Here is a 144,179-nt window from a genome sequence, read left to right on the forward strand (position 1 = left end):
TGTTCTCACCACTGAGTTCTCATCGCTCCGTACCACATGTCCGTACCACCGCAGCCTCGCTTCTTGCATCTTATCTGTGATTGGCGCGATTCCCATCCTCTTTCTAACGTCGGTGTTCATGACGTGGTCCCATCGTGTCAGGCCTAGGCACCATCGCAGCATCCGCATTTCCATCGTGTGAAGGGCTTGTTCGTGCTTTGGGACTGAAAACACCAAATTTCGAAAATTAAGAGGCACGACCCAATACTGTCCATATAGTGTAGTTAGCACTATATTTAATCACTATTATCTACTCCATTCACCACTGTCTTGCTTTTTTCTCATCTTCACTCCCAGTACTATGCCTCACTTTTTAAGTGGCTTTCCTTCTTGTAATTAGGTTTCCTTAAATCAGACGGGGCCCTCTTAGAGAGACTGGGTCTCTCCTACTGTCACTGCAAACTCTGCATATCACTACTGCTGTAGTTTAAAGTTTGTCAGCCTTTGGGAATCCAAAGATGTTCCCTGCCCTGCCTGCATCTCTGAAAATATCTATGCAGTTACCTCCTTTGTAAATAGAGGTAGGTTTGTGTTTCTTCATGAAGTACTTCTCCTGTTCTGGGTGATTTAGATACTTAGATACTTTCTATATGAGTCTATATCAAATATGCAAATGCTGCTTATTGCAGTTTGTTAGATTAATGTTGGCTTGTTTTCAGTTCAGTTTTATGTTAGGTTTCATTTACTTTCAATTGAGCTTTTTCTGTGTTTCTTGGTAAGCTATTGGGTCCAGATTTAAGAAGTTCATAACAGCTTACAACACTTGATTCACGATATACTTTACAATGGCTGTGCCTGTGTTTTGTAATTCCTGGGTGTGTACCGTGTGTTTGTACTTTAACTTGTTCTTTTTTTCTCTCATTTAAATAATTATATTCTTGTATGTGTATCTTTTTTTAGTTTATAAAGCAAGTGTGTGTGTGTGTCTTAACTGTATGACCACTCAGGAAGCACATTTTTTGTACATCTGTACAATTACAACTAAAAGGAATTCTGTTTCATTCTGATATCAATATATGGACCAAAGTCTCCTAAAACTTGACCAGTTGAGAAACTGAAACTAAAGAGCTGTTTCTGTAACTTTGTAAGTTCACGTCATTGTTTTTGGTCAGTTTTTATGTTTAGAAATTGAGCATTTCTTTGTTGTGTCTGTTTCTGTGTCATTTTCCTCCTATAGTGTCCTTTTTGACTTTGAGCCACTTTATGAGACAATCTTGAAAATCTGTAGGAACATCACAGCTTTCCCACAGCTGTGAGTGTCACAGCGTTTATGTCTTTTTGGAGTGTTTGCCACATAAAGCGGTCCATCTCCACTCCCTGGGCGATGCTGACCTGTGTATCATCAGTGTATCTGCTGCTGTAGCATCCGACAGTTGCCACATAATGGATAGCCGGGGCGGTAGAGTAAACAGTCCAGGGCGTGAGCTGTGTGCAGTGGAGGTCAGGCATGTTGATTTATTGCCTCTGTGATAAATCGCCTGCTCTTTCAGGGAGGAGGTCACCATCAGGATCTTCCTGAGTGAGGAGCATCTGTAGATTCAGCTGTGGCCTCCGTGACCTGCAGGCGGGGCTGCTGATGCAGCCTGGAGCCTCAGTGTCAATCCAAGTCTCCTCCTACTCCATGTCACTCATCTCCTCCTCCACGTCTTTCTTTTCTTCCCTTCTTTGCCTCGCATTTGCTTTCCTTTTGCCATCCATCTCATCTTTTTCATTCCTCTTGTCCCTCTTTTCTGCCTACACATTTTTGTCCTCTTCTGTTTATTTCTCATCCTCTTTCTGTCTCAAATATCACAAAAGTTTTCTTGTCGATCTCCTTCTTCTTCTCCTCTTACAGTTTATTCTTCCCCCCTGTGTCTTGTGGCTATTTGCCTCCTACTCTTTTCCCCCTTGTCATCTCTTGCCGCTTCTTCACCCATCTTCTTGTATCCTCTGTCAGCCGTCACAAGTGCTTCTCTCCTTCCTCCCCCACTTTCTCCGACTTAATCAGACGACACGAATTAATGTTCACGCAGATATCATTTAAGGGTCATACAAATGCCTATTTCAGGGGAGACTGAGGACACACAAGAAAGCGGCATATCTACCAAGCCCACCTCAAAATTAGCGGTGATTATCCCGTGTATTTTCAGTTCAGCAGGGTATTTATTAGACTAAAATGTTAATGAGTCCAGCTGCGGTTCATTTGCATTTGCATGCGGTGCCCCTGTTGTAAATAACACCTGATGCCGAGATATTTAGACACGTGTTGCACATGTCTGGAAAGAAACGGAGCACAAAGTAAAGTGTCTGCTCTTATATCATTAACCAGGCTTCAAGTATGGAGCTGCTGTGAGCTGTTAAAAGCCTAAAAATAAGAAGAAGCCAAAAGAAATGATCATGGTGTGGGAAAAATTATTGGCCTGCTTGTAGATGTGGTCTGACTATACACTATATAACCTTGCTTGTTTGAAAAAATACTAGTACGGCACACAAATGAAAACAGACTTTTTTCAACCCAAGGTAATTACAGTCATCTGAGTATGATCATTGAAAGTGACTGCTTCTATTCTTTCATTGTTCACTTGCTCATAGCCCTGAGTGTTATGAAAGGGAAGAAGTCCGTGACATGCATTAAACTTTCAGCAAACATACATATTTCATTTGAGGAGATTTATTTACCATTTTTTGCTTTAATCTCTGTTCTTTATCTACTTTTATCTAGGATGTTGCCATTTCTCTGTTTTCTGTGCATTGTTGTATGGTCTTTACCTCAAAGACCGTCAGTAATAGTAATAAATCACACAGCAATAGTACATTCATGTAGTTGTAAAAAAGCATGATAAAGTATTCAGTATTCAGAATACGTTACTCTCATTGAGTAAAGTATGTATTCTGTAATCTGCAGTGGAATACATTTTAAAAGTAACCTTCCCAACACTGCATACAAGTAAACCTGAACTGAATCACACGTTCGTGTAATGTAATGGTCCAGCATGTACAAAGAGCTCGTTTATTTTATATTTTCTGACTTATATGAGACCCAAACCAGGTAAAAAGGAAAACAAAAACACTTTGTAAACCTGATGCTCTGTTTGAACCCAGTCACCCAGCGACAAATTAAAACAACATTATCCGATCAGTGTTCCTCATCAGCATGGGGCAGGTGATCTCTGCGTGTCTGTCTCATTCTTCACTTCTCTCATTATCTCAAATTCCAGTAAACACACGTGGATGCAGTGATGGGAAGCATTCGCTTGGGAGATCTGTGTGTGCGATCGCAGTCTGGATTCGTACAGCATGTCTGACTGTGTTGGTATTTGCATGTGATGTTTTGATACAGAGATGGGCAGAAATCACCTTGTGTGTGTGTGTGTGTGTGTGTGTGTGTGTGTGTGTGTGTGTGTGTGTGTGTGTGTGTGTGTGTCACCAGACCCTGTCATTCGATTACAGGTCACACTAATCTAATCATCCAGCTGTGAGCTCAGTGAGCAACCATTTATGAAAGGGGCTGTAGTGCTGGTGAACACAGACCTCAGTCTGTCACCATGTTACCTTTTGCTCAATGACAAGCTGTGTCTGGGCTTACTCTGATAGCCCGCAGCTATTTCCCAGACTGATTGCTGTGGGAGTGAGCAGCCTTTGCTTCAATTTAGACATCGCACCAGCTCTAGTTAGACATGGAAGTGTAAACAAGAGGTCACATCTGGCCTCCCAAACGCATGCAGGTCTGTGTGAAACCTGGAAGATGTCCAGGTGTGATGGAGGACAGAGGGACCTCGGAGATAAATCTGTTATCAGTGTGACTTACAGGAATGGACAGGACAAGCAACTCAACTCTCCTCGCTGAAATCATATTGACAGGAAATATGGCTCCTTCAGATGAACTCTGAGACGTTTCGTCTGGTTTATCATTCTCATGCCCGCTTGTGAGGGTTGGCAGCTGATACAGATTTTCTCAGGCTCAATCAGCTGAGCGGCTTGAGGTAAAGGAGATCAATACTTTTCATTTTTTACCACAGAGGCAATATCGACCGTCTGGAGCAGCCTCTTCAGTGGGCACAGAGAGGCTTTCTGCACCACGATAAGAGGCGTATTATTTTAATCAGCCTCATCTCTCATCTGATCCCTCTTATCTGTCGCCCGTAAACAGGAAGATACAAAAAGCTTGACAGAATGATTTGGAGTCACATAGGTGTTTTTAAAAAACGGGTTGATTCATGTGTGAATCAGCGACTTCTAATTTTTTTACACCCTTTTTTTAAATTAAAGTCAGTGCTAATAGAATGACATGCTATCAGGTTGCGAAAACAGGCAGGCTCATAGATGCAACCACCACCATAATGTGCCATTGCTATTACATCCAAACCTAGAAGTAAGCACAGTCAACTCATACAGATAACTGGAGTTTTAGCACTCACCATTGGTAGCAAAAGTGTTACAATACTTTTAGTACAAAGTACATCAGAAATAATTTGTCACTGGAGAGAGGCAAAGAGAATTAATTAAGAGCAAGAACTACCATCAGACTGTTCTATTCAAAGGAAATGCAGAGTGTGATTAGCAATGAACAGATAAAGAAACTGGAACTAAGGCTCTGAAATACTTACTGTCTAATGGTTATAAAAGTGACAGGCCAGCCAACAGCTTTCAGCCAGTGGAAGCATCGTAGACCTGTGAACCACGGAGTACCCCGTCTGTTGCCCTGTGACTACTGGGATAGGTTCCAGACCTGCCCGAATGGGATAAATGCCAAATGGATGAATGGATCATACTTTATCAACATGCTGTAAATACATGGCTCACTGTTACATGTCACCTGTTACATTAGGCGGCCTTCATAGTCAGGGGTTAAAGTACCAGCGTCTGGTACCTTCAGTTAGTAAGCAATTAAATCTAATAGGTTTCATATTGATTTTGAATGAGTTATAGTGTTGCTTTCAGTGACGGCATGGAGATACTTGCTCAGTACCTAATCAATCCAACTTCCAATCTAACTTTATTTATATAGCAGTTCAAAAACAACAAAGTCGACCAGTGCTTTCCAATAATAAAACAGAGATAGCAGTTAAAAACCATACATTAAGCAGACAAAGAAATAAATATAAATAACAATAAAATGAATGCATAAATGAAAAAGAAGATAAAAATAAATCAGTATATATATTAAATATTAAAACAAGAGTAAAATAGACAATAAGATATACAATGAATAAAATTAACAAAATAAAAAGATTAAGAGAAAAACAGCTGACTAAAACTGGCTACAAGCTGACTCTGCCACAGCAAAATCTCCAGTGTTAAATTAACACTAGAGAGTGTCTATATGGGTCCACACCTCTGAGTGTTAAATACAACACTGTTGAGGGTTAAATTAACACTTTTGACAGTGTTATATGTTTAAAAGTAACTTAGTCAGTTTTGAAGATTAACAATGGCTAACACTGAGCAGTGCTGGTTTTCTAACACTGGAATATTTCTAACATTTTGAGTTATTTTCCAGTGTTAGAAAATCAGCACTCTATGCAGCCAGGAGGCAGCCTGGGATCGAACCACCGACCTTCTGATTAGTGGCTGACCTGCTCTGCCACCTGAGCTACAGCCACGCCCACAAAGTGAAAGTGATTTAAACATTTCAAGTGTTGGGGCCAGCCTAATATGGAGGGGCAGTTTATTCCATAATCAGAATTAAACGGACAGTCCCACCCTTAACAAGAAATCTTTTTGCTTTCATCCTTGCGATGTACTCATGGTGCAGATGTTAAGTTTTGATCACTGCTCTTTAACACTTAGCTCGAGCTACAGAAGATCAGTGAGCCTAAACAGAGTTTCTTTATAAATGGCAGTTAATTTTAAAGACAACTTTTCTAATGATAAAATAAATTTCAGGAAAAACACAAACTTTTCCTGCGCAGTTTCCACAAAATCTGTCTGCAAGCTACGTGTTGCTGTATTTCCACTGGAAGGGAAAAAATACATTAACGTGCAAAACTCAGAGACAGAGAAACATATAAGAAAAACAGGACAAGAGAAGGCGATGAGAAATTATTTGAAACGGTCTGACAGCAGAGTTTACTACAGGCAGGCATTGGAGTGGAGTGGACATCGAATGTGCCACCTCTGCTTGACAATAGATCACGCTTGAGTAACATGAAAAAGTGATCCTGCCTTAGACCCTGCTCATCACACAATACTTGAAGCCTTGGTGAAATTTAAATGGATAACATATATAAAATTATTATATATAAATTATTCACCTACAGTGAATGAAATGAAATCATCTCTAAACATGTTTTATTTCTTCTGTAAAGTTCAATATGGGAATCTGTGGATGTGACCATGTTTTGAACCAGCCTCAAGTGGCAGCTAGAGGAACTGCAGTATAGCATTTCTTTACTGGCTTATTGTTTAAGCCCCAAAGGTTGCAGCTTAAACAGTACACATCAACCTACTACTTCTCCTCTGGCTGCTGTGGACCCAAGACTTGTTACCTCTGCTGCTACAGATTTACTGTTTACAGCTTTATTGCTGTGGCAGCCACGACTCAGCAAGTCAAACCCATTGATCGCAGGTTTGGTGTTTTGATCCCCAGCACTTCCCTGAAGTGTCCTTGAGCAACACGCTTAATCCCTAACTTGTTTATAACAGTAAATCTAGGGCCTTACATGGATGCCTCAGCACTGGTTTATGAGCGGCAGAATGCAAAAGCACATTGTAAAATCCTTTGGATAATGGGTATTTAAGAGTGAAACTACGTGTTCTGCGTCTGCAAGAATCCATTCTGCTGACATGCTGTTTAGCATGACTCTGAAGCCCACCTAGATGCCGAGGTGGTGCTGACACAGTGCTTTGACCTGCCTGCGGATGGGGGCGAGCGAAAAATCGTTTCTATTTTGGGACAAGTGAAAAATGGTTTCCATCTTGAGATCACCATTATCATGAGCTGCAATAACAGATAGCTGTGTAAACACTCAGAGGAGCCAGGAGACAATGTAATGGTCATATTATCATAAGAAAACAATGACTATTTATATCCACATGCATGCACACTCTATGATGAAGCTATAATATTTCAGAGAAGAAGAATCATGTGATCCCGTACTATCATGCAGCCTTATGAAGAGGAGAACAGTTGGGTTCCATCACAGTTTTTCAGGAGGCAGAGAAACCAACAAACTGCTTATTGAAAATTTATTCATTGACCAAACTGGCATATGAAATGCAAACCATTTCCATAAAGTGGCAAAAAGAGGCAGATGCAATACAAAGATAATGGCTGCACTAGTAAAGTTGTTGTTTCAGTGCACTAATAGACTCTTGAGGATAAACTGTTGTTCAGAAGTCGTAGAAAGAAAATGACGTAATTATTCTGACAAATTAAATCATGTGAACCCCTGCTTTTGTCCTTAAGTTTTGATAGTCTCCATTAATGCAATTCGAAACGATTACTTGTCTCACTTTATTGGATTTCTTTGTAAAAGTTGCAGCAGATCCTCATATAAGTCCTTCCAAATGGTCCATGTGACTGCAGAGAAACAGGGTGTGTGAAAATCCCACTTTTACAATGGAGGCTATTAAGTTTAGTTGACTGTAACTGTTTTGTGGTGGTCAGGGAAAAGTCATTGTCATGGTAGATGGGATACATTGGGTTCTTTTCTCTTTAACCCAGCTCACTTCAGTCCATTATGTTTTGTTTCATCGTGACAAGGTTACAATAACCAGGCACCTCAGTGCCGCCAAATGCTGATTACCTTAAACTATCGCTGCCAGCTCCCATTCAGCCTCCCTATGAATCACTTCTGCTACATCCATTGTGTGACACAAACCAGAGATAGTGAGGAATTTACTCTCTCTGTGCACCTCTGCTGTCAGGAATGTCAAAGTTTCGTTCTTCTGGGGCTGGAAAATATATTTTCAGATCGAAACCATTTATTATTAGAAGACACTTGATTTTTTTGAGCCCAAGAGATGCTGAAATATTTCTTAATGATCATCCAGTTCAATAAGCTCACCAAGATTGTAGTCAAGGGACTCAACCTTCTTAAAGACATGTGACCCATGCTTCCACTTTAAGCAGTCCCACACAGATTTACCCAATAATCCTTGCTGACAATTTACCAGCGAGAGCTTTCAGGATGGTAAAGGAGATTAGCTAAACAAATACAGCACCTTTTGGAGGCTAAATCTTTCTTCAAGGAGACTGGTGAGGAAAAGGCCTCTGTGCAGGGTAATAAAGACAATGAATGGTGTGCGTGTGTGACGACAGGATGATCAGATAGCTACCGAGGACAGCCTGTGCCCTGGAAAATCACACATTTCATCTTTACAGCATTCAAGCGTCACTCACTGTTGAAGTGTCCTTGAGCAAAAGCTTTATGCGAAAATTGAAGAACAGAAAACTGAAAAACAGTGACTTGCTTTTACAAGCCTCTGATCCTCTGGTGTCTATGACCTTTTTGAGAGTAATAGGCTACAGGTAACAAGGTCTTTCTTTTGCTTTGTGTAAAAACAGGGAATTAAATAAAGGAGCCACAAGGTCTCCACCTGGAGATCAATAGGGTGCATTAAAGCACTGACGACTTGTGACTTTTGAGAGTGGTGGATAACTAATACAGTTTCATCATTTTTGCAATTTAATAAATGAGATTATAAGATGATCTGAATGTTATTATGGGTTTTCTCTTTTTTCCCCTCACTGCAACATGCAGTGACATGAAAACCTCAAGGATGGATATCACATCAATTGTACCTTGTTGGAAAAAATAGTATTCATAGAGCAGTCCTTCAAGTACAAATCTCCATAAAACAGAAATATATGTAAACGAAAACTCTGTCAGTCCCAATTCATGTTCAGCTAAGCCATTGTGGAAGTGTCAAAAATCTGCATTCTGCAGTGGCAAAAGCAAGTTCCTGCATAAACAACCCCTCTTCTCACTTAAGACTCAATTAATACATTCCTGTTCAATTTACACTTTATTAGAAACACTGGTTCAGCTGCTCACCAACACACCTAATCAGCCAGACTGCTTCAAGCTGATGAGCAATAGTATCCTAAATAACCACTCATTACAACCAAGGTATGACTTTGACCATAGCACGGTTGTTGGTACCAGAGATGCTACTCTACTGGGATTTTCCCCTCAAATATTTCTAGGCTTCACAGGGAATGGTCCAAAAAAGTAAATATCCATTGAGTTCTCTGGCAGAAAATCTCTTGATGCTGTGGAGTTTAGAGGAGAATGGCCAGACTGCTGTGAGCTGACAGGAATGCATCAGTAACCACTTGTTACAAACGAGGTATGCAGAAGAGCATCTCTGAATGCACAGTACATCAAGCCCTGAAACAAGCAGACTTGCAACAGCAGAAGACCATACCTGGGGTCACGCCTGTCTGCTAATATGAGAAAACTGTTATTTGTTTTCTTTAATTTGGCAAAAGTGACAAACAATCACACTATGCTCTCACTATCCTTCATGCAGTGTGAGAAACACAACCCAGTCCATATGTCCTTGGAGAGACTGTCTGAAAAATACAGGCTGTTATCCTTGTTTCCCTTACCTTACCTGATACGATGGCCACTCTTCACCTTCTAAGAAAGCATAAAAAATAGCTACAAACACAATTTGATTTTAACATGGTCAGACAGCAAACCTGAAGAATTTGTCCTGAGAGACTACACAACAGCTCTTATTCTAGCCTGAGAGTAATATGTAAAATTGTCACATTTTGAGAGGGGCTAAAATAAATCTGAAAGATATAAGCATGTTTTTGGCCCTCGGCTCTCACTGCTGCTAGTGAGAGCCAAGGGAAACAACACACACCTGTGCTTTCTTACCTGATATTGTTCGCTCCTCTTATCCTTATTTGTTTTCAGAATTACACTTACTTGTATCACATCTCTTTACGGTTGGTTGTTTTTTTTTTCTTAGGTTTTGAAAAGACAAGCGTTTCCTTTGAGAGTTTATCTATTTGCTTTGTGATTGCCTCCTTATATCTCCTCTCTGTCTCACTCAGATAAATGTGTTTCATTTTTGTTGTGGAAATTGTTATAAGAAGCTCTGCCATCAGCTGCCTCAATGGTCTACTTGGATTCTTTCTTCACAGGTGTACAGAGAGCCGAACTGTGTAATTTTGTCTAAACAGAACAATTTAGTGTATGAAATAGTTTGGGGTATAATTTTGACTTAATGTGGGGACCTCCTGATGATTACTAGTGTACCAGCAGTGCCAGTCTATAGTAGTAAAGGCAATTTTAGCTGCAGATGTAGTTCTTGGTGCAAAAATGTTTACCATCTGTTATCTGTAAGAATTCTCAAAAAGACGATAGTTTTGTTCATTAATTAATTAACTTATTGAGCCCACAATCCTTGAAGTTGGCCTTTCTAGTCAGTATATTTCAGATAAGGTGCAGCTCTTCCAGCCTTAAACCGGGTATCGCCCCTTTAGGGGACGCCCAAAAACAGAGCAGATCTACAAAATTGCAAATTTTACATAAGCTAGTCAAAACTGGCAGTTGGCATTGTACAGCTATGCTTCTTTAACTGTACTCCAACAGCTTGTGCCAAGCGGAGATTTATTTTAGTTTGTACCTGTGATCTGTGAAGCAAGGCACATATAAAAGAAGCATCCAATTAATGGTCCTCTCCTCCAGGCATTTGGAGGCAAATACTAATGCGAACTCCCATTAACTCCCAACATGAATGACACTCACCATTGCCCAATGAAATTTCTGTAACCGGGTACTAAATTGTGATTTATTTATTTTTATGAGGAAACTGCTCTGAGGCATTGTGGGAGATGGAGTTATTCAGTTAATGTAGTTTAACAACGACAAACAAGACGTGTCTCGTTTTCGTGTTCAAAATTCATGTAACTGTATTTCAAACGTGGAGCGTAATGTTGGTCTTCTGTTGCTGCCAGTTCAGTGAATTTTGGTGCTGTCGGGTTAATGGAGGTGCTTTGTGTTTACGTCATTTTGTCGATTTCTTTTATATGCCCTTTTATTTGCTTGCTGTTTTAGCTGTGTTTGTTTTGTGTGAGGCTTTAGCTTTCATAAGAGACCTGGTGTAGAGGTCCATGGAACTGGATGATGATCCATGATGGCTTCACTTCGATGGAGACACAAATTAATGACAAAGGCATCAAAATGTACAAAAGACGTATCACGCCACGCCTGCTTCATTAGCCCATATGTTCAATATGTTTTTAATCATATTCAACAAAAAAACCACAAAAATAATTATATTGTATTACACTACACTACCTTGTAGACTCGCTACATGATAGAAGTAGTTCCAAACATGCAGATATTTTGCAGCTCTCTCTCCTCAGAGTCCGACTGTGCTGCTCTGCTGGGCTGGCACAGATGCCTGTGATCCATCATTACCAGGCACAGCCAATGCGAAGTCACCTCATCCCCACACTATCTCTGCAGGCTGTCTGCTAATTAGGGGAAGCACAGAGTTGTGAAGTAGCTGCGGTGTAATAAAATAACATCTACAGTTCGAGTTATGCGCACGCTCCCAACGTGGAGCAGTGATATTTTAGCTCGCTGAGGGTATGTTTAAATATGCCGTTATATCAAGTTTTCCTCCAAAATTAGATAACTTCCACTGGAAGCAGCACAAAATTGAAATTAAATGGAAAAGTGTATTCCAGTAAATAGCTCGAGCTGGAAGTTAAGAGCTCAGTGACACATGCTTTTAAAAAGTCCATGCAGCATGAGTTAAAATGAGAAAAATCATGCTGATGAATGATTTATCATTGTGTATTTCTATTTTTTTCCCCGGGCTGTATTTATTACAGTTATGTGTCACCACTTGTCAGAAACCAATTTAATTGTTCACAGCAAACAAATGCCAGTAAATGTTGATGACTGCTTTCAGCTGATCTTTGAAGTGACATTGGGTGTATCGCCCACATAGCGGTGTAAAACCACATGTCCTACCAATTGCTGAAATGCTACCGGTGCTGCACCTGGCAGCTGCTTTCTGTTGGCTGTTTCACAGCTTCACGATGATTTGGTTGCTCGCAGGATGCCATGCACAGATTCTTGGTGCTGCGCCAAACTTTGAAAGCCAGAGATACACAAATGAGGAAGGGTAGGGCTGATGTGCCATATCTGGTGCTCCGTGGATTAAATTAAATCATGTTGCAATCCACATAAGGGTCTTTGTCAGGTCTAAATGTCGTAATCTAATAGAATCCTGGGAGGGAGATACAAGCTGTAAGTACTTGTTCTTTATTTAATGGTATTTAGCACTCAGGGGGTATATGGCTATGTTTCTTGTGAACCATCTCCACTAGTATGCTTTAAAAGAATGCAATGTGTTTGAGATGAGCTGGCTGTTTTTTAATGTAAATTTTCAGCATTTTTAGCTTCAGTATCAGCTAAAAATGCTGTATCAGCTGATACTGAGTCATATCATCCTCAGTATCAGCCTGTTCTCACTCCTGGTTGAGGGCTGTATTGCATAAAATATGGCCAGAAGTATGCAGACAAATGAGCATTACATCCTCCTATTTCCAATACTGCCATACTGTCTAAGTGTCAAGTGTCTTAAACTTACCTTAAACTTACCTGGATGTGCTTTGGCATTTGCGCTGATACACCTAAGTTAGTGAATAATGATGGGAGCCTTTCACTGTAATTCATGTAAAGCAGCTCTCGGTGTCATATTTAAAAACATGTTTACAATGAATCCTGTGGAGTGGCATATGTTAAAAGTGAAAGCAATACTGTTGCAGCAGATGGCTTCCGCTCCCAGAGCCTGGTTCTGCCGGAGGTTTCTTCCTGTTAAAAGGGAGTTTTTCCTTCCCACTGTTGCCAAGTGCTTGCTCAAAGGGGGTCAGATGATTGTTTTCTCTAGTCTACCTTACAATATAAACCACCTTGAGGTGACTGCTGTTGCGATTTGGCTCTATATAAATAACATTAAATTGCACTGAACTGAAAACACAAAGTGAAGCACACAAAATAATATGATCCACGGGTCTCTTTGCTGCCACATTTCTGACATATTGCTCTGCTGCATTTTAAAGTGCCAAATGTGAAATTAATCAGTCTTTAAAAGAAATGAACTGTTATCTCTCGCTGTTCACTGTTGCCATGGTTGGTGCATCACTCATGGAGACCAAAGGACAGTTTACATCTGGTGGCAGTGTTTTATGCGTTGACTTTATGCTGATCGCATAGGATAAAATACATAGAACAGGGCTCAGTTAGCCAAAATACCTGTCTACGTCTGTTCTCACGGGCACAAAAGACCATATAGTGTGAAAAAATAGATTGCACTTTCCATGACTGTTTCATGCTTTCTTGTGAGACTGAGCTAATTTACATCATAAAAGCAGCCTCACATTAAATGTATACAAAAGCATGTGGTCACGGTTTCATTTTATTTGGTGGTTGAGATTTTTTCAAGACATTAAACAGATGGTCAGGACTAATGTGTAAAACATTTTCTAGATATGCATTTAAATGAAATATGCACACACAAAAAAGGAAGAAAATAAAGACCAAAAAGCAAAAACTTAAAAATGAACCATGTATTATCAGTAGCCAGTTTTACGATAACACCCAAACAATTATCTGAAACACCATTACTGTCAAAACAGAAAATATATTGGCCGTACATTTGATATGTATTAAAAAGTCTTTGGGTTATTTTTAAATAAAAAATGTCCAGCTCCTAAAACAGGAAGGCTTGCTGACTTTCTTACTTGTCTTTTGCAATCAGAAGCTCATTATTGTTTTAAAGTATTAAAATAAGAGATCTCTATACAATGTGTTTAAAAACCAAATGATAAACTTTGAAGATAATCACTTTGATAAATCTGTGAACGATAATTAGCTGTAGCTCAGCTGTAAGTTTCCCCGTGGCTGGCCTGGTTATACTTGAACTATAACATAGCCCACATCAACGCTGCCACTCAGCAGCTGATTTTTTTACTATTAAGTGTTTTTTTGCTGAACTATTCTGGAACTCTCTCCTGCAATTATTTGATGTTTCCATTTAAAATTTTGAGGGGCGCTTTGTCAGCCTGACTGCAGCACAAACCATTTATTTCCAAAATCTGTATTAAAGGCCACCAGCTTTATTGAAAAATGTCTGTTTCATTTTCACACAGACCTTCCCAGAGGGGGATCAGATAGCTGTCGGAAGCAGAGCCAGACAATGTAGTCCCTCCTACCCCCCCACTCCCCTCTAGGACAATGACCCGCCACCGTATGTCCCTCCCACCCCCTCCTTTTTCATCCCGCAGACATATGAGCTCATGAGTTCCCTCGATCATTATCTTCAGATCAATTTTAGCGTGCATGAAGCAATTTTGTCTGATTCACCGCTCCCCAATGTCCTGTTCATGAGCAAGTGCCCACTTCAGCCACAGATACCTTGAACCAAAGTCTAATGAATTAAAGCTAACTGGACTAATTTTGAATCATTTTTCATTGGATGAACTGAAAGATGTAAGTGCACCGCGTATAATTAATCACATAAATTGCATAAATTAGCTCAGAGAGCTTTTTCTTATTTACATGTTCCACATATTTCATTGTACAAAATGTTTTGCTGTTTTTTTAAGAGGGGTCTTAGACCTGGCCACTTGGACAAAAAATACAGTCCAATGTATGTAAATATCTTTAGCTATTTTCCATTCTGTTATTATTCCTCTACCCAAATCTAATCCGGACTCCTGCAGCTTTAGAAATAAGCTAATTTCAGGCTGACAAAATTATGTTATGAGAATGGGAGTGACTGGATTGACTGAAAGGGCAATAAGGGACGATCAATGTGCAGATCCACGCTGGACTTTTAGCCCCACAGTATAGAATTCCCCGAGGCAGATTTATCTTCGATTTTCATGACATTTAGACACTCGTTGTAGTCTTTGGAACAGTAACCCACAGCTGCGACTCTTCCCAGTTCATCCAGTTCAGCCCTGCTTTCCCACACAGGAACTGAATGATCAGTGCCGTGCTGAGAATCTCTGAGGGCCGAGGGCCTCAGAAAAAAAAAAAGAAGGAGAAACTCTTCTCCTGTGAAAGGGTGAAGGACTTCTTTCAGTTATTTTATTTTGATTCGCTGGAAGGGTTCTTCATCAGACTAAAGCTCCCTGGTCTGAAACGTAAAGCCGACCCATAAGTACATTCTTTCTAGTGGTCAATAGGGTGTGACTGCTCCAGTTGTAAAAACTACAAGATCTGTGATCTCAGTAAACACTTGCCTGATGAGTTTACGACCTCAAACGCTAGTTTCAAGCCTATGAATTGAACATGATGTTCATTTTGTAAATTATGGTTCTCCTTAGCATCCAGAAAGATACCCTTAACAGAGTATGACTAAGACTGTACTGTATGATCATGTAGTTTCAGAGCCACCCTGCATTTCAGAGAGCTAAAATGATGGTGACAATAAAGACGCAGCTCAATTCTTCAAAAACCAGACTCTGCTAACCAGAGGGAGATGTCACGGATACCTTCTCTTCTATACAGTCTACGCCAGAAATGAAGCACTTCGGTCATTCTCGACTGAGTTTCAGAGCACTTTTGTTTATCACTGCTGTACTTTGTCCAATGACAAGGGTACTTGTGCAAAACAGCGAACTAGTCTTAAAGGCATTTTTGGCACACACAAATACTCCTTTGATGTGACATTAAGGCAACAATAGTGCCAGTTCATGAAGGCTATAAAGAAAGGGTGCTTTCATCACCTTCTGCCACTGGTATAAATGTACAAATCTGGTGAGAACCTCCCCCATCAGCATAGCAAGCATTCCAGTGTCAGCAGCCCTCAGTCTGAATGACTTTAAGCAAGGCGGGCTCCATGGGTCACAGGCATCACTTACCTACATGCAGGAAAACATCTCTGTGAAAACATGGATGGAGAGAAGTTTTTTTTTTCCTCCATAAAAACATGTGAGAGATGTATGTGTGTGCATATGTATATTTTTGTGAATTTGCACCCTCTGGCTTTTGTGCACAAGTGTGAGTTTGTGTGTTTGTGTTTGCAGAGGTCATGTATACAGAAGAGTTCAATCAGGTGCCACACACAGACCTACAAGTGCAGATTCAACGGGAATAACTCAGACCTCCCACGTCTTTCTGCGTCTGAGTCAACCTGTCATCATGCATCTTCCTCACACCCCACCACCCCCTCTCTCAACTCCTATTTCACCTTAATTTGTGTATTCTTCACCGCGGCCAAATCTTTTATTAGAGGCTATTCTTCTTCTAACCGTAACATCTAAAACCTACGTGGAGCAGTGTAGCGAGGCCAGCTGGTAAGGTTCAGGCAGGAGTTTTCGACAGAGCGATGAAGGAGAAGAGGCCGAGGAATAAACTAGTCCCTCAAGGGAGATATAAACATTTACCTTTCCATAAGGGGATGGCCGTAGCATTGCAAGCAGTTGGAAAAGAGCCACAGAGAAAGAAAAAAGGTGAAAGTAAAAGGAAGCAAGATAGATAGAAATGGAAGTGTGTGACTCATCAGTGGCCCTTAAAGCAGTTTATTCAAACAACAGCAGCTGACCTGGACACTTCTTTTCTAAAATCCTTTTAACAACAAGCAGAGCAGATCATGTAAATATGACTGTAACCACCATCAGGTATTAAACTGCAGTGACCAGAATGCATTCTGTGTTTAATGAGTAGTTTTAACATTTAACCCTGACTTACCCCCAAAAATCTAAGCAGTATGCTTTGCTGCGTCTGTTATTTTTTTATTGGGCTAACTTTTTTATTTATTTATTTATTTTTTTAAATCCACCTAACGTCACTTTGTATGGAGCAAAGAGCCACATAGTCTGCAGTCCCAACGAGCTGTTGGTAACACCACATTTAAATGTATTTATAGATCAATAATTAGTGGCTGATTTGCAGGCCAGGCTGTAATTATTTGGACTGTTACACTCGTCTTTGTTCTTTAAGCTCCGCACTTCAGCATTCAATTTGACATTTAAGAAATACACACTAATAAAGTCCTTAGTCTCATCTGCTTTCATGGGGATATTGCACATGGAGAGGGGAAAACAGCATACAGGCGCTGTCCCACGCCTACGTCCTCCCATAACAGCGCAAACACAAGGTTGTAACCAACTGAATGAATCTTTCCTCATTTTAGGTCGACAAAGGTTAATTCAAAACTTTTCTTTGACTTTCCAGATGCGCCACGTTGCACAATGTAGCCAACTTTATGTAAATGAGGAGCGTGCTATTCGACACCCCCCTCGCTCAAAATGCAACGCGACACCACAAGAATGCATTGCATGACTGCTCACACAGGCTGTGAATTCTAAGTGTGGAAATGATGGCCCCTGTGGACATGTACCTTCACAGGAAAGAGGTTGCATGCAGCTCAGTTATTGCAATAACTATATAAAAAAGGACAGTAAGTGGTGATGTCAGGCAATAAAAGGTGATGGATAACATTCATTAGATAAGAAAGAAATGCCAGTGAACAAACCTCAGAATGTGCCTCTATGGTCCTTGGAGAATGCTCTTGTAAGGAGCTAACATCAGAGACTAAGGCTTGCAGTATTTCTGTGTGGATAGATTTGGACTGCATGAAAAGAAATGTCCTCTGCATTTTTTAACCACAAAGTAAGCTCATACATTTGATTCATATTTTACTTGCAAAAACTGAAAATCTATGCAGAGGTGGGAAACCAGGCAAGGTTTGAAGTCTTTCATCATAACCATGTCTGCCTTTAGACCTGGTTGGATGAAACAAACGAGTCTAAAGCGGTTTGCTTTGAGTATTACTTGCATATATTTCCTCCCCAAGTGTTTCTTTTCCCACTCATATGGAAAACAATTTAATAAAACATTTAATCACTTTAACAAAAGTCTTAGAAAAGTTGATATGAACACAGATACTTTCATGTAATTTTGTTGTATGCGATTGGGATGCATCTGCTTTATGAATGGAGTCAAGCTCAGCTGCATATGTATTAGATCACTTGATCTCAGTGCCCTTTTATTTGGTTTTAGTTTTTCTTATAAGCTATTGTAGCCACTTCAGTTGACCATGCATCACTGATGACTTTGAATATTCATTTTCATCACTCTCTTTGGTACACACCGTAAAAACTATAAGAAAATAAAACAAAAACTTTACAGCACACTTCCCTCTGTCTTTTTCAAAATCTCTCATGTTTGCATGCGACAACAAAAAAATCCCAAATATGCTGAAAGGGGCCGGTGCCTCTATAATGCTTTTCTATTTCAACTGAGCAAGCGTTTTGTTTTTCAAAGCACTTTTTACAGACCTCATTCCCTACTAGCGCTTTTTTTCTATACTTAACCATCTTGTCTAGTATTTCCAAACACACTTGTACAGATGCATTTAGTCACTTAAGGTTCAGTAGCTTGAAGATACTTCAACATGCAGACTGGAGTGACCGGAGATCGATCCACTACTTTTCCATTTGGTAGACAACCTGCTCTACCTCTTAAAGCCGTCACTCAAAATAGGTGTTACTGTCCAAATAAAGGTATATAGGCAGCATCGCATGCAGTATAAACAAGTTAAGGAGACACAAATCCCTTTGGGGTTGTGTCAGGAAGGACATCTAGCATAAAAATCTGCCAAATAAGGAAGCAGCTGAAAGCAGCTTTTACACAGAATGTAAACAAATAAAGGCTGCACCTGTGCACCTGGACCACATGCAAATTAAGGTTGTTTTGGGACTGTATGTGTTTCCTCTGCATCTGTTCTAGCTCTCACCACAATGTCATGCTCTCGACTAAACTTCGGTCATATGACCAGTTACAATCTACATGAACCAAACGTTACATAAAGGCCACATTTTCCCTCTTCTTTTATACAGTTTTGATCATTTTTTAATAACTGAACTGTGTAAAATGTTTCTGGAACAGTTACGACTGCTTTTGCCTGCCTATAGGTATCTCACATCTGCAAGCCACTTTGCAACCCACCTCTACCCAACTCTTCTTCATGCTGTGTCTGACACATAGTATAAAAGACTGAAGTAGCTGTGAAGCTGTGATGTCACCAATTGGTTTATCTCTACTTCATCTGTTCTGAAGTAGAGATGAGCATTCAAGCCATCGCCCTCTGCAACTGGATATGATGAAAGAGAAGGTGAGCTGACTATGAGACCACAGTTTCAAAAGATCAAGGTTACAGCTGTGCTGTCCCCATAGACTCCTATAGAAAGGGAAGTATTTTTGCAACCTCAGGTATCGCCCTTAAATCCAGCTTTAAGGCACTTCTGCATTGGCTTCGGAAGCTACAGTATGCCCCTTTTTTATACCGTCTGTGGCCCTGTCCTGTGCTGAGGTGTCGCTGCTGCTCTCCTGGGTCACAGAATCGAATCAGGCTGCCAAATACAAAATTATAGGACAGAAGATAGGATTGAGCTTCTAAAGACTGTTGTTAATGTATAGCTTTTTCTTTTGTTTCATGTTTTTTCTCCACATCATATAAATATAAATTGGAAATATAAAATCAAGATTTCACTTAAGATCTTTTTTAGCCGTGCATACACAAAGCCCGAATTAATCAACAAAACATAAATGACTCAAGCTGTTACAGCAGATATTTAACTTTTAGTAATAAAAAGAAGCAATTTGTTCAGTTCTTTGCTTGCAAGATAGAAATATTGAAATGGATTTTTCTTTACAGAGCACAACGTGATTACAGTCTGTTTACCAGCTGCTAATGGAAGAGGACTGGGAGGCTGTAATGCCTGTGTCACTACATAAACACTCAGTGGCACTTTGATGGTGCTCCTTTATTGCAGATTGCATTCATAAACAACAGGGGGGAAAAAAAGCTGAACAATCTGCACCCTCGCTCTGCTTATGTGTGTGTGTGATTCAGAACTCCTGTGGAAAAACTGTGTGTGATATATACATCAAAATGAAATCTCATTCCTCTCTGTGTGTGACAGTCGAATCATAAGGCCATGAGAAACATTAGGATGCTGTGTGTTGTGCTGGCAGCCCCACTGACCCTAATTTATAATGACTCCATTGTCTTGGGGAACACAGACGTATATCAGGCATAAATGAAGTAGGACAGGCACTTTAGCTGGGGAGATGAGGTGATTATAGCTCATGGATTAGTCTGCCTGGGTGAGGTGGATCATCAGCCCCGGGGTGTGCGCACACACATACACACATGCATGCACATGCACAAAAGTAGAATACGCTCAAACACGCACACACACAAATCACTTGACCAGCCGGTTTGCGTATGCACACTGATGAGTTTGCAAGACGCACACATGCATGCACACTTGTGCACACACAATGACCTCACAAGAAAGCCAAACCAAACACAGCGTACGGTGGATTTACTGTAAACAAAGCCAACGGGAACATGAGCACAGCGTTGCCGAGTTCGGGTTCAGCTTGCTCCCCAGCCTTCTTAGGATGTGTGGTGCACAGCAGGCGTGTGTCACGGTCGTTTCACAAGATTTTTTTCCCATGACTTTATGTATTTGCATGTGGTTCTTTGCCAGTTACAGGAACAGAGAGCTGTTTCATAATGGCAGTACAAGTGTAGTCAGACTTAATTCAGTAATCCAGGAAGTTTTGTTTGATTGAGGTGGTTTAAAAAGTTTGACCTTAGATATAATTAAAGAATATTCCTTAGAAAAACAAGTCATGGTAAATGGCCTGTATTTGTATAGCGCTTTTCTAGTCCCTAAGGACGCCAAAGCACTTTCGCAACCAGTCATCCACCCACTTGTGATGATAAGCTACATTGTAGCCACAGCCACCCTGGGGCGCACTGACAGAGGCAAGGCTGCCGGACACTGACGCCACCGGGGCCTCTGATCACCACCAGTAGGCAACAGGTGAAGTGTCTTGCCCAAGGACACAACACTGGAATTACTCCTTGGAAAGCTCTTCTTTACTGCTGTGCTGTGAACATGAACCTTCTTTATACCAAAAACTTTGTGGTTGAAAATAAACCTGTTGCTGAAGTGCACTTCCTCCCATGTCCACTTGAGGCTCTCTTCAAAACTGAGTTAATTCCCACAGACTACCATGTGGGCAGCTGTGGCTACAACTGTAGCTTGCCTCCACCAGTGTGTGAATGTGTGTGTGAATGGGTGGATGACTGGGTGTGTAAAGCGCTATGGGGTCCCTAGGGGGGACAAGTAAAAAGCACTATACATATACAGGCCATTTACCATTTAAAATTACTTTACAGCAGAAATAAACATCATTACAGACTTTTACCCAAACAGTTTTGATCTTGGGTTGCTGCACACTACTTAATAGGCTAATTCAGGTCACTAGCTTGACACTTCCACTGGTATTTGAAGCCTTTTTAATTATTTATCTGACACACTGTTTATAAGGTTGGGGAAACCTGCAGTCAGCTGAGACTGAAGAAGTCACTTGGATGAGTGACGAAACGTTTCTCCCACAGAAAACGTTACGTTCAGATCAACAGAATCAACCTTTTGGGATTTACTTACCTGGATGATTGAGTACGCATCAAGACATATTTATCTGACAGATAATACAGGTTAGGATCATCCAAGAAGTTTGGATTCCATTGTTTTGGTGAGTGAAATTCAAGTTAGTTGTAGGTAATGCAGCCATATGGGTTCAACTTGCTTACCAACTTAGCTATAACTAGACCATATCTTAGAGCTCTGAAACACAAAAATGATAAACAGTCAACTGAAAAAGAGTTTTCACCGGACTCTCTGCAGTCCTGTGAAGAACTAAGTCCAGCCTTACCGCTTCCATAGGAATTAAGAAGGTAAATAGCAGCCAGGTTCTGATAATCAAATGAACCTGATTAAGTGATCATCCGGAACCTGACAAAACTTCTTTAAAAGCAGGAGTTTTGGGGTGTTGTGGGGATGTGGTAACACAATGCATATATGGTTTTTCCAAATTCACCCAGCAATGTTCAGAGAAACTTCAGAAAACCTAAGCGGTGTTTCTACAAGCTCTTGAGTCATGGGCTGTACTTACTTAGAGTCAAACTTTCTCTTTTACATGACTGTAGTAGCCCACAAAACAATAGAAGATCTAATGGTACTGACATCAATCTTTTCTATAGTCTGTGGTTTATACTTACTGTTTGTAAGAACATACTGTGGAGCACCCAGGTGTCAGGTTCAGTGCAGAGCAGCATTTTCTTTCATGCTGGAAGATACTGATGACAGGAGCTCTATAAGTGAAGATGTTCCCAAAGCTAGCGATGAGGATGAAATGGTTTATTTGCCATTTCTCAGAAAACTGATGAACGCCCACCTACCCAGCATCAAATGACAGAGACAGATACCAGCTAACATCTGAACATGCAACAGGCACTCTTGGAGAACACTGCACATAAAAGACTCAGTGGATAAAAACATATTGAAACCATCTTTCTCTGAGGCAGCTGTGTGAACCACTTAACCACTCAGCTGCGGAGTCCCACTCAGAAAAACATTTGATTTGATTTACTGTATAAGGCATTTGATGTGATAATTTGATGTGATATCTACCCTATGCCCTTTCACTTTCACATCATTTCAAGCTGCTCTCACCCCAAAGCTTGCCTCCTGGTAAAATAAGAAAAGAGTGGGGGTGGTGGGTATCTCATCATGTGGAGGGAAAAAAAGTATTTTCTTCTCATTCATTTAACTGTTGCTTTTATTGAAGCAATTTCACATTGTGCTCTGAGTAGTTTTTAAAAACTGAGCTAAACTTTGAAGGAGGCGAGATGGAGTTCAGCCGGCCTTTTTCAGCTGGAATAAATCAAGCTGTTAGTGAACAGAAGCCACAGTGTGAAGAGCGACTGTTTAGTGTCTTAGTGCAGTTTACAATCCTCTTGCTGAGCCCAGTGGCACTCAGACGAGCTTCCTCGGTGGTACTGTTGTTATAAGGAGGATTAGTTCAACCACCAGGCTGAGCTCTATCTGCGTCTGCCTCGGTGCCGCAAGAAAATCTCACCTGATGACATTTATGTAGCCTAAACACCCCGAAACACACAATTTACTTTAATTAGTTAATTTAATCTCGTCTCTCATGAGCACAGTGTTGCAATCTTCCTTAAAAAAAAAACTGACCCTCCGTGGATCCTCGTGATCTGTGGAGCTTTTCCTGTGACCACCACTACGTGGCGCACTGAGTCATAAACTCAAACCAGCACACATGGCAGGGTGCACATGCACAGCACTGGAAGCTATGAAACAAAGGTCTTATAATGCCTGTGTGTGGCCATGGAAAAAAAAGAAAGAGAATAAAAAATAAACCCGGTTTCCATTTGTTCAGACAATAAAATATTTGGCTATTTAGAGAAAATGGAAATGTTGTTTTTTCTCTCCAAGAAAACAAGAGAAAACTCTGCCAGCAGAGCGCTTGAGATCGTTTTACAGGTTTGAGAATGGCAGCTTCCCAAGTGAAAACAGTGCTTTCGGGGGAAAAAAACAGAAAATGAAATTAAAAAGCTTGTTTTCAGGCCACCAGAAGAGCTCTTTATTGACATAATTATGTCAGTAAATCCATTAAACGACTGTTTGAAACGCAATCTGCACGCTGGTGTCACATTTGAATAAAACTTTTCAAGTAGAAAATGAAACTTGGACACTAGGAGAATGGCTGCTTAGTGAAAATGAAGCTGAACCAGTGAAAGTGGCTGGTTGCGCAGCGATCTGAGGTCTGTCTGCGGGCCCGTGGGAAGCCCGCACACACCAGCCACCCTCCCTCAAACCCTCTCACCCCCTCGAGTAGGAGAAGATGTGTTGTTTTTGAAAGCGAAACGCACGTCGTTCAAAAATCCAAAGCCGATGGGAGAGCGCGCACCCGTGAAACTGTACACTGCAAGAAATATCTGCAACAACAAACACCGCTGCAGCGGCTCGGCTCCAAAACCCCACCGTGAAGAACTTGATTATGACCCCCACCTCCCCCGTGCACGACAAATAATATGGTGAATTTGTGAGGTTGGATCATTTTTTCATTCAAAAAAACGATCTCCTCGGGGGGAAATGGTTTATTTAAAAGTGGGAAAAAGCAAAAATAGCCGATGAATCCAGGTTTTATTTGACTTATTTTCCTGGGAAAAGAGAATCAAGAAGACTGAACAGTCCGAGCTCTAGCCTCTCAACTGTCAAGATTTTTTTCCAGTGTTCCCCGGCTGGCCCGGTAGAAGAGAGAGAGGGAGGGAGGGAGAGAGAGAGAGGGGGGGGGGGGGGGGGGGGGTAGAGGAGGAGAAGGGGGGGTTGGTCCGGGAGAGCTTGGCAGCGGGAGCCACACGGCGCTGCTTTTACTTGCTTCGCACCGCTTCTGGCGCGCTCTCGGTTACGTGGCAGAGCGGCTCGTCGGGGGACATTTAACCTGAAGACCGCGCGCGTTTACACGAGAGCTTTGTTATCTCGTGCTGTTGCTCTCGGTCGCTTGGATAGGAGAGATCGGACAGCTGCGGATTCAGCCGGAGCTCAAGCTGCTGCTTTGAGTGGTTGTCGCTGGATCCACGGGGAGCCAGAGGAGAGGTCCCGAGCTGGCGAGAGCGGCGACACTGGGACTGGGTGTCTGCGCTTTTTCTTTTTAAAACCTCTGCGCTACCAGGAACACTTTCCTGCTGCTTCTTTTATTCTAAAAGACACGCACACACACATATATATAATTCTTCTGTACTGCGTAGATTGCGCAGGGCTGCCTCCTGTTTTGAACTGTTTCACTGCGAGTTGGAGAAACTGTTCGCTGCGCGGTGCGGAGTTGAGCCGTGGATGAAACGGTGATTTTGTGGTGTCTCTTGATTTAAAGTAGATCCGATCGAGGAAATGATCTGACTGCTAAAACCCCAAGTTGCTGCTTTAAATGAAGAAGACGGCGTTTAAGCTCCAGATACAGAAGAATAGAGCTCCATCTTTAAGGAAATAAAAGTGGACTGTCATTCACACAGGCACAACCAGCACACATCAGAGCTTTTAAACCTGATTCAAGAAGGACTTTCGGCCAATTTTCAGTTCATCGGAGTTCCACAGCAATTATGCCGCAGGTGGACATGATCCTCTTCCTCATCCTCATCATTGGGATGTGCGTGTACGGCCAGGACCCTGCTTCCAAGGTGGTGTCCGACCGCTATGCCGTCTTCTGGAACAGAACCAACCCCAAGTAAGTAATCCCGCTATCCCACAGGGACGCAGCGACACGGAGCGGGGAGAGGGGGCTCTTTGTGCCCCGCCGGAGCGCCCTGTGCGCTGCCCCGTGTGCTGCCCTGTGTGCAGCAGTGCAAAAGGCTGATTGATTGGTTGAGGTGGTTACACTCTCAGCTCCATTTGTGGCATTACAGGTGCGCGCAACTGAAGGTAATGCACTTTAGGAAGCAAAGCAAAAAGCCCAACGTTAAATACTGATAATTTAATGGCTCAGCTGTTATCACACCTGTTTGTGTCCATGATGTAACGTTTGCCTTTTAAGTGCCACCATTTTTAAATCTTCAAACGCAAGCCTGGCAGATTGCTCGCTGCCTCACTCACCTTAATAATTGTTGTCCTTGTTGATGGATTGTTGCATTGATTGAAGATTAATTGCCCCTCATGTCTGAGTCTTCTTTGTAATGAACCGTGCACATTTAGCAGCATAAATCTCCCCGTGACAGCTCCTCAACAACAAGGTGTTTTTACACAGGCTGTCATTTACGTGCTGTTATCCATTAATGCTCACTGTTTGCTCCACATGATCAGGCTGGAAATTTGAATGCAGAAGTGTTACAAGTGCTGCTGGGAATGCATTACTGTGCTGCTTTAAAAATAATGCTGAGCCGCTTGCAGTCTGCTGTCATCGATTAGAAATGACAGGATCGTTTTGGTGCCAAATGGAGACTCATCCTGTGAGGGATTGCTGATATTCCCTGTCAGCTTAGGGTTAATGTTATTGATCTATCGCACTATCGCTGATAAATTGTAATCTGATGTGTTTCTTGCTTCCTGTTTGAGAGGTTTCTCCCAGAAACTTTTGCTTGGATCCTGAGGTGACATTTCTCCTCCGAAACTTCCTCTTGCTTGTGCCTGGGCGCCTCCCTCCCTCAGTGACTCAGTGCTTCACTTTTCCACCTTCAGCACCGGAGCACATAGTGATATGATGAGTGTTTGTCACTTTGTTTCAGCTTGAATACTTTCTTTATTAGCAGGCTGCAGTTTCAGAATGAGTCAATAAATAAATATTATATCAACATTTGCTCAGAGGCCAGGAACTGGTTTCTGGGCTTCAACAGTCAAAACACACATCAAGAGCCTTTGTATGTCTTTGTAATGGTCACCCTGAGGGCAAGTGTGTGTTACGGAGGAGTTAAACTGACAGGATGTTAATGATAGAAATGCAAATGCTGCAGCGGTGACATCAAAGGAGGTGATGCAGTTCTTGCTCTGCTGCTAACAGAAAGATATCTGAGTCTGATAACAGCCTTCTGTCACACTTGCTGGCTGCAGGTCCTCTCCTCCCTCCATTTTTGGCATTGAAGCAGTTCCCAGTTCCCAAGTCTAGTTTCTTGGTTGCCATGCTTCCCCCCCCCACCCCCTTATCCAAGTGTCCCCTCCGCCTTGTCCGCCCTCCTCCTGGCCCATGCTGGGGCAGACAATAAGCGGGTACACAGGGGTATTTCAGCAGCGGCCAAGGCACAGCGTGGCGCTCAGTCTTGTGAGAGATCCACACATGCTGAGGTCACACACTTGGTAGTAACCAGGCAAGTTGCGGGTTAAGCAGCACAGAGGGGACCGTTGTCAGGGTCAAAACCAGGGCAGTACCGCTGGCCATGGGGCCCGATGACGGGCCCAGCACGGCACCCTGCCTGGACTTTGTCTCGACAGAATAGGGACTAAATAAATGAGTAACTCTAAATGACTGTCTCCTTTTCTCATTCATGACTTTAATCTAAACCTGACCCTTGCTGTATAATGTAAAAGAGGGCCATGCTAAAAAGCCCAGGGGCCCCTGACCCGCAGCAGAACTTAAGAGTATTCCATACAAGCTGGCGGGTGCTGAATCCCCGCTGTTTAATGTAACCATACTCAGTGTTGGAGTCCTGGGAACCTGCTGCGGTACAGTCCCAACTTCCAGATGAGCTTTCTTACCCCCCTCTTCTCCTGTTTCTGCTGCATATTTGACCAAAGTGAGGAAAAATGGCATCCGGAGCAGCAGTCCATACTCAGCCATTCATGAAATGCCCTACAGGAGCTCTGGAATTGAAATGGGAAGTGAGTCGTGAAAAATGGAAATGCTTTGACATTTTCATGTTTTTTTCCATTGTTTCAGAGGAGCTGGAAGGAGCCCTTTTTTGTAATTTCGATAAACGTTGCGTTCGTGTTTGCCTTGCTTTCATCTTGGGGAACAATCTTCCTGCGCTGATGCTCGGTGCTGATTAGGCTCAGATGAGCGGGACTTGGAGCGGCGGTGGAGGGATTTACAGCCCTCAGGATGGCTCAGCCTTGCCTGGAGTTTGAAAAGCTTTCACAGTCAGTGACAGCGAGTCGCTGTGCTTGTATAAGCTACTTAATGAAATTAAAGAGAACTCCAGTATCAGGGAGACTTGTTAAAAAGAAACAGCTCACACATAATTGATATAATGACTTATAGTTATTTTTTTAAATGTTAAATCCCTCAAAAAGAATTAAAAGGACTTCAGATTATTGTCAGCTAAATCTGTCTGGTGTAAAGGCTGGAGGAGACAGAAACAATCTGTCCCATTAGTTTAAGGGGGTGTTAGCCGTGACGCACTTGGCTGCTATGCTGCTTTGGAAAGCAGCTAATTTGGATATAAACTTTAAAAATGCTGGTGTTTTACATAAATCTGCAAAGAGTGTGTGTCTCCTCTTAGGTCAGATATTGTCTGTGTGGTGGCCGTGCCGTTTGAGAAGGTTAATAAGAACTGTGTACTTAATAAATTGTTCATAAAATATGAGTTTATTAAACGAATTATGTGTATCGACAGATGTGCAGAAAGCAATTTTGCAGACAAACTTTTGTGTTCTCAGGTTGCAAAACATTTTTCTGCTATTCACATTTACAGCCCAACCCTGATGGAAGATTTAGTGAGATTTACAGATGCACTAATATTCATAATAACACACCTCAGGGCGTTTTAGGACCTTGTTTCTGCAAAGTGATCCATTACTATTAGTATATTAGTGCATTAAAGCCAGTAAAACAGGCATATTGTGTCCATTACGTTATCTTTTGGGCCAGTTGAAACTCTCCTATGCTCCTGACACATGATATCATGAGACTATCCGCTTCTCTCAGGGTGTAACGGACCATTCCTGCTGCTCCGTAGAGCGGCGTTTTAGCCAGCTAGCCAGCTGCGAGCATGAAGATCCATTTGAGTGAGTCCACATCGTCAAGTGATGCTGAGCCCCAGCCACTTAAATCTGCGTTGGGATTATTCTGGGGTTCCTTGGACGATTTTCTCCTCTGTAAGAAGTCTCTGGCCCCAAAAAACACCGAGAACTTCTCATTTAGAAGGAGAGAAACATATGATCAAAAATAAAAAAAGTTTTTGAAATGTTGTTGGTGTATTTTCAGGTATTACAGTTAACTGCTGCTGCAATCTGCTTTAAAAAGTTGTACCAAATGTTTAAGAAATAACTTTAAATGTTTAGTTGAGCAGATCTTGGAGTGCCAACAAATATTTGTTAATGTCAAAGTAATAAAGCATTAATAACTTATCTATTACTATTAATTTAACGTCTATCCTACCTTATAAAGTGTTTTCCTGTGAAGGTTTTAATGCTCACAACAGTATGGAGACCACCTTTAGTAATAACTATATGAAGTATGATGTGAAAACTAGCAATAAATCCAGTTGTGGTTTACAGGCCCTCAATAAATTTTATGAGATTATATTATTAAATGTTCACCTAGTGTGATCCATCCTCATAAATGTAACATATGAAGCGTTTATTAAAAAAGTAACAGCAGGGTAAAAACAGCCCAGTCAAGGCAAGAAACCTGGAAAACAAAAACTGCAGCTTTTCCTTGTGGAAACACTCATGTAAGAAAAATGAGCCACAGATGTTCCTTGTCAGCTTAGTCGGCTGTGTCAGTAACCAAATGATGGAATAAAGTGAACGAGTTGGGTATTTAGTGCTGCTCTGACAAGGAGCTATTAGCGAATTCCCCGCTCACCAGCTATTTAGCTGCTTCATTAAAGCCCACCCGGGTCCATATGGCCTGCATGCAGGCGTTGCCTTCGCCCAAGGTGTTTATTTGTTGCTGATAGGTGGGATCAACTGAGAATCAGGGCTGAGTTCCGACCCTAATCTCCCAAGCTGTTTGTGTCTCCGATGCCATGGAAACTGATACCCCTCGTCATCAAAGAACCTCATTGGGTGGGACTAACGACCTGACAGCTGGGCAGAGAGGGATTCCAGCATTCAGGGGGAGCACTGTCACCCCAGGGGTTTCCTTTAATCCTTGATAATGCTCATCCAAAGCTTTCCACAGCAGATGCAACATATTTCTCCATAAGATAGTCAAAGAATCTTTTCAGTGGCCTATTTTCATGTATAAGTGTTCACTTAAAAGACCTCTCTGATGATTGGCCATTTGCAGTGAAACCCTCCGCGTGCACAGTTCTCCTCATGGCAGAATGACCTCCGATATTTGTTTTTCCTACACCGCTCTCTTTTTAATCTCCACTTAAAGAAACAATACTCCATTTTTCACTTGGTGGCGAGTTGATGTTGTGATAGTTTCCCAGTGGCATTGTGAATTGCCCCATTTGCATTGTTCCCAGTGTTTACCCTCGCTTTCCCCTCTCAGCCTTTTCCCGGCTCCCTGCTGCTTGGTTCCGCTTGGATTAAAAACGGACACAAAAAGGCAACCATGTCCAAATATTGACTGGGTCTCAGGACCGTAGTCCTCTCCCAGCGCTGGCACAGAACACCTGAAAGGCCGCTATTGTTCCAATCGTACTCAGCAGCCCATAGCCGGCTTTTTAGCTATGCAGAGACAGAGAGGAGGAGACGGGAGAGGTGGAAGTGAAGAGTGTGTGTGTGCTATCTAAGGTGGGGCAGGGGGTTTCTACGGAGAAACTTACACATAAGAGGCCAGAGGCTACAGCAGGGGAACAGTGTCCAGGCCGCGGCATCCCAGGGTGGGGTCAGAATCAGTGTTTCCACCCTGAGGAAGTATCAGTCTCAAAAGGCATCAAAGAGAGCAGAGCAAATGTGATTTCCTGCACCGGGGGCTTCAGAAACTGTCAATAAACTGAGCACGAGAGGCATCTTATCTGAGGTTTACCTTCCATTTTATTACAGAGTGCAGAAGCATTAAGCCCGCTCACAGCACTTCAGTCTCTCAGTGCATGAAATGAAAGAGCGTCAAATCTCAGATAAGAAATCTCCCATATTCAACTTCTCATATGTCCGTTTCCTACCACTCTGTGTACTTTAATCAGTAGTACCTTACAGAATGTACTTCAGGAAGGCTGAACCTTCGGGTCAATTAAACCGGGAGCTTTATAGTCTCAGTTTTCTGCAAAGAGGGGGAAAGCTTTCCTGCGGAGACCCGTCAATCTACATGCCATCTGTGACTGCCTGGAGAGTGAAGCTGCCTCAATCCTCCCTTTATGCTCTGACTAAAGACTCCCTCATGGTACTGCGTTGGTGCTATGCGGAGTTTTGCATATATACATCTACCTGTTATAGTAGTCTGCTGCCACTTGGGGGCTGTTTCATAAATATGTGGAATGCCTAGAAATATAGACAACTGCAAAAAGGTTTATGGTTTAAGCCAATCTTTCAGCCTGAGCGTGGTCACTGCTAATGGGTGACTAGCTGTTGGCCTTTTGTAGGAACGACCACAAATGTGTCTCCATCGCTTCTGTTGTTGGTTCAACTCCCACAATTCTTACACACTGTCATCAGCGTGGGACCATAAATCAGCCTTAATAAGGGCACGGCCCCAGGCTGCCAGGGAGTGACTGACAGGAAGCAGTGACTAAAGCTTGTGTAGCGGGTTTACTGGTTTACAGCAGTATCTCTTTTGAGGTCCAGCACAGTCAATGCACTGTAGATACAGCAACATATCGATGCATCTCATTTTCCTTCGCCATTTTTGTTTTTCATTGCCAGATTTTCCATCTTTTTTTATTCTAAATAGTTTTAGTTTTGTATTCGTGAGAGAGAAAAAAACAGCTGACAGTGCAGCACCACGACACCAAACAGATTGCAAGAGATATCAGCTCACTTTAAGAATTTTCAGGAATCAATGCTGGAGAAAAATCACACTTAGTGGAAAAAATTATCTGTTGACCAAAATTTGAATACAACCTCATTTCGGCAAAGCAGGGGAAAAGGCTGATAGTAGTCTAGATGACTGTGTGTTAAATTACTGCAGTTCTCCGAAAATTTTAAGTAAAATTACTCCAAGAGTCAGAAAAATCTAAAGTAGTGCAAAAAAAAAAAATCCTAAGAAGTATAATTTCATGGTACACGATTAGATGGATTTATGGGATAAACATTGATATACTGAAAGAATAATAAGCTATGCATAATTCAGCAATGATTAAAATCAATCATTAAATCTCCAATAGAGCACCTCAGGAAATCTGAAAATGTCTTTGCATGTAAAATAATAATAAAAAATCTCCTTTACATCATCAAAAGACTTTTTAAAGAATAATGCCACTTCTTGGATTTAAAGAAGTGAAAAAAAAGTCAGCCAATGAGGTATTAATTTAATTCGAGATACTTGTGAACGTGTGGTAAGAATTTTCTAACGCTTAGTATTTGCAAAAAATACCAAAATGAAAAACATCTGCCGAATACAATAAATTCAACTTGTTTTCAGTACAAATCAACGTTTCAAGTGTTTCGAAAGAAAGAAGAAAAAAGCAACTCAAGAGCATTAAAAGTGTATTTTCACAAAAGTTTAAAAGAAAAACGGCCTTATAGTTTTATAGTACAGTGTGAGTTACTTTTACTACAAATTCTCTCAAATCATTCTTTCTTGAAAAAGATCAAAGTAGTTCAATTAAAATCATAGAGGAAAGAAAAACTACCCAGTTCTTGAATTTTATAAAGCGAAAAAATCTGCCCTTGCAGCATAACTAAAAATTCACACACATGTAAAATGTATGTGAATGTCGATATTATGCTTGGTAATTTGCACGAATGAAGAAAAAAGTCAGTTTGTTGCACTTTTAGGTTTCTTGAAATAGACTAAAAAAGGGTGCTAGAGTCTAGAGTGGCTCTTGACATATAGAAAAATGTGCTTACTGTACATTTGAAAATGTATACTTTGCATCAACATGCGTCAGTTTTGTGAGGAATTCAGTAAAAGTGAGTGCAAGTTGAAAAAAGACAGAAAACGGTAAACATCATCTTTCGGTTTAGGAAAAGTGGAAAGTAGAAAAATGCTTATGCAACAAAACTTGTGTCAAGTTTTAGAAAAAGAAACCCGAATGAGGCAAAATGCCATTAAAAGTTTTTTGATCTAGTGAAAGTAAAGAATGAGCCAGAGCCTTTCACACATTGTCCTGTCAATCATGCAAATCTGCTCAGAATCTAGACCAAGAAAAGGCAGATTACAGGACCAGACTCTAGAAAGCATCAATAAATCATGTCTAGATCGGTACAATTAGATTTTTGTAGCTGATTTTTAAGAGTTGTGATTAAAGATGAACCAGAAATAATGTAAAATGTGAAAAATACCAATTTGTTTCAGGGAACCGGTTGTAATATATGTATTTTTTTTTTCTTCAGATTTTTTCCCTTTGTGTTGAAGAAATAAAACTTTAACTGTGAATTAGCAGATCCTCGATAAGATCCATAAGAGTTCAGATCAGATACTGTGAGAGTTTGGCTTCTTGCGTTTGATATGCGTGACAGTCACTGTGTTAGTGGGAGACTCTTCAGGCCTGATCTCACACCGTCTCACTCCACTGCACAGAGCTTCACTTTTCTGCCGTTTTAATCTTAGCGGGCCTTTTTTGTGTGTATGTGTGTGCTCTTTAAATGTGAGTGGTGAAATGGCATCCCCTGTGTCTTTGTAGGCACCGGTGAGGGTATTAGCAAAGAGGCTCTAAGGGGCTTAAGAGGTCAGCCTCCCCTTTGTGTGGAGACACAAAACACTTCCTGTGAGACCCTTCACCCCTCTCTGTTCTTCCCTCAGAAAGCCAGGCCCTGCCTGACCATTCACATTAATCAGTCTTAACTCCTAATGACTGCAGTAAAGCTTCAAAAAAGTGCCTCCAAAAAAGTCCTAAGAGCCACTAAGCTGCTAACAGACTGGGCACGGCTGCCGCTGTTTGCAGGGCATCACTTAATATCAAAGATGGCAGGGTGGTTGCCCAGCCATCCTGGCGTCCCTTTCCGGACTCCAAAAACTGTCGAGACGTGCGTGCCGATTGTTTCTTAAATTGTGTGCCACCGTTCACACTAAAATCATCAGTTTTGGAGGAAAATGTGTGGGTACTGTGTGAATTATTGAGCCAGATTACCTCATGCAAACCCAGTGCCAGTCAACTTTAATCCATTTTTCTTGATTGTAATGCGTTTTTTGGCCTCACTCTATGTTGTTTCTTACCAGAAAGTAAGAAGAAGAAAAGTGCTGGAAACAAAAGTTCAAATGAAGTTGCTTAACTGGGACTTTTCAGGAGTTACGACCGATAAAATGACTTGACAACAGTGATAAATTTTTGCTTTAATGAAGTTACAGGTGTATTTTACTAAGTAAATGAATCAGGTGGAAAAGTTTTCTTTGACATGTTTGGATTATTTAAAAGTGAATTAGTCTCCTTGAGCTTTTTTTTTTGTTTTAGACTGATGAGGATAAAGGTTTGATTTTTTTCTGACGCAGCAAAGAAAAAGGTTTTGCTGTCTCCTCTGGTTTAAGACAAATGGATGTAATGAGAAAATTGGCACTTCGGTGGATTCAAATCATACACAATTACATCTGAAACCTAAACTGGCTTCAGATATATGCTTGATGAAAAGCAAATGTGATCATTTTGACAGCAGGGGCCAAACCTCCAAGTCAGTGTTTCTGGAACTAAATTTGGGTCAGTGCGGCTTTTGGAGGGAGGCCTGAAACGAAAAGTATGCGTACCTCCTCAATGGGACGATATTTCCTGATTTTAAACGGCTGCTGACTTTGGGTTTTCTGTGTATCTTGGAAGAAATTAGACAAAGCTGATGTGTGAGCGTGTTACTGTTCCAGTCAGTTTGTTGAATCATGTGTGATTCACAGAGCGATGAAGCTCTCAGAGCTTCACGTACCATAGGCATATTTTTTTTTGTTGGTTTTAGCCTGATGAACCAAAAGCTTTTGTGGGAGACTCTGCTGCTGCCTAATTGCTTTTGTTTCTCGGGTTCAAATGTCTCGTGTAATCGTTTTGGTATGGGGGTTTATCTGATGCTGGTTAAGAGCTGTGATTTTTTCATACCACAACAGAGAAGGCTTTTTAGCTGTTTGGCCATTTTCAGACTCCTGCGGTGAAAAATATTGACTGTTATTTATCTGCATGTGTTGTTTAGTGAACTTGGTGTGGCTTTGCGGGACCTTTCGTGGGGCTCGCCGGCCTGTTGAAACTCAAAAGTGTTTCCTCCTGTTGGATTTCAGCAGACTTGGTGCTTTGGGACCCATGAAATATTAAAAAAGCTGTTTGTGATCTCACGATAGAGCCTGGACAAACCTTCACACGCAAACCAGGAGAAATCCAGGTCAGGACCGCCATGACTTTAGCACAAGGGTCGACACGATGTTGGCCTTTTTAAAAAAAATTATTATTTCTCACAAATCCTTTCCTGGCCTCTGTTGCTTTGGTGATGAATGACTGTGATTAAATTGTTTTTGGTATTTTATCACTGTACAGCTCGAACTTCAGGGCCATTAATTGAAATCTCAGACTGCCAAGATCTGTACACTTTCCATAGACGTGGCTGACTGACTTCCCCTCCTCTTCGCCTTTTTCTCTGCGGTGTGTGGCGGAGCGGTGCAGCACAGGCAGCCATTTTCCAAATTCGACTCCATTTTGTTTCAGGGGAAAAAAAAGTAGGTTACGAATCCCGGGCTATCACACGAGCAGTTTCTGATGTTTTCTCATTCCATGCTACTGATCCTGGCGTATTTTACGCCTCCTACCGAGTCCTTAAAGTCAGGTTTTCTTCAATCGAGCGCAAAGAATCTTTTAAAATATTCCTTGTTTTTTTTCCCGAGAATCTTTTAAACGATTCCTTTTTTCAAGAATATTTTAAAAGTTTCGTTTTGACGTCTGGTGAAAATGAGATTTTTTTCTGCGTTGCCAAAATTAATTTTCACTTCTCTGAAGATAATTCAGGTTTTTTGGACTCTGTTATGGAGGGAAATTATTTGACAAATAGAATTTTTGTATTACTGGAGATAAAAATGTTTATTGTACGTCTGGAGCTTAAACTTTAACAGAAAATAGATAAAGGCTAAAAGCAGCACAGTAACTATCAAAATTAGCATGAAACACTAAACGAGACAACTGCAACTTTTCCCGCCCTTAAAAAGAGTCAAAAAGACTCGACATGTGCACTGAAATGAAACCAGATTAAACAAATCTTGGAAAATGACGTGACTTCTAGTGTAGTTTTGATTTCTTGAGGCTTTTTCGAGCACTCCAGCCTCAAATGAATCAAAATTCAAGTCCAGTTAGAAAGAAGCTAGTTCAACAATGAGGGCAGGAAAAGTTTAGCATCTTAAAATTCTGCTTTTTCACCTTGTTGTTCATGCTGCTTCTGATTGACCCACTAACACAATGCTGAGCATACACGGTGCGTTTGATTTTTGCACGAACCCTTCGGTGTGCGCCGCCACAGCTGCCCTTACATGAGCTGGTACCTTGGCTCATATCACTGGTCGCAGCAATGGCAGCAGCACGGTGGGAACACGCGGGCAGACGCTGCGAGCGCTCGCGCTGATGATCCCCTTTTATGTCTTGGCTCCATCAAGGCTCTGAGTTATTCTAGTGCATAATTGATGGAGGAGTTAGAATAGCAGAAGTAATGCGATGAGAGGGTGCAGCCAAGCGGAGCGAAGGATCGCGTGCGTGGGGCTGCAAACATTGCAGGGGACGAGAGGAGGGCATCTGGCGTAACAGGTCCCAGCGCTGAGTCGACACAGCCTATGTCACCGTCTCAGCCAATCGCTGCTCTCCTCTTCCCTGCCAATGAGACTTCTCCGCCAGAGCGGAGTACTACGTTCTCATGAATCACACAAGAAGCTGTTATCAGCTGTTATTACCCCTCTTATGCACTGGTTTTAATCTTCAACTTGACGATGTTTAGCTAAGATAAATTTAGTGGTAGTTCTACTCTGATTGGTTTGGAATGCAGTAAATAACTTTGGGGTATTTTTGGCCCCAGAAGGCTTTCTTTGTCCCCGTAGTGCATTTCTTTAGGTCGACTGCGGGATCAGCAGGGGCAGGGTGGATATCACACCTAGACGAGCACCTACAAAGAAAAACTAATGGCCCAACAAGCCCGCATTGTCTGTTTAACAAAAGGGACAAGGTCACAGATAACCTGCCACATCCGACATCAAAGACTCTGAGGAAAGGCTTAAAGAACAGGCGAGGAGACGGCTAAAGTTTCACTGCGGTTTAACGTCAAATAGTTATTAGACCAACAGGAAAGTAAAGGGATAAATAAACTGAATATTAAAAACACTCACAAAAAGTTTTCTTTAATTTCTTGGAGAAAGAAGTTACGTTCAGACTTAAATAAAAGCTACAAATATTCAATTTACAAAGGTAGTCATGAGTTAATACTTGATTTAATCCAGCTCATAAATCACTCTAATTTACCCTTGCATACATGAAAATGTAGCTGTTTTTGATGAGGGTTTTTTAAAGTTTCAGGGAATTGGAATGATGGAATGAACAGATTAAGTCAAGAAAATTCCCCAACGTTAAAAATACTTAAACATTAATCACTGCTTTTGCTGAAAAATTACTGCTTTAAAAAGAAAATATAGGATTAGAGTGAACTAAGTGGAAAATATGTTGATTATTGCAGTTTAATAAGCACAGCCAAACCACCGATTTTCTATAAAACCTTTCATGGAACTAGTTTCTCTTACTCAGACCATATGATTCCTACATATACTGAGTTTGTTGTGTTTGAATTAGTCTCTTATGCAGTGTTTTAAAGTGCAAAATCGCTCACAGCTAATGGGAATTTATTGCAGCTTCACAGGCATAGAAAGTGTTTTTTTTAATTATCCAGCAGGCAGCGTAATAAAAACAGTAAGTTGTGCAGAGTTTTTGCGTGTGGCTCTGCAGACAGTAGCCGGTGGCTGAAGTCGGCTCTGAAACACAGACCTGTCCAGCGGAGCACTTAGAGGCCACTGGACCGGGAGTGTGCCTATTAAGATCATAAAATCTCGCTCATAAAGATGTTTTATTTGTTTCCTGAATGTGCCGTTTGCTTAGGTTTCCATCAGAAGTCTTTATGGCTCAGTACTCATATTTCTGTCTCTGGACGGAGGTGACTATTAAGTTTTAGTGCACTTCTGTAAGTTTCAAAAGCCTGGTCACCAAAAGTTCACTAATTATTTTTTCTTTGCATCAACGTACTAAAAAACCCCCAAAAAATACAACTCGATGTTGTGGAATAAAAATCACAGAAAGGTGTCATTTTTTTTCTTTTTTTATGTCAGGGGTTATATATTTGTTACAGGGAAGAGAAGTTAAAAAAATATTTTTCGTTAAATGTATAGTTTAGGAGCTGAATCAGCAACTTTAAGTAAATGTACAAAACTATATTAATAACTGTACTTGCATCTACAATAAATATGATCATATGTCTTCATATGTCTTTTACATAGTCAAACAAAAAACAGTTATACATTTGTAACTAAAATATGTAAAAAAGTACAATTTATATCAACATACATGTATTTTTATTAAAAATAACTGAAGTTCATATTTTTCTCTGCAACTCAATTCATAGTTCATATGTATACATATATATTTATTATACAAGGTGAGTCAAAATAAGTTTTAAAGATATATTATTTTTAGCACACATAAATAGCATTTCAAAACAGTCTTGAGCATTGATATGTAAGTTTGTAGTTTACTAGTTGTCTTAGACTTTTACTGTGACATATGACAGTATGGTGCTGTAAACTTGATTTAAATAATAAAATTCGAAAGAAATTAAATGTAATGTTAAAGTCAAAGATTTTAATAATTTAGGAAGATTTTTTATATCATGAAAAAATGTTAAAACAAAAATGTAGTCAATGTAAGCCTCCATTTATGTTTTAAATTTTCATTCAAATGTGGATTTTTTTTAATCTTTCAATAAAGCATTCAGATGTTTAAATCTTATGACTGCTTAGCCTAAATTATGGGGGGGGAAAAAATTTCTTTGATCATTTTTCAAAGGCGAACTGGATTTGGAATGAACCTCGCCTTAATGCCGCCATGTCTCGTTGGTTTCCCCTTCTGTCGCTTTACCTCAATTTCACTTATTTTGAACCTCTCTGATTATTGGCTGGAATAAAAGGAAAGAATTGATTGAAGAAGAAGAGGATGGGGGGAAAATGGACTTGGACTTGGGTGTCGAAGTCCTGTGACTGCTTCTTTGGGTCACATGGTCTTTCCAGAAGTAGTGCTGGTGAGGTCTAGACACGCGATACACAGGGGGGTTAGAGAAACACGCCGGCTAAGACGTCACACACATTTACCATCCACCAATCCACTCCTGTATGGAGGCAGGCCCATTCTAAATTTTGCCCAGCAACCCAGCAGTGTAGTGGGAGATGTGGTGCTGTGATGCAGCACGACTCTTTGACACACTTCTTGACTTTTCCAATTAGTAGCTATTATTTAGCGATTATTTGAAATCACTGCAAATAAAATTTTGATTCTGTGTGGGCCGAAAGTTTGCGTCAACTTTGTTATAATGATGTTAATTGTTATTTCGGGTGAAATCAAATCAACTTGCGAGGCCAAAGCCCCAGCTGAGAAGTCTTTTTTAACAATCTGCCGATATTTCGTCCATGTCGTTAAAAACCTTCAAAATGTTCAAAATTTGGTTAAAACCCTGCACACTACAGTGAAAATGGGTAAAATGCAAATTTGATCCAAGCACCCCCCCACCACCTTCCCTGATACCCCCACCACTGCACCCATAAGGGAAAAAAAAAAACTGGGTGTGTTCTTGTAGAAAGTCACCAATCAGGATTAAATCATAACCCCTCAGCAGCCAATGAGCCATGGACCAGCTGTGCTTTCATTGGCCCGCAGAGCACTGATAACCAGAACTGTGCCAGATACACCAGGGTAGAAATAACCCAGAATTACTGTAGCCTGAAGGGAGCAAAGCTCTTAATGCAGCATGTTGAATCCATGCTGCAGAAGCCTGCTGCTTTCTGGGAGATGTAAACTGTATGGTTACTATGTACTGTGGCACACATACACACTGTTGCAGTGCCCATGACGTGATAGAAATGTTAGATGGTTACATGGAGCTGAGTTTGCTTTTTTTGCTTCCACACCTCCTTACTTACTCTGATTTTTATTTCTCACTTTGCTTTTTAATGAGAATCCAAAACGAATGACGACAAAACCGAATTTGCAAAATACTAACGTGCAGCTGCAATATGACTTTATTAGAGAAACTGCCTTTGTATAGGTCAGGGTTAAATCAGTGCGGACCCTGTTTTAGAAACACAAACTCTAATATTGAAAATGTATGCTGTCTCCCAGCTTTGCTGTCCAAATGTTAAAATATGTCAGAAGTCACAGAACTTCGATGGAAAATTCACTTAAGAAAAAAAGTAAATATGTATATATATATATATATATATATATATATATATATATATATATATATAATAGAAAATGTTTCTCTCTGTTAGCTAGCTTTTGCTCAAAAGTAGCTGGAACAGCTTTCTAAGTCTTGTATTGTGTTTGTCATAATCGCAAAATGTCTTTTTGGTTTTCCAAAAGTATTTATTATAATTGAAAAAGTTGTTAAGTCCCTACAAAACAGGTGCTGTATCCCTGTAGTATTTGCATGTATGATAATTTGAAGAAGAATTTGCATGTATAATATGAAAACCTTGTTTAGTAAAATACTGAAATGCACGTGAATCTGTGCATGCGTGAAACTAACACATTTTCATATAATTATGTAAATATGTTGCTAAACTTAGAAACTGACCATGTAGATTGATGTTATTTTCTCTTCATATTCAAATTTTGGTGATTTTGACCAAAAAATGTGTTTAGCATCATTTTAGAATTTGTAAAAATCCTAGGCTTTGTAGAGCTTTAGTTTTTATTTACACTCCAAAATATGTTTAATTTAATTTGCCATTTATACAAGCTCACAGTAAAGCAGCAGAAAGCTGTTGTAAAGCAATATCAATAAAATTTGGGCCTCATTCCCAATTTTTTTTTCATTTTTTGTAGGAACTCTTCTAAGCTAGCATGTCGTAAACCAAGCAAGCGTACATCATAAAAATATATGAGGATTAACAGCAAAGCCGCGCTAAAAAAACAAAAACAAGACAACAGTTCAGATTTTTAGTACATTTAGGACTTTCGTATTGGCTAACCCTGCTGTCCAGATGTTAGTCGACCAGCTGTTGCTGCTCTGCTATCAGAAATGAGAAGGGCAATTAAACCTTCTCAGACTTGACAGCTTTGTTCTACCGTGTAAAAAAAGAAAGAATCCACTTTTACCCCTGGCTGCTCTGCTAACTCCTCAGCTCTCGGCCAGGATTGAGCTGAAGTCCCTTCCTCCATGTGTGCAGCACACACCCAGTGGACATTTGTTAAAGCTTGAGGTTATTTAAAAATATTTTCCTCAGCTTTTTTTCTCTTTGCTTTTTGCATTATTTCAGTACAGTATCAACTTGCTGAAAACACAAATGTTTTAAGCCTTAGTCCAAATCTGGAGCAGTTTTGTGACCAGATCCTCGGAGCAAATTGCTTTGGTTGTGATCCTGTAAGAAGAAGTTCAGGTGCTGCACAGATGAAAGTCAGCACATTGGGGACTTTAATTTGGCGGTGTGCTCTGTGGCTGCAGACACACATTTAATCTGCTGTGGAAAATGAGTGTGCAGACTTTGGGGAGACTTTTACACATGCTCAAAGGCCATGCATCTCTGCACACAGAGGAAAACACACACACACACACGGATGCAGACTTGTGTGTAGGGTGTCATATGTTTATCCTGTAAGTCAGCTGTTTGATCATAATTTGTGATTAATCAGCCATGAGAGCTTTCGAATTAAGAGCAGCTTTTCATGTCAGAGTAACTGCAGCCTAATCCGTCTGGCCTTGCCCAAATGCTTTCTAGTTTAGCGAGCAGATGACACAGAGCAGGGTGCTCGTGCTCGTACGTACGGAGTCTCTTATAGCTAGAGTGGCAGGGATTGACTTCTGCCTCACTGATTAAATGTGTGTTTTGGGGGATACTTTCCATTTCGGGAGAGTCTGCTTTCACATTTAGACACTTTCATTTATATACAGTCAAGCAGGTGAGGAACCTGAGGAGCCTCTCTTTCTGGAAAGCAGAAACTGAAGGAAAATTACTCCGAATAAAAAAAAACTAAGTGCAACGAGATGGATGTGTTAGAAGATGTCAAAGTAGAATTACTCCACAAAAATAAGATTTCTTGTACCAGTCTTTCAGGGAAACTGGTCAGAAAACACTACATGTTCATGTAGCATCACTTCATTGTTTCTAAAACATTTATACCTTTAAAAACTTCACATCTTCCATTTCATTCCGCAGGAATAACATGGAGTAAATAGACTAGCATGTGGCTGATAGCGCTAATAATTTGTCTCTCTCGATTTTTTTCCAGCTTAGTTCGCCGATTTGGAAGATAATTTAGCTCCTTTATTTTTTAATCGTGTAATGAATGGACTAAAGTAATAAAATATTTGTTACGCGTGGACTGTTTGTACACTAATGTCTGGTTCTACGCTATTATAGTCGAATACGATATAAATGCTGATTCTTTTAGGAAATTTAAATGACCATTTACGATACAATACGGCATTTGTTTCGATGAAAGTTCGTTAAAAGAGGCTCGTTTAGAGGTGTTGTAATGATTTTTGTGGATGTGTAATATGGCCGACTAAAGTCTTATGATTTAGCTAATAAATGTGCGAGTATTACCAAGACCCTTGTACTGCTCAATCATGTAATGCCACAGTATTTGCTACGATGGTTAATACAGCAGCATTCCTGTAACTGTAGGGGAACGGTGACAATGCTCATCTTTCCATGCCCATGAAAGATCAGACTGAATTCGTGGTATGAGGTAAGGACATTCACTTATCTCTCACACAGACATTACTATAGGATTACTATAGAAACACTCAAATGGCAATATAATGGTAACCAAACAGCTGGCAGTATTATACTGTAAAGCTTGCCTGCTATGCAGCACAGCGGGTTGTGCTAAAAAACTGTTATTCTATTTTGCGGTAAGTATACACTAAAATAACAGTTAAAAGCATCTGGACTTCTGCAGAAATTTAATTTCTTAAAGTTCTTTTTTGGGTGAAACTGATCCTAATTTCCAAGATGATTCAGTTTGAAGCTAGGCTTTGATTCCAGACTGTGAAGTCTTTAATCCAAAGATTTGCAGACTCCCCTCCCATCTGGTAGAGTCAAGTCACAGCTCGGTTAGACCCAGACATTTGCTCAAAGCATAATGTGGACAAAGGGTGGACAGCGGCTCAGGCTAGTGCAGCTCTGATTTTCCTGTCATTTCTGCCACACGCTGCAGGATCAGCTGCAAAAATATCAGATCCTGCCATAAGGAACACTTGGCACATATGTATTAAGAAACAATTTCCCCCTAATCGCATGGGTTATATTGCCATTAAAATGCATCAAACTCACCCTGCATGGCATGCCCCGGGCACACTGTTCCCTCCCCACAAATGTTTCTCCTACTGCCCTTTTGTTCCGCTCCAGAATGGAGTTGACGCGTGTGAAACCGAACGTGATACCAGGGGCCCGAGAGTTCATTATTCCCTGCTGTTCTCACGGGGCGAGTGAAAAATCACTCCTTTGTGCCAAGGAAGAAAGAGCCTTCCTCTGACCTCATGGTTGCGCAGTGTAATGTGAAAAGGCCCAGAGGTTTGTGTGGTGTAGCCACACCCACTCTGTTGTGGAGCCGCCATGGAATCCGACCGGGGTCCCTCGTCTGTGAGAGTGAGAGCTACGGAAAAAAACCCTGCCTTTTGTAAACAAATGTTTGGATCCCACATCATATACCACACTAATTGGACTTTGGCTCCTCACAGCATCTTTTTTGGGGGGGGAGATGGGGGGGGGGGGGGTGTTCATTTTCTGCCTTCTCCGTACACTGACCACTTCAGACCACAGCCACTCTCCAATTAGGCTCTCTCTTTTAACAGACATCTTTTTTCCTTTTCACTTTCTCTGTGCTGCAGTGCTGTGCAGTACCAGATAAGTTGGAATTATAGGTTTCTTGATGTCTCCTCAGTTAGGGGCTCTCCTCTCCTCGTCACATCTCTCAGAAAGTCGACCAGCTTCAAACACAGTCCCCTCTTCATCAAAGTGGCTGCAGAAAGTTTCTTAAGTGCAGATCCTGTACGGTGGTGGATCTGAAGAGGCGTTCTCAAAGCTACAATCTGAATGCTACCAGATGACATAATGACCCACAGGAGCCTGCTGCCTTTCAGGTGTTACTTAAAGCTGTGTGTGGTATGTTTATATCTGTGTGTGTGTATATCTGAATGCCATAAGCATACACAAATGCAAAAACTTCTTTTTTGGGGGAACACCTTGAAATGCTTGTTTGGTTAAAGTGAAAAAAAAAAAACTACACTTTTTTAAGTACACTTTGTTAGTGGTGGGTTGGACCCTGTTTTTTCCTTCAGAGCTGCCTTCGCTCTCTGTGGCGCAGTTTCAGTGCAATGATGGAAACATTCCTCAGAGATTTTGGTCCATATTCATAACAACAGCATCACACCAAGCTGTGACTCTCATTTCACTGTATCCTAAAGGTGGATGACTGTGGAGGCCATTTTGGTAGAGTAAAGTTTGAGATGATTTGAGCTTTGGGACAGTATGTTACTCTGCTGAAGTCATCACACTGTAGTTGCAAAGGGATGGACGTGGTCAGCAACAATACTCAGGCCGTGGTATTTAAACGATGCTCGCTTGTTCCATGGTTGGTTTATGGTTTCCTGTTTCTAGCAGACAGAATTTGGACTCGGTGTGGTCTTCTGCTGCTATAGCTCATCCGCTTTGAGGTTTGACATATTGTGCAATCAGAGATGCTCTACTGCATACCTTGGTTGTTACAAATTTTTATTTGAGTTACTGTTCCCCATCCCCTGAAAATTCCAGAGTTCATTGTGTGGGAAATTACCAGGAGATCCAGAGTTTCTGAAATAACCAGACCAGCCTGTCTGGCACCAACAACAACGCCCTGGTCAAAGTCACTGAATTAATTTTTCTTCCTGATTCTGATGCTCAGGTTGAACTTTAGCAGGTCATATCGACCCTGTCTGGATGCCAGAATGCACTGAGTTATTGTGATTTTCCAATACATTTGGGTTAACAAGCAGTATACCTAACAGGTGTGTCGGACAAAGTGGCTAGACAGTGTATTTCCTGAAGAGAATCCCACTGTATTTCTTTTTTCTGGTTAGGCAATCTGCCATCATTTCTTGAAAAACAACAATTTCCATGAGTTTTATCCAAAAACACACTTCAGAATAAATTTGATAAAGTTAACGGGTAAAATTGGAATAATTTAGTTTTAATGAGCCCAAAACCGGTAAAATTCTCAACGAGCAACCAAAGATTATTACATTTCAAAATGACCATTAGACATCAATAACAGAAAGAAATGTCTCCAAATTCTTTCGACTCTAGACCAGAAATGGTCTCATTTTTAGAATATCTTGAAAAAACAATGTAATCAGTTTTTACGGTTTGATAAACCAAATTATTAAACTGTAAACAAATATGAGGGAGCTTTTTGGACGCTAATGTTGGCTTATTCAAGATTTTGACAACACTTATTTTATGGAAATTTCCTGAACTACAATACAATTTTCCTAGACAACTTTTGCAAAACAATAACAGATTAAAAAATTATCTTAAATGATACGATTTTGCCACAGCTGCTAAAATCTTTTTCGTTACTCCATGATTTTTTTCCCTTTAAAATTCCTGCTGATGCCAAATACTTAAATGCAAAATCCTTCACTGCAATCTGCAGCTTCTTAACGCATTCAATGTTTAGTTTTTACGAAACGTTTTAAAGTTTTAAGGCGTAATAATGCACCAAAGACGGTAATGTTTCTGCAGCAGCTGCTAAAAGCTTTGGCAGATCCTGCCCGGATCTGAGGCTGTAATGGAGTTTTCATAGAAAATCCCACTAACTGTGTGATATACGATCGCCAGCTTTAATCACTCATAATTATGACACGACTCAACCAAACCAGCGCTCACATAAGGTTGATTTTGGAAGCAGTTCCGACGTTCCATGCAGCACCTCCATCTTTCCGTCGTCTCCCACCTCCCCCATATAGCACTGCCTTCTTAGCCAGGAATGTGGAAACGGCGCATTTCTACAGAGCTAAACCTTCATGGGAAAAACGTTGCTTCTTCAGTGGAGGAAGAACTGTTAATGGATTAAGGCGCTGCTGTTTCCCACCCGGGGGGCCAAGCCGCGATCGTACCGCGGTTTATTCAAGCTACATGTCCCCCCTGCATGTGCACGCAGGCTAATAGGCATGGCTAGCGTAGTGCAGCTTTAGACCCTGGTCCTCCGCCATGAACTTGGCTTTCCTGCCCCTCTTCACCCCATTCATGTCAGCAGGCCCTGGCATTCTTGTTGGGCTTTTTTTAAATGTGTGCACTTTGGGCGGCGATGAAAGGAGTCGGGAGAACACGGGATCTTAAATCACTTAATGAGGGGAGACAGGCAACGCTTTTGTCCAGCGTGTTCTGGAGCTACGTCCAGCCAAAGGCCTCTAACGGGCTCTGACACCTCGCTCTGCTGCAGACCTAAGTGTGTGTGTGTGTGTGTGTTGGTACATTGCCAACATTGCTTCAGCCAGCTTGGCTTCTGCGTCCTTACAAATTTTGCTCTTCATCTCAGCATTCATTCGCATTTCCTCACCAGTCTTGCATGTTTATTTGGTCTATTTCGTGTCTTTGGGCAGCGGGAAGCATATTTGAGTATGCGGTGAGGGTTAAGTGGGAGTTAGAAAGAACCCTCATCATGGGTTAGGCACGGTGTGGAGGACAGGGTCGCTCCCTGTGGGTGTTTGGCCTTGGCCTACACTTAGCATGTGCCGACTGCGACAGAGCATGGAGGAAAAAGCCAGAGAAGGAAATAAGTGGCAGCAGAGTCTGACGTGCTCATGTTTGGTCATTATCATAGCCTTGAATTAACCAACGCAAGCCTCTGTTGATCCAATGAGCTAAACACACAAATATGTTAATGGTGGGTGTTTAAAACCGTTAAACACTTTAATGAGCCCCAAAAGTGGATAAGCTTGTTTCCAAGTTCATTTTCTCAGATACTGAAAGTCATGCAACCCTCACTTTGTGTTTTACAGGGTGTATCAAGAAGAACAATCCGATTTCAAAAGGCTATTTTTTTTTAAAGTGGTGGACATAGAAGCGTGCAGTAAATTTTAAAATACATGGCTGAATATAAAGAGTGTGTGACCCTCCAGATGCACGGCATGTGTCCAAACTCATCCCATCCTTTTTGTGAGCATGTCTGGATTCACTGCAGCCACTGCTGTTTTTGTGGTACCTACTGGTAACCATGTGAAACTCATGAATCCCCTCTTTCTAACACTACGTGTTTCGATCATTACCGGTGAACAGCTGCGGAATTAAAACACTTTGAAATCGTATGATTATTTTTGAGATGCCCTGTATTTTAGCAGCCTAAGCTCAAATTCAGAATCTGAGTAGTAGCCGTTTGAGCAGTACTATTAGCCATAAGGTGATTTTCCTTTTACAAATAACTACAAAAGAAGGTAGAATAATTTTTGTGTTTTTGTCCTTGCAATCATATTGTCGTGTCTGCCTCCTTGGGCACCAGCTGCTCTTAATAAACTAATTAATATATATTTTTTATGTCAATAAAATAGTATATAAAAATTGGACATCGGACATGTACAAAGGGACAGCTCTACTAAAACATCCAAAATAGCGCGCTATTCTCCAAATAGCACTTACATGACATTCACTCACACACACACACACACACACACACACACACACACACACACACACACACACACACACACACACACACACACACACAAAGAGTTCCCATCTCTTATGCACAATCCTGTCTCTGCATTCTCTTTGCAATTACAGATGCCAAAACCCAGTTTGCACTGGTGCAATGCGGAAGTCTTGTATACAATATTAGGATAGTATGTGCTCACATACTGCTGCTTGTTAGGTATTAGAAAGTCAGCTGAAATTGGCACATTAGCACCAATGCCAAGTTTTGAGATTTTAGGTCCTCGCTATCCACCAGCACTGAATTCACAGTGTTGCCAGAATGTGTATTAAAATTTTGAAAATAAGTTCTTGAAAGATTATTGTGACATGGGAGCATGGGAATGTGTAACTAATCAAATAACTCGATTACTAAATGAGCCGAGCCTCAGATGCAAGAATTCTCAGATAGTTAACCTCACTCCGTGTTGCCTGTCGTTACACCATTTGGATGCAAGATTTGGTAAGATATTTGCTGCGGCTTGCCGAGGAGTTAAAAACTCAGAAAAAAACAGCTGCAGAGGCTCCTTTTAATTAGCAGTTGCATAAAGGTCTGGAGAAATAGTACCCTTAGTCTATGCAGCTGTGTAGTGTCACGATGCTCTTGGTTGAAACACAATCAAGAGCATTGTGGCAATGAATATCCATGGCTCATTAAGATCACATTTTATATCGTGACTACTGCTTCTGTCTATATATATGCATTTTATGAATGCCTTGGCCATCAACTTTTGTCCCTCAAATGACTCTACATGTGTGGGTTGTCTTGAACCGTTTTATTATTATTATTTTTATTTGGCAGCCAGATTTCAAATCAGACTTAATTACAAGATTGCTCATGTGTTTCCCCCCTGACTTAATTGCTCATATTTATTATTTTTAGAGAATTATAAACCTGTCGTAATTCCCAGGGTGACAAATACTGTGATTTTTTTTTTTATTGTCCCTGGCATCTTACATATACACACAGGAAAGTCTTTGACATTGGTGCCTAAATTAAACCAGGTAGCTCTGGTGCCTAAGCAAACAGTGAGCAAAAACAAGGCAAAGCCATCACGTTTATGCAGTCTTTATAGCTTCGAACAGGTTATTTTCTTTTGGGAGTCCAACAATGCCCGGCACAAATGCCCAAAAAAGTCCTCATCCTTGTTTTTTCTCGTTTTTATTTTATATACGGTACCCTTTTTTAAAATAGTTTTTTGTCCTGGTGGTCACATTAGAGGCAGTAATGGTGTCCACTGACGATCAAAGCTATGGATATCTCCTCCTTTATTTAGATAGTGGCTTGTTAGCTGCCCAGTGATGTTACCAAGATGTTTGGATTTGCTTGTAGAGCCACTATTATTGGAGATGATCTGAGATGCCACTTTCTTTGATAAAAAGTCTTATTTGATAACCAGCTGGAGTTGCTTGATAATAGGACTATGAACTTGTCTCTGCTTCAGTAGCACCGCAATCATAATTAGGATTAGTATTTCTGGGCAGCCATGGGTCAGTTTTTAAGTCCAGCCCTCCACCAGCTGACATCACTGACCATGAAACATGCCCCACCCCTCGTTTACCTCCGTCTTCAAATCAAGGGCCAGCTCTCTCTCACTTCCTCGACACCCACTGCTCCACACTCCTCCAGCCGTGAGATGAGCTGCTCTCTCTCTCTGCTGTCTCCGCCACTGCTAGTTAAGTCTATTCACCTCACTCAGTCCATTTTCACTCGTGCGCCGCTCTTAACACTCTCCCACATTCTTCACCCTGTACTCCTTCCTCCCCCATTTTCCTCTGACATTTCTACCCAAGGTGCGTGTTAGCGCTGGGATGGCTGTGTGGATTTGACACTCATACTCCCTTCTCTGGCTCTCTCTCTCTCTCTCTCTCTCACTAATTCATTGTCTCTCACTGTCTGCCGCCATCTCCCTCTCCTCCCTGTTTCGCACATGCTGCACGCACGTATTTCACACATGCTCACGCACACACTGACTGCCTGGCAGTTACAGGACACCTTTCAGTGTTTCTCTCTTGTTCTCGATGTGTAAATGAGTTTTTGTGAACTCCTCTTCATTAGACTCGGCGCTTTTTTAAGGCCGCTTTGGGTGCCCTGGTACCAAACTCGCCTGGGATGACCCATTAGCATATCAGTTGCAAACAGCCACCGCAGAGCTGCTGTGCATGTGTGTATTCACATGTGAGTGATTGCATGTCTCCAGAAAGTCAAGATTTATATGTCGTCCTCAATTTAGCTTCTCTACAGCCGATTCTTGGCTGTTAGACCTCACTGTTGTTTTCAGCTGGCTCAAGTCCGGTTCTTTTCACACTCCTCCAAAACAAAAGAATGGCTTGAAGTTCCCATGGTAAATCACATTTACATTTTAGGCCTCAGGCAGCATTACAACAGACATCATGAGACTGGCTGTTTTAGACTCACATGGGCACTGCATTAAAAACCCATAATGGGCTAAACTCCTTTGCCACAGGTGCTGGTGAGATTTAAAACTAAAAAGAAAGTAAATTTAAAGGCTTGTATCACATGAGTATAATTTACAGCGGTTTATATTGCATGATGTTACAACCCTGCAACGCGAAGAAATTTCCTCAGGCTTCTATTTGTTCGAGAGTGTATGTGAATTAAAGGTCAAGATGTAGGAGTGCAATATGATGGTCTCCGACATAAAACTTAGGTGTAAATCAACTTCTTACGGAAACAAAAGGAGTCCTGCATTCTCCTGCACCAGATCCAGAAAAATACATTCAAATAACAACAAAAAAATAAATATGCAAAAACAAAGCCAGGACCTCTAAATTTGATTTCAGGAATCAGTGCTGTAGATGTCAGGGTCATGTTTTTTTTTTACAGATGATGCTGCTGTATTTTTTGGCAGCACACAGGGATCGTATTGGATGAAGCCAGGAAAGATTTTTGATGCCTTGTTGCTAGGATGCTAAAGAGTTGGCTATGACTGGATCAGCTGGTTAAAGGTCAACATATACATATAGCATGTAAATAACACAAGTGATAAGAGGTTTAAAAACAGCAGGCTACATGTCTTTCAAACGCCATTAAGGCATATGCTTCCATTTGCTCTCTTAGATGACATTTATTCCTATATTGTGGCGGTCCAAAGCCAAACTAGGCACAAGGGTTGGAAATTGGCAATAGCTGTAAATCTGTTCAGCACATCAGTTTCATCTTCTGTATTGAAACGAAGTTAAACTGCATCATTTATTTAAAATAATAATTGAAGCATTTCTGTTGGTTGACAGACAGAGTGAAGGGCACAGTATTCTTATTGGTGAAAAGTAACCATTTTAATATGATATCAGTTGTTTAAAGTTATAGCATGTTATGTTGAGGACCTCACGCCTATAGAGCCCTGACCCACACACCCCTGAGTGTCCCAGGACCCCACTTTGAAAACCACTGACCAAATAGGCATGGTGTCATTTCATTCCAGTTATGTTCCACTGTAAAGCACATTTAATACACTGTGAATGCACCATGAAGCTGACTTATAGTATTAGCCCTTGTGGTTTTCTAAACTCAGATTGTTTATTTCAAAAAAATTTCACAAATTAAGACTTTTTTTATTTAAGAATTTTAATGATCTGCAATTTTGGAACAACATTGATTTTTTTGTTAGCATTAAAAAACAGCCGGTGCTATAGTGTTTAAATGAAATGCTCTTTAAACAAGTGAAGCTGAAGGCATGAAGGATCCTGAACCTGGTTTCAGGAGCCCCGGCAGCGCTTTTGGACTTTTCCGGATGTTTACTAGACTAAATGATAAGTTTATGCAAAAAAAAAGAAAAGAAAAAAAAGAAGCACCAGCTAAACCGCAGTCCACCCAAGTAGTGGCTCGGGAACAAATCCCAATTTCCAGAGACTATTCGTGCCAAGCAGCCTTCTGCCAGTGCTGCCACATCTGTGCCTACTCAAAAGTTTTCTCGCTACATTCCTCGTCCTAGAAATATGTAGATATGTTTTCAATCAGAGGATCCCGGAGGGCTTTGGGCTTTAAGACAATGTGATTGTTATTTGATCATTTTTTTCCACATTTTTTAATACAGAATTTTTCTCAGGCTTTTAAATTAAACTTTTTATTTTAGTTATGTGATTATTTATGTAAACACACCTTTAGCATTTTTGGCACTAGACTGCTGTCAGCCAACATCAAAAAGTGCAGAGTGTGAATTTTTGTCCTGCTCATATAAATATGGATTTGTGCTTGTGCGAGCAGACTACAAACAGACATTGTGTACCTTGCTTTGGAACCTCTTTGCAAGGCATTTGAATGGGCGGCTTGGTAGGCCATGAGACCATGAGAAACACCCGACATGAAAGCCGTCGTCTGCACACCAAGGAAATTCTGCTGACACCTAATCACAAAAAGAGAGGAGTGAAAAAAAATCAGCCGGAGCCCACAGCGATCTCCATGGGTTATCTTGAGGGAGCGTAACCTTTGTGACATTGATAGGATTGTACACAAAAGAAGGCGCTGCACTTGTGCATGCACCAACACACACAACTGCACCAGCCTGCTTTCACTGGGTTTTTTAGGGGTGTGGGTTTGCTGGGCTCTGAAGCTGCAGCAGAAGTGATGGATGTCAGGTTGCCCTCTGTCGCTGTTTTACTCGACTCGCCTTAATGGACCTTTTACAGACTCAAGTGAAATTGATGGGAAAACTACTTCAAAAAAATGAATCGGGGCTCTTTCTCTTTTCTCAGGTTTGCAACCGCAGAGCGCCTTATCAACACCTAATATTTTACATGCAGTAAAACCTCCCGTAAAAATCTGTTTCTCTTTACCCCATATAGCTGGTCAGAGCTTAAGGAGCTGGAAGTCAGACTCAGGCTGGAAGGCACCCAGTGAAACCAGTCACTCCTCTCCTCTCACAATTATTTCTCAGTCTTTTTCTTTCTCATCATTTGACAGAATGTTCTCATGTCAGGCCAAACATGTGATTCCCTTTAAGCTCTGCCCTTAAGCAGCTGATAGTCCAGACATTTTCTCTCAAGACAGACAGTGGAGATAGAGAGAGGCGCGACTATTTATTATATTTACTTGTCTATGGAAAGCGGCTATTTCTAGTGGAGGTGTAAGGCTGACTTGATGAGGTGTTTAAAACGGCAGGATAACACCCATACCAGGGCGCTATGACAGCCTCCCTGTACCCCTGATGGACTGCATTAATGTTTTTTATGTCAAGTAAATAGTTTGGAATAGTCAAAAACTGGCTACACCAAAGGACCAACTGCTACGAATCTGATGCAATTAATTATTTTGATACTGAAACACAATCCAAGGTTGACACCCTTAATGTGGCTGGCCAAAACCCAACAAACTCCACATATAAGCAAAATTTTCTGCTCGGTCTGGCCTAATCCTACAGACATTTGACTTTAGGATAGGAAACCATATGTCTGGGAACTTATCGGCTATCATCTGGTGATTTATCCTCCAGGAAGAGTGATTAATATTCTCAAGCCTCTGGTGTAGCCAGCAGATATCTAGGCCAGGACTTCCTGTTCTTTCCATCATATACAAATCACGACAGGAATTGAATCATTGGCAGACTTTTTGAGATTGAACCTCCCTCCATTGCTCTTTTCCTCGTAATGTGAACAAAGCATTCAAAAATCTGACTGATGGCTATAACTCTGATTAAATATGGAAACCCATCATTTGCAAAAATCTGGGCTGTTGTCTACATCTAATGCAGATTGTCGTCATCCCTAACTATTCCAAAATTGGCGATCAGGATGACCAAATCACATTACCTGTCTAATAATCCATTGGTTTAAATGGCAAAAGGTCCCTGTAGGACCATAGCAATGTGTTTCCCATTTACACCAATAGCAACAAAGCAACTATTGGTAGCAATATGGAGTGTTGTACTCTGCCCAGGACTCAGGCTATATATAAACTGTTAAAATGGTGGATTCTCCTGTTAAAAAACGTTTAAAATAATGAGGACCGTGGGAACCAAAAGCTCTTCAGGCTGCTCTAACCACTTGATGTAAGAAAGTTTTTTCTACTCTTGGATCTATGTGATGTCAAAGAGACTGGATATCTCTAATATGGTCATCTCAAGCACACAGCTCAGCCTCTGTGGACAGCCAGTGCAAAGAAAGTTGACTTAAAGGAAGAAAAGCTAAAACATCTTGTTTAGACAGGGGAACTGAAGGGCTGCATGAAGGCCCAGTGTAAGATATAAGGACATTTTTGAACTTTAAATCAAATACTACTCTACTGCTACTCCATTATATTAGGAGCTACTCAAGTATAGAAACAATAGGTCCCAATTAAGGTGTTTTAATGCTCAATATAACATCCTGTTGGAAAATTATTCACATCACGTGTGAATATTAGTAATAGTCATAAGTTGTTGTATAATTCCAGCCAGGCTGTATGTAGCCATTCATAGCAGTGCTCTCTGTTGTTAATATAAAAGTGCAAGAAATAGATATGCATTGAAATCCATCTTTATGAAATGTGCTTCATCTTAATAATGCCATTTCACTGGACCTTTAATTTGTTTCTCTTGACAAGTTTTTTGTGCAGAAGCAGTGACTGTGAAAACAAGCATAGAGGAAGAAAAATAGAAGATGGTGGTAGGGGAGACAAAGGCAGAGGGGTGGACACAGGTAAAGCACCACCTGAGGAGAGCAGAGCAGATTGAATCCACTCAGATCTTTAGCTTTTCTGAGACTCTCTCAGCAGAGTCCAGGGTCCCGCCATGTGCACCGAATCACGACCTAATCTCACGTCTGCCGCCTCTTCACCCATGCTGCTCGGCCTCTCGATGCGCATGTGTTTGATGGCTCTCGACTCTGAAGTGCGTTTGTTGATATGTTGATATCGTTTCTGCCCGAGTCAACACCTGCGGCGAGTAATGGCGACATAACAAGCCCGATCTGATCAGAGGTACATGCATGTTTGCACACGTGTGTTTAATGATCTTGTGTGTGATCAGCCTCTGGCTCAGAGATAAGAAGGCAAACAGCCCACAGGAAGTCACTCCGCACACCCAGCCGGAGACAGACTCCTGTTCAAGCGCAAGTGTCAGATTCTCGGCGTGAATGCATCGTGTTTGGACCATGGGCGGTTTTGTTTCAATTCAATTCAATTCAATTTTATTTATATAGCGCCAAATCACAACATAAGTCGCCTCAAGGCGCTTCATAGATACAGAGAAAAACCCAACAATCATATGACCCCCTATGAGCAAGCACTTTGGCAACAGTGGGAAGGAAAAACTCCCTGTTGATGTCATATTTCTTTGTATGACCATTAGTCAATCTGCACAGATGCTGCTGTTAATGTGAAACACGTTCAGATAGAACGACGAGCACAATTTTGTTACTTTTAGTCGAGATTTGTGTCGCCCAGTTTGTAGAGAATTTATTCTTTTCTTCTGCACTGTCTTCACGATATCTGGCTCCTATTGGGGATTGAAGACATCTACGGGCACTTTTGTTCACACTGTATTTTGTGCTGATTTTTCATGTGGTTGTGTAGTGTAAATTTTGTGGCATGTCCCTGCAGTAGTGCAGCTGTGTTAAAAGCTTGCTGGCATGTATGTTTCCTCTTACCCCTGAATCCAAAGAAGTTCTTCGCAGCAAGGCGTCAGAACGGGATGTGGATGAGGTAAATGAGGCACACGGTTTTTTTGTTTGTTTTAGAACTCTTTTACCTTTTCACACCAGCTGGGATAATTTGCTTGACTAGGGAGAAATTATTGGACTCATCCCAGCCTATGTGGCGATACCTTCTATAAACCAGGATGAGCATGTTGGGGCGAAACAGAAGAAGAAATCAGCTATTTTAGGGGTCACCATCTGATCATCTGAGGCCACTGCTTAGTTTCATTATGAATAAAAATAGGTCCAGAAATTTCAAAAGGAGGGATTTACATGAACTAGCATGCACATGAAGCTCCACTGACTACCAGTACAGAACAGAGAAGCTCCGATTACAACGTGCACAGAGAGTGTGACTTCATTCGCAGCTAAGGAGGCCATTAATCCATTAAGTGTTCACTAAACAAATAGTTGTTTGCTGCTAATGTTCACAATCTCATGTATATATAACCTTTAAATCTGAAGAGCTACATTAGTAAGAACTGCAGTGACAGCAGGAAATGATTGATGATAGCATGATGTTGAGATCAAATGACAAGGCATTAAGAGGAAAACCAACATCAGTGCATTATTGGTTCCACTTTGCTCGTGTTATTTTGTGCCTCGATGTCAGCAGAGGTCAGTCGGTCTTGACCCGCTGAACCTCTGTTCTTCATGAGTCCACAAAAACTTCGGATGTCACTCAAACGATGGCCTCCCCCCCGCCTCCACCCGTCCCTCAGCCATTGTCTAAATGTCATCTGGCAAACAAAACGCCTGTTCATACAGAGCCGGAACAAAACACAGCATCCTCCGTTCACACTGCGACTGTCAAACACTCCCAGCAAACGCTGCCACCTCCTGAAAAACACGCCTGTCTCGTCTCTTTCTCTCTTTTTTTTTTTAATTATCGGGGGCAGAGAACTTCTCACCCCAGATCAAAGGGGGTATCACAGCAAACATGGCAGAGATCCCAATCCTGAAATCCATCCTGTGTGTGTGTGCGTGAAAGAGAGGGTGTGTATGATTTGTGCATGGAGGCCATGAAAAAGCCCATTGTGGTTGCGCCAGTGTGCCTAATTAGTGTGTACACAACTATGTCAGTCGTTCTGTGATCTCCTCTTGTTCGGCTGTTGTGTGGGGCTCTATTGTGAGCCGAGTGGGAACACCGAGGGAAATGTAGATCTCTGTGTGTCCCCTATAGTAGTATGTGTGTTATCAGAGACACACATCAGCGTTCCCGTCTGTCTGGTTGCGGTCTCGTCTTTGCCTCACCCGGCGAGCTCAGCGTCTTGGATGCAGCTTGATTTACAGCTGCGAGGCCCCGCGGCTCCAGGATCGGGTGGCGCTGCTGCCCTGTGTGCCAGCCGGGGCCTCGAGGAGTCAAGTTCAGCCTGCCTGTTTACTTTATGCACTTTAATAACTAACTTTATGCCCTTATCAACGGGTCTGAGGCCACTGTCTCTTTTTATCGTGCAGCTCCAGGGTCTGGTTTCCCCAATGTACCCGAAGGTCTCGCCTGACTTTTATTTGAGAACATGCATGAGTTGCTCAGATAACGCTTGCATTTAGGTTTTTTCATCAAAGCTAGTTAAAAGATAGTATCCTCTAAGTCAGTGGCGATAAGTAAACAGGTTTGATGAGTTTTAAAGTTTTAAACTTGACACTGAGAATTAAAAATCACTTTAGCTGGAAATTCTCAGGAGGACTTTGCTGACTTTTAGTACAGCCTCAAACAGATGCTGAACTTTTATCTTCAGCAAGAATAAGTGCAAAATCTTTGCGTTGTTCAAGTCAGGGGTTCAATACTAATAATATTCATTTTTATTTTCACCTTCTTTTTTGACTGCAGTGTTAAATACACTCCCCAAGTGTATGAAATGCAAAATAAAAAAACAACAACACCTGAAAAGAGGAGAATTCAAGCCTTTGATATGAAATTGTATAAAAACGCATTCCCATCACCCAGGGATGCCAGGTTACAAAACAGAAGAGACATTTTTGTTCGATAGTTTCCCTCGAAAACAAAGCTCGGCGAGTTCAAACTGTTGGAAGATTAACTTTGACTTAATCTAATGTTTTCTGTTCCCCCCTGCCCTGTTTGCGCAGATGAAAGAGCTGACTGAATGGGCTTTGTACTGGATGAGGGATAAGACTATTGTCTGGACTTAGCTACTGTCACAATGCCCAAGGATTTTCAGTTTACCTTGTCGGTGTTTGAGCTGCCAGGTTTTACACCATGGAGACAAACGGTCTTGACTTAGTGGAGTTTCTTTCATGCATTTCTTTTCATTTCTCAAAGTTTATTTGCAAATAAGATATCCTGTTGGGATGAAGATCATTTGATATTCCCCTGATAAAAAGGGCTCCAAATTACAACCGTGTCACTTTGCCACATGAAGTGTTGTTTTAGTGATAAACCATGTGTCTCCAAGTTTGGTATTTTTGAAAGATGGCATCCTCAAAAGGAAAAGGGAGAAAAAAAGCCTTCAAACAGCCCATTCTGGTGATGCATGAGACGGCACCGCAGGAGCTAGATAGATGGGAGGAGGAGTTAACACCCCTATCTTGTTTTTGTGCTGATATCAGTAATCAGTATAATTCTGCAGTTGTGACTTGATAAAAATCTCGTTGTCGAGCAAAACTTTTCAGGAGGATAAAGCCTGCATTTGATCTCCTGTAAACACTTTAAGATGGATTCACCGTGTTGAAGCTTTATGCCGCCTGTCTCCACTAGAAAAAAAGAAATAATAAAATACAGGAGTATGTGTGGTGGTGTACTGGAAGACAAAGCAACATGAAGATAACACTGAGGTGTGTTATCATTCTTTGATGTTCTAGTATAGCACTTTGAGTGTGTGTGAGTACGTCCTGCTTTATCAGCACACAGAGATGTGAGGGGGCCTGACCTTATCGCTGCGTCTCTTCAACCTCCTACATCCCATCCTCCCTTTCTGCTCTTGAGATCGTCAATACAGACACGCGCACACACCCAAACAAAGCAGATCAGAGGAAATGCTCTAAAACAGTTCAATACATCCATCAGTGACACTCTTTGATGGGAGAGGATGGCCGCCAGTGTGTAGTGACGCATCCCGGCAGCTGATATCGATGAATCTCTGGATGTCGATGTTGTGGACCGAGTGGGAAGGCCCCATCGTTGACCTGTGGTCACTTAGAGAGGAGAGCCTGTGGCGATAATGGATTTTTAAGCCATGCTTACCTGTGCTGTGCTACAAATGGTGTGAGAGTTAGCTTGCTTTGCTGTTTACTGAGCGTGTGTGTAAATGCAGCGATTGAACGCTGCCAGAAAGCAAGTGATTTACAGCTCAATACTGCGCCTGAACGCACCCTGTGCAGAAACATGCAACACTGAAGCTGCTGCCCTGCTAACAACTGCCTCATGCTGCTCCTGTACAGGTGACGTGAAGGATGTCTTTATTTCCTGTCTTATCTCTAGGAAACCCTGCATTCACCTTGCTTGCACAATGTTAGAGTCAATAATCTCAATAATGTTAAACTTATAGAAAACAGGAACTTGTGGTTTCCTGTGTGCAACGGAAAATTATAGCAACTAAACAGCTTAATACATTTTATGCATTGTTCAAAGCTGCATTCTATTATGGAAACATTTTAATCAGCACACATACAAGCAATGGAAATTTTCTAAAGCTGAAAATAAATCTTCTAATCGTCTGCACAATGACAACCATATTAGGACACATAGAAACAATAAAAGCATGTGACTTTGCTCAAATGACAATTTTAAAATAATCAACTCTAACATGTTTGTTTCTTAAAATCTTCGTCGTCTAGATAATTTACATTCGTTTGACTTGGAACACCAACTTTATTGTCTTTTTTTCTCTCATATTGCATCTTTAAATATTTAAAACTCTTACATTTATTATTGAAATTTTGGACCCCTAAAAATTATCTATCTATCTATCTATCTATCTATCTATCTATCTATCTATCTATCTATCTATCTATCTATCTATCTATCTATCTATCTATCTATCTATGATATAAATAAATACACACACACATACATAGAGAGAGAGAAATATTGTAACATTTACTGGCACATCACCTTTTAGGTGTTTTTTTCCTCAGTTGTTCCACCCCCATGACTAATATAATGATACTTTAGATCATTTGTTTTACCATATACATGACTTAATCATCATTAGATAATGAAAATGAAAAAAGAAAAAAAAGTAGCTTTTCACCACTATTAGCACACTTGAACTTTTAACAACTTCAGCACTGCATGGCTAATTAGCATGAGCAACTTGAGCGCATAGCTAATTATCTTAACATATATCTGTTACCAAATGTTTTTCTCAATTTCTAATTCTCAGTCTATATTTTCACACAGTCTACAGCAACACAAAACCTGCTATTAAATTGGTCAAACCGAAGCTCAGTCGAACTATATTTGTCTCAAAGCTACGTTAACAAACCACCAGTGTCCCTGCAGCTACATAATCCTTCTCTTTTGTCTGTTAGTTTTAAAATATCACATTATTGCTTCTATTAGTAAAGAAATGAGACCAAGTGTAAAGCATAATGGCAACAAGGGTTATTGCGACATGAACAGCCAAGACTGTAGCCTCGCTGTCTACATTATACATTTAAAATAGTGATTTAAGTGTGTGGATAATATTTGAGAAATTTTAAAATCAATCACTGTTTAGTTAAAAGTCTGCTTTTTGAGCAAATAAAAAATCCGTGTTCTCAAGTGCACAGCAAACATCTTCTATGTTAATAAAGTTTAAAAGCAGACTGCTGCCTGATTATATTAAATACATCAGAGCACATGTTGTTCGTGCTGCTTTCTCCTCTGAACTCCACGTTTTTTTAATCGATCACATCGGCTTCTCTTGTCATCACTGTGCTGGGATGTGTTGTTCGTGACCTTCGGGCTTGCGTCTTTGGTATGAATCTCTATGCCATTTATTTGACGATTTTTGAGGTCTAGTTTCCCAGGGCTCGGTGAAGTCTGCTCGACTGTTTGATTTAAGGCTGTTATTTTCGCCCATCATTTCTCCACCGGAGGAGAAGGCCTTAATTTATGTCCTGTTTTTTGCAGTGCGACTATGCGGTCGCAGGCCTCATCTGTTTTAAAGCACGGAGGGGAAGTCATTCGGTAACCTCCATGCACGTGTGACTCGTTAGCTAACATGGCTATTAGCCACAGTTAATTCCTTTCTCCTTCATTGCTGAAGGCCTTCCGAGAGACACATAAATATCCTGAGTGGAAAATTTTAAAAGTGAGGACACGTGACTCTGATCGCTTCCTGACCACCAGCTGCCCATCTAAGCACTTTTCGGTTACGACAAAGACCTTCGCATACTTCATAACCACTGACACCGTGTTACAGTGGAGAAAAGGGACGTTCCCGGGTGTCACTTGGTCCTGATCAGAGTGAGATTTACGGTGACCTGACCCAGGAAACGCCAGCACGGGGTGGCTGGAATTATCCCAGGTTGACTCCTTTAGGGAGTGACTGCTAGAGGTCAGGGTGAGAGATCTAGATTTATATAGCCTGAGCTACATGCTGTACAGGCTCTTTCTCCATTTAGCTAATGGGCCTGCTGTCATAATAACCATCCTTTCAGGGGGGAAGAGTTATGGCCTCATTGTCTTCCTGCTAAAGTTGTTTGTGCGTTTTCTTCTTGGAAAGCTGTGAGAGCCGAAGGTTGGCCGCTTATGTAAGGAGGGTTGCTGGAGCTGCAAAAGCTACATTAGTGTCCTGAACGCTAAAAACATTGGGCCCATATTATAGTCCCACTATCACCCGAAGTTTTCACGTGTTCAGTAGCATCGTGAATGTGATTTCTTAAAGCAATGTGTCCAAAAAAAGAAAGAAAAACTGAAGCATATTCATACCTCATGGTACTGTAAGAGGGTGGGTTGAACCCACTTTAGCATCCTGTCATTTTTAACATGAAAAAATAAAAATGAAACAACAGTTGTGTTAGTATTCAAAAGAAGAAACGCAATGATTTTGTCAGCGTTCAACAACTGCAGCTCCTGCAAGATTTACACAGAATGCCAATACCTAAAGGGCGACACACACCAGCTGTGTCACGCAGCATCGTGTCATTTAATGCCGTTGGCGCGCACACCAAATGTGCCGTGCAGACCGAAGAAATAGTCAAGCATATGCCAAACGTGATAAAACTGCTGTTTTTCTACATCATTGCCTTATGTTAGGGTGACATTGTCACATGTCAGCCCACGGTCACGCCCAATGGTGAGTGGGCTTACAGAGAACACCATGACGCTCTGGTGTTGTGAGTCATGTCCTCACATTGAACACAGCGTGTTACCCTTAAGTCATGGAATAAATCCTAAATACCCGTAACGCATCTGATTACGTTTGCAGGTGACGAGAAACAAAATGCAGAAACAAAATTATTCAGAGTTTTGTTGTTCTTCTCGAGAGCCTGAGTGGGTCGCTGTGTCAGCTCATCATCATTTTTAACCTCAATTTAAACATAGTTGTAGTACATAGCTAATAACCGTTGCTACGGTTTTATCTGTTGAAATGTATTATTGGACAGTAGCTGAAAGTAAAGTTTCAATCGCGAATTTCATTGCAAATTAGAACATTAATAATACACTCTAATAAATGGCTGTGAAAATATGGTAACTTACCGTTCTTAGTGACAGTATGGGCTCAGTATTATAGCTGTTTGAGGAAAATTTATTAATAGCAAACTACTCTACGTATTCATGTTGTAATAAAGTAGGCAGACACTTTCAGGTGCTCCGTTTGTGCCCAAGGTGGTTACCACAGTGGTCGGATCCACATATTCCGGGGGCCCTTCCTGTTGCAACGCTAACATTTATCCAGGCTTGCGACCGGAACTGGGGAAACAGAGCTTTCTAGCCTCTGAGGGTGGGCTTCTGTTTCCTTTCAGTTGTGATCTGCACATCAGGCAAAGGTGACAAACAATACGCTATTATTTATTTTTCAGAGGAGTCAGATGAGTTTAATCTCACTGTGATGTTCAAGCTCGCCCATAACTCATCCGAGTGACTCATGATGCGTTCGAGTTGTGCCGTCTCACTGAGCAGCGAACAGCAAACTTAAGATAAATTAAAAGACAGTGGATTCAAACCTGGGGCCTTCTCGTGAGGCAACTATGATACCCAACTATGATACAAGCAGGTTTGTTTGGTGTAAATTGACCGTAGGTGTGAGCATGAGCGAGAACGGTCGTCTGTCTTTGTTAGCCTTGTGGCAGACTGGAACAGTCCAGGGCGTGCCCTGACTCTCGTCCTATGACAGCTGTGATAGGTGCCAGATTTCTTGTTGTGGGTGGTTGTTAAAATATTAAATATGACGTTGTGGTGCAGAGTTGATGAATTGCAACAAAAGCTGATATTTTGTTGAGATCATACAGTTTGAGCCTCTGTTAGGCAGGAACTTTCTACTGCAGTCTACTTTCTACTTTTACATTAATAAGCTCAACTCGAGGAACATTAAAATAATGGCAGCCAACAGCTGAGTGTTATAATTATTACATTATATCCTGCACAGCACAGTGCCATAAACAGTACTGTACTGTAACTGACCAGGAAAATGTGTTTTGAATTCACGCAAATGCAAGTGACAACACATCTAAAATGAAGATATTTTAAACTGGAAAAACATGCAGGCTGACTCTACATATGGTGCATTTGAAGCAGCATAAACAACGTTATGGCGTTTTACAGCAAAACAAACAGCTAACCAGGAAATCAGAGGAGTAGTTAAATAACATTGCAGTCAAGCAAAGGCAAACACACACAGAGCAAATGGACTATGAAACAACAAATTCCTCTTTGTTTTATACAGTGACACAGGTTAGCACGAGACACATCTGTGCCACATTCCTCTCCCATTCTCAGAAACGCGCCGTAGCCTCCAGCTAACCCCAGCTACTACGGATTAGCAATGCCACGCTGGCTAACAGCACAATACAAAGTGTTGAGTGGAGCTAACAGGCTGTTCTGCGGCTGTATGCGGAGCAGGTGTGTTGGAAAAACTTTAAACACGTATTCATGCACAGTGACATTTATCATAGTCTTATCACAAACCCGCACAAAAAAAGCACATACTGGCCAGATGGGTGGTTATAGATCGGCATGGGCCATGTGCCAGCAAGCGGCATGGTCATTAGAGGGGAAAGGGTGTGCAGAAAGAAGCCAGTGAGATTGCGAGGGAAGCCTGAACCTCCTGGGAGCTATTCCTCTCTCTGCCTCTGTGTATCACATTAGGAGGAACATAAAACTTTATATTGTCTTAGATGAGATTTTAACTTTGTTTTAGACTGGGTCTCGCCCCAGAATTAATGTCGGCCTCTGGACCAGCACTGAGCTGATGCACTACTAAAAATCCCCACTGAGACCAATGCTAATTACATTGTGTGACATCTCAGGTGCAGCCTGCAAAACGCTGAGGGAAGCTGGAGCAAATACACTTTTTTTTCTTCTCCCTTTTCTGCCAGCAGCCATTTCATCTGTGAGAGTAATGTGTTTTTGGTATTGGAAATTTTATTCTGTGGGACAGATCATCCAAATCTGTCAGGAAAAATGAGCTGGATTCAAATGACTGGTCAGATTTGTGGCCTTTTTAATATATTCTTTGTATTATTGCAGTTTATATGTCAGCATCAGTTTCCGCTAGTCGAATCCCAATCCTCTTATCAAATCTAATTAGGTTTAGTTTTTATCCTTTGGAAGAAACTAAAGCTATAAATAACTTGAACTTCTTGGTGTGTTATCAGCTTTTGTTGGTTAAGGAGGCAGAAACACTACAATTTTTCTGTGGTAGCCTAATAAATGGCCGTAATCTGTAAACTGAATCAGGTCCAGGCTAACTAGTGTTATTTTTCACAAAGCTTGCTCCAAAGTATTTGGAGTCCAGAGGCAGAACTAATTACTGGCTTAAAATATTTATATGATACGCATGAAAGTTTAACAAGAGATTATCCTGCAATTAATGTGACATAATGGTCTACGTTGTTCCTCAAGTGAAAAGTCAGCACTCTGTTAGGCTTGCTACCCTGCTAACCTTGATGAGTTCATGTTAAAGACTTATATAAAAGGTTTTATTGAGATACTTATTAGCTTCAGAGCTGATACAATCCAAGAACCAAGGCCACATCTGCCATTTCAGTACTCTTAGATAAGTTGGGGAAAAGGACTTGGGAGTTGGAGTTGTTTATGAGGAATTGCAAAACCGTTTGGGCCAGATTCTTCCATATTCCAGTCCTAGTAACAGATGACAGTGTAAATTTATTGCTTCAATTTATTTTTTTTACGCGTGTGTGCACGCTTCTGTGTGTATGTGGCGTATTTATTTAGGTAGTAAATCCCCGGCAGGCAGGACCGAGCCTGGCAGTGTAGCTGTGTGTCAGGACTTACTCATCGGTGTTTGGGGAAGGGATTACGGGGGATGAGAGACCTACATTCACACAAAACAGGATGAAGGGAACAACACGGCGAGAGCGAAGGAGTCCATTTACTAACAGCAGACAAGTTCTCCGCCTGTCTCTTCTTCTCTTTTGTTCTCCTGCGCCATTTAGCGAGCGCTTTCATCCGAAGTGCCTCACCGTACCATGCGTGCTTGCATTTTTAGCACTGGTGGCTCCACTGGGAATGCAGCACCAGCCCCTCCTCACCTCCGCTACCCTGGCGGCGGCGGTGCCATGCTCTGCCAGTTGAGCTATGCGGGACCACACACATGCACGTCTTTCCTCCTCGTTAGTCCTTGCTTCTGTAAATTATTAGAATAATGTCCTGCTATTTGCGACAGCTGCTTCAGTCACAGCTGAAACACATCTACTGTGGTGGGCACGCTGTTGGATGAAAAACGCATGCAGATACAGTTTTTGCAAGAGTTTTACTGGAAGCGGTCAAAGCTCATTGTTTGCAATGTTTCATAAATGTGCTTGGATAGCATTGTTATTGTTATAGAACATGGTTATAATTGATACACAAATGAGTATGTAATCTGGCAGATGTTGCTTATAGTCCTGAACCTAAAATGAATCATCAGTCAGGCCAGGTCTATACAGAATAATACCATCTTTCAGCTCATTGTTTTGGTTTTCCTGAAAGTAACCCACAGAGCAATTTGGTGTTGATAAGACATCTAAAAGCACAGCTCACTGGTTCAAAGTGGTTTGGTGTGTGTTAAATTTGACTCTAAGGTGGATATTTTGCTGCTATGTTTTCAACAAAAAAAGTGCAAATATAAATGTTCCAAGCAGGAGTCTTCATCAGTTCACTAACAATAGTAACTTACCAAGATAATTTACTGTATGACAGAAACACAACAGTTTTATATTGGCGACTGTTAGGCAGCGTGACGATCCAGAGCTACAACATCTATTCTATAAATCTAGTCTGGTGCTCACCAGAAAAACTACAAAAAACTAATTAGCTAGCTACTAGTTAACAACTTAGACTTTACTGGAAGTTTTGGGATGACCAAAAATGAGGCTAACAGGAGAGTGAAAATTGGACTGTACATAGTAGGCTAAGAGAATAGAAACACACTCCAAATTAAGTCTAATCTTGCTCTGTCTATACCAGAGGTGGGCAATTAACTTTCCCAAGGGGCCTGTTGTGGAGGGCTGTGCCAATAAGCTGAACTCTAGTCTGCACGATATCAGTGTGGCCCTCCACAACGGTCCCAGTTTCTCATCTTGGTAAAATGAATTGCCGTGGTCTACGCTCTAAACTATTTGCTAACAGGTTGATGCGCACTTCTATTGATATCATCAAGTTTAAAAGATTGGTGGCATGCTTGCTACTTGCTTCAACCAACCAACAGTATATGTCTAATAACTATTTCCAGAAATCAAGAAATTATGCAAGAAATTAGACACTAAATAACAAGTGTGAAGTCAATAGCATGCTTTCCTCCTCCACTCTCGTTTTTTCTTCGTCCTCTGCTCTATCAGTCTGTCGTTGGTCCTCTACAGCTCACCCAGACCTGTCAGCCCTAAATCAGGGGAACAGATGAGAAACAAATGGGTTTTGTCTTGCACACATGAGGGAGGGAGATACGCTTATCAGTGCTTTAGTGGTGGGCTTTACCCAATGCACCACCACTGCCCCAAGCCACAGCTGCCCCTTTAACTTTCTCCATTCCTTCTCTTCCTCTACCTGCCATTTTATCTGAAGAATGTGGGAGTGTTGTAAGGCTGGGGATAGAGGGAAAGGGAAAGAGGGATAAAGAGAGGGGAAAGATAAAGGGGGGAAAACATGGTGTTTTTGGGTGTTGACAGGTCTCTTCTCTACACCGACACCTTCTCCTGAGCCGAGGCGGATTAGAGCCTCGTTGGAGGCCAGTAGAACTCCTCCTCCATGACTCTCATTTTCCCAGGCACCCTTCAACCCATTACCAGTCCCCCTCTTCTTCTGCCTTAAACCAGCCACTAGTCCTTATTCTCAGAGGTGGAGTGGGACTTTACTTGTTCCTGGCATTCTGGCAAATTTCACCCGAATGGAAAGTGAAGCTGGCACTTCTCGGATTAAACTAAAGATGGTTCAGATGGTTCTCCCCCCGACTACACCATTTTCTAAGGCGACAACAAGATTGTTTTAAATTAGAGGCCAAGAGGTTCCTTGCAAGCTGCCATATGTTTAATTTATACTTCTGAGTTCAATTTTCATAGATCCTACAACATATACTAGTGGCTGACACCATTTGCAGAATTTATAAGTGTTGCTGTGCAATTTCAGCAACACAAGATTTATCTGCGCCAAGGTTTCTCTCACGAGTTCAAAAGACGGCAGCACTGACTGACCCAGCTGAGTCGTGTCGGGCTGTGTTAAAGCAAGGAAAAATATTCTATAATATACACATGTTGCAAGATTTGTAAACTCTTTAGGTTTACAAATGCACCTTGGAAGCGCATGAAGTTGTGCCACTTGTGCCTACTTAGTCTGAAGGTCGCTGCGGTCAGTACATGTGCTGAAGAGAGAGGACTGTGGAAGCAAACACTGGCGCTCTTTGCTCGGGATCCACTTGGGACCATTTAAAAACTCATCGACTGTAATATCATCCTATTGTGCAGCGTTTACTGTCAACACCATCCACTTAAAGCAGCCACAGATGCGCATATCGTCCGTCGCTGGCACCGAATCTGTGACATGTCATTTGTGGACCGGTGCCGCTGACCGCCAGGCCACCCCGATGCTCTCATCCATTTACGGCGAGGCTCTGAGTGCTTCAGTCATGACAAGGGGGCCCAGAGGCAGAGCTGGCAGAGCCCATGAGTGTTTGTGAGTGTTGGTTAGTGAGTGATTGAACGCAGCTCCCTGTGATGTGTGTGTCAGAGGCACAAGAAAAAAAAGAAATTGTGTCAAACATTTGGGCATGCGTGTGTTGAATGATTCCGCTGATAGATGCTTCATTTGCAGCTTGCAAGCTTTCATTGTGTGCGTGCAAATGCAAATGTGTGGGGATGTGTGTGCGCACCTTTGTAGGCATACATCTATGAACTTCATTGCGGTGTTAATAAGAAGCAGATACGCCTGGAGGGGTGTGGGTATTTGTGTTTGTGTGCGCGCGTGTGTGTGTTGTGTGCATATGAGTATGAGTTCTCATCTCCGGTGTCAGATCAGTGGTGCAAAGAGAGGAAACGCAGAGGTGAATATTTATTCCAAATGGGGGAAATTCCTCTTTATGAAGACAAACAGAGGATGAAACAACGCCGGAAAGGAATTTCAGAATTAAAGAGCTGTCGAAAATTCATTAGCAGTTATTAAGATGTACTAGTTTCCTCTGTTTTAATCATCTGTGCTGTGATTTTCTATCTTATTTGCATTAAATTTCAGGACAATTAAATGCATGCAAACGGCTTGACAAGGGAGCATTTTTATGATCACCAAGAATCAATTCATTACAGAGAAACATTAAACGCAGAAGAATTTGTTTTAATGACGCCACCACGGGGACCTTATGACAACAGTTTATTCCAAAACATATGGCAAAACATAAATAGGATCTCATGTGGGAACAGAAAAACTCAATGTGCAGAGTATACATTTACATATAAATATTCACTTCTCTCTAACTGTGTGTTTTTTTTACTTATTAAAAGACAAGACTTGACAGGTGTTGTGCACATTAACCACAAAAACTCAATTATGTCTACTCCCTTGCTTATTATCTCGTGTAATTTTTCCTCCTGCCCTCCCCTTCCTGTTCCTTCTTCTGACTGATATGAAGCCAAGTGAGTACAGCTGGTTTGTGACCCTTCAGTGGGGTCTCTGGCTCCTCCTTGAATCCCCCAAACTCTACTCTGATTCTTGTCTGCTTGTAGCCGGGGAAACCATACGAGCGCGAGGATAGCACTTTAGCACGAAGGCGAAACACTCCAGTACAGGTGCCAGAATTCTGACTTTGGTCTCAGGAGGAAGTTTGATATTGAGGTGTGTGATGTGACTTTGATACCACAATGATACCAGTGGTTTCTTTTAAGTGTTATACCAATACCCAAGAAACTTTAGCTGCTTTCCATACTTTCCATTTAAATCCAGTGCTGAAATGTCAATGGTCAAAAAGCAAACTATTTACGATTTTATAAGCTTGTTAGCCTTTATTGAGAAAGGCCGGTTAACTTGACAGCTGGGAAAAGGCACTCAGAAAATATCCTTGGGTCACCTGTTCGATCCAATGAGCTAATTTGGCAATCATGTCACTTTTTTTCCTGTCAGCCAGGACAACTTTAAAAATAGTGTCATTCAAATAAGTATAGTTGTGTCATTTTTAACTCAAACCAAGTTGTTTTTAATAATAATGAATTATTCTTATTCTAATGAAGTGTAAAAATGTGTAACACCTCAAACTGGGGTCTCTGATATGAGTTACATGAGTTACGCTTTAGTTACACAAGTGTAAAATCAGAATTTTGATGAGATGGGACTAAAAGAAACAAAACTCTGCTCAGGTACGAGGCAACAAGAGCTGGAAATTAGTACTCAGGAATGTGAAAAAATGTGAAAACTTGCATCCAGAATGTGTCACGAATAATCAAACCATATTAGAGGTCATAACTTCCATGGGTCTGTGCTCTGTATTTGGTTTTAGATGTAAAAAAAATCTTTTAATTTTCCCTTTTTACTTTCTTTTAAGTATGCCATGCATATATATATTTTTTGTTTATTTTTAGTTTCATTAGCAGTCCAAGTTCTGTTTGCAAAGCACATTTGAGCTCGCTTTGGTTGCCTGAAGTGCAATACAGTGGATGCAGTCCCTGTTTTCCTGTTACATCAGCAGAACGGGAAAACAGGGACTGTGTTTACCAATCTCAAAAATCATGTGATTCGTCTTTATAAACAGTAGCTGTCACACAGGTAAGGAAATCTTAACTTTAATCTACTGGCTACACTGGAACCCTGATAAATCGTCTGTTGACCCTAAGGCCAAAGTCCACAAACTAGGGTTCACTGTATGTGAGCTGTTACTGTGGCTATATTTCTATATAAATTGGACGGTTAATGTAAGGTTGAGTCCACCCAGTTGAAAACAACATAAATGTGACCAGAAACACATGATTTAAAATGTCACCAAGCAATAAATAGAAAGGTGGATCCCACACTGTGTGAACTGTTGATTTTCTTACATAAGAAGATTAGCCTAATGGTTCCCAGGTTATTCAGTGTAAACTGACTTGTAACATGCCTGTCCAGCTGTATTGATCTGAACTGTACTTGTACTAAGATTTTGTTAGGTAGCCCGATAGCAGAAAGATGATACCCCCCTTTCTCGCCTTCAGCGCTCTGACTGGTGTACCGTTTCATCTGCTAGTGGAAGCAGCTGCCAAGTAGCATGGCATCAAACCTATTTGAGACTGAAGAAGATTGAATATGCCTGCTACTGCCAGCAGTTCAGGGTAGATAAGATATTTCCTTTTCATATAAGTGAACTGCTGTAAATGTGTGAAAAAGAATAAATCTCTTTTGTTCTACTTCCAATTTAAGGGCTTATCTGAAGTCCGTTGCTGTTTTCTCTTACACGCTGTTTAGCTACGAAGCTCTCATTAGTGATGGCCTCACTCCAAGTGATAACAACTCGTGCTGAATCAGTTTGTTTTGTTCAAACAGTGAAAAAATGAGGATTGGATGGGCCAAAACAAAATGAAGGACAAAAAAAATATCCAAACATCGCCCCTCCTTTTTAAATAAAATAATTTATCAAGAAAAAAAAGAGAAGAGCCCGAGATCCAGGTCTGATAGGTGAAAAAGGTCAGAAAGGCCGTTTACATTCTCCTCATGTGCAGTCTGTCTGAAACCTGCTTCACATCTGCTGCTGAGATGAAAAGAGCAACGCTGTTCCTCCCAATTAAGACCCCCTAACACACACATCACCACCACCACCGCTGTGTCCGTCTGTCTGACTCGAGCTTTGTCCACCCAGATGTCACCGTGTGTCTGTCTGTAGTGTTGTAATACAGCGTGAGTACATTTTTATTACTGCTGTGAAGAACAAGACATACTACACTCCAGTCAAACCCTGAATGTGGGATTTATGACAACTATCACAACTCTATTGTTATTGTGAAGACATTTTAAAATGATAAAGCATAGTCTTTTTAAATTTGGGGGTTTAAAAGTGTACTTAACAGTAATTATCAGTAGTAATACCAGTGTCACCAGTGTAGGCCAATACACTTTTAAGACACACAGCTTTATTATTAGACATTTTTAAATGTCAGTTGTATCTGTTACTTGCTCAAAGATCCAGCAAGTTGCAGTGATTTAAATGTACAGTTTTTAACATTCTCAACGATGATATAAGTACAGCAGATTAGCTGACAACAAACAATCCTAAGGCATGATTTTTCACTCGGCTCTGAGCTGAACAGAAGTCGTTTTCCCTCCGAGAAGTTGTGCTGTTTCTTGGAAACAAAGCTCCTGAATCTCGAGGCTGGAGCGGCCGCCAGCCTCCATCTGCGTCCCTGCAGCTCCGGCTCTTGTCACTTGACACCATCTGCATGCTAACAGGCCCGTGAGAGCCTCTTCAGGCCGGCCGGGCACACACTGCAGGGCCCTGCGCTGTCCGGTGACAAGTGTGGTGGGACGAGAGCCAGGAGGCACACAGGAATGCAGCAGGCACCGTGGGTGTGTGCGTGTTTCTCTCTCCCTCTCCCTCTCTCTTGCTCGTTGAAGGCAATTCTTATTGTTTCCTTAGTTTGTTTGCCTCTGGCTAACCTGCGTCACTTCCAGAATCTCAACCAGCTTGCCTTTCACTTTGTTTTCATGTCACACCAGCTGCCTTGCTGCCTGTTTGTCCTTAAATATCTTAATTATTATTTCTCAAGGATGGAATTCATTTATGTGATAGTTCTTTTAAATTCAAGAGCCACCCTTGCCCCATGTCATGCACAAACCCTGAAATAATTCAACTGAAACTAGCTGCTTTGAGAAGGTTTAACGTAAAAAGCTCATAAAGGAAAAACAGAGAGAGATGAAAGAGGATTGGGGCCACTAAAAAAATAAATAAATAAAAAGATTTGTGGGTTTGTGCTTTTTTTTTTTTTTCAAAATTATGAGAGAAAACTCATAATTCTGGCTTTTTGCCTCAAAGGTCAGAGAAAAAGAAAAGTCTGATTTTTAAAGAAAAAGACAAAATTCTGAAGAGTTTTTCTCAGAACTAAGATAAATAATAAATTTGGAGAACAAATATTGAAACGAAATAAATTATATTGGGTGATTTTATGTGTAAATTAATGCAAAAGATTCATTATTGAAATTGTACCTTGCACGCGAATGAAATGAAATAGGAAACATGGTCAGTCTTATTTTTTATTTTTATTTTTTTAAAATCTTTTAAATAAAAATTAACATTTTTTAACATATCCAAAACATAACCCATGTCTGGTTTTGGATTAACTTACTTAACCAGATCCTAAAGTCTGCCAGGATCAAGCAGTAAAGTCTTTCTATTGTTATTTCCAAAGGAGGAGGTAATGTGGTTGATCAGCAGACCTATAATTTTAATAGGGATCTGCTAAACAATGAGAAACATGCAAGACTAATGAATCTGTTGCTTATCACACAGCTAGACTGTCGTGTTTCATCAATAAGATGGATTTTTTTGCATGTGCCTGCCATCACTCCTGACTTGAGCTCAGTCGTTTTGAGGGATTATGGGGATTTGAGTCTTTAGATGCATGTGAGAGCAGTTGACCTGCGTGTGACGGCTGCAGCCTCGGCTGCACAGCTATACTACACTTCCCTCCGAGTGTTTGACACCTGGAAAGGTCACATGTGCATACATACAACCACAAACACAGGCATTTGATAAACACGCGGTTCCTCAAATGTGCTTCCTTCGACCTCGGCTCACACACAAAAACACACCCACCTAAACACACAGAGCACTCAGTGAAGCCACCTGCATGAACAGTGCTCAGGTTGGAGTAGTTTGCATTACCTGAATGATTATCGCTCAGGCTGTCAGAGCAGCATAAAGGCTTTGTTGAGGTGGATTAGCTGCCTGTAGGGCAGGGCTCGAGTTTCTCCCTGGGTTAGGCTCAGCAAGCGCCTAATGACAGAAGGAAGGTGCACTCTGTGACCTGTAGGTGTTAAACCGAGACCTCTTCTCGGCTGCGATGACCTGGCCCTGCGATGGGACAGGTTGAATGTGCGAGATGACATCTCCACTGCAGCCACAAAGCCAGCGAACTTTGCCAGCATTAGCAACACTCAAGTTAATCTGAATGCAGCGGTGGCTAGACTGAATTGTTCCTTTGTCTTACAAAAACAGTAGTTGATATCCGTGCAAGAGAAAAAAAAGGAGTTCATTTGAACTAAATAAATGGGCCGCTCCTGCTCAGTTGATTGCTCAGCTAATTAATCTTTAGGCTCTTTGGTCAACCAAAAAATCTTTAGACAATTAGTCATCTTAAAGGTCTTTTTTTTAAAAGAGGAAAGACCTATTAGTCTGTCGTTACTGGAAAAAATATGGGAGAGATTAATCTTTGGATTAAGAAACAATGAAATCGTTTTAAGTTTTTTTTTCTAATTTCCTGTTAAGAAAAATTGTAATGAATTCTTCTAAAAAAGATTAATTTAGTGCTAATTACAGGAAAACTGAGGTAATTTTCAGGTGCTGCATGTGAAAATAATAAATACTAGTTCATTGCTACGAGTCATCCTACAGCAGGTCAGCAGAACCTGGAAAAATTACCCTACATGCAATTTAGCAAGTTCCAGTAAGTCTCTGAACTTTACCTCCGCTTTTGCTCAGTTTGTCAGCTAACAGTGTTTGACTTTATAATGTTATGCGCCTAAGAATCTGCTGCCAACGGTGTCTTTTAAAGTGTAACTGTAAAGTGTAACCTCAAAAACTACAAGTCCACCAAATGCCTGATTATGAGTGTAACAGGAGAATGCAGGAGTGCAGGGACGGATAATTGAAGTGACGGTGTGTTTAGGAATATGTGTCACATACATGACATATAAGAGAAATATTTCAGAGAGTGGGATAAACAGGGTTAATAGCTACTCACAGCTATTTTACCCTGGGGCCCTCACACAGTTGAAACAACCTGACTTCCTGTCATGTAGTTTTCATCAGCATGCCCTATAAATAGTGTAAAAATAAAGGAAAATAATTGATTTGAGAAATTGTTTCACTGATGGCGTTCAGGATGTTTAAAAGTTAAGTCTTTGTTGAAAAATGGCTTCAGCAGCATATTTATCTCTGCACTGAGTTATGTTCTTCGCTTTGATAATATTTAATTGAATCCAAACAGCACTGTGTTGAATAACATAAAAAATGTCCAAATGTTTGTGTCTCTGTGATTACAGTGGCGCTGGGTTAGCTGCTGAAAGGCTCCCTGTCCATGTAATTGGCTGTTGTTCGGAGGGTAAACACTATCTGAGGAGTGTTGAGCCCGTGAAGTGTTCTCGGTGTGCGTTTGTGTGTGTCTGCGTTAACGTGGTGAGTGCTGAGAGCAGTGTGTGCACAGTACTCTGTGTGTGCTGGCTGATGCTGGTTCCAAGTCATTTTAAACTCTGGCCCTCTGTCTGATTCACGCACAGAGATTTGCTGATTTTTGGTGACACTTATCTTGTGTCACACCAGCATCACTGACTCTGAGATAAGCCCACATTTATTTAATAACCTCGAAAAGCAAAAAGATATTCTAGATTTCTAAGGATTATCACTGACTTTCAGTCAGGCTCTGCTGTCTTTAGAGTATTTTAGTTTTAAATTTAAAGATTAGCATAGTTAAAATTAAATTAACATTTTTTTACTTGTCATTTGAATGTTTCATCTCTGTCTCAGAAATCGCCAGGTTGTAATCTAGGCAATATTCTATATATAGGTTTGATGCTGCCTTTAAATGGATGTTCCATGTTGGTTTCATTATACAACCATTGTGTTGTTCCCTTCTTAAAAACAGTAACACATGTATATGTATAGCAATATATGTGTAAGAGCCAAAGTCAATGTTTATGTTTTTCCTTTTTGTTTTGGTGGTACAGGTGTATAGCTTTACCTGCGTCTCAGGTGATGGTATGTGGGTGTGGTTACAGTCTATTTACCTGATGTCGGTGTTCGCAGCAGGTGTGTTGGGTGAGTGGTTTGTGGGCAAACTTTTCTGTTGACCGTCATTTTTTGGCACACCAGTTGATCCATGCGCTATTTGTAAATTGATTGAAAGCGCAATCAATTGTTTTGTTCTTAAAATAAATGCGCAAAGTACAAGTACGACTCATTATGGATTATTGGAGGCGCGTCACAGGGACACAACCAACTCAGCCGGCCGCGGCTTTATTTACGGATGAAAGTCGCAACAATATGTATGCCATTTTTAAACTGATAGATCTAAGTTAAAATCTTTAATGTTTTTATACATATCCACAGCCATGGTATTGTAGGTAGTCTGCAATGCATAGCCATAAGCTGTTAACAGAAATTAGCATGCTATCTGTGTTTGCATGCAGTGTTGCCAACTTAGCGACTTTGTCGCTATATTTAGCGAGTTTTCAGACCCCCTTTAACGACTTTTTTTTCTAAAAAGCGACTAGCGACAAATCTGGCGACTTTTTCTGGTATTACTGGAGACTTATCTATGACGTGAAAACGCGTATCACTCTTACTCTCAACAGGCAGCGGTGCTGCCTTGGGCACCTCACCCGTGCCAAAGCGCTCCCAGGCGGAGGATAGTCCTCCCCCAGCCGCTATCAGGGCAGGAGACGTTCACACCTGTGCATCCAAACAGCAAATGAATCACGCATGGGCGAAGCCGCTGCTCCCGCACTGACTGTAACGCAGTCAGTTCTTTTACTGTTATGCTGTTTTGTGGATCACAAGGTTTAAAACTACTTATAAACTCTCACACACAAAGTAACTCCACCAGAACGCCAATTTCGGGTCACTTTTGCTGGTCCAGGCCCGGATAAAGGAGCAGGGTTGGATCTGTGACATTAAAAAACAATAATTGCTAAAAGAAATTTAATTTGCAGTTCTAAATACATTCTAACTGCATTTAGGACTTTTTTACTCACTTTATGTCTCTTCCACGATGTTATTTCTCTCTCCAACAGCGTAGGTTACAATTACATTAGCATGACCAATTGTGCAAATTAGACAATGACGTCATTTGGCGACTTCTAGCGACTTTTAGGACAGCCAATAGCGATTTTCCTTACTGAGGAGTTGGCAACACTGTTTGCATGTTAAATTACACAGAGTACAACTGAGCTAAAACAGGAGTGATGTGCTGTTTTTTCTTTGTACCAGCTACAAATTGAGCAGTTGTGTTTGCAACCATATGTAATGTACAGCTGAGAGGTGATAAAAGTGTGGATTTTTTCTAGGGCTGCTCGATTATGGCAAAAATGATAATCACGATTATTTTCACTGAAATTGAGATCTCGATTATTTGACGATATTTATTTAACCCTTTAAGACCTACTATAGAACCAAGTCCGCCAGAGCTTATATTAATTTTTTACATGTTGTAGTGCCATTTATGGGAGCATTTCAAGTTGCTATACAACTGTTATAGCCCATATTTTAATAATATGTATGCATTAAGTCCATAGTAACTACATTAATTGCAAAAAAGTGCAATAAACTACAAAAAACAAATTGAAAATCGTTTTTGGTTTTTTTACATATATTTCTACTTGGAGAAATTTAAGAGGTTTATCCCTCAAAACTTTAAATACAAAAAAGTTGCAAAAAATAGTTTACAACAGGAAATTTATTTTGAGTGTCTTCATAGTTTTATTTTGGAGATACACCAATTTTTATATACACTGCAGGAAAAACGAAAAAACAATCCTATGATGCAAATTTGCAAAGAAAACAGCAGGTGCATCAAAATAAACTATTTCCAGCAGTGCAATTCGAGTTCTAAGCATCCCAGAAACTATTCAGAAAAGTCAAACATGACCAGTATAGGCTTTTAAGGCCTACAAGTAAAAAACGACATTTCCGCGAAAATGACGTCACTTCCGGTTTCGGCCAGGAAATGTCGGACATGTGATAGTTCGCGCTGACGTCTGTTTCACGGTGGGAAGTGTTAAGAACAGCTGATCGGTGAAGCGTGTTTCTGGAATATTATGCTTTTGTTCCTGCAAGCGCTTTTTATGCAATTTTTGCAAAGCTTTTTGTGGAAGGAAACCGTGACCGAGGACAAGCTGATGGCATAAGATGTAAGTACAACTCCTCCGGTTTCATATGGTAAATGGTAAATGGCCTGTATTTATATAGCGCTTTACTAGTCCCTAAGGACCCCAAAGCGCTTTACATATCCAGTCATCCACCCATTCACACACACATTCACACACTGGTGATGGCAACCAACAGCAGTCACTCTCCTCTCCAAATAACTCCTGCTTAGCTTTCCGAGCTTCCCTCGGGTCCTCTTAATCAGCGGTCTCCAACCTTTTTTGCGCCACGACTGGTTTATGCCCGACAATATTTTTACGGACCGGCCTTTAAGGTGTCGCGGATAAACGAGGGAGGGGCTAATAATCGGCTCAGTCATTTTTAATGATCGTTGAAAGCCCAGATCGTAATCGTGATTAAAATTCGATTAATTGAGCAGCCCTAATTTTTTTCTAAAGCTGACAGAGATGAAATTGGCTACAATTTAGCGATTGTTTTCAGTTGGTCAAAGCTGAGCACAGTTAGCTTGTTAACGTGTTGATGCCGAATTTTGTGTATCGTTGCACCCCTACTAGTTAAGTAGCTAACAGAAGCAGATTTTACCATCAGATGTTGATGTTAATTAGCCATTGTGGCATGATATATTGGTATTTCTACTTGTTAAAATATTGTATGCGCTAGAATTTTCCAGTAGCTGTACAGTTTCATGCTTAGGATTAGGTTACACACTGTGTAAGGAATTATGTACAAAATACAGTCTACTGCTTGATGAAAGTATCTGAAATTAGACACCCTGCTTTTTATAACTAGAACTTCTTCAGAGTTTCATAAAGACAAACATGCTGACATGGAGCAGTTGTTGAATTTATCTGACATATTAGCTATGTTGGTGTTGTATAGCACATACATGTGTTTGGAGGGCTACAAACACAACAACCAGCTTATCCGAGCATCGTTGGCAGAGCATAACAAGCATAACATTTTTAAAATGCATCGTGTTATTATCTCATTTAAAAACTAACAAATAACTATACAAAACAAATGTTAGGGGAATCTAACATAAATATTGATCAATATATCAGATTTTTAAATCATCAAATATCAGTATTGGTATCAGTCTTAAAAATCCTGTATTGATCAGGCTCCACTTTAAAGTGTTTCTTTTGAAATTATATACGCTCTATAAGTGAATCATGCATTACCACAGGTCAGCAGCAGTACTAGATCATGATGTGATTTTAATGAAACAGGATACCAGTTTATTGAGTTTCTGCCCCTCCCTGGTCAAATAACAGCAGCATTGATTAAGCTGTAAAACTCTTCTCCGAGCTCTGGTAATTGGTGGAGAGATCAAACCTGTGGCTGTTTTGACAACCGGATGGTTTCTCCCACCGCTAATCGTCCCTACTCCTCTGGCTTCAAACCCTGAAGGACAGGAAGGATGTACATTAAGGGCTGAAGTACTCAAAGTCGTAAAAAGTAATGACAGTGTCTGCTGGTACTGGCGAGCAGCTGCAGTCCAATCGTGTGCCTACAGTCCATTATTTGAAGACAACGTGTGAGTGGTCGTATCTTTTTACAATGTTCCTAATGGTTATGGATGAAAATGATGGCACACATGATGACGGCGCTCTTTCCACAAGGCGATAATGGCGGTCACATGCCATTTAGGACAGGAGAGAGCGGGTTGCTAATGGCAGTGAAAGGGCAGGGAGAGGGAGGAAGAGGCAGAAGGTTCGGGGCTGTATTAAAATGATCAGAGATGGCAGCCCTGAGAGGGAGTGAAAGAAGAGCAGGCGGAAAGATGAAGAAAGGGATGCTAGCGTAAAATGAGCACAGAGGAAGGGTTAAGATGGCAAGTCTAGCCCTGCTCTGCTCTCTCCGTCTCCCCAGGGGGTATATGAGAGATGAGAATGCCTATCATTCAGTGAAGAGGAGTATATTTATCCAACCCTCCACCCCAAGACTCCCATTGAATGTGTTTGAGCTCTTTTCCTCTTTTAAATCTTTCATTTTCAATTTTCTTTCTTCATTTTTCCTCTCTTCTTTTTTTCCGCTTATACATCTCCCATTGTCTCCTTGTCTGTGAAACTGCTGCTCTCCTATGCCACGAAGCACAGAATTGATGATTGTTCAGCTATAATTAAATCAATAGTGCAATATCAAAATATATTAATGTACAGTAAGCTATATTCAGTACCGTTTCGTTTTATTTATTACGTGCCAGTTCACAGTACCAGTCATCGCAAGGCTTGTTAAATTTCAGGTAAAGCCAACAATTCTTTGAGCAAGCAGTTGGAGAAAGCGGGCAAAAGTATAGAAAATTTACATTCAAAATGTCAAAAAATGTTTAGAGTTATCTGAAACTGTGAAACAGCAATTTTCATTAAAAGAAAACTTTATTGACCACTAGGGGCAGCAAACTGAGCTGTGCTGGAAATGCAGGAGTTAGCGGGAGATTTTTTGAAGTGCAACCAAGCATCATTTGTAATGGCAAAATGTTTGAACACAGAAGATTAAAGAAGACAGTTAGCAGCAGCTATCCTCGGTCTCTTTCATTCCTGGGAGCATCTGTCTTCCGTATCAGTATTTACACCCTCGGATCATTGTCTTTGAATTCCTTGCATGAGTGCTGACCTGATAATGACTCAGTCTTCATGTGAATACGTATATTCGAGTGCACCCGTTTAGCAATGGATATTTGGCCCAGATCAGCAGTTTTTTATAGGTCACATTTGGCCCTGACTGAGAGTGAGCCTGACTGCCTCAGCTCAGTCACAACTTTGCCTCATAGAAGCTAAACATCAGGTGTGCTGTGGCATTTTAAGCCACATCTGGTCCGCAAATTACCCATTTCAAGCTAAGATTGTGATTTTTAGTTCACATTTAGCTCACAGACCATTTACCAGTATCATAACTTAGCTATAAGTTAGACGAGAACAGGTCCAAATGTGTCCCCTGCCTGAGAGGTCTTTGTTCTGTGTTGCCCTAACTGGTCACTGATGCTTTGCTATTAGTAGCACTTGGCTGGGGAACCTAGCTAAGCTGACAAGAATCAAACCTACTCGGACAAGTGTTTCTCAGACTACAGTATGTCTACAAGCACAGCACCAAGTCTCTATCAATTATTAAACAAGGCTATAGAAGCTTTATTGAGATGCTGTTCAGCCAACATTTACATTTAGCCCAGACATAAAAGAACCATCACGATGATAAAGGAATCATCCTGCAACTCAAAAAGCTCACTTGAACCATTGTTTCCTTATCCTTGTTTTTGTTTAGTTTTCTTGACTCAACAAATTATCTCTTCCTCTCCATTTTTGGTCTCCAATCACACATTTCAGTTCAGCCTGAGCCAAATCTTGATATTTCTCTTCTTTTTCTTCTTCTTATTTTCCGACTCACAAACGAGCGTAGGCAGTGACGGTGTCGCGAGCAACTGTCAGAGTGAGACAGAGAAGAGAGTCTGAACAGCAGGCTAGTATCTTCTCTCCAATAACAATTACATCAAGTGGTGTGTTAAATGAGGTGGCCCACGGTTCAGGGGCTAGGGCTAATCACTGCAGTCTGCTCCCTAAAATACAGCGATAATGACGGGTGGATGGGAGGATTTAGTTGCCGCCAAATGCCTAATTTAACCCAGGCGCATACTGTACGTGGAGAGAAAGGCACCATGAATGAAAAGAAAAAGGACATTTCTGACAAAAAAAACGGAGACACACATCTGTCTTACGTCTCCTTCCCTTTGGCGAGGTGTGGAGGTTAAAAAGTCATCTGCTTGTGTTCTCAGATGGAAGCCGGCCCGCGGTGAGGTGATCTATCAACGGCGGCTCTATCTCTCCTTTACGGCCCTCTCTCCATCATCACATAGCCGCAGTAAATCCTTCCTCAATCTGACGTGCAGCTGCTGACATGTGGTTCCTATCTAGCCATTTCACCACTGGCCCGGATTCAGCCGAGGTGGCGCTCATTGTCACCGCCATCACCGATCGCTGATCCGGGGTCAGTTGTAAAGTTCAGAGAGCAGGCCGGAGAAAGACTGGATGTCAGGTGTTGCGAAACATTTGATGAGAACGTGTTTGTGGACCACATGTTTCTTGGGATGTGATGAGGATGTGAGTTTATTGAAACCTTTGAAAGGGCGTGTCTGTGTATGTGAGGGGGCTTGGCTTTGTTTAATGCTGGTCAGCTGTTGGATAGCAGCTGGTGATATTTTTTTTGGCCAGTCCACCGTATTGGACAGGTCGGCTTCGTCCTGAGCCAGATTTCTGCTGCTCAGAATAATATGAGCCGGGTCTGCAAAAGTCACGTATGTGTGGGCGGATTTCACGTTTTTCTCTTAAATTTTGTATCCAGGGAGAATTTACCACTTTCAACAGTACAATATATAACTGTTGGCTTTACTTTGGACCGTTTCCACATTAACAACACTGAGTTAACAAAAAGACTTCATTTCTCTTACCTTCAGTGGTTTTTAGTTAACATTTTGCTTGCATTTTTCCAGAATTTGAGATACTGATGCCATATTTGTAGTACAACTATTCTCAATAGTACTGGGCTTCCCAGGAACCATTTCCCAATAATCCAGAGCTGCTTGAGTATATATTACTAGATTGTACTTTCTGTCACAAAACTCCCCATGCCGCTGCTTTTTGATTTATTTAAAACTTAAATGTTCATCACTTTTGTGGCCACAAACACTTGGAAAAAAATCAAGGCCTTAATTCTTCTTGACGTTATTCTTGTTAGTCACAAATCCGTCTTCCTAAACTTTTGTCTCCTGCTGCCTCTGTGTGCATCAGCATCAGCAGGTATGTATTCACGTGAAATTCTGGAGCACCTCTCACCTTCATTTATGCTCCTTAGCAGCAGGAAACCGCTTTATATGCATTGAAATTTGCCCACTGGAGGTCCTAAAAGATGGGCCATTACCTCACCGAGTGTACGACTCTCACTGCGCCGAATATGTGAAAGAGGAACATGGCCTCCACCGGCGCTGACACTGGAATGCTGCGGTGGGTGTGAATATGAAATACAGACTCTTAAGGAGGAGCGTGCGAAACTGAACCCAGGACTTCTAAAGGCGGCGCGTGTGAATCCGAGCCGAGGCTCTCTTAAGGCGGTATGCGCAGATCTGAGATAGTCTCCGGTTTGAGAGCTGATGGACGAGACTCTGACAGACATTCTGTGTCATGGGGATGAGGCGGAGGGGGCCTTTCAGGGGCAGATTGAGCGGACCAGGTGGTACAGTTTGGCGTTGGCATGCAGAGCACTCAGGGGATCCTTCTATGTTTAGCCTTTACATGATATTACATGTGCTGTTTTTTCTCGACCTGCTGTTGGGTGTAAAGTGGAGTGAGCCCACCGACGTCCTTACAATGAACACATCAAACTTTATGAGTCTTTAGAACTTTAGTAATCGCCCTGCACCAATTGGAACCTTACATTATAAAAGAAGATATAGAAAAACTTCATTAATTAGATTTAATTTAAATCTGATTTAACTAGTTTAGAATTTCTGCTTTTATTTTTCAAAGCTAAAATCAATGTAAATGAAGTTTGCGGATCATTTTGGAGGACTTCAGATCAACTAATTACATTATTTACAGACATCCCAGTATGCATCATTTCAGTTAGTTTCAATAAAATATATATATTCACCATTTTCTGGATTAATATTAGGGTGATGCTTTGTAAATTTCATTCGTACCTGTGTTTTTAGATTTCAAATATGTTTAACAGTTTTAGTGGGATAATCTTTTCCCACGTTTCTTCAGTTTTCAGTTTTGCAATAGCAATCACAAGACTACATCATGGATGGATGGATAGATGGATGACTGGTGAAATGATGTGACTCAGTTATTTTCTTCTGTATTTCCAGGAAACTCTGAACAACAATTACTCCCTACTTTTTTCTTAAAATCTTCAACACAATGAGTGGCAACTTAATAACTGTAGTAACACATTCTCAATTTGCCTTGTAATTAGTATCAAATTGCATGGGACTTTTGAAGTCTCCTAGTAATTTTCATCAGCAGCAGCAGGATGTTTCCAGACTTCTGCCAAAAGAAAAAAACAACCTCTATGCGGGGGGAAAAACTGCTGGCTAATTTTTGTGAAATTAATTGGGAAAGATTCCTGGAAATCATAAGGGGAATACAGGAGCCATGAAATAAACTGTTCCCAGGTTTTTTAGCTGATTTCACCAGAAAAATCTTGAGGGACCACCATGACATGAGAGTCACAGTAATCATGATAATCACAAAAAATTATAGAGGCAAATGAACAGAGAAAACTGTGAGCAGTGCCTTTCCAAAGAAAAGCTTCTCAGCATGAATGGACAACAAGGATTTTGAGGAATGGGAACCAGTGGTGTTTCGAGCCTGTAAAATCCATTGAGACTGTGAATGTTAAATTGGGCCAAACAAACTCAGAAAGACACACATTCACACACAGACCTCCTAGTTTGTATAAAAGACCTGTGGGAGTTTTAAATCAGGGATGTGCTCGTTCCCAGTCCCCTCCTTTGCGTCCTTTTGGTTTTTCTCACATTATTTTGGCTTCTTCTTTCACTAGTTAATCCTTCACTCTGCCGCTTCCATTTTATCCTCTCTCGCTCTCTTGTCTTTAGGCCTCACATACAACCCTCCATCTCCACCCCTCCACCTCCAGAACCTTGAACACAACAATTTTTCCAAGCCTGAGTTTTTAGCATTTCACCATCTCCCCACAGAACGCCTATTACTCAGCCAAGTCAGCTCCACCGCACTTTGATGTGTGTGAGACCTCACTGGTGGATAAGTGCTGGTGTTGGTGTGTGTGTTTGCATGCAGTCGTAGTGGGGTGTGTGTGCATGTGTGTGAATGCATTGCAGGCTTGTCATGGGCGGGTGATTGAGTCCAGACGTTGTGGGCTCCTCTCGTCACCGTTGTCCCTCCCCTCCGACACCACCACCAACCAGTCCTGGTTGTGGGTTCAGAGTGTTTTGGGCCCAGGGCGGCCTGGAGGGGCAGGGCCATGGCTCCCTGGGGTGCAGTAAAGTGATAGGGCTGCACAGGGGGTTAGGATCGCCCCTGGGGAGCGAGGTCGGAGGTCAGAGTCTTGGCCTCGCAGTGGGGATCAGGGCCATGTTAGTTAAACATTCTTCAGGTGGGGCCTTCCTGTAGAACTCACTGCTGCTTAGGCTAGCTCGCATCTGGCTTTCTGTCTGGTTTGTGTGTGCACGTGCACTAGTTTTGCTTGTTTGTATCGCTGCTTTACTCCTTTGTGTTACTTTTTATGGCTAAACTTTCTTTTTTAATGTCCTACTTATATTAAAGAGAGTAGAAACAGGGATATTAGCATTGATATCCAACTAACAAGCCTAAATAAATACATACTAAGTATTTTTGCATACTACGTCTGGTGCTTGGACTCACCATACATTTGTGCTACATGAAATTATTAAGACAAATATGTTAAAGACAGAAATATTTGCCTCATTCCGCTGGAAAGATGGAGCAAGGAAGGTTTTTTCTCCTGGCTTCATGTGCTGACTGATGCTCCAATTCTACTTTAAGTTTTTGAAAATCTAGCCGCACGAGGCATGACGTTCGTGAACGAGTGCACGAATGGACCACGCAGTTTGTTTTCCATTTGTGTTTGGCACTTTTTCTGCACTAACCTTAAGGTCCAGAATGGAATAAGAAAAATAAAACACGAAGGTTTTTCAGAAAATACAACAATCATGATTTCAGCCTTTTCTTCCAAGAGTGTTATAGAGACGGGAAATGACTTTAACTGGTGGCCATAGATGTGAATTCTTTCATTTTAAAAAGAAAATGAGTCTTTTTGTAAAGTATAATGTTGCATTTTCTGAAATTTTGTTGTATTTTTTTTGTTTTGTGGTTATGATGTGGACCTCAGAGTAGAACGATATGTAGGAATGCTAAAGAGCCAGCTAAGGCTGAATTGAGTAAACGTTTTGGCTGATGTGTCTCCTCCTAATGTTCATTTAGCAGTCTGGCTCCTTGTTGAACATATTAAACTTGCAAAGTATTAAATTAAAGCATAGTTGTGTAATAGCGCCAAACCTGTTACGCAGCTATGCATACAGAGCTCAGAGTGTATGTCAGCAGTTGCTGGTTGTTGGCCTGAGGGTAGCTGTTGGTGAGGCAAGAAAATAAAAAACATGAAAAAACATTACTGCACCACAAAGAGGGATTTTTTTTTCTTAAGGATTATAAAAATACTTAATGACACAGCAGTGGCATCAAACATCTCTACATGCTATTCTAACATAATGTGGCCTCTTTAAAATAACTACTTTGGCTTTATTTTATTCAGTTCTAACTTTAAAAAGCTTTTTGTTTAATTGAATCTAATTCCTATGTAATTTCATTTTGTTAACTTCATAACACATATTACAAATTACCAATATAATCAAAAGTTTAAATAAATAATAGGGCTGGTTTAATGTGGATATTTGTTGATCATTTAAAGCAGGACAAAAAAGAAAGAAATGAACTTTATTGATTCAGTAAAGTCAGCCCATTAAGTGGAAGACAATGAAATGCCTGCAGAACACAAAGATGGCGGGGAGAGAGCGGGACTCCTGTCTATAGCAGCAAAAAACAGAATAAATGAAGCATGAAGCATTTCATGGGGAATTGACGTTTTTAAGAGACTTTTTAAACTTCACCTTCCATCCCTCAGCAGCTTCTAAGATGGACGACAGCGAGGTCAGGCCGTCACCTGGGCTCAGACACTGACCAAACACTGGTTCTCAAGCTGAATAATGGGCTGTCACTAACCCCTGACCTCAGCTCAGAGTCTAAGGTGTCAGATCGATATCAGCCGAGCACGCTGAGCGTCTCGTCTGACGGGAGGCGTCCCGGGATGTTCAGCCACTGAACCCTGCACGAGCGCACACACTCACTCCGTGTGCTCGCCACCAGAATCACGTGCACACGCGTGCCCATATCTGCAGCGCCTCGCAGATTGTTCCTCCATCCACTTGGGCAGGTGCTGATGGGACATATGCTAGCCGGGTTATTTTAACCAAACCTGCTGTGGGCCTCCTGGAGTCATGTGACATTAGAAGTACTTGTGTGTCTGCGCTCATGTTTAGTGCTTGTTTGCCTGCTTGCACACACTCTCAGGTATGTTTGTTAAAAGCGGCGATTCCATGGCTGGAGCGCTGTGTTGCTGTAAACTGCGGTCATGGAAACCTGAACAAGCATCTTTAGCACAGAGGGGGTTTATGAGTCGCTCTGTCGGCCCCTTGGGGTTTTACACTGACTGAATGATGGAGCCCTGCTGTGTGTGCGTCTGTGTGCTGACTCACACTCACCCCATGCTTCCATTGCTGCTTTGACCTCCTTGACACCAGAATAGCGCTGTCAGTAATTAACCTGCCTCATTCATGTAAGACAGGAGGAGAATCGCTTGTCTCACTCAGTTTGTGCACAGTCAGAAATACTCATCTGAAAGGGTCGGGTCACTCAGAGTCGCTCGGCAGCAGTCTGACCAGCAACAACTTGTTTTAAAAGTGGAATAATTCGCGATCAGCTGATCGCTCCACACGAACATCAATCAGAGTTTTATATTTCATTTCAGGAGACCCATATAGGACTCAGACTGTAAAAGTACTCAAAAAGTTATGTTTTTAAACTTCTATATTGAGCAGCAAATTAGCTGCACACATTAGAAATCTGCCCACGAGCTAGAATTGCATTCAGCATATATATAGTGAGTAATTATCTTAGTATAAATTATTACTTGGATATTAAGAGACATTCTGGTAATTTGCACTTGAGATGTAGGCAGGGATGCTGGAAGCAGGAGGGCTGAGGGGCCACTGGGGTTCCCGCTTCATTAGGTCAAGTAAGCAAACACAATATTAGGTCTTATGTTTAACATCAGAAGTTTAATTTTTTTTCTCCCTAATCTAATAAAGAGGACATTGCATTGTTGGCTACAGTGACTACAGTGAGTTCTCTTTGACGCGTTTGAGCCTTTTTAAATTGTTGCGAAGAGACAACTTTAAATTAAAGGCGCGTTTCAGGCCCCGCTTCATGTTGCTGTTCTGTTCTTCTGGAGGAATTTTGTAAAGTCAGAGAAAATAACCCTGATTATATCACACTGAGGTCATCGGGGTAACGCAAATTTCAGGCTGTTGAGTGTTGAGTTTGTAATAAGTGGGCATTTACCAGGAAAACAAGGCCTCTAATGGAAAAATGCTGCATTAGTCGCATTATGTGAAATGTAGCCTGTCTCATGCTTGGTTCCAGCTTTTCCATTTTCCAAGGAATGTTAGATTGAACATAAAGTTCTTTCCAAGAAATTAAAGATGTGAAAAATAAGGCTTTATTTAAAGTGTGCGTGTTTAGCAAACTTAACATTGCAAAACATCTTGGAAACACTATTTTGAGAGTTCAGCATCACCTTTAGTAATTAGTTTGTTCTCAAAGTTTGCGCTGGTACATGAAGTGCTCAGAGACAGGAGCTTTGTGGTAAGTTTGGTTAGAGTACGTGAAGCTTTACGTAGATCCTTGTCTGTCTGTCGGAGCTCCTGCAGCTGCGTTGAAGGACGAGTTAGCAGTTGACACAGTCAAGACCGCCAGGAACCAACGACGAACTGTCCGCTCTCGCTGCTCCCATCTCATCCAGCCTCTGTTCTCCCTTTCTGAACTATCTGAGGTGCCTTCCCACAAGCAGCAATGTGTTTTCAATCAGAGGCCAATTATTCACCTCCACTGGTTTTGTTCCCAGCAGAAAAAAGAGAAGCAGAAAACGGGGAACTGTCTATACTTTACAGGCTCCATTTTTCCCATCTCTCTGCTGTCAGCACCCAGCCGGCCTGAGCCCTCTGGCAGACACATTATGTGTTTAAATGCAGTCTGTGCCTATGTGAGTGTGTTTGTGAGTCTATGGACAGATGTGTGTGTATATAATTAGCCACCTAAGTAATGGTGGCTTTAACTTTCCAGAGGCGGAAAGCTGTGAATGATTGGACAGGTGGAGGGAGGGCGATCAAGACCTCCCAACCCTGAGGGCAACGGGGTGGACAGACCCCATCTGGTGACATCACATTACATGATCAGGACCTTATCGGGCCCATTAAGGGCTCCCCCTTGAGGGTGCGACTGGGAACTACAGACTCTGTGGAAAAGTAAGAAGCAGCGTGAGGGCTGCACTCTGCGGTTGTTGCATTTGCATCTTTCAAGTGTTTGTGTGACAGGAGCTTCATGTGTTTCTGTGGGCTCAAAGCATTGCTTCTTTTCTCTTTTTGTGGAATAACCCTGGGAAGCTGCCCCTCGTGTGACCCACCGTGTTCATTAGGAAAACAACAGGGCGGCTTTATCCTGTTCTCCTCCTTCCACTCGTCTTCTACTGTTTTCTTTTTCCCGATCAGGTCTTACCGTTTATCAGTCTTCCATTTGATTTTCTCCTCCTCCACTCTTCTGTTTTACCCTGTTTTCTTTGATAACTACTTCGGTTTATTTTCCCGTCTTTCATTTTGCTCCCGCTTCCTTTCTTTTGTTTAACCTCACTTCCTCCACTCCCTGTCTTTGCCCCCTCTACTCCCTCGTCCTCACTCCTGTTTCCCGTTTTGTTTCTCCAAGAACTTTCCAGTTTGTTTTGTTATCTCTGAATTTCCTACAGGGCAGTGCTGTAACTTCTGTGCAGTCAAGGTTGTGGCTACATTAAGAAATCTTCACGAGGCTGTGAACTTTTTGATGGGTGGTTTTAGTTCTTGTAGGTTTACTTTTACAAAGTTTTTACTGTCATTTTTTCAGTTTTAAAGAAAACATCTTTTCAGACCCAAAAGAATTAAACTATGTCAAAGAGATATGTTCTGAGGAAGGTAAAGGAGACGTGTGCAGACTAGGGATGCACTGATATATCAGCCCATTAGTTGACTTATATTGGCCTTTTGAGACATAGGATGATGTTTTCTGATGTAAGTGGCTGATAATTGTGGACATTTAGCCAGGATGAAGTCAGAGTGATGAAAAACTGAAAAACTTTTAACTGAAGATTTCTTTATTTCACTGCACAAACAGAAGAATAAAAAAGAATAAAAACAAAAATAAAACATCAGTAAGTGCATCAGTCATAGGTTAAATTATTTTAAACACAAATACCAACCCAGATTTTCACAATCGGTGCTTCCTGAGTGCAGACGGGGGTTTTTTTTTTCTTTCCTTTTATTCGTGGCAATAAAATAAAAAGTAAATACATATAGGTCTCACTCTCTGCCAGAACATAATTCCTGGCAGCAAAGAGAGGGCCTGAAACGTCATTTAAAACCCTCATGTTGGGAAATAAAACAGTAATGCTTTATTTACGGTCCTGCTGTTTCTCAAGACTTTCCTTCAATGCTTCCTGGAACAAAAAAAAAAAAAGCTTTGTAATATGGGAGAAAAGCAAAAGCAAACAACGTTCTTCTAGAGATTCGTGAGCACCGTTGTTTGTCACAGAGAAAGAAATCAAACCTTTAATGCAATAGATATGAAAAAATCTGAATAGTGCAAAGGCACCTTTTCTTGTTTTCTTTCCTGTTTTCACACCCTTCCTCCACCTCTCGCTCTCTCTCTGTGTTGTGGTTTCTCTCTAATCTGGCTCGACCATTCCCTACCTGTGCCAGGCCACGGAGTGACACAAACACACCAGATGGGGATAGAGAAAGCAAACAAAGTGGGAGAGCTGACTGAAAAGAGGGATTATCCATAGATGTGTGCTTTGTTAAGAGCTCCGGTTACTGATTCATTGATTAAACCCCTCTAACTGGGCATGAGTAATTCAGCCAATCGGGGATCATTAATCCCTAAGACAAATGGACTAAGGTGCTTTTGTTTTGTTAATGGCTCATTATGACACATTTATAACTAATACTGAACTGTTGAACCAGAATTTTTTTTTTTCTGCTAAGGTCTAATCGTTCTTTCTGCCTCCTGCTATCAAACCCCAAAGCCTTGTTCAGCCTTCGACACCTCCCGCTGCTCAGAGCAACAGCAAAAGGAAAAACATAACTGTTGAAATTGCCTCGATCAGCCCTGTGAAGGCTTAATGACTCACTAAATAGCCTATAACAACAAAGCCATTTAGAAAAACAGATGAATAAATCTTTTTTGATGAAAATGAAGAAACCCTATTGCTGGTGACTGAGAAAGCAGTTGAGGCTTTTTAGCTGGGTAAAAGAAAAAGAAAAGTTTCTTTCACACGCTTCAGTCCAGCCCAGAATGGGGGTCCTTCTAGTCTTAAGTTAGATGAAGTAGAGATCAGAGCAGAGATCAGCAGGAGACAGACTTTGGTTAAAAGAAGAAACCCGAAGGCAGCAAGGGCTGTAATTTCATTTATTCCACTACATCGCGGGTCTGCCGGTGCATTTATGGCTCTGCGTCTTATCAATATTTCACTTGTGCCACTCAAAAACGTCCGTACAGCCTCCATCTGGCAAACATCTGGCTCATCTGCTGGCGCTCTCGCTTCTCTCACCCCGCATTTTATCGTCTTTCGCAGTAAACACCTACAGTCCATATGCAGCCCGCTTTTCGCAGCACATGTTTGGCTCTGCTCGGAGCTAGAATCCAATCCTGTGTTTCACAGTCTGACCGTAAACGAGCAGCAGAGAGAAGCGCATCCAAGACACGAGTAAGAAACCGGTCATTCAAACTACATTTACAGGCAGGCAGGGGTGCACGCTGTTTCAGAGGGCACCCTCTCTCTGCTTAGAGTACATTTTTTGCCAAAAAGAAATATGTCAAGATTAAATCGTGAATGGTTTCACCAACAGCTGTTGATCGATCATGGGCTGTGAATAAAAGCCAAAACTGAGAGAGATAAAGGTGCCGCAACAAATCCTCTCCCCGATCCAGGTGTCTGAGGAATGTTTTGACACCCCACCCTCCCTAATCCCTATTCCATGCAATATCTTTCTAGTTTATTTATTGCAAACTTTCCAGATCATTTGAGAAGCACCCTATAATAAATAGCCTGTATTGATCTTTTATGGCTGGAAGCTTTGGGCAGAATTCAGACAGCCGTTCCAGCGAGCGGCATGTGAACTCCAGCATAGTTTTACACCCAGCATTTAAAGTGCAGCATTGTCTCGAGGGTGGCTCTTCTCTGTCGTTGTAGCTGCCCTGATGACTGAAGCACATTTTCTTATTGTCACATTGTTTGGCTCACATAATGTCACACAGTGCTGTCAGACTGTGATTTACAGCCCAAGTGTTGTGTCACTGTAACACTGTGGTTTGTTGCAGAAATTTCAACTGAATTTCTTGCAGGAAAAAGTTTAGCAAGAAAGCCGTGTGAGCAGCTTCTTACAACATCTAAATGTAAAAATTTATCACCGTGTGCCAGATTTATGTTCAACTGGATTATTGAAGTGAAAAAGAACATTTCTTGATTGATTATTGATGAGAAATCAAGACATTTTCTGGACTACATACACCCATGGGACACTTCATTAGTTACACCTTGCTAGTACTGTCTTGGACCCCTTTTTGCCTTAAGTTTTCATGGCAAAGCTTCAACAAGGTGCTGGAAAGATTCCTCAGAGGTTCTGCTCCTAACTCACATGACAGCGTCACACGGTGGCTGCAGATTTGTCAGCTGCACATCCATAATGAGAATCTCCTGTTCCACCACATCCCACAGGTGCTCTATTGGGGATTTGGTGACTGTGGAGGCCATTTGAGGACAGTGAACTCATTGTTGTGTTCAGCAAACTGGTTTGAGATGATATGAGCTTTGTTACGTGGCACCTTATCCTGCTGGATGCAGCCATCAGAAGTAATAGTTGTGCTTCCACTCCAATAAAGAGGAGATGATGTATGCAGTGTTTAAACTTTAAAATTTCAAGAGAAACTTATTCTTGCATAAAGTCTTACAGTTTATATCCAAGAACAGTTTCACTTGGATAAAGTAGCTCCAGTTTATTCTAAATGCTGTTTAAAAAGCTTTAAAAAAGTGTGGAATCTAACATCCCGAGTGAACTTGTTGTTTTGATTCCCCTGCACTTAAGCACTGAAGAAGTGAAGTGAAAGCAAATCAGTCACTGGAGACTAATTTTACCACGCTTGCTGATGCTTGAAGTAAACTCTGGCCCCTCTTCAGACATGATCCGGATGTATCTGGAAACAAATACTCAAGCCCGAGTAGGGTCACTGTCACTTTCACAAACTTTCTCCTCTTTTCTTTCACAAAGGAATTAGTTAGAAACTCTTTTTAATCCTGACTAATCTTAGCTGTTACTCTGGGGTCGTGTTTGATTGACAGCCTCTGACACTTACAGGGGCACAGCTATAGTTTACAGCTTTGTAAAGACACAGGACAAAGCAGTCTATCCCACTGTGCTTCTGGCTGAGGACATGATACTGTGGAGCCGGCTGACCCCTGGTAGTCATAATATCAGCAAGCGAGTCTGAAACTAAGGCGCGGGGAGGCCATGCTGAGACTGCCAAAGCGCTCAGCTGGTGCTCGAGGGGGGAAAAAACTGGGAGAGAAAACAAGGCTTTGGTTTCACATTTGACCAGACTATAATTAGAGAGAGAAAAAGATTAGAATATGGCCGACGGTGCCACAAGACACCCACACACCCCGCTATCATGCATACACACACATCCACTCATTTGTGGCCCTTGCAAGCCCAGTGGGCTGGCCACTAATCCTGCAGCACATTTACAATCTGTAACGACAACCTGATACCCCCGGCAGGCCACGGCGAGCACACACGTCCCTTTATGCTGCTCATGTACGTGTCAGTAGCAACAGCTGCATCTAAAACCCTCCTTGTCTGTCTCACCTGGCCGCAGATCAGCTGATTGGTTTTCCCATTCCCTCGGTGAGGAGCAGAGACAGGCATAATATGTGATCTGTGGCCAGTGAGGGCCTGTGAAAAGTCAGGATAGAAAACCCCCTACGGTGCTCTGGCGAGTTCACCCATATCGGATCATCAGCCTGCCGCATGCTCCAGCACGGTCTCTGGCCCCATCTCCCCTGACGGTCCTCGCTGTGTCAATGAACAGAGGTGGAGTATTGAAGACATCCGCAGTATGTCAGTGATACTGAACCGCGGGCCATTAGCAGCTATAGAGACACATCCAGCCGGCTGTCCAAGCCTAATCTGTCTCCGCTAAAAGCCTCAGAAATGCAACCTTATACGGCGCCTATGGGAATATATGTTTCCAATAGCTCTCCTCAGGAATGAATACCTGGCATATGTCGCTATTATACTTTTTCCCCACTTCTTGTGTCCACTCGGTGTACAGTAAACACAAGGGGCTGTTTCAAGGCGAGGCTTGAGAACAGGCCTCGTTTTCTCAGACTCACAGATTCCACAAGGGGCTCCTACATCATGCTGTCATATTGGAGCTAATGAAAATCGTATTCTACGCAGGGATCCTCTTAGCGCTGCAAAAGGCACATGCTAACCAGGGGGATTAGTCCTGTAATGCTAGGGGACTTTAATTTCAGCTCCAGCATAAGTCATTGCTGCTGAGTACTAACATTGATATATGGCTTAGGAGTGACTAGCATGTGTCAGGAGAGCTTTCTGCTCAGGCGGGTGCCTTGCGGACGAACTCAGTTGAATCTCACAAGATGCTGGGGATGATTAAGGCTGACATGATGAGATCATGTAAACAAAACCAGAGCCTGCGTGCATCTTTTTGACGGTCCAGCCTGAGCACTTTTTCTTCAGCTGTGGCCTTGTTGAGTTGCCCAACTTTTCACCACTTGTCATCAGGTATTGCTGTATTCACAACTCTTTAGGGAAACGCATCATTGGTGAACATGATGGGTAGAGACTCCCCAAACAAATCAATAAATAACTTCCTGCACACTTAAACAGCTGCTCCTGGTGTACCCTTTAGCAAAGCACTGCTTCAGGGGATCTGAATGTTAAATGTGAAGAACAGCACAAACCAGGCAGCTGCAGAGAGCATGCATGCTCAGTGTATCTTCATTAGGCAAATACATGATTTGAAAGGTCAAGACCAGTAGTCACACTTTGTATGATGTTGCCAGGGGAATCATCTCTTCATGTAAATGTGCAGAACAATCATTACAGCCAATAATAAACCAAGTATGGTGGCATTATTGCTGCAACATAAAACCTGCCCTCACTCTTGATTATAAAGACAAATATTCCAAAAAGTCTTGCTTTTTTTCAGTCATGTATGCCAAATGTGGTTCAGGATTTGACACTAAAATATTCCTCAGATAACATTTGCACAGTTGGCTTTTTTCCTTTATTATGGAATCAGGGACTTAACCTTGAAGGTTTGGGCCTGGTAAAAATCCCAGTGGGGTTTATAAATATTGTTGCAGGTGAAAAAATAAAACTGACGCTTTACCTGCCTGAATAAAGGCTCCCACATTAAACCACAGACAGCAGTTACAGTAATGTCACCAACTGATTAGTAACATCCTATTATGAAGAAACGAGATGTTTTCACTATAGTCATCTTGGTGTTTTGAAACATGTCAAGGGAGTGTTGGATCTGATTGTGAAACTGCATACTTACTGAGTAATGACTTTTCAACCACAAGTCGATAGCCAGTGTGCATATCGTGGACAGTCCTTCTTTCTCGCTCTTAGAATGACCAAAATGTACAGAATGGACTTTATTCATGACCCAAAATGAGTGACTCATCAGGAAAGTGTTGAGAGGTTGAGGCTGAGGGTCTTTTTCCCATGGATTTCTATAGGACAGGAAGCCTTATTTCCCCCCACCACCACCACCAGCTGTATTGCCCCAAGGTGCCCATTAACAAGAATGCAGGTTTCAAAGCCCTTCCGTACTGGCTTCGCTTTTCAGACCCTGCAGCTATGTCTGTCTTTTAACACTCATGGCGGTTATGTTTCTTCTGTTCCTTCCAGATTCTACCGGGGTGACTACCACATCGACGTCTGCATCAATGACTACCTTGACATCTACTGTCCGCACTACATCGGCCCAGTTGCTGATGATCGAGCAGAGCGCTACGTCCTCTACATGGTGAACTACGACGGCTACAGCTCATGCGACCACAACTCCAAGGGCTTCAAGCGTTGGGAGTGCAACAGGCCTCTGTCGCCAAACGGACCGCTCAAGTTCTCAGAGAAATTCCAGCTCTTTACGCCCTTCTCCTTAGGCTTTGAGTTTCGCCCTGGCAGAGAGTATTATTATATCTGTGAGTATCTGCCTTTTGGATATTGCTAGCATTGCAGTTAGAATTAAATGCTTGATCCGATTTCTTTTTTTTTTCTCATTTTTTATGCATCAAATTAGTCCACATTATAGAAATTCAAAGCTCTTAATTTCAGTAATTTTCTACAAACCAAGAAGTTATTATTTTGGTATTGCTGCTAACTCAGTGGTACAGGTATACTATGTGCACACGTCACCACAATAAGAAGCTCCAAGTATGAAACACATCTGTAGACCAGTATGAAAGTTATCTTGGAATTTTGCAAAAAAGACATCAGTGTTCAAATATTGTTTTGCAAGTCCTTGGAACCAGGGCCAAACCAAAACACAAGCCAGAGGGAACAAAGTATCTCTACTGTTGAGGTCTCGCTCGAGGTGCCGTTTGTTGCTGACTGGCTGAGCTCAGTTTTCTCCTCCTCGTGAGAAGACTCGGGGAAAACAAGCAGCTGGGAAGTCATGTTTTCATAAGTGAAGTCAGTGCCCTGCAGGGCCAGAAGACATGGACTAAATGAGACACAGAGCGCTCGATGGTAGATTTGAGGTATTTAGCTGACACTTGTGGTCGGGAAAGACCCTCACTGGTACTGACATTAATAAGGAGTGGAAGAGTAAGTGGAAAGACTGCTTTGGCATCACAACAAAGATAATAAGATAATAGAGAATATGTAGAAAGCTTATTTCCCATACTTCCCCCACAGTGCTAGTGCAGCTTGGCAGCCTTGCCTCCAGACTGAGGTCACTGATTTAACCCGTCAAACAATAATTTCCACTTTTATTGTAAGAAAATATTTCGGAAACTTTAACGACACAGCCAGATCAAAGGTGACACCAGAGATTTTCGAAGGTACTAACTTTGAACATTCCTTTCCTTCCATGGATGTTTCCCCGTGCTAGCATCTGGGATCTTAATATCATCAAGACTGCCGTCCTGCGAGTTCTACCGGATCTCATTCTGTATTTTCATTGCAGTATTTTGTATTGTGATATATTACCCGTCACTGGATGTTTCTGTTGGATCTCTGTGTCAATTGGCTAGTCTGTTTGACTCCATTCTCTTTATTGTTTAGGGAGATTGCGTTGTATTTATAGTGCTGCCAAAGAATTGTTGATGTTGTTGCAGTTCCTCAGATGTGGATAAGAAAAGTTATAGATTGCTTAATTCTGCTGCATTTGTTGAGTTGGCACTGAACTGACAGAAGCCAAGGTTTTCTGCAGATTGATGATGATTGATCATCGAAAGAGAGAGAAGAAAGGCAGAGAGACAGTCCATATGCCCGAAACTGCACAAAGCCATATGGACTTTATCTTGCTGACTCAGATTCATGACTCATCAATCAGATACTTGTTTCTTTTCTTTTTCCTCTGAGAACACAGGGTCTGACCACAGGATTAAATGACAAATGACAGACACCTCCAGGAGAATACCAATGCCCTACAGGCAGAACATCTCATGTGTCTGTAGTCAGGGAAAATGCTGGTTGCAGAGGTACTTCTGCACCATGGAAACATGTAAATCTCAGACCGTGTATAATGAATTGCAGCTGTATGTTTATTTTGTGTCCATCTCTTTAAATATTTCATTATTTGAAATCTGGTGGGTGGATGGATGGACTGTCAAGTTTAGTGATGATGAATGGCAAGTCTCAGATGATGTGGAAAGAATCAATGTCAGGAGATATTTGCGTGTGAGTACACAGAAGCATTAGGCAAGCGACAAGATTTTTGGTACTGGAAGTTCTCTGGTTGTGTTTAATAGTCCACCTTGATTCCCATCAGATTTGAGCAGGCTTTAGCTTGGCGATGCATAGAGCTAAGGAAAAAAATACAGGCCATCACTTGACAATGATTTAGCTTTTCATCATTTTAACTTATATGTATTCATATATATTAACCAGTGTGACTGAAAGGGAAGCCTTGTCCTGGAAGACCCTTGGCTGTGCTGGAAGCTTCAAAATACCATTGCCTCCAAAGTGAGCTTTTAACTTCCACAGCATGTCTTTTATTTCCACAGCATGTCTTTTATCCTGTCTTCCTCCCTTCCGCCCCTCCCTGAGCCTGGTTCTGCCGGAGGTTTCTTCCTGTTAAAAGGGAGTTTTTCCTTCCCACTGTCGCCAAAGTGCTTGCTCATAAGGGGTCATATGATTGTTGGGTTTTTCTCTGTATCTATGAAGCGCCTTGAGGCGACTTTTGTTGTGATTTGGCGCTATATAAATAAAATTGAATTGAAAATTGAATTAACTCTTTCCATTAACTCTTTATGTTTTTCTAATAATCATTCTCTTTTTTTGGAGCAGTTGTGGCTCAGGTGGTAGAGCGGGTCACCTACAGGTTGAAAGGTCGGTGGATTAATCCCTGACACTTCCAGTCTATGTTTTGCAGGATCCTTGGGCGAGATACTGAGCCTTGAGTGCATCAACCAGAGTGTGCGTGTGAATGTTAGACAGGGCACCTTAGCATAAAGGAAGCACTGGATGAATGTGTGCAAGTGGGTAAATGTGAATTGTTGCTCTTATTTTGGTCTCCACCAAGCATGGTTACTTACCTCTCCCTTTAGCATCTAAATGCTTAGAGACCAGTAATATTTCCTGTTGAGTGCTGGAGAAGTAGGGTGCAGTCTGTTTAATAAAGTGCTTTTCTCTGTAACTAAATGTTTGTGCAACTATTGATGGACAAAAGTATTTTTGTGTTTGTATTTACCACAAAAAAAAAAGAAAAATATTAGCAGAAAGGAGATTTAAGTTTCTATACAGTGTAATGGTTAACATTAGCTTGACTTTAACCAGCACACCAACAAAACTTTAAGCACGGTAAACAAATATCTTTTTTTTGGTATGTCTACAGACATGTACATTTGACGTTTTTAAGCGATCGTTTGTGTTTGTTAAGTTTCAAATGAGCCGTGAAATCCTGAAATTTATACCAATGACAAAAAAAAATATTTCTGTTTATACAAGAAACCCATATTTTTCCAGATGGATCCGGGTTTTCTTCTCCAGATTCCGAAATCCTGGCTGCGTTACATTAAACACTGTTTTATCAGCTGCTGATATCAGTGTCATATTGCATGTTGACATTATCCTGCACCGGCAAAGCCTAACAATAGTTGATAGTTAATACCGGTGTTATACATGTGGTTTGAGAAGCTGTTGTGTGGGCATGTAAATGACATATTGAGAGGAGTGTTCATGCTTGCTCGTCTCAGTGAAGACAGATACTCCTTTGTCCTCCTCTGCAGTGATTGTCACTCGCCTTAGGCTTGGCAAAGGGGGGGGGGGGGGGGTGCATGTCAAATGGATGACACCTGCAGCTGCATGTGGACCAACCCTTCAGGCAGACAGACAGACAGACTCTTAGGGGAAAGCCATCCTGGTGTGAGATCAGTACTATGGCTAGTCCTAGAAGGTCAAAGGTCACCAGTATGATGACGAGGTTTTTGCTGCAAGCTTCTCCTGGCCTCAGAGGGCGGCATGTTTTTCTAATAGAGCCACAGTGGAGCAAGGGAAGCCTGATCCTAATCTCAGGGGATAGAAATCCAATTTTCAGAGGAGACAGTTGAGAGTCTGGCTCTCCCCGCGTGAGAGAGATGACTGTCTCCCTGTAAAGCCCTCCTGCTTCAAACGCCCGAGTCCCGCTCCGTACAGCCAGCGCAGATCTACATTGATAATGACGTGAACCTCGGCAGCACAGGACCCCAACAGTTCTCCTTTAGCTCCTCGCTGCTAACGCAAAAACAAAGGGCTTTGTTCCCCAAGATAAACCACAAGAACAACATCTCTTCCCAGAGTATTTATTTCAGGATTTGTTTAATTTACCTCAGAGTCACACTGAAGCCCAGCCTTACACGCCATCCCAGTCTGTTTAGAGATATGGAATATGTGCTGCAGGTTTGGACTATGCGATTGCATTGATTCAGTCCACACAGTACATGACTGAATGTGCAAAGCGTGTCTAAGCGCGTGACCGGGAGGTTTACCGTTGTCTCGTCGTCAGATGACCTGACTATAGCTGGGGTCTAGAGTTGCAGGCAGAGCTGGAGTTACAGTCATGGGGAAGCACGGCTGTGTTGCTTGAGGAAAGAAAACCCAGACTGTGACCTCAGTGGTAGACACAAGAGAAAGGAGCAGAGACGGTCGGGTAATTGCATGTGTGTGGTGGAATCTGTGAAGCGATGGTGGCAAGGCAGGAGAGGAGGAGGGTGAGAGAATGCGATGAGAGAGTAACATTGTGACCTAATGCCAGGGAGTAAGAAATACAAGAAAAGAAAAGATTCTTAAACAGTTTTGCAACTGTACATTAGAAAAAAAAGAGATCAAAGGAATAACAAGTTATCTAAAGGACACAAAAAAAAACCAATGCATAACAGGATCTACTGATATATGACACCACAGAGTGCATTTTGAGGCGTACGCCATGGTCACCTGCCAAAGGTAAATAAGAGCAGCTTTGTTTATCCCTCCGGAGGCTATTCTTTTTTTTCCCTTCCACTTCCTTTTTGTGTATGCCCACTGCTGATTGTCTGACTGATCTGGCTGGTGCTCACATGGAAAGTAGGAAACTTTCACTTTCAACTGAATAGTTTTAATAGCAAAGAGTAGCAATGAGGTTTACAAATTTTAAATTGATGAGAAATTATTTCCAAGCCTGTCTCAACCCAGGGTGTCAGTTACTGTAGTTCTATCACATACCTCTGCTGTCACAGAGGGTTTTCTTTGGCTGTGCATTAAGGCACAGCCTGCAGCAATACTGGATGCTGAGAGATAACAGTCCTCCTCTAAAAGCTACAAAGTCCACAAGGTTGAAGGATGACAGTGGAGTAAATCACAAGTGTGTCAGTAAGGAAACCACTTGTAAACTTTGTGTTTTGCATTTTTCACCTTTTTTGCTTTTGTTCACGGGTAGGTTTAGGTACTAAATCCCATTTTTTAGGTTCAGTGAGCGTCTGTGTAGGCTTGTCTGAAGCAGGAATTATACTTTCCGCGTCTGCGAGTCCGTTAGGTTCTGCTCGGGTTCCAGTGATGTAAATTTTGTCATCTGACAGTACCCATGCCTGACTGTTTTTTCATCCACACAACCACACAATCGGAGGTCAAGGAGATATAACAGGAATGATTACTCGGGTCTTCAGCTGTCCATGTCCATGAAGTATAATCTGGGCTAAGGCTTCACTAACGGACCAGTTCTGTTGTTTAGCTTAAGTTTCATGAACATTGTGTATTCCACACTTGGTTGGTTAGATATTTCTGTAGCTTGCTTCCCGCTGCTTTCTCAAATTGGTCTCAAAGAGGTGCCGAAAATCTTCTTGGGATTTGCTTCGGTTAATAGCAGATTGCGACGGTTGCCTGTGGTTTGCATTGAAGACGCCAACTCGGCTGCAAAAACTCGCAAACCAACAAACCAACTATTCAGTAAGTGGTAGTCAAACTGTAAAAAATGTAATACAAACCAGAAGCGGAGACTGTTTGGCTTCACAGTAAAAGGCACGCCTCTTAAAATGTGTTTGTTTAAGAAGGCACAGTTTTTACTTTGCCACACACTGTTTGCAACTGATTACATAGCGACAAGTGGGAGCTTCCTGTAATCACTTGCCAATATTTTCCACTAGTGACTGGAGGTTGAGAGTGGGTCACTGAGCAGTCTCTAGGTCTGTGTCACTAAGGCCCAACTATTGCCTAAGCCTGTTGCATCACAATCACCAGAGAACACCTTATACTTACCTTTGACATAACAGAATCTTTTTAAAAAAAGGGGCATGGGTGGGAGGATGGGCTGAAATTTACAGGTTTTTGATGAAAGTTATAAAAACTGCTTGTTTGTCACAGGATGACTGCAGTGTCTGCAGATCAATTCAATTCAATTCAATTCAATTTTATTTATATAGCGCCAAATCACAACAAAAGTCGCCTCAAGGCGCTTCATAGATACAGAGAAAAACCCAACAATCATATGACCCCCTATGAGCAAGCACTTTGGCGACAGTGGGAAGGAAAAACTCCCTTTTAACAGGAAGAAACCTCCGGCAGAACCAGGCTCAGGGAGGGGCGGCCATCTGCTGCGACCGGTTGGGGTGAGAGAAGGAAGACAGGATAAAGACATGCTGTGGAAGAGAGACAGAGGTTAATAACAGATATGATTCAATGCAGAGAGGTCTATTAATACATAGTGAGTGAGAAAGGTGACTGGAAAGGAAAAACTCAATGCATCATGGGAATCCCCTGGCAGCCTACATCTATTGCAGCATAACAAAGGGAGGATTCAGGGTCACCTGGTCCAGCCCTAACTATATGCTTTAGAAAAAAGGAAAGTTTTAAGCCTAATCTTAAAAGTAGAGATAGTGTCTGTCTCCCGAATCCAAACTGGAAGCTGGTTCCACAGAAGAGGGGCCTGAAAACTGAAGGCTCTGCCTCCCATTCTACTTTTAAATACTCTAGGAACAACAAGTAGGCCTGCAGAGCGAGAGCGGAGCGCTCTAATAGGGTGATATGGTACTACAAGGTCATTAAGATAAGATGGGGCCTGATTATTTAAGACCTTGTATGTGAGGAGCAGGATTTTGAATTCAATTCTGGATTTAACAGGAAGCCAATGAAGGGAAGCCAAAACAGGAGAAATATGCTCTCTCTTTCTAGTCCCTGTCAGGACTCTTGCTGCAGCATTTTGGATTAGCTGAAGGCTTTTCAGTGAGTTTTTTGGACATCCTGATAATAATGAATTACAGTAGTCCAGCCTGGAAGTAATAAATGCATGAACTAGTTTTTCAGCGTCACTCTGAGACAGGATATTTCTAATTTTAGAGATGTTGCGCAAATGGAAGAAAGCAGTCTTACATATTTGTTTAATATGTGCGTTGAAGGACATGTCCTGGTCAAAAATGACTCCAAGGTTCCTCACAGCGTTACTGGAGGCCAAGGTAATGCCATCCAGAGTAAGAATCTGATTAGATACCATATTTCTAAGATTTTCAGGGCCGAGTACAATAACCTCAGTTTTATCTGAATTAAGAAGCAGAAAGTTAGCGGCCATCCAGGTCTTTATGTCTTTAAGACATTCCTGCAAGTGGGTTTAAATTGTGTTTCAGTACTTTAATAAGTCATTGGCAGTACAGTATACGTATAACTTTTAGGTTTTCATTTCAACTTTTTTCAAATGTTTTGTAAAAAAAAAGAAGTAATAATTTAATGGAAAAATAATCAAGAAGTTATTTTAAAGGCTAAAATGATTCTTATCTTAGTTGCAGCTCGAATCCGATAAGATTAAAAGAATGTCTCGGATGGAAAGTTGGGACAATTGTTTTTGTCTGTGTCCTTCCAGACGTTCCGTGCAAGTATGCAGAAATAAACTTTTTATAGCCATTGAGCAAAGTTAGAGTGAGATAACAAAAGCCAAGGAAAGCTAGACATAAGGAGCATGAGCGACATAAAGAGTCAGTCTGGCCAGTCGAGTTCAGTTCACTCAAGTTCTGTTCCAGCCACCGTTGGGCTGTGAGGTAAGTTACTCAATACCCGCGGACACAGACAGAAGCAGCGTGATTGGCAAGGTTTCTGTCATTCATTTCCTCCCTCTGCTGCTTCACTTCCAATATTTCTCTCATGGTAAAGTTTAAAGATGATTTTTATCTCCTCTCACAGCCGCGCAGCATCTGATAAAATGCCTTTTTGAAATATGACGCCCCAGGTCATCTGCAACTGGAAATACCGACATGGTTTACTTTTATCAGGAATTTACCGCTGGGCTAGAATCTATCACATGGAGGGTCTGCGTGACGGGGTAGCCAAGTGTCCGTGGACAAATTGTGGAGACCTCTTTGCACAGATGTACATACAGGAACCACAACATACATACATGCGCACATGCATGCTTATCAAGTCATCTAGGGCGTGTGTGTGTTTGAACGGTCAGATCAAGAGCAGTTTCAGACACTTGACAGGCAGCAGGAAATGGCAGAGGTCGCTGTATCAAGACATGTGAGGCGAAGCTAGAGAAAGAGAGGAAAAAATATTGTGGGACTAAGATAAGAAGGCAAGAAAAAGAAAAGCAAAATATATTATTGAGAAAACTGCAAACCATTCGTCACAGCTGGTGACACCCTCAGCGCTCTATTAGCTGCTCGGACCCCGGTACTACTTGAAAACTAATTAGTTTTGTTAGCTCGGGAAAACAATCACAGCAAACATGCCCAACCCCAGAAACACACGCAGGCACACACACAAATTCTAATCTTTGCCTTTCACAATCAGGAACCAAAGGAAATGAGATTTCGAAGGTGAGCATAACAGCGTGCCACACATCTGCAGAAATGACTGCCCCTGGCCAAATTAGACTTGGAAATACGAGGGTGACATTGACATAAAATATAGAGCAGAAATGCTTTTACATCAGGATGAGAGGGAAGTTCAGACACCGAGATAAAGCTCTTCAGACCGAATTTAAAGGGAGATAAGAGTGGAATACCTCTGATGGAGAAACAATCGACCTTGTCAGATTGTTCGTTTCTACTGCTCCGCTGATGTTTATGAATGAAGGTAGATTTAGAGAGCTAAGAGGCCGCAAAGTGAATGCGAATAGATAACGTCGAGTGGATTTGGAACAGAAAAGCAATCTTGTAATGTAGCTATGCAATTTTTTTTTTACCTTTCTGCTGTCTAGAGAGCTCTCTGTGCCTCCACTGGTCATGGCTGTGGAGCATGTCATAGAAATGGTCTGGCTTTTTTAGGTAATACATCAGGAATACTGCAAACACCACGGTTACCTGTTAATAATTTTCCCTACAATAGGGTTCATTATCAGATAATTAGGCAGTTTGAGCAACTTCATCTGGGACTTGGGTGATTCGGAGTTATTGAAGAATGCAAATGCAGAAGGTCCGACTACAAATAAAGTATTTCGCTGATATGACTAGGCTGAAAATATCAAAGCTTCAAAACTGGTAAAACGTCCTTTTTTTAAAGCCAAACTCCTTGAATATCAAACACAAACAGCAATACAAGAAGTATCCAGTTTTTTTTAAAGGGTGATCACAGTTATGACCAGACATTCGATGTCAGCTAAATACAGTTCGATACTAAGAGCAAAGTAAACAGTTTCCATCACATCACACATCCATCGTTACCCATCTCAGTGGTTTAAAGAACTCCAGTCCCTATAATTTTGCAATAGGATGGTTAGATTTGGTTCCACAGATTCAGGTAACAAAGAACTCTTTTCCTGCAGTGCAGTTGCTTTGTTGGTGCAGAACCTTTCTAGCTTTGAGAACCCATTATTGTGCAGCATTACAAGCTTAAGTTGTATGTCTTTGTGTGCTGCATCTGCCAATCCTGGTAGTCCTTTCCGTTGCCACTAATGTCAGTAGGTCTAAATTTGGACCCAGCAGTTTTTGCGTTGCAATACTGGTGCTGGATTTGCAAGAGGGATACAAGAGGTATGATTGCTTCTAAAAGCGCCCATTTACCATCGTTGGATCCCTTTTAGAATCATTATTAAAAATATGCATGTCATACTTGGCCAGTTTCCACAAAGGCTTTAGCTAAAGACACCACCAAAACATTTTAAAGCATGCTATAATCAAGCTGGAGTTGTCTACTGTTAAATGCAATTACTTAATTTGGATGTGTGGCCTGATATAGGTGTCTGTCTGTGTAGCACATTGGTTATACAGAAACAATAATTATGGGGATTGTAACCATTATAGAGGTTAGGGAGACGACAGCGACAAAACTGCACATAGGTCATGTGCAGATTGGTTGCTAAACAGAAAGGGGAATGCACAAAGATAAACCATCAAAGACATGGATGAGAAGCACAAACAATGGCTGGAGATTTTTTATTTTTCATGCTTGGTTTCACAGCACTACAAAGCTCTTTGTGTTTTGACTTTTATCTTCTATGCTGCAGGTGGCGAGTTAAAGACTCAACAACAGCGCAAACGTGAACAAGTATAACCCACATTGCCAGTTGTTTCAAATAGTTTTGACTCTGCCCCCAACTTCCAGACACATGTCTGTAAACTGCAAAGCTCTCTTTAGCACCGGCACATCTGAGTGGCTGGTGTTTGGGTTGCGTGTTAGAATGAAGCCTGATAGGGTGCAGCGCTGATACTCGTGCTCTCAAAGCTGTTTTATTGCAAAGTATAAAGGTATCTTTTGTCAAATTAAGAAGTTCAAGTGTGGTAATAATAGTGACATTTTAACTGACATTTTAATTCAGAATGACATTTCCCCTGATCACGCAGCAGTAGATTAGATCAAAGAAGGTATTTCGATATCTGAAACTGAAGCTGGCATGTTTGAAGTGCCTTTGTTTCTTAACTCCATGTGATGTGTCCACAGCCTCCATCTCTGACGACAGAGGAAGAAGGAGCTGCCTTCGACTCAAAGTCTTCGTCAGGCCTCAGAGTGAGTCCCAGATTGTTGTATCTGCTCTGCCTGGTTTTCCATTCTTTATGTGTGCCAGCGTGTGATCGGACTGCGCGCGTGTGACGTTCAACTCGTCTAATCTACACATCTCCTCTCTCCTCTTTGTTTCTCTTAGACAATTGTGTGAAAAACTCTGGGACCGTGGAAGAAGGAGTCAATTTTGATGATAATAGTCACAACTCCCTAGAACCTGGAGGTTGGTGGGAATATACTGTACAGTTCATGATGTTTGTCAGTGTGTGATGGTGACGGAATCATGTGGGATAGATAAAGATTATTCTGAACACGTGGTGATGGACAGATTAACCATCGAGTCAGAGGTTTGGATGACGTTAGTCAATAAAATGATCGACAAAAATTTAGTTGATTGACTGGCATTCAGGTAATCATGATATACCGAGACTTGGATTTGCATCGCTATTTCCCAGTGTGTCACTTAAATACAAAGCTGGAGGATGAAGTAGGTTAGCTATGATTAGCAGAAAAAAATGGCGGCTCCTTTTAATTCAGTTAAATGTAGGTGTCGTGTCTTGACTAGGTGTCGTGACTTCCTGGAGTCTTTGGTGGCTGCAGTATCAGGTGACATAGACATGAAAGAAAAAAAACTTGGACATAGGGCAAATGGATAGATTTTTTTAGATGGAGCTTTGAATAGAGTTAAGGTATTAGGTGCAAGGCGTAACTCTAAAAAATTGCACCCATAACAAGGAACTAGCAAAATCTGATGTTTTTAGCCATCTTCTATGACAGGACATTGTTTTAGCACCCAGCATTTCGAATAAGGCAATAAAAAGCTTAGTTAGCTGTGTGTTAGCAGGCTAGTTAGTTAAGGCATTTGTAAATATAGCAACATTACTCACTGCATACAGGTTAAATATTGTCAAAATTTGCTTTAAGCTTAATTTAATCTTTTAGTGCCGCTTGTCTTATGCCTGGGATCCACTTTTGTCACATGCAAGGCTCGTTGTTTTGTTCATTAGTTTAGAAAAGCTCAGTTCTTTGTTCTTCAACGTGTTTCTAGTGCATCCCACCAAACTGCAGCTTTTAGGCATTTATCAGTTGACTTTTGATAGCAGTTAGACATGACAAGGAGGCCTCTAAGCTAAAAAAAAAGGCAGTCGAAAACCATGACTCTTTCCTTCTCTGTTGCTGGTGGGACTTTCTTGGGCTCCATCTCTATATAAAACATTTGTAAAGCTCTTTCTGAATCATTTGTTGCCTTTTAAGATATTTCTGTCACAAAAGGGAAAACAGTGGTTGGAGACCATGGCCAAAATTATTGCCACCATTAGCAATGAACTCGCAATCTCATTGACTGTAAAAGACAGACTCAATCTGCTACCAATTTGTGGTTGAATTGGGTCAAGTTACAGGCAATCTGTTGGAGATTAAAATTAGCAATAATCGCAATTTGTATTAACCAGAAAACTATATTCAGTCCAACCAGAACCTCATAGATATGAAACAGAAATTCAGAAAATTCTTCATAAATAGAAACGTAACTTCTGCAGGACAGCAATTTAACCACACACGGCTGGTCTGCTAACGATTCATTAGTGGGTCAAATACACCTTCCAACCAGTCGCTGCAGGCCCCCCTCCCTGAGTCTGGTTCTACTGGAGGGCTCTTCCTGTTAAAAGGGAGTTTTTCCTTCCCACTGTCACCAAGCACATGCTTAAAGGTGCTTGATTGTTGATGTTTTATGTGCTATTGTAGGGTCTCTGCCTTACAATATAAAGTGCTTTGAGGTGGCTGGGCCATATATAAATGAAACTGTATTAACCTCCTAGGACCTGGCGTCCACATATGTGGACATCCCATTTTGGGTTATTTAGACCAAAATACTCAATTTTGCTCTACAAGGAAGGTCTACCTGATATCCACTTACGAAATTTTATTGAAATTTTAAACGAATATCCTCATATGTGGCTCTCATTTTTCTTAGAAACAAAAATCAGGTAAAAAAAAAATCTGGTAATTCTTTGTTTTTACATTCATTGGTTCCCAATATGCCCAAATATCAAAGAGAAATGAAAAATGCATGCCGTGGAAGAGTGCAGGTCTTAGGAGGTTAAAATACACAATCAAAATTTTGCATGAGGGAGCCTTCTACTCAAAATCATCACACAATTTCAGCTTTCCCTGTTAAGTGTGCATTTTCATCTGTTTGCTCTTAGATGGTGTCAGTCACGAGTCACCAGAGCCAGCAAGAAGGGATGTGAACTCCGCTGGACGGTGCCAGACTTCAGTTCTCCTGCTCAGCTCCACCCTCATACTCCTGGCTGTCATCTTGTCTTTATAGCAGCGAGATGTAGAAATCAGGGATGGACTGTCCTAACTGGAGCACAGGCCGCTCTACCCTGCAACCTCTCCCCTCAAGGAGCACTTTTAAAAGAAAAAATGAAATAAATAAAAAAAATTAAAACAAATCACTGACAATCTCTCATTACAAAGAGAGAGGAAGGGACTTCGGTGCTGAAGCCTTTGATGTTTTTTGACTTTGTAAAATGCCAACTAGTTTGATTTTTGACTTTCTGGCGAGTGCCGATGGTCGTGGCGCCCCAAGGTGAAAGCGTCTTTTACCTATTCGCCTCTCTACCATTTAAAGTATGCAGATATTACACCTTTTTTTTTGCATTTAAAACAAGCACAGAAACATGCTTTTAAACATATAAACACACAGGACACAATGTCTACACAATCAGTACACTTTTTAACGCGAATGGCAAAGAAGCACAGCAGGACCCCTCTGAAGTTTACAGATGAACTCTGTTTTTTGTTTTGTTTTTTACATTACATAACCTCCAACATGTAACATGATTAAATCTCACTTCAACGTGGAAGAAGATCCTGGAGCGGCACATCGGCAAAAAGGAAAACAAAGAAAGATGCTATTTGTTGGAGACTGTTGGTACAGGCGTGGAGGTACGGGGCGGGCCTTTGATGGATTAACCTCTCTCTCAGGTTAAAAGGGATGCATTGTCTCAGACTGTGGAGGACCCTTTATGAGAGATTTAAAAAAAGGAAAAAGTTAAAGAAGCACTCATCTTTTAGTGTTTGGATAGGAGGCAATTTTAATGGTTGATTAATGTATGTGTTTGTTTTATTTTTTAATAATTCACATAACTCAATTGTAGCAGCCAACACGGGTGTACAGTAAAATATTTGAATGGCGCGTAGACAACGATACGGTCTTTTGCCTGGCGAAATGTATTTTCCTATTTATTGTGAAGTCCTTGTGCTTTTTTCTGTTCTGGTTCAGTCTGTAAGTACAGTAGAAAGGCAATAAAAAACAAACACCCTTACCCGTTAAGTTAGTTTATATTACCCACAGTTAATTTGATACCATTAAACAAAAAAAAAAACAACCACACAGTTTTACGTATCTGTTTGGACTGCTCGCTGATGGTGGTTTTTAATTGTTTTTAACAAAGTCCGGGAAGAAGAGGGGAAAAAAAGTCTGATGTGCTATCAGGGTGTAGAAATCGTAGAATATTTGTGTTTGAAATGTCATTAAATGAATGTCACAAATGTAGTTTTACTGTTACACTATTGTTTTTGTGAATCACTGTCATAACACAAACTATTGTAAATAGAAGGCAAAGTTCCTACAAAGTTCAGGGATGTGTCCATGCCTAACATGAGGTCCATTTTTTCTTTGTTTCTAAATCAGGGAGAATTCTCTTCCCTAAAATAAAGTAGAAATTTTATGTGGCGAAAAAAGTTTCAGTGAGATGGTGGGCGAATTGCAAAGCAGGTGGAAGAAGTGTGCGTAGGATGGTCGGGACTGTGATTCATTTACCCTCTTTGATGTCGTGTAAAGTGGCATCTGTACAGAAAATACACCGGGGGCACCCTCGTACCAGTTATTTCTGGAATGAAAAAATCGACCACCAGGGGAGATGGAATAAACACGAGGTGGTGTCCTGTTCTCTTGGGGCAAACTGAAACTGACCTGAGAGAAGGGGGGAAAGAGACGAAGAGGGCGAGATGTGAAGAACTGTAGTGCCCCTGCTGAGATCAATAATGCTCTTCTATTTTCTCCTCATGTGGCAGGAACATGTGGTAAACAGATCCTACTGTCACATTCACTCAGCGCCAAATAACACAGCCTTGCTAATGTCACTGCTAAAGAACAACACCTGTACTGCCTGCTTGCTGGAAGCACGGGAGTGTTAGGGCCACTTTGGGTTAAAATAAACCAAGTTAGGGAAAGAAACTGAAGCTTTGGTAAGAAAAGATAGTAATTACATAGCATATTTTTTAGGTTCAAAGATGCAAATAAAAGAGATGCAAATATTTTATTTGACTGGCTCCTGTGCTAAATATACATCTAGATCAGGGGTGGGCCCCTGGCCCATTCTGGCCCGTGGCAAAGGAAACTAAATGGAAGGTTAAGTGTATTTTTACATGTTTTACAGCTTTTTCTATTGATAAAGACCCCCCCCCCTCTCCCACATACACACACACACTCACACTATAACATACAAAAATAGACAAAATATAAATGACAGAAAAGTTCCTGTTTTCCACAAACTACTTTAAAATTTTCATTTTTTGTCCAGTCCACAGTAAAAGAAAAAAAAAGACATTTTCTATTAATTAACAAAAACCTTTTCAATAATTTTACACATATAATGTAGTTTCACTGGTCCCCCCCACTTGAGTTGCCCTGGCTTAGAGATAGACTGCCCAGATTTATCTTGAATATAATGGAACTCAACTATGTTATCCTCAAAAGGCGCCAAAAATATACATCTAAAAAACTTGGCAGAAATTCTTTGCAAACCTTCTTTTGAGCAGCAACTATTTTTTTCAAATTACAACAGCCAGTTAAAGAATGCATGCAGTTAGCTAACATCAGATTCATCTGAGGCAGGTATGCCATGTCACGAGCACGTAATAAGACGTCACTTGCTTGCTAGGTGGTGTTTGTAGAAAGAAAATACTTCTTGCATAAAGTTTTTATTAAATAACCAGAAAGAGATACCTCTGGAGGTTTTCAAACATATACTTTTGGGACTTTTGTTTTAGTTCTGTTATAAATATGTGTATCACTAATATGTTGAAAAAGTTGGGCGACTGGGGTAATGATTTCAGTCTACAAGCATAAGTAGTGTAAGTAGTTAAATCTGGCCCTAACACTCCATTATAGTGCAGGACACCTGTGGCATAGAAGAAAAACAACAGTGTGTAACTTGTTGCATAGTTTATAAGTTGCTCCCTTAAATACCGAAGACAAGACCAAAAAAAATTAATAGCTTTGAGTTTTCAATTTGATCCTCTGTTCCTGGCAGATACAAGGACCACTCTTTCAGAATGGCTGGTAAACTGAAGCTGATGTTTAAAACTGGTGGAGTGTCCCTTTAAATTATAACTTATTTAATTTATAATTACTTCTGTGCACGGCTTCTGTGCTAAGACAACCATATTAGGGTTATCCACCCTCTATGATATCATACAGAACCAAAAGAGGAAAAACTCATCTGAAACAGTGTTTAGAGCAATCTGAAGCCTGAGCTTTGGCCTCACGTGGATTACTTGTACATACTTATGTCATTATTTGAATCTTTAGCCATGCTTCACGTGAGCACCCAACATTGTAATAGTTTATATGCATGACAGAAATGAAGAAAAAGCATATTAGGTCTTATTAAAAACTAAGCTAAGAACTTGAGACAGACAAGAATAGAGTATAAAAGCATTATTTTCAGGAGATTCAGGAAATTAATAGTTTGAGGTGAAAGGTTATTAATATAGCGGCACAACAAGTACGCTGCGCGTCTGAATTAGTTAACAGATTTCTTTTCTGTCATTTTCTTCAAGAGCTTAGTAAGATTTAAATAACATTTTCCTCCTTGGTCACAGCTTGGCCACTCGCCTCTCCATGAACATCAGTCCTGTTTTTTAAGCCTGGCCACCATTAAAAGTCCACTATCATTGAAATTATCGCCTCCTGCCACACCATGTTGAGAAACCCCTCGAAACAATCTGTTTGTTTTGTGGATACTGTGTATCCAACAGTTAGCGTGTTATAACACACAGTGTTAGATACTCCCTTTTTCTCGTCCCACACCTCTTTTAAAGGGCGATTTACCTGACATATTAACGTTCTTTGGGAAGAAAAATGTTTGATACAAAAAAATGCAAACTTTCATTTTATATGTCTTTTATATGAAGCAAGAAAAACAAACAAGAATCATCATTGCACCCACTATCTGTAAAATATGTTTGTGCAAATGTGGCACATATTGAACATGCAGTACGGTTACAATCATGACTCAAATGGCCTGACAAGAGTACAAATGGATGTCCAAGAGCTCGAAAAATTTGTGTTTCCTTTTGTTTTCTTAAACCACTCTTGTTTTTTTTTTTGTTTTTTTGTTTTAAATTGTTGCATCCAAAGTGTCTTTAAAGGTCCAGGATGTTCTTTATTTCCGTTTGCTTATCTACACCTCCAGCTGTTTCTGACATGTAACAACAATAATCAGTGTAAAAGCTCAATGTGTTAGTGGCAGAAGAAGACAGTCCCACTCAAATGCTGATGTTTCGTGTGTTTTTGAGCAAACTGTGCTGCGAGGAGGGCGGGTAACATGCTCTAACCTGATTTTGTTATAATGTAGCTTCAAGCTAACACCACTGTTTCTGTTTGCAGCATCTGTTTCCCATCCTCTGTATCTGAAATACAGATGTGTGCTTTTTTTCTTCTGTTGGTCCATCTAGCAGTGGGAAGCTTTTTGTTAGCCACAACTGTGTTTTCCCCTCCCCCAAGTAGACGTGGATGTGCCACCAAACTGCACATTTCTTTAAAACATTGTAGTAACTGTACCTTGTGCCTATACAAGTCCCATCCTCTCCTGTACTCATCTAAACTATTCTAATGTCTGTTTCCTGCTCAGTCCTTCACTAGATTTTTCTACAAAACTACAAAAAAAAGGCAATTTCTTTGTAAATACACGTGTTGGAGCAGCTATGACTAACTAAAACAAAAAAGATTTAATAAATATTTCTTTGTCGTTGTAATTATCGTGTCTGATTTGTTTTATTAATCATTATGGAAATGAGTGACAGCTTGTGAAACAGAAAGAACATCAAAAAGGCGTGAAAGCTTCGTCGCGGTAGCGCGAGCAAGCACTGGATGTTTGTCTTGGTTGTCGCTCGGTGCATAATCACACAGGCCGAGTCCGGGGGAAGTGGATGAACAGCTGTTTCTCCATAATCTGGAGGTAATTCAGTCTGAAAAAGCACAAAACAGAAACAGCTTCAATTAATCTTGCAGGGAATGTGCAGCGCTTTGGGGAGCTCTGCCAAGAAAACTCTGTCTCACACGCTCTTTTGCTCCTCACTCCGCTCTGCCTCTCCTGCTGTCTGACTTAATTTCTCAATTTCTGTCCTTCTTACCCTCTTTTTGTACCTGTGGTGAGTTTGCAACCTTTAACTGGCTCATTTCATATAATCTAGATCAAGGTTTTTGCCAAATTTAAATAACCTGGAGAGACAATGTAGGCAGGGTGTCTGAAATAAATCTTAACATTTATTTCATGGGAAATGCGTAAATATACCTAAAGGACAGAGTATCTTGATTACCAACATAGATTGCATATAAAAGATGGCTGTAGCTTCTGTGATGTCAGCCACTTGTTCGTAAATCCTGTTATGAAGTGTTTTCACCTTCACCTGGTGTTTTGAAACCAGATGTGAAGAGCGAGGGGCGGCTCGGACTGTGATTGGGTTGTTAGCCCAAGAGCACACCCTGGACAATCCTTCAAACTCTAATAATGACCAGAATTTATAAAACATTGTGTTTTATTCAGTATGGCCTGAAGCTAGAGATTTAACCAATAAACTCATCATGAAAGCATTTGTTGAAGTCACCCTAGACTGAGTATTTCCTAGACTTGGGTAAAAGTTAGGCCTAGGGTTGAGGTTGTCACCAATGATGACTCAGATCTTAATTATTAGTTATTATTAGTCTCTGTCTTCCTCTTCTCACCCCCAACTGGTTGCGGCCGCCCCTCCCTGAACCTGGTTCTGCCAGAGGTTTCTTCCTGTTAAAAGGGGTTTTTTCCTTCCTACTGTTGTCAAGTGCTTGCTCAAAGGGGGTTGGTTTGATTGTTGGGGTTTCATTATTCTAGGGTTTTACCTTTACGATATAAAGCACCTTGAGGCAACTGCTGTTGTGATTCGGTGCTATATAAATATAATTGAATTGAATCTTAGAGCAGAAACTTGTACAACCTTCTTTACCCTTAAGTGGGCCATACCAGTGAAACTCCCTTTGCTATCAGTGTAAATGCATTTCACTACACATTTAATCTGTGAGGTCTTAATACGAGTGCAATTTCAACAGTACGTCTCAGTTTTTCTACATGACAAATGTGTAAAACTACAGATAAAAATTCTGGTAGCTCAGTGGCTAGACAAATGTTTTAGTAGGTATTTCTACAGTATGCAGTGAAAAACAAGAATTTTTCTGTCTTCAGATTGTTCTACTACTATCCATTACATTACCTTGGAAAAGGTGAAGGACTCTATTTTCCTAGGTTTTACAGCTTTTCCAATTGACAGACCTCCTCCACTGCAATTCATACTACACCAAAGCCTTTCAGTGGGTCAGATTGGAGTCTTTGCCAGGCTGATTCTGGCACCCAGGCCTAATGTTTAACACTGCTTCACATGGACAAGCAGCAGTTTAAGGAAGTGCAAGACTAAATTTCTAAAGATAAGAAGTTCTGAGAGACATTTAAAATGCAGAAGAGGCAGCGGTGTGCAGTTAGTCAAGGTAAAAACTATCTGAAAGTTGCCTATAAAAAAAAAAATATATATATATATATATATATATATATATATATATATATATATATATATATATATATATATAAATAAAATTGTTAAGATAGTGCATTCACCTTTGACAGCGTGACAGTTTGCAATTAACCATCTAATATAAAAAGCCACACACAACCATCACCGGGCAGAGGCAAATGACCACAAGCAGGTATATATTTTTAATGTGCACATTTAATGAGACAGATTGTCATAAGCACTTCCCAGTGAGTCTAAAATGGCAGAAAAACTAACAAAGATATTCACTCTGACATTTCACATCTTTTGAATGTTTTTGGCTGGTGCACCTGCACTTCAGACATTACGTGTTTGACCTTTTTGAGATCTTCCCTCCTGTTGTTTTGGCAACTCATCAAACCACTGATTGGCAGACCTCTTCAGATTTGCAGATTTTTGCTGCTCATTGTTATTCAAACGATGATCCACACCTTTACAGACAGGCTGAGACTGGCATTGCTTTAGCCATGATCGCTTTGCAGTATTTTGGCTGTCTCCTGTGGCCTTCGCATTTCCTTACTGACAAACGCCAGATTGTGGGAATGTCTTGAACTGGACTTCCCACTGATATCCAGACTCTTGTTATCTTTGTTTTGGGTCTGAGTGAAATATATCTGTGAGACACTCACACTTCCTGTTCTGTCTGCTGTGTGCTTATGAACTGCGATTATAAGTAAGCCGTTATGAATATGGTGTCAGGACATAAACATGCCATCAGGAGTAACCAGTCTAGGATTCTGCTTATATTCTAACTCTTGTTGTATGATTACAGAGGATAAATCCAAGAACATGTTCACAGTGACGGGATTACCTACAGACAGATTCACTTTATCTGCCCAGCTGTTCCATAGATCAACTTAAGCTGCTAATTATTGTGAGGGATGATTTCTTTACAACTCACTGTATTTCCAATGCACCCCCCCCCCCCCCATTTTTTTTGTAATTAACAGCCTTGTTTTAGCATTTTAGCAGTTTTTAAACTGTCACAATGGGGGGAGATTTCAGTGCTGAGCATGAGCTCACAGTTGATCATCTGTGTGTAATCCTGGATTAAGCCACCTGAGAGAGTCAGGGAGGATGGGAAGAGGAAGGTTGAATGGGAAGCCCATTTCTTTAAACCAGTAAAGGCCTAGAAGCTGTTTTCTGTCAGCTTCTCTATCTGCAGCGCACCTCACACATCAGATGCCTTAGCAGGAGGTGGAAGGAATGTCACTTTCATTAACTCAGCTGTGATGATACCCGCTACCTTGAGACAATATCAGCCTCAGGAAGTGGAGTCTGCTAGTTTTTATTTAGTCTTCGAGCACTGGAGATAAAGTGGAGACTGAAATAGCGGCTGCAGTGGGAGCTCTCGTTTTCCGGATAGTCCAAAACTATTTGGACAATGCTCCTTAATATTTGTGGTTCACATAATGTTTTAGACAGTGCTTTACATAATTTGTGTTTTATCCTTTTCTGTTCCAGCGCCACAATGCTCAATGCCTTGCCTTCCTTATACTTGTTGATACCTTTTAAAACAATTAAACTCTGGCTGTTCTCTGTTACTCAGGCTCTCTTGTGCTGTGTGCATTTGGTGTTGCAGGAGATCCTATGTGGAAATGTGGGACATTTTACTGTCCTCCAGAAAGCAGATTAAGTAAAAACTTTCAATTTGTTAGCCCTGGAATAAGAGAAACTCTGGGTTTTCTTTCCCAGAAAGAGAGCTAACTTAAGCTCAGTGTCAGATGTGAGGATGCCTCACTGCTCACTGGTAGATTTGATTTTGAGGCAGTGAAACTCCCTTTGCTATCAATGTAAATGCTGAACCAGCTGATTGATTCATTCATGTAGTTGCTGTCAAAGCAAATGCCAAAGTGCAATAATTTGCAGTAGTTCATGTTTTTTTTTAAAAAAATACTGGTTTGTTGTTATATTTGACATGAGCCTGTCTGTCACTAATGTGAAATCTACACATGTGTTAACTTTCTGACTAACTCTGTGGACAGTAAAGCAGCTGTCAGGCTGTCAGCGAGTTCCCCTGCAGTGAAACGTTTAGTGTAGTGGTGGCAATCACTGTTAAAATAAAAAATAAATCTATAAGCTTTAGATGCATAACACACCAATCAATGATCAATCATTTGTTAGGCTGTCACACGATGTGGTCATACTGATGGAAGAATGTGTCATCTCAGCTGCTGTCTTAGGGATAATTTGAATATTTCTGTGGGAATTAGGCTGAAATGATTCTAAAACAGGACAAGATGTTGTTTAAAATGAGTTTTTAAAGGCTGCAGAGAGTCTGATTGTATAGTAACTGGATTTCTTGTTGAAACGTCAACACATTTAGTCATTAAAACATACATCAAACACCAAATTGAAAGGTGTAATCTATGAACAGTTAAAAACTAAACCTCAACATGGTTTCCTCTGAAAAAATCACCTAAACATATGCATGAAAACAGCCTGGACACAAGTTTGCTTGTGGACCTGTGAGATTAATCAGCAAACTTGTGTTCAGGCTGTTTTCCTGTATATTTTCATCTCCTCTTTCCATCATCTGCATTTTGTCCCCATCATGTTACAGTTCAATAATTAGATTTAAAAATCAAAGGTAAAATTTGGTAGGATTCCAGCTTCATCTAATAATGAAAATGAAAGTCGGGTAAATGATTGAGTGGATCACGCTGATTAAAATGACTCTTTTCTCCTTCCTCCTCCTTCCACATTCATATTCATCAAGCCATCCACATCCATTTTTGTCTCCTTGGCTGGTTCAGGGTCGCGGTGGGGCTGGAGCCTGTCCCAGCTGTAACACAGGTGGGGTGCACCCTGTAATGGTCGCCAGCCTGTTGCAGGGCGAACACAGAGACACAACTATTTACACTCCCATTCACACCTGATTGCATATCTTTGGACTTTGGGAGGGAACTTGCCCAGACAAGGAAGGGCCCGAGCTGGCCAGTGGATTAAAACCCAGGACCCACATCTCAGAATTGATGCGACTGAGAGTTCAATAAGGAGAGATCATTAAAGAATAGAATAACTGAACGTAATTGATTGAAAATAGAGAATTCTATTAAGCTATTTGGCATTAAGACGCCCTGATGTTCCATCATAGCTGTCATGGTCCTGGGTCGGTGACCCAGCATTTAAGTTTATTATTATCATTTTCCAGTTTATTATGATGATGATTATTATTGTTTGAGTTCTACGTGTTATCTTCGGTCTGCCTCTGAGTCTGCGTCTGTATCTCTGTCTGTCTATGGTGTCACCCCTTCTGGTTGTGAATCTGTCTGTTTAGTTCAGCGTCTTGTCTGGTTCCCTGTGTCTGAGTTTCCTGTTTTATTGTAAAGGTCTGTGTCGTATGTGAGTGTGCTCAGTTTAGTTTCCCCTGTCTCGTCAGCTGTGATTTCTCCCAGGTGTGTTCCCCTCCTGTCTCTCATCCCTTGATTACTGCCATCTGTGTATTTAAGCCCTGTGTTTCTCTGTGTCAGTGTCGCGTCGTACCCTCAACTTGCTGTGTTTGTATGTAATGTCCTCCAGCACCTCGGTTTAGAGTTTTGCTTTTGTAAGTTTTATTTTGTGAATCATTCCTCCAGCAATAAAGCTGCGTTTTCAGTTTATTCCCGTCTCCAAGAGTCCTGCAATTTTGGGTCTACCACTTCTGCTTGCCTGCCACACAGCCAACCATGACAGAACGACGCGACCAGTACATGGACCCAGCGGACTCATCTCGGGAGCGCGATCTCGCCCGCGTCATGGCCCTAATGAAGCGGATTTCCCACACAAAGGATACTAAGGCGATGCCGATCAGATTAAACGCTATCGGAACAATCCTCGAGGGAAATCCACATCTCTGCCAACTCAAGGGATTCATGAGCTTAATTGACGAGATGCACGAAGCCCAGGAGGTTCTTCAGGCTCGGGAGCTAGCGGCCTTTGCTCGTTCGCAGTACTCCACTCCGAGGCCTCCGCAGCAACAGCAGCAGCGGACGGAGTGGGCAGCGAAGCAGCGTAAGCTCCCTGCAACACAGCAGCAGCCGAACATGGAGCTTTCTGCGACACCACAGCGATCGCCGCGGCAGGATATCAACCCCTTGCCGCTGCCACCGAGTGAACTACGGACTCCGGTCTGCTCCGACTGTCGCTCGCCAGCCTCTTTCCTTGCGGCCATGTGGGCGCAGGATGAGGAGTCGGCCTCTCCGCCATCGCTATTCTCCTCTGCAGTTTCCACTCCCACTTCCAGGAGGAAACGGCACCGGCGCCATCACCATTCCTCGCTACAGCCGCACTCCAGCCCCTTCCCAGAGCAATCAGCAGCTGTGAGTAACCACGACAGTTTTTCCCACACTCCTTCTGGGAATGACAATAAAAAGGACTGTTTCTTCTGCTCCATCTGACCCTGTTAACCCCGTATCAGCTAAAGCTGCGGCTTCCACCCCAGAGACAATTAACCTCAGCTCTGAGAACATTAAGACTGTTTTATTCTCTGAACTGCCACCTCAAGAGACTGTTCAGTGTGTGCCCAAATGTTTCGTTTCTTGGGCTACTGACACTCATTTAAAGACTTCAAGTGGTAATGTTGTAGATATTGACACAATCTCCAGGGCCTCCCCAGAGTCTGAGTGTCCTCCCTCAGCAGACTCTGGACCACTAGAGGCTGAAGAGCCAGCATTTCCCGAGTCTTTTAAAAACTCCACTGAGGTAGTGCAGTCAGCTGCCCAGCAGTCATCACTTAGCAGTCCAGCCGCCCTCAGTTCGCTTAGCTGCCCAGCCAGAAGCTCACTTAGCTGCCCAGCGGTCCCCAGTTCAGTCCTCTGCAGCTCAGTCTCCTCCTGTTCTCCAGTCACTCGCAGCTCAGTCGACCTCAGTGCACTCTCTTGTATTGCCAGCGCCTCAGCCTTTAGCACGGCCTGCACCTCAGCCGCCAGCTCCACCGTCTATTCAGCCACCATCTCCACCCACTCGTTTTCAGGAGGAGGATGGCCCCACACAGACTTTCGTTGCTCCTCAAGACCTGGCTAAATTTGAGACTTTTACTCTCTCGGGGCCTCCCCAGAGGTTAAATATCAGCATTCAGTTAACTCTGGACCCCTGGACATAAAGAAGCCAGCGCAACCTGTTTCGTCCCTACCAGAGGCCGGTGTGCCTGCTGGTTCCGTTCTGTCCCTGCCAGAGGTCCCCACACCTGCTGGTTTTGTCCTGTGTGTTCCAGGGGCCCCTGTGCCCACTGGTCCAGCCTCCTGCTTCGTCAGCTGGGGGGCCCGAGGAGCCCGTCCAGCCACCAGCTGCTCCACCAGCAGCCGCATCCACGCCTGCAGCAGCAGCCGCATCCACAGTTTTCGTCCACGAGGCTGCCTGCAGGAATTGGTTCCTGTTTTATTGTAAAGGTCTGTGTCGTATGTGAGTGTGCTCAGTTTAGTTTACCCTGTCTCGTCAGCTGTGATTTCTCCCAGGTGTGTTCCCCTCCTGTCTCTCATCCCTTGATTACTGCCATCTGTGTATTTAAGCCCTGTGTTTCTCTGTGTCAGTGTCGCGTCGTACCCTCAACTTGCTGTGTTTGTATGTCCTGTCCTCCAGCACCTCGGTTTAGAGTTTTGCTTTTGTAAGTTTTATTTTGTGAATCATTCCTCCAGCAATAAAGCTGCGTTTTCAGTTTATTCCCGTCTCCAAGAGTCCTGCAATTTTGGGTCTACCACTTCTGCTTTCCTGCCACACAGCCAACCATGACAATAGCATAACTGAATCCCACAGGTGACAGGAATTAAGAAAGGACACTGTGGAGTCTAAACACTTGTGGAGGTAAAGATGACGAAGCACGTGAACAGGGAAAGGCAGAAGAGGAGTGTCAGGCAAGAAAATGATTGAACTAGAGCAGTTATGTCAGCATTGAGTTAGATAGCATGGGAAAGTGGACGTCAAGAGTAGACCAGCAACCAAACACCCAGGAAAGCAAATGAGTGATTACAGAGCTTCCTTACAGAACTTATTTACAAGCTTTACTTTGTTGGAGCTACTCTTAGAAACAGCATTCAAAACATTTTTGAATGCTTGCAGGGAAACATCTGGACAGGTCGTCTGAATCTGTTATTGCAACTTACAGTTGTGTTGTAAAGGGAAGCGACCACTAGTGCTCAATGTGTCAGCTCCTTAAGAGGACGCACAGCTGGAAACATTTTTAACTTGGGAAGCAAAGGATTGTTCGGGTCAAAATACATCCTTTTACTATCCTCCTTAACTATTGTGTTGTACTCAGAATTTGTGCCATCAGCCATATTTTTTTAAATCAAAATATGTTCCTAATATTCCATCACAGCCATGTATTAGCTTTTCCTTAAAGGTCTGTTACATTTGGGCCGCATCTGGATGGAAACCCACCTACACTGGCAGACTATTTGAGACTATTGGACCTTTCCTGTGGATGTCCTGATGCCTGTCAGGTTTTCAAAGTTAAACAGCAGCCTTATCCCAAATTCAACACATCTGTGAGTGCAACATCAGCCTCCACACACGCACAATCATCCTGCTGACTGGGAAGTAAAAGGACAGGACAACCCCTCCCTGCCAAGCAACGTTAAAGAGTTCCAGGTCCGACTTCAGGCACGAAACTGTGATTACACATATGTAAACATTGATTGTTGGTGCTGTTAAGTGGATCAGTGACATCTGCCTTGTGTCTCAACAGACTCATGGTAAGAATTTATGATTTAATCTAACAGTATCCATCTCATATGGCAAAACATTTACATAGTCTGATCCGGGTATTACATTGGAGGGGAGGGGGGAAAAAAAACAGCTGATGGATGTGTATATTTGGGATATGGTTATGTCCTCTAGAATAAAATAAATAAGGGCTTAAGGGATACACATTGACTGGCACTGAGGTTAAAATGTGATGCAAGGCTGGCCTGAAATATTTCAAAATCTAACATACTTAAGAGACGAGACGGTTATGAGTTTGACACCTTCTAATTCACGACCCTTCATTTCCCTGATTAATTTTCCTTTCGTCTTGGTCTTGAGAATGTCTCGTGAGACTCGTGTTAATTTGATCTCACGGGAGGGCTCCCCCCTATAATATCTCCACTTTAATTCTCAACTCTTCCTTTTAAAACTTTTATTCCTGTCCTCTCCAATTTAGCTGAAGGCTCGAGCAGATGGAATGGGGCGACGGGCCACGGTAAATGAATCATTTTAGGGGAGTGAGACGTTAATATCAGCAGCCAAACAATCGCAACCCCTCTTCAGAATCTGTGGCCTTCAACCGCAGTACAGCCGCAAACCCCGAGGACAAACTCATTTCAGAAATCATCATGGAAAATCATGTTGGTCGTGTGCGTGGACAGCCGGGGACAGGCTGTATTACTGAACTCCCCCGTCTTCCCATAATAGAGACCACACAATGGCACGCCGGCCAATTCTCTGCCCCGCTGTTAAATTGAAGCCCTATTCAGTTTTATGTAGGCCATCTGTAAGTCTACTCAAACCTAAAAATAAAGACTGAGTGGAATAGAACATATTCATTGCGCTGTAGACTGCTCAGAGATGAATGGGATCTCTGAAAGAGGGAGTGATGAAAACACAGAGCATAACACAGTGATTGACTCAAGGCCACTGAAACTGGCTAAATCTATTATTCAGACACATACATGACTGCAGGGCAGAACCCATGCATTAAAGGAAAAAGAAAAAAAAAGGAATCAATAATTGCAAAATTGCCTCTTGTAGCGGTGCAGCACAGTATGGAAAATTGCGATTGATCATTAGTTATTCCTCTCTACATTAAAGCCCCCAAATCCTATTTGGTCTGCCATGTATCTCTGTGTTGTGTTTTGTGTGTTAGAAAAAATAGCCGTTGCATTAAATCAGTGCGCCACAGCCATGTGGTTCTGCACAAAGGCCAGCAGGATGTTCTGCTGCATTGGCTGCTTTTATATTTTTTTTTGAGAAGAAAATGATGTGGTGGTTTTTGCAGGTCGCTCCCAAAAAATGTACAGTACAGCAGCGGTCCCCAACCTTTTTTGCGCCACGGACCGGTTTATGCTCGACAATATTTTCATGGACCGGCCTTTAAGGTGTCGCGGATAAATACAACAAAATAAAACTAGTACCGGTACCGAAAAAAATAAAATTTATTCATAACACACGTGAAAAAACCAAGGAAAACCGAGTAAACGATAAAAACGATAACAAAATAACGCTGAAAACCGATAAAAACCCTGAAAACCATACATTTCACACCTGAGTCTCAACCCTCGCGGCCCGGTACCAAATAACTCACGGACCGGTACCGGTCCGAGGACCGGGGGTTGGGGACCGCTGCAGTACAGCACTTTGCCAAAGGTTAGGATGGTGGATCTAGAATTTTTTTCATCGCAGGGCAATGGGGGGGGGGCATGCAAAGCACGGACAGGAGGCCCCACCCTTGCACCCCTGTAGATCCGGCCCTGGTTGAAGAAAATGTTGAAGTGCATCAAAACTGCAATGGACAGGAGGAGGCATTTGGCTAGAAAAAAACATCCAGTTGTTAGAAATCTATAAAAAAACAGCTCTCTTCTCCCTTGATCTACAGCATCAGTAAACAGCGTCCTGATGAGATTAAAGTGTCAGTTGTTAGTTTCAAATCTTACTGAATAAAAAAAATGAAGTTGATTTTTTGAAATTATTAAATTTAAAAAATATATATTTTGAAATTATAAGCTATATTAGAGTCAAAGAGAACAATAAAGCATGGTAGGCTACTCTATACTCTATATGAAAGCTGTAGGTGTTTGGATAAGAAATAGCATTAACAGTAGCAGTGTTGATGTAGTATACAGCAAGTGTTTTGAAACACCTGAAGCCTCTGTGCAATCTTCAGCAGCATGTTACAGTAACTGTTACACAACAACAACATGAAGCTGAAACACATGGGACAACAGAGGCTGCAGGCAGTCCACAGGCAGGTGTTCTCCCAGCCCGGGGCCTCGGGAGGCCACCTGGCTCTCAGGAACACACACACACACACACACACACACACACACACACACACACACACACACACACACACGGTTACTGTATGCAGAAACACGCAATTCCCAACAATGTCACTACATGGGATCCCAGGAGCCATCTCACAGACAGGGCACACGTACAACACGCACACAAACAGCTAGTCGCTGCAGAGACGACCCCCCGCCCAAGTATAATTGGTGAAAAGTGGTACAGAGTAACTGGAACAGTCACAGGAGCTGTGTGAGTAAATCTGGAGCAGGTGGTTGCGAGTTCATGTGCATTACATTTCTTGTTATGCGCTGAATTTGAATTAAAACATGAGAATGATGAACTGGCAGAAACACGGTTTGGTTGGCTCGCTCGTGGTTCGGTACTCATGAGCAGTTTATCAAATCATCAATCAGGAGCCTTCTTTATACACTTTACTGGATTTGTGAAGTGTTAATATTGACACTTATGAACTTGAGGACTAAATAACAATTAAAAAGGTCACAAAAATACAGAACAAATATGAAACTGACGCAGAAGTATTTAATCCAGTCATCTGGAGCAGGATACCATGGAGTATAATCTGACAGCAATGACTACACTATAACAGGTAACAGAATGTTTACTCTGGTAAACACACAACTTAAAAGTACCCCCCAAAAGGAACATTTAGACCTTTTAGGTGACTTTTGATTATATTTTTAATTGCATAATATTTTATTTCATCGTGTTTGAACTTTATCAGCCTCTATATAATTTACTACTGGTAGCTAATTGTGGTGCTATTAAAAAAAAAAAAAAATCTTTGGACTTCTTAATTGACACTTTTTTCCTTTTCTTTCAGTTTATGATTCCAAAACTGAGGGAAGCAAATCTAAAGTCCTTTTCTCCACTTCTCAAGTGAGGCAAATTGCACCACTTTGATGTTGTCTTAAGTGCCTTGCTGAATAACTTGAGGCACAAACAGTGGTTTTATGCTAATTTTGAATTAATGGAGTGTCTACATCCATTTGTGGCTAAATAAAGGACTGGAAATGACACCTTGTGACTTTTAATCCTGATTCTGAGCCAAGATCTTATTTCTCACAATTACATTGAGAGTCCTAATTAAAGCCCTACACAGCTTTCCATAAGCATCCCAAGTCAATGCAGAAGTAAAATCTGCAGTTCCTCTAGTGGCCACTTGAGGCCAGCTCCAATAGAAAGCCGATCCAAAGAGATATTTCCTCCTTCATAAATATTGCAAGGGATAAACATTTTTCTCAGCATGGCTGCTGTAGCTGATTGGTATCATGTGGCCTGCCAAGCCAACCTAAACTAATTTCCCCCCATTTTTGTGTTGTTGGTGCATTTTTAACAGAAATAATACAAATAATGTGGCTTGCTGTGTGCCATTGATCAGCCAAGAAAAAAAATGGTCACTTTGTGTACTCACTAGGAGTACTCTAGTCCACTGAGCAGATGAGAGACATATCTCCAGTGTGCCCTCCGTCTATTCCAGGACCAGCTCCCACTCTGCCAGAGCTGGGTAAGGTGGTTGTTTAAGAGCACCTGGTGGCCCAGCAATAATCCACAGAACCTAGCCAGGCTTAACACAAACAAGCCATCTTGTGAGTCCAGTGCGACGTGGACTGGGTTGTGGTTAAAGGTAGAGGCTATGCAATCTAATCTCTGGCTGTTTAAACTAAATTTACAGCCATGAAACATCACTTCTGTGGTAGCTTTAAAACTTCATGTTAAAGAGCACATTTAGGGCTTGTAAAGATAAGGTTATCAGATCCCAACAACATAAATGTGGGGCAAAGCTTTGGCTCCAGAAAACCAAGATGTGGAAATGTGGACTGTGTAGTCTGGAGTGTTTACTCTGTCAAAGACTAAAAATCTGTGCATGTGGGGTTTTTTTTCTTTGTAGGTGCCTTCCATGCTTTAGGAACATTCCTATAAGGGAATGCACAAACACACTTGTTCCAAAAGCATCCAGCCTCAAATTCTGCAGATGTTACAGCTAATGTGAACAGTGACCAGAGTGGGTTGATGATGGTTTGAAGTATCAACCTTTAACAAATGCAGCCTTAATGTAAACTGCTGGAAGCTGTTTAAAAATTTAGCGATTGCTGGCGAGGGGTCTGTAAATGTCAGGGATAAGGAGAAAAGGACCAAAGCACTGAACTGCTGAAACAGTGTCCTGTCTAGCAGTCAGTTTTCATTGATTTTTAAGAACAAATTAAACATGTTAACATCCACATTAAGGGAAAAAAAAATCTAGTTGTGTATTAACCACAAAGTTCTTTTAGTCTGACAGTGTGTAATTAGCTTCACTGCTGCTGTCTGATCTGTGAGAATCAATGGTTCGATAATTAAGGGGTCACGCTTAATGCCAATTTAATAAAAGGGCACAAACTCTAATCAGCTGATCAGCTCAAGTGGTGTAAGCATGTATTTAAAAGCTCAACTGTCCCATCCTGTTGCTGCTGCTAAACAAGCAATTACATCACCTCAGCTCCATTCCCCCCCCCAGCACTTGTGCTTGTTCTGTCTCCAACTCCGTCCTCAATGTACTAACGTTTGTTTGACTTTTAAGTTCATTTATTGTCCCTCTAAGAAAAAGAGAAAACGTCTCTCAGATGTTAAACAATTCAACTGATCCTCAGGGGCAGGAGGAAAAGTTGGAAAAAGTCAACATGATGGGAGCGAGGAGGGGGGGTTACTCGGGGTTAAAAGGGCTTTCCTCCAATTTACAGTGTTTTTATGGTTGGATGGCAGGTTTCCTCCCAGTAGTGCTCAACATCCGGTAGCCCACAATACACCATGAAGCAAATTCAAACGTCACTTTTCATAGAAGTAAAGTTTAAATAAAATCTCTGCACACATGCACTGTGTGTGTGTGTGTGTGTGTGTGGTCACATGAGGTGATATGCATTTATCGGGGAAATCAAGGAAGTCTCTGGCTTACAGAGCAGGAAACACACAGCTCTTTATAAAAGCCACACCTGCAGCGACAGGACCGCAATCACGGCAGCTGATCGCAGGTGTGTCCACTCAAATCATTTAAAACACTGTGTCGTAAAGGAGGTGGACACACACGGAGTCGGGGGAGGGGGAGTATTTTTACAGCAAGGTTGTGGTTTAAGAACATGCAAAAGCAAATTGTGTTTCTACAGCTTGTTTTAAATCTGTGTTGTTCAGGCAAGAAATACACTTTAAAAATTATTTCTTAAGCAAAACAGTACTTGAGTACTTGTGTAGTATCGTCCCTGAAAATGTCTCATTCTACAGTTTGTCTCGCTCTTTAAAAAAGTGGAAAATATTAATATGCGTGTCTTTATTCCTTCTGGGGCTTGTTGATAAATTTAGGGCTGCCAACTTCTGGGTTCAGCTTGGAGTGACAGTTATCCCCTCAGCATGGGGTGGTGGGGCCAGTCTGTGGGCGCTCTCCCACATTCAAAAAAAGAAAAATGAAGGAAATTCTGGATATTTTTCTTTTTTTAAACATATGCACAGAACGTCATGGATAAACCAAGAAAAACCCCTAGATTAGTTGGACTGAAAACCAAGAATGCATCAAGAACAGGATCGGGACAGCTGGCTTGAGCATAGCTGTTAAGAGAGCTTTGCCAGCATAACTGCTACTGGAACCGTAACTGTTTACTCAGGAGACATAAGTACTATTGACCTCTGTTTCATAATTGTCTGTTAATTGCTGCATTAGTTTTTTTGTGGACTACTTTATGCTCCAGCAGAGCCTGGTAAATTAGATGGTGACACAGCTAACAGTGTGGGATAGCTTGCTCTTATCTTGACTCTGCAGCTTCTTCTTTTTTCTGTTAAAGGAAGATGTTGCTACTGGCCAGCTATTTATTTCAAAGGGTCTGAATAAAAAATAAATATAAATATATATATATATATAGTGTGTGTGTGTGTGTGTGTGTGTGTGTGTGTGTGTGTGTGTGTGTGTGTGTGTGTGTGTGTGTGTGTCTTTAAATTCGAACTTGGTGATCTCTGACAAGGCAAGTAAAGTGGTTTTCCTTTTGGGACACATGCCTGTAATCAGGGGTTAAAGTGAAATCTGGCAGGTGAGAGAACTCAAGTTGTGTAGCAGGACAGCACGAGGAAATAACTCACGTAGAAATAAGCCACATAATTTCTATTGTGAGCTCTCTTAGTGAACAGGTGATTGGCTGTGTTCCAGCCAACTACAGTGTAAAAACCTCATTACACAAACCATCATGGCTCCTTTCCAGGCCCTAGCTATGATAAAGGTGGGATTTGGCAAGTGACGAACACAGTCAGCTTCAATTCAAACTGATAAAAGCAAATCCTGTTACTCAGCAGCTATGCTTAAAAGCATCTGAACACTGAAGTTTCATTATTCTTTATTTTATTTTCTGTATTTTACTTTGAAGCGTTATTTAAATGAACTTTTAAAAAGTAATCTGGACATTAAAAATGTATGAACAGAAAATGATGTGAAATTATTGCAGATTTTCTGCACAAATAAGCTTGTAAAAGCTTTTCCCCTGTAAGTTATACGTCTGCCACTATCACTGCAGCTACAAAATTCTCCATTGAGAATTGAGTGATGTGTCTCTCCTCTATTTCTGCTTCTGTTATAATCTTTGCAGGGTAGGGTTTGAATCCTCCCTCCAACCTGTTCCCCTTAAGTTGCAGGTGGAGTTGTTGGGCTGGCTCTGCAAGAGAGCAGTCTTCCTGCTTGCGCTATCTTTTCCACACCTTTTTCAACCTGAGTAATAAAGAGTCTAGTGTTTAAAGGCTGGATGGTATAACTATTCTCTACCAGTTTGTCCTTGTCATTATGGTGACATTATGGCTCTTCCTTGTTAACTGCTAGTAAGACAACCTGCCAAGAACCTCCAGCCATAACCTCCTGCTTCAGTCTTTCACCTGTTACCAGATCTCCACCTGCCAGTTGAGTAGCCCTCCAGAACCCCTTTTTAGGAATTGAGCAAGTAAGCTAGTGCATCAATATTCTCGTCTACTCACCCTCGTAGTTGCTAATACACTCTCTCTCTCCTCTGGTAGTTTTTGGGTCACACCCTGTGAAATATCCAGCCTCCCCAGTCATTCACCAGTTGTTTGGAAATGCCCGTCTTTCAATACACCTTTTTACACTGCTGATCGTTAGAGTCTGCTTTAATGAAAAACATGATTGATGTGACCCAGGACGTATACTAGCAGTGACTGAGGATATCATGGTTTGTCCTGCACCATCGTAAATCATATCATCACACTGCAAACTACCCATTTTAGACTACGTCCACACTAGCCTGGATAGATTTGAAAAAACAAAAAAAGATTAGTCTGAAAACGCCCCGCTCCCCACTAGCGTTTTCACTCGTTATCACAGAGTTGTGCGTCCACATTGAAACGGTCAAAAACGCTTACGTTCCAGTACTGCGCATGCGTGAAGCGCAAGAAGATTCAGCCTGCCTCATTTCTGTCTGTCGTTTATTTACTTTATGGCTCGTTGAAACGTCACAGCAAACTGTCGAGGAAAAGCAGAGTTTTTTAAATGAGACGAACAATGAGGTGGAGTTGTTGCTGCGAGTAACACAAAAGTACAAAGTTGCGAAGTTGAGATTATGTCATTAAATATACAAGATAGCCGTATTAGAGCTCTTACTGACCCATTACAGTGGTGTAATAATGGATTTATGTATTTGGGTATACAAATTGGTAAATCTGAGGATCAAATATTCAAATTAAATCATATCAAACTGTTGGAGCAAACCAAACTTAATATTCAGAGATGGATGGATTTTCCATTATCTCTTATAGGGAGAATTAATGTTCTCAGTGAGGCTTCAGCAGTTTTGCATCTGTCACAATATGGAGAGATTTCAGGATGCGTGTTTGCATTCATTGCAATACTTAAAAACGAAGCTCTTGCCAATCGAACACTTTCCAGATAGTATTGCCAGTGAATCAAAAATTCATGGTACTTTACTGCATAATTTCATCAGTTTTGCTATAATGCAGCACCAAATTATGATGAAGCCTCCACCAGCTTTTACTCACTGTTGCTTTCTCTATAATAAGAAGTGCCCCAAGACTTGTGCACAGTACTTTAGCAATACGTGAACCCCATACCATTAAAAGATGTTCCATTTTTAGGTACAAAAAAATGTCTATCCAAGCTCACAAACAATTTGATAATATTAAACACCTTCTGTGCCTGGCAGGAATACCACTCACTTCTGAAAATAAATATCTCTTTTCTTAGAAGGACACCCTTATTGGGCAACCCTGATCTCTCTTATCATATTGCTGACCCAATATTGCTGGGATGGAAGGACAGAAATATTCGAACTGTTGCTGACTTATACAATAATGATACATTTATTGACTTTCAACAACTAAAGGAAAAATTCAAACTCCCAGGACAAAATTTCTTCAAATTCCTACAAATAAGAGATTGGGTCAAAGAGAAATCCAAAGGATTATTCCCCGAGATACCTAAAGAAACTCCTCTTGAAACGCATCTTTGCACCAAACCATGGAAGTCAATAAAAGGAATAGCATCTTCTATATACACTATTATCAATGAAAAGTTACCTGACTATAATAAAGCGTCTTTAAAAAGAAAATGGGAGACAGACCTGGGCTATGTCTATGACGAGGTAGAATGGCACCATTTATTGGAACAGGCACAGACCATGTTAATTTCTACAAATCACAGGCAAATGCAATTTAATATATTTCATAGGATATATTATACCCCTTATAGGTTACATAAAATTGATACTAATTACTCCCCCAAATGTTTGAGATGTAAGGTGACAGATGGTGATCTCCTCCACATGCTGTGGAATTGCCCAGTGATAGAAGAGTTCTGGAGACGGGCCATTGAAATAATCTCAAGGGTAATGGGGATCCAAATCGAACTGGACCCAAAACTATGGATTTTAGGTGACACAGGTTCTATAAATGTGAATTATCACAAGAAATATTTTATTTCACTTGCGAGTACTGCAGTGAAAAAATGTATTCTGCTACATTGGAAATCTGAAAACTCTCCAACACTGAGACACTGGATTAATGAGCTAGCGTCCTACTGCACACCTGAGAAGATATTGCATAGTGTAAAAGGGAAATATGGAACCTTCGAAAAAATTTGGGGCCCCTTCCTGTCAGTACTACCGTCTTTGGACCTAACAGATCATAGAGATGACGCAAATCCCCCTGGGTCTGCCTTGAGTTGATCCCCGGTTAGGCCCTTCTGACTTGATTTCCTGAATGCTGTAGTTTTATCTTGTGGGATGTTGATTCCTGTGTATGAGAGTTTCTATAGATAGGTGTAAATATGGGCTGTCTGGATACACAAATGTGATGAGGTTGAGAGCCATACAGGGGTAAAGGGGTGGGGGGATGGTGGGAGGGGTTCACATGATGTGTTTTCTGTTTAGCTCAATTTTTTTTTGAATTCTTTGTTCTTTGTTTGTTTGTGTGTTTGTTTTAAATTTCTGTAATTACCAATATTGTCATTATTATTATTATTATTATCATTATTATGCCTGTATTTTCTGTGTTTGGTTTTCAGATGTTTGAGGTTATCCTTGAAAGCCATAGATACAAGAGTGTGCACCTGGGAGTGCTTCTGTGGTCACAATAGCCTGCCATGCTGTGGTTATTTGATGATACTTGCTCTGTCCCATAGTTGTGAGTTTTCTGTTTGTTTGTTTTTTTTTTTTCTTTCTTGCTTTGTGTGTCTGTTTGTTTTTTGTTCGTTTCCAATTTAAAAATTATAATAAAGCTTAGAAGAAAAAAAAAGTACAAAGTTGCAAAAGCGAGTGAGAATTAAATAATTTGAAGAAAAGCTATCTGGAGCATGTACAGACTGATATTAATCTTTAATTTGGCTGTCAAAATTCAGAGCAAACAAAACAACGGCTGTATAATTCCCTCCTATCTTTGTTTAATTGGTCACATGACTAAAATGCATCATCGTTTTAGAAAGTCTCCGTTTTCACTGTCCACACTGCGACACAAACGCAGCGTCTTCAAATGTATACGTTTTCGAGAGCGTTTTCAAAACGCTGCATTTTTCCTTGGGAAAACGCCATCTCAGTGTGGACTGGAGGCCAAACGAGAAAACGATGCGTGCATTCGTGTGGACGTAGACTTAGATATCATTTACAATCTAGTATAAACTTTAAGGCTACGTCCACATGTACATGGGTATTTTTGAAAACTGAGATTTTCCGTTTTCGTTTTAAAAAATAATCACGTCTGTAATGTTCGAACTCTTATTTTGAAATCACCGGAAGTAGATAGGTACGCCGGCTGGTGTTCATGTGCTAGCTTAGCAGTTTACAGTGGTTTGGATGCGTTGTTATATATTTACGGAATAAAAGAATCTATATGACGACTCCGAGGCGATTTCTTCATAAGCAGTGAAGACACAACATGGTGTCAGAGTGAGTAACTCCTCAGCGGACCCACTCGAAAAACTTGGTGGGCACACGACTGGTGCGACAGTCGTGTGCCCACCAAGAGTGCCTTTTGCCCTCAGAGATCGGGTCAAATCAGAGCTGGACAATATGGAAAGAGACAAGATTATCCAAAAAGTCACAGAGCCCACCAAATGGGTCAATGCTCTGGTAATCTGTGAGAACCCGAAAAGACCAAAACTCCGGCTGTGCCTGGACCCAAGACCTCTAAATAATGCCATAATGAGACCACACTATCCACTCCCCATTCTTGAGGATGTGACACACAAGCTTACAGGTGCAAACTTTTTCAGCATCCTCGATGCACGTTCTGGCTATTGGGCCATCAAGCTAAGTGAGGAGTCATCCTTTTTGACTACTTTCAACACAATCTTCGGCAGATACCGTTTCCTCAGACTCCCCTTTGGCATTGTGTCTGCTCAAGATGAGTTCCAGAGGAGGATTGACGAGACATATGAAGGCCTGGAAGGAGTGGCAGGCATCATTGACGACATCATTGTGTTCGGAAAAACAAAAGAGGAACACGACAAGAACCTCAAAGCCATGCTCAACCGCACAAGAGAGAGAGGTTTAAAACTCAATCCAGAAAAGTGCTGCATCTGTGTTACAGAGTTGAGTTTTTTCGGACATAAGCTCACAACCAACGGGCTGAAACCAGACCCACTCAAGGTAAAAGCTATCAAAAACATGAAACCTCCAGAAAACGCTGCAGAGCTGGAAACAATCCTTGGCATGGTGAATTATCTCGCCAGATTCGCCCCAAATCTGGCAGAAATGAGCGCACCACTCAGACTGCTGCTGCCCCAAGACATGCCGTTCAAATGGGAAGAAGAACACGCGCGTGCTTTTCAGCAAATCAAAGACACCCTTACTGCCGAACCAGGGCCAGTGCTTGCATATTTCAACCCTCAAAAGGAAGTAACTCTACAAGTAGACGCATCTAAAAATGGACTAGGTGCAACAGTCATGCAAGAAGGAAGGCCGGTCACATACGCTTCAAAACTGCTTAACAAAACAGAGCAAAACTACGCCCAAATAGAGAAAGAACTCTACGCCGTCCTCTATGGCTGTAAAAGATTTCATGACTACATCTACGGACGTCATATTACAGTCGAGTCGGATCACAAGCCACTGGAAAGTATACTACGCAAACCGCTAGCCTTGGCACCGCCTCGACTACAACGTATGCTGCTTGCTCTTCAGAAGTACAGCATAACACTTGTCCACAGGCCTGGAAAAGAGATCCCAGTAGCAGACACGCTATCAAGAAAGTCAATAGACGACAGTGGCGAAAGTGAGGAAATGGAAACACAAGTGCACACAATCATCCGGACAGCACCAGTGAGCACAGAGAAACTGGAATGCATCAAAACTGCCACGGCCCAAAACGAACAACTCTCTACCCTCAAACGCATCATCCGGTCAGGCTGGCCAGAGACACGCAAAAAGTGCCCAGAACTTGTCAGTGAGAACTGGAACCATCGTGATGAAATCACTGAGGCAGATGGACTTCTCCTGAAAGGTGAAAGAATAATAATTTCGCACTCATTCAGAAAAGACATGCTGCAACGAATACACACTGGACATTTTGGAGTCGAAAAGAGCAAACACAGGGCACGAGACATAATGTTCTGGCCAGGCATAAGCAAACAGATTGAACAGACAGTTATGAAATGTGACATCTGCCAAACGCATCGCAGCTCGAACCAAAAAGAGCCCATGCTGTCTCAAGAAATCCCAGAGAACCCATGGCAAACTGTGGGGACCAATTTGTTCTCATGGAACTCTGAAAACTACATTGTCATTTGTGACTACTTAAGCAGATACTTTGAACTCAAGCGCCTGCCAAACATCACCACAGCAGCTGTGATTCACAAGATGAAAGCCACATTCTCCAGACATGGCATTCCAAAGAAAGTCATAAGCGACAACGGACCATGTTACAGCTCACAAGAGTTCAGACGTTTTGCGGAGTACTGGGGATTCCAGCATATTACATCAAGCCCACGTTACCCCCAGAGCAACGGTTTAGCTGAAAAGACTGTCCAAACTGCAAAACGTATACTGACAAAAGCAAAACAGGACAAGATGGATCCCTACTTGAGCTTGCTGGAGTACAGGAACACGCCTGTTGGTGGCCTTAAATCCCCAGCCCAAATCCTCATGAGCCGTAGATTGCACTCCATTTTGCCCTCAACAACTACACAGGTCCGCCCTCAGGTCACCCCACAAAGCCTTGTGCAAGAAAGACGGGAGGAATGTCAACTTCGTCAGAAAAGACATTATGACACATCCGCCCGACCCCTGCCGACACCGCGGGCTGACGCACTAATACGCTACCAACAAGAAGATGGGACATGGCAGCCAGCCACTATTGTCAAACCAGCAGAGACCCCACGCAACTATCACATCAAAACAGGTGATGGTCAACTCCTGAGACGCAATCGCCGACACCTCGTCAGCACCCAGGACACCTCGCCATGCACTCCCACACAAACTAGCGTTTGTGATGACACGCAAACCACTCAAGACATTGTTCCAGAGACCAGATCTCCCCACCACACTCCAACTACAATGACTGAACCCTGCCCTCGGACCAGATTCGGCCGTGCCATCAAGCCAAGGCAGGTTCTTGATTTGTAACCCCCCCCCCCCAAAAAAAGAAAAAAGAGACACTTATGCAGCAGAAACTAAAGAGAGTGTTGAAATGTTTGGAAACTTAAGAAGTGTTGAAATGTTTGAAAAATAAATAAAAAATGTTTAGAATACACATACAGCAGCATAGCATATGCTGCTGAGAAGTATATTGTTTACATCTTATTATAGTCTCACTACCAGGGAAACGTTTTTGTTTGTTAAAGGGAGATGTAATGTTCGAACTCTTATTTTGAAATCACCGGAAGTAGATAGGTACACCGGCTGGTGTTCATGTGCTAGCTTAGCGGTTTACAGTGGTGTGGATGCATTGTTATATATTTTTACGGAATAAAAGAATCTATACTCCGAGGCGATTTCTTCATAAGCAGTGAAGACACAACACCGTCCACACGTAAACGCAGAAATGAAGGAAAACGCTGCTAGGAACATGCCAAAGCAACAGGTGGCGATATATTCCTAACCGTGTAGAAATGTTGGCCAATCAGAAGTCTAGAAACCTCGGTGGGAAATAGTAAACAAAGATGGGGCATAGAAGCATAACCAAGTCGTATGTGTGCAGTGTTGCCAACTTAGCGATTTTGTCGCTATATTTAGCGAGTTTTCAGGCCCCTTAGCGACTTTTTTTTCTAAAAAGCGACTAGCGACAAATCTGGCGACTTTTTCTGGTGTTATTGGAGACTTATTTATGACGACTTTTTGACGTGAAAGAGCGTGTTGCTCTTACTCTCAACAAGCAGCGGTGCTGCCGTGGGCACCTCACCCGTGCTAAAGCACTCACGGGCGGAGGATAGTCCTCCCCCAGCTGCAGGAGATGTTCATACCCATGGGTCCAAACTGCAAATGAATCGCGCATGGGCGAAGCCGCTGCTCCTGCACTGACTGTAACGCAGTCAGTTCTTCTTTTACTGTTATGCTGTTTTGTGGATCACAAGGTTTAAAACTACTTATAAATTCTCACACACAAAGTAACTCCACCAGAGTGCCTATTTTGGGTCACTTTTGCCGGTCGAAGCCCGGATAAAGGAGCAGGGTTGGAATTGTGACATTAAAAAACAATAATTGCTAAAATAAATTTAATTCGTAGTTCTAAATAAATTCTAAATGCATTTAGGATGTTTTTTGCTCACTTATTTCTCTCTCCAACAGCATAGGTTACAATTATATTAGCATGACCAATTATGCAAATTAGGTGATGATGTCATTTAGCAACTTCTAGCGACTTTTAGGACAGCCAATAGCGATTTTCCTTACTGAGGAGTTGGCAACACTGCATGTGTGGAGGGAGAGTAACTGTGTGTGTATATGTAAGCATTTAAACACTGCAGAGAGTAAAATAACAGTAACAGTATTGTAGAAATTCATTTCACCAAAACAATAACGTGGCGCAGTGTAACGTCAAAAAAGGCGCACACCTTTGACGCTGCATTTTCTCCGTTTACCTCGTCCACACGTAAATGCAAAAACGGCGTTTTCAAAAATATCCACCCTGGCAGGCGTTTTTAGAAATCTCCGTTTTCAGTGACCGAAAACGCCGTTTACGTGTGGATGGAACATAGAAAAATCTGTGTACGTGTGGACATAGCCTAAGAGCCTGCACTCAGAGGTATTTGAAATTGTCTCAAAAAAAAGTTACTCATTTTGTGCTCTGCTCTCTTCTGTGGTGCTAGCTTGATGCTGAAGTACTGCAAACACAATTTTATTGACATTTGAGCCATATAAAATGAACCCGCTTCAGTGTATTTTGTACTAAACTCTCTATTAGATTTAATTACTCATTAACCAAAGGTGCTGGAGCACCATTCGTGTTCATTCCAGTCCACTTTAACACCTTCCTGTAAATGGCCTTTACAATAGTTGGTGCCTGCTGCTCTGTAAGACACACTGCTTACCTTACCTGGGTGTGACGGCAGCAGACACTCTTGCTTTTCATTTTGACACCTGTATTTTTTTTTCAGGATTTTTGACTGTAGTGAAAGGTGTCAGCTGTATAATGTTGCTGCTAGGATGTCAAGATGAGTATTAGCTGGTCTTTTTCCTACTTATTTTTGCTGTGTCGCACAGCCTAAGGGCCACTCTGGGAAATGAGAATCACACCAAGACTCAGACTCACGTAGTTTAATACCATGTTGTTTCGTCAAATGTGTCACATACAGCAGTTTCAATTTAATCCACATAAAGCCCACTACTACTCATAAAAAAAACCAAAAACCAAACAAAAGTTTATTAGCCTTTAAGAAAAATTGTGTATTTTGATTGCAGCTCTACAAGAAACAGCCAAATAATGATACACAAGGCTTAATATAACACCCACTGAGGAATTTAATAAAACAATATTACAATTTTACAATGCTGTAAAAGCAACATGTAAAAAATTGTTTGGGTCTTCTTCAATTTAATTGCTGTGTAAGAAATTTCAACAAAGGTCTTTGCTGGTGTAGTTCACCTGTAGCATGACCAGTCAACTGCCATCATATGGGCTGTGTGAAACTGAAACTCGCCTTCAAAAGTCCATCACTCACATTTGGCTTGAGGAAACCTGCTGTGACCAAGGACAAAACAAAGACAGTGCTATTTTTACAGTCAAAACACACTAAGGAGTGATGGAGACCACCTGGGTAGCAAGAAACAGTTGACAACAATCAAGACAACAAGCAAGGGGGAAGTCAAATGAAACACAGCCAAAGAAGACAACCAGCTATCAAAATAAAACAGGACAAAGAAAAACACATAGGGGAAGGGCTAGTGATCACTGCAGAGGTGTAGTGAAACTGAGAAGTGTGACACAAATGGGATATGGGGATTGTTTACCTTCAAAGTAAAAGTTGTGCTTTTTGAAACATGTTGGCTTGACTTGACTTGTATTCTACTTTTCACTTTTATCACCACTCAGCTAGCTTAGCAACTATTTGCAAACAAACGTGAAAACAACCCTGGCAATTTGCTAGAAACCAAAACAATTGCCAGGAGATTGTGAAGGTTCTGCACCAACAGAGTGGCAGCCAGCACCCTCCAGGAACCACAGTGGTAGTATCCTTTCCAGTATGAAGGCCAAATCTCAAGCAATGCGTGCATGACGTCACAAGAGAAACACCAAGCACAGCAGTTTGGCGAGCTAGCGGTCAGATCGGCACCATGTAACGCTCTGAAAAAGACATTCAGCCAGAAAATGCTGGTGTTTTTCCATCTCTTACCCAGCTCTCGTAAATTCTTCTACAAAACACACATGTTCTTGAATCCAGAAGTTCTTCCTGTTTTTTATGTTTAACAATCCATTTTACTGCGTTACATTGTTGCAGCTGTGTTCTTTCAGGGTTTTGTTGCAGGGAAATTCCTGTGCAGACACATACCACCACCATTCATAGCTGCACTGCTGGTTTATAGTGTGATGAGCTGTTTAGGAGCACTGCAGCCTGGTCAGAACTTCTGTTAAATGGAAAAAAAGAAAAAACAAAAACAAAACAGATGATGTACCTCAGTGCAAATAAAGATGTTGGTATTCCCAATAATTCAATTATTGCAATTAAAGAGAGGACTTATTACTTATTACTACACTGACAGCTACTGCAATTTTTTAAAGGTAGACTGGGCTTACTAGAGAGTGCATTGAAGTACAGATTAGCTTAGATGCCTGCATGATTTCATTATCATTACTCAGTTGTCTTTTCATTTCAATCATAAAAAACAGAATAGGATGTTTCAAGTGTATATAGTGTCAAAGACCTCATGATGGTTTCTGAAACCATATTTAACTCTAGATGCAGCTGAATTGTGTCCAGCAGCATTTTGACTGATGCCTTTATTAATGTTGCTTGTAAGATATAAGGTACCTTTTTATATGGAAACCTATAGGTTAAAATACTAAAGGTATACCACAGAGTATTGAACCTGTAGAGTTGAGCAGAGAAACTACCTATAAAAGCCAAATGTGCTTTTTAATTTGCAAAGGGTCAGTGATTCAACTTTAAAGCTAGTCCTCAAATGGCCACTGGTGGAACTGCAGTTTGTGCCACTTCCATTTTGGCATCATTTGTCAACTCTGGAGGTTGCCCGTGGGTCTAGGAACAGTTCTTGGATTGGGATAAAATAAAAAAATATATGTATGGCCCTTCTTAACAGTAACCCTGTGTGTTGAAAAATGATGAGTTTGGAGTTGCAGCCCCTGGCACTCCTGCATAACCCAGTTTGCCAGGGCAGAGATGCCAGAAGGTGAATTAGCCACGCCAGCAACTGGATAAATCCTAAAGACTTTAGTAAATGTATTTACTTTCATCTTGCGCCATCATGAGGTCATCATTTCAATTTGGCTGCAATGTCCCCATAGATGGAGGGTACTGAAGGAGAAATATGATGACTGGGTTACTCTGCTTGTGCGTTTGAGATGTGTTTTTAATTTCAAAATGAAAACAAATGGAAATGGAGAGAAGGAAAAATGGAAAAAAAGTCTTAACAAAACCTCACAGGCTATTAATGTAATGTCCCTGAGTCATCACTATGAAGATGCAGAAGAATTTTTAATAAATGCCATATGTATACAGATTTATATGTGATATCTTGTGGTCATTCGTTATCCCTTGGGTTCAGTGTGTCCTGCAGATTAATAGATAACTCCAGCTAATGGGAGCAAAATGAATAATCTGCCTGACAGGAGAGTTTATTAAAAAAAGTTAATTAGAAAGCAGCCACCCTGTGGAAGGTCTGAGCATTCTCAGAAATTATGACCTTATACACAAAAACCTTAAACAGATGAAAGATGGGGAGGGGGGGTTAGCAAGCAACCTCACAATGCCCCACAGACAGGAGCACATGGAGCACACGCTCAGCCGGTGTTTAGTCTCCGACATTCCTCGCTTTTGTGAGCCACAGTTTGAATTCCCTCCTCCACTTCTGTTTGACATTCCTTCCTTTCATGCCCCTTTTCTTTGTTAATTGCCCTGAATGTTTTTATTGCATGGCTAATTAGCATAGCTTTACAGTGAGGTGACACCTGGTTCTGTTTCCCATGCCACAGTACAGTGTCGCTAACCAGCCCGGGGACAGGGAGTCTAACAGTTGTGTGGTGGCTTGCAGACGCCCGCTCACATAGTTTGATGGATGAGTAACTGCGGCCCATTTGTAATGCAGTGCCATTAACAGGCACCAGTCCCGGGGCTGAACAGTTCAGACTGCTGATTATCACCAATGAGAAACAAAGCTGCACTTAAACTTTTTGTGAACTCTGGTTTGGGCATTTCTATCACTCGTATCATTTCTGTAATTATGGAACAGTTTATCTTAACTGTCCTGTATTAAGAGGAGCATTTTAGTAATATTTGTTTATGCTAGCTTTCCTCAAGACCCTACACACATTTGTTTGGTTGAAACAGTACATTTGAAAGTACTCAGGTTTTTTTTTTTTCAGGCTGATGTTCGGAAGTAGTGCTAATGGACACCATGGACACCACAATGTTCATGGACACCACTGTAGAAGTGGTGTCCATGAACATTTACATGAAATGTAAAACAACAGCTGGCCTTATTCTAAATACATCTTGACAAAAAAGAAAGAAAGGAATCGACTAAACCCACGTCCTGAAAGATCAGCTGATACAGATAACTGTACAAACTTGTCTGACAGTTTCTGATATGTGCAAAAGTCTACCTAGATAAATATTATACCTGGTTATTTTTTAAAAATTGTTGTATAATATTTTGTCAGTCTTTGTTTTGAATGCACCACCCTTCCCTCCCCTCAGGTTAAGAGTTTGGGTGTCATACTTGATAATACTCTTTCATTCCAGTCTCACATTAATTACATAACACGGTCTGCTTACTTCCATTTACGTAATATTCACCGACTCCGTCCCTTCCTTACTCCCCATGCTGCTGCCATCCTTGTCCATAGTCTTATTACATCCCGTATTGATTACTGTAATTCCCTCCTATTTGGTCTCCCTAAAAGGTCCCTTCATAAACTCCAACTTCTTCAAAATTCTGCAGCTCGGGTCATAACTTGCACTCCGTTAAGTGCTCATATTACCCCAGTTCTTCAGCAGCTTCACTGGTTGCCCATAGAAGCCAGGATAAATTTTAAAATCTTACTTCTTACGTACAAGTGTATCCATAAATCTGCTCCTTCATATTTGTGTGACCTGCTCCATATCACCACTGTTTCCCGCCCTCTCAGATCATCATCTGCTATTCATCTTACTGTTCCGTCCTCACACCTTATTACTATGGGGGAACAGAGCTTTCAGTCGCTCTGCTCCTCGGCTCTGGAGCTCTCTTCCTCCTGCACTAAGAAATATTGACTCCCTCTCCGTATTTAAGACACAGCTCAAAACACATCTGTTTAAACTGGCTTATTCGCTTTAATGCTGATTTTATCTGTTGTCACGCTCTGTTTTGTAATTTTAACTTATTTTATGTATTTTATGACTACTGTTCCTTTTATTAATTGTGTTTTTGTAAGGTGACCTTGGGTTTCTGAAAGGCGCCCTCAAATAAAATGTATTATTATTATTATTATTATTTTTCAGTACATCATTTAAGTGCTTAAAAAGAGATTCTCAAAAAGCAGTACATGTTCAACCCTGCCATCAGTGCCACCATGCTGTACCTGACTCATGTGTCCGATTGTTCTTCTGACTGCACAGAGGTACCGCGATCAGGTGCTCCAACCTGTACTTATGCCATTCTTGTGGCAGCACCCCACCCTGTGGTTGTTGCAGCATGACAATACCCATCCACATAATATCAGAGCAGTGCAGCCTTTCTGGATCAGGAGTACATACAGAAACTTCCCTAGCATTCAGTCCTTATAGGTATCTTTCTACTATCCTCCTCAGTCACACAAGCCTTCGTTATACCCTTCTACACAACATCCATGAATCTTCTCTGTGGTCCTCCTCTTTTTCTCCTGCCTGGCAGCTCCAAATCAGATATTTGGATATTGTAGGTCCTCCTCACCAAAGCTAGTGCCAAGGCTCTAAGTTCCTTTAAGTGCACTGTGCTTATACACTGCATTTAAAGATGAATATCTGCTTAGGGTCTGAAAGTAATGCCAATGCAGAAGTGTTATTTCACAGAGTGAATGGCATTCCTAGGAAAAAGACCCCAAATCTCACTTGATCTGTGACCTTACTGAACCTGTTTCCTGATGAGTTTGTTACAATCACTACTTTCAAGTGTTACTATATACAGCATGATGTTTTTTTTTATTATGCTTCCATTAGAGCAGCTTACTTTTGACTGAAGACACAACTATATTAGCACGCAATGTCACTCAGTGTTCTGTCACTCATCAAGTGTAGTTTGAAAACACAAAGATGGCAGCAGCCCAACCATTTTCAGCCCGAGGCTTCAAAACTGGATTTCACTGGATTTCCATTTGGTGATGTCACAATGAATACACCAATCTTTCATATACAGTCTGTGTTTGCGATTCCCAGCAGTGTCACAGCACCAGGAAAATTCCAGTGCTTACATATCCATAAATGTGTCAAAATTCCCTTTGAGTGTTTCCTTTTGAAAATGTGTTATTTAATTATTATAATTTTTTGTTTCCTCAGAATTTTTGAGCCCTTGTAACTAAAATATACTTAAGGGCTGAAAAATAAGCTCTCTTAATTTTTACTGATAGAATCACATCTGGAAGATGAGCCTGGTACCAAAATAGTAGTAAAAAATTAAAAAAAGACTTTTCATATGCTGCAACCTGTTTCAGCCACTCAGCTACTTTTGGAAGTTTAGCCAAAATACTTTTTCCAAGTTTCCTCCAGTGAGTTACCAGGAAGAAAAAAGGATAAAACATGCTGAGATTTCTGTTTAAAATCCAGAGTCCTGGAGTGGGTCTAAAATTGATTTGGTTGCAGTTTTTAAAGAACTCAAATGTGTTCAACAGCTCTGAAAAGTTTGTGTGGTTAAATTATGGGGGCTCAATAAAGCACAAAGGGAGAAAAAAACAAACCAAAACAAAAATAAAATAAAAAATAGGATTTTTTTATACAGACAGCCATTCACAAGTGCAATTTAGATTCACCAATTAACCCCATTAACTGCATTTCTTTCTTTTTTTTGGACTGTGGGGGGAAGCAGGTGTACCTGGAGAGAACCCACGCAGACACAGGAAGAGAGGCCTGAAAAAAAATATGATTGTGATAACACAATTTCCCCCAAATCCAAAGTTAAGTGGCACAGAGGAAAATATTCATCAGACTGTGAAAAAAATGTTACATTTTCCAGCATTGGTACTTGGTCCTGCGAGATATATACATTACCACTGTCCTATCTACACATTAGCCAACAATAACCATTTAAAGAAAGTGCAGTGACTGTAGCATAGTAAAAGATCTGGTTGCGTATTTTCTTTATTTTATCATACTTCAGGCATGAAATCTGTAAGATGGACAGGCTGATTGTGCCATCCTTTCCTTCTTATCCGTACAGCAGCATCCATTTACAGTAGCACAATCTTTTGTGGCAACTGTAACTGAGTAAGGGGTGGGAATTCAAGGAGGTCTCACAGATGTAAAAATAACAAATTTAAAAATAATTTACTTACAACCCCCCCCCCCCCCCCCCCCCCCCAAATAAAATTATTATAATAAAAACAGCACGGGCCAGGCAAGCTAAAACTATAGAAAGGCAAATTAACAAGAATCAGTGGTAATAGATCCTTCTTATTTCCTTCTAGCCTTTCTGACTCATGCCAAGGCAATATGTATTACTATTAGATGATTTTTCAGATGTTCATCCAATGCAAGACGTGGTTCTGATTGGATATTACTGTCACTGGTCACGGTCATGTGACCTATCACACGTGATTTAAGATGATGCCGCCCTGTGATTCACTGTCTGAACAGCATGTATGCTTGAAACATCATATACTATAAGCTGCAATGAATAAGGAAAATGGAGTTTTGCAGTGTGTGAACCATTAAATCTTTTCTGTGTTTAAGTGTTTTTCAGGTCTGCACCAGCCCCACATGGCAGTGAGGATGTGCATATATATATATATATATATATATATATTTTTTTTTTTTTTAAATTTATTTTTTTTTTTCCCTGTTTTATCAGTGGGAATATTTTTAATTTAAAAGCAAACACGACTGTGAGGCTTGCCACCTGTTAGGAATGGACTGAATCTTAAAGGCTAAGTGTGCTGACCTCTTGTGTAGAAAGGAAACAACTGGCAGTAATTCACACCGAGCGACACCAATTCTTCTGTAGAAACTGCAGAGGGACAGTAGTCATTGGCCATGGGCAGAGGTCTAAGCTCTGACCCGCATCCAGATCTGACTGCACATCAAGTAATTTCCTCAGCTTCTGTGTGTCTCCAACAATGACTGACTGCTTTCTGAGCTCTCTGCACCCTGCTTTCGTCTCCTTTCCTAAAAACCAACCCCTCCTTCGCTCCATCACTTCATGGATGCCGATTAAAGTTTATTGCCCCCCATTACGTTAGGTTCTCTGCTATGTTGCTTTGCTGTGTCTCTTAAAGGATGGACAGGTGGGCATGTGTGATATATATATATATATATATATATATATATATATATATATATATATATTTTTTTTTTTTTTTTTTTTTTTTTTTTTTACTGATTGGGAAGACATGCTTTCAAAACTAAAAAGAACATTTCAAAATGAAAGCATGCAAATGAGAAAAAAAATTTTAAATATTTTTTTTTCCCAAAATAATAAATTACTTCCACAGTGTGACACAACCAAAACGAGAAGAAGAAAAAAAACATTTTTATTTTGCACAATAGCAATGGGTATATTTCATTAAGTAGCTAACAAAGTGGACCCTTGAACAACTGAGTTAAAAGTGGAAACTCTTTCCAAGAAAAAGAATAGAAAGCAAAGAGGAAAAGGGAAATAAACAGTGAGTAAAGAGTAAATAGTTATAGATAGGCATTTCCACAGCAGAGCGATCTGTGACACCTGAGTGGTAGAAATCAGCATTAAGTGGTATAATTTCCACTAGATCAGTAAGTAAGAAAATAACCATACTTCATACAAACAAACAAGCAATCAGCTCAGCAGCTTAGTAAATGGTTTGGGAGGCTTTTTCTGTTGTCACTTGATATAAAAATAGATCACAGTGACTATAACTAAAAATACACAAACAGTAATTGTAGCTAACTAGCTACACAATCTTTCAGCAAGGCAAACT

At 41.3% G+C, this 144,179-nt stretch overlaps 1 protein-coding gene across 2 annotated transcripts; it reads left to right on the forward strand.

Annotated features, from left to right (window-relative positions):
* The first annotated feature begins 24,204 nt into the window (after window positions 1–24,204).
* On the forward strand, window positions 24,205–112,115 carry LOC309709619 (ephrin-A5b-like). 2 transcript variants are annotated; one of them, XM_082538355.1, is made up of 5 exons: window positions 24,205–25,115; window positions 94,374–94,666; window positions 105,006–105,071; window positions 105,208–105,288; window positions 107,270–112,115. In XM_082538355.1, exons 1-5 carry the CDS (start codon window positions 24,991–24,993, stop codon window positions 107,392–107,394), a joined length of 690 nt encoding a protein of 229 aa, XP_082394481.1. In that variant the 5' UTR covers window positions 24,205–24,990; the 3' UTR covers window positions 107,395–112,115. The 2 variants fall into 2 exon arrangements, with proteins under 2 accessions (XP_082394481.1, XP_082394482.1); XM_082538356.1 differs by lacking the exon at window positions 105,208–105,288.
* Window positions 112,116–144,179: the final 32,064 nt, after the last annotated feature.

Source organism: Aulonocara stuartgranti, assembly GCF_965226115.1.
Source record: "Aulonocara stuartgranti genome assembly, chromosome: 7".
In the NCBI taxonomy this organism is placed as follows: domain Eukaryota; kingdom Metazoa; phylum Chordata; class Actinopteri; order Cichliformes; family Cichlidae; genus Aulonocara; species Aulonocara stuartgranti.

Bases quoted from the DNA above. Each gene is read 5' to 3' on its own strand.
- LOC309709619 (XM_082538355.1), top strand. From the start codon at position 24,991: ATGCCGCAGGTGGACATGATCCTCTTCCTCATCCTCATCATTGGGATG. The intron at 25,116-94,373 runs GTAAGTAATCCC...TGTTCCTTCCAG, and splicing joins TGGAACAGAACCAACCCCAA to ATTCTACCGGGGTGACTACC. The intron at 94,667-105,005 runs GTGAGTATCTGC...ATGTGTCCACAG, and splicing joins CAGAGAGTATTATTATATCT to CCTCCATCTCTGACGACAGA.